Below are 142147 nucleotides of genomic sequence, written 5' to 3'. Positions count from 1 at the left end.
ATCACTCATTCATATATTTTTATGTACATATTCTTCATCCCTTTACACTTGTGTGTATAAGGTAGTTGTTGTGAAATTGTTCGGTTAGATTACTCGTTGGTTATTACTGCATTGTCGGAACTAGAAGCACAAGCATTTCGCTACACTCGCATTAACATCTGCTAACCATGTGTATGTGACAAATCAAATTTGATTGGATTTAACAAAGGTGTTGAATACTTATTCACTCCAGACATTTCAGCTTTTCATTTTTAATCCATTTGTAAAAATGTCGAAAAACATAATTCCACTTTGACAGTATGGGGTATTGTGTGTAGGCCCGCGAAAAACAAATCTAAACGTTGATTACATTTTAAATTCAGGCTGTAAAACAACAAAATATGGAAATAGTCAAGGGGTGTGAATCCTTTCTGAAGGCACAAAAGTTACCGAAAGACAATGAATTCCGTTTCCTGTGCTGACAGTATTAATTTATCTTAGTAATTAAACGGATTATCATTTAAGTGGATCCTACTGAAATTATTTTAGTTATACAGTTGCTTTAATCATTTCACACATTGTAATGTAATGACTTCCATAGCCAACATGTAAATGTAAATATTGAACTGACTGCACTATTGAACTTGAAGTTACCCACCAAAATGAGCGTGATGTTTTGTGAGTCTGGTTCAACCATAAAGGATAGGGTCATGTTGAGGAGCATCCACAGCTGCATGAAGTAAGGTGTTAATACCCAGTATGGTGGAATAGGAATATGTTTATTTAAAAGAAATAATTCACAATGGCGAAATCAGTAAACCTCTCACAAGAGATCCTCTGTTAAATAGGGAGATCAGCTTGCTGTGGACTTCAATTGATGGGGACTGCATTGGTTTTAAATTGCTATATGCAGCACATGATAGAGACTATTAGACTGGTAAATAGGACTCACACTAACGTTCAATCAGAAATCCCCCCCCCCCCCTCCCCCATGGAAGTATATTCAACATCCATCCCCCTCTCAGCATCTGCCTTCAATCAATATACGTGGAGTAATACATATAATGGAACTGGAACTGTTATAGGCGCATCTACACAGCAGGAATGAAGGATTCCATTCAAAGGCTTGCTAATTACAGGAATTTACAGCATTCCTCATGAAACATCAGTGGCAAAATAGAGAATGGAGCGGCAGTGCTAGAGACTTCCCAATGAGCAATAAAACCACATGGGCAGAACTGAAGACTGATGATAAAAAATGAATCGGTGGTAGGGACATCACATGTTTTCTGCTATCCTATTGACATATTATTTCATGGATCGCAGCATACAAACTGTGGCTCGCTTACCCAGAGCCTGGAATTACTGGAACTTCCCATTCTTTAATATGTTCTTTTGATTAGTATGAGGCTGAGGCTGTTCAAGGTTTTCGTCAGGAAGTGGGGGTATGTGGATGCTCCAGTCTGACTTACTGCAAGTGCCAAAAGTAGGCAGGCAGAGAGGGAGAGGCACATAATCTAAGTCATTATCAGACATAAATGGACAGAATGTGCAACCATCTTAAACGAACAAAGTGATTTCACAGATCGCTGATGCCCTTTTTTGAAGATGGCAAATGAATGGCTACACTATATATGTTTTCCTCCTCGGCTGTGTAAGTTCTCCTGAGTGCAGTTATAGAGGAGTGCAATGACCTCATGGTGTTGGAATCGTTGTGTGCCCTGAAAAAAGAGTGATAGTAATCTAGATGGAGAAATTAATTTGCATCAGCTGATGTTGAGGGATAGTGGTCAGGAAATGAATTAAATCAATAGTAATGTGTCATTAATTAAACTGGTCACATCAAATATGGTCATCGGTCTTGAATTGGATGAATGTTCATACTGTCTGTGTATTCCAATGAAGAGAGGTCTTCCACAACAAAAAAGTCTTCCACTGCTGAAAACAAATCGTAATATGTTCATTTTGTATTCTCTTCAGTTTTGACAATACTTTGTAAGAGAGAAATCTTCCACAAAAAAATGCCTGGTCCATCATCGCCTGGTCGCTGACCTGCTTGTCCAGTTCAGGCCTGGTTTATTCAGCCATCTAAATGAGAATGAAGAAACAAAACATCAACACCAGTCTACATTATATTAATACATGATGTACATAGTTTCTCAATCTCCTCTAACACACTTCCCAGTACAATGGCAAGTTCCTATCCATATGATTATGTAATTACATATATGCATGCCAGTAACTACAAATCTAATTTACCTCTATATCACTTCGAATCTGATTAGCCAGATTAGAATATGAAATTAGTAGAGAGCGGCACCCCAGAGAAGTTAAATCGTAACTGAGTTTGGTAAAAGTACAGATGTGTCACCTTATTTTTCAAGTAACAAAAAGTTTTCCAGATCATCACTAAATAGGGTCAGTGGATGGCATCTTGACCTTGCAGGTTTTAATATGCATACTTCAAAGGATGTTTGCTATGGCAACTGATGTTTGACAGTCAGTTACCATAGCTTCATTCAATTAATAATGATGAATACTTTGTAAAATATTTTTGCAGTTGCTCTGTTAATTCTAAGATCTGAAACGATACTTAATGCCTCATTTGTCTTAGATCTTGAATGTGTCTCACTGCCTTTCTGTCAAATTGTCAGATGCTTTGAACTCTTTGCTGGATGAAGTGGACTTCAGCTTCATCTGTTGCCTTAATGATGGATGAAAAGTTGAAGTGCCACAATGATGCCATTTCGGGTTTACCGAATAAGAAAATATAACTATATATGGCTATTCTATTGTAATTCAACTCAATGAAAATACATAATAGCCCATCCCGAGCTCATATCCATGTGGTTAGAAGGTAATGAAGACTTAACAAAGGCAATGGAAAACATTTCACAATTGAATGAAATAGACAAGGTGATAAGAGTTGGTATTTTTAAAGGGGAAAATAGTCTCTCCCTTTACGAAGAATCTTCTGTGTATTTTGGCAGAATGCTGATTCATTCTGTAAAATACCTTGTTGTGAAGAGATCAGACTCCAAGGATAAAATACAACTATTTAATCATCTTTCTTCACTTCCTTTGAGAAACTAAACAAAGATGTGATCTTCTTAATCGGCAGAGACCCCAGAGTCCAGTGAATATGGTGACCTTTGTATGACAACTAGATACACCTCTACTCACTAGACAGCCATACATAGACTACATCCTGTTGTTGAATCACTATAAAGACAAAGAATTGTCACACTGCCTGAAATAACTTCTTAGAAGTAAGAAATTGTCTCTTTGTCTTGTGACAGGTGGTGCCGCTCCTATGCCGCACTAGTCCTTAGACTGACGGGGTCATACTATCTGAGTAACACAATGCATACAACAACTTGGATTGTCTACTCAACCGCGTGAGAAGAGTAGAGACTATACTTTACATGAGACATGAGCATATTTCATCCTCATTTATGAAATGAACGTTGTCACATCGAATGAGAGGGCAAATTTGATATGCATTTCCAACAAAAGAAGCTTGAAATGTATGCAAATGTTTTTGAGCAAATTATGACAAACTTTTAACTCTTTCATACAAGGGTGACACATTATTAAATTAAAGACATCAAACATTTTCCTTTAGCTATTTTTCCACAACATGTGAAGTCCTCCTTCTCGGGTTTAGTGTCTTTCTCAGATCCCCAATTTCTACACCCTTTACTGGAAATGATTGGATTAGCCTTACACATTTCATCATCAGCATGCTCAAATTCCACCACAATTATTCATGTTGAACAGACAGGGGGGAAACTTAAGTCACCATGCCACAGTCATCGAAGACGCCCATATCACCCCATTCACACTAGTTACAGCTACAAAGTTGGGGGTCTTTCTAAGCTTCAGACAAACGGAAGACAAAAAAGTTTTAGCTGTCATGACAATTAGAAGGAGACTGAGCTGAGTTGGGCTTAGTTAATAGCTAACGCTAATTAAGTTTGCATTATTCTCTCCTGGCACCAATATGGCTTCCACTGTCCTCTGTCATTGCAGACAGGGTGTATAGAACACTGGCTGCCAGAGCTGCACGGGAGCTGACCCTTTTCTTCCTGGGATATGTTGAGGAACAATGTGTCAGAGAGGAGGGTCTGAATGAGATTATGATTTAGAAGCAGGAAATAAAGGACGATGATCAGGAAAAAACTTCAACTTCAAATTCTAAGAAACGTTCTAGTTTAAGGTGGTGAAGAAATTGAAAAGCTTAATTTAAGTTCACATCCTGCACTTGTGACATGCCAAACTATGTTCTAACGCAGGGCAGGCTAGAGTGATATGTGGTGAACAAATTTGTTTCCTATTGTCATGTACCTTCAATCAAATTACGTATGATGTGTGTATATAATTTTGTGCATGTGTGTGTGTTTTGTTTAAACCATTGTGTTTGCAAAGGCAAAAGGCCTCCTGCGGGGACAAAAGGCAGGGTATAAATAAAATTACAATGAAAATACAAATATAGGACAAAACACACATCACGACAAGAGAGACACCACAACACTTCATAGAGAGAGACCTAAGACAACAACATAGCAAGGTAGCAACACAACATGAAAATAACATGGTAGCAACATAACATGGCAGCAGCACAACATGGTAGCAGCACAAAACTTTGTACAAACATTATTGGGCACAGACAACAGCACAAAGGGCAAGAAGGTAGAGACAACAATACATCACACAAAGCAGCCACAACCGTCAGTAAGAGTGTCCATGATTGAGTCGTTGAATGAAGAGATGGAGATAAAACTGTCCAGTTTGAGTGTTTGTTGCAGCGAAATGAAAAGACGAGCAACCCAGGGACATGTGTGCTTTGTGGACCTTTAACAGAATGTGACTGGTAGTATGGTATAATAGAGGAAATAAGAGCTTTGATGTGCAACCTACAAACAACATAGAACATATTGGAATATGTGACACTACAGCAGTTTGGTATTCTGCTTCATATGTTTTCCAAATAAGTATGTCAAATTGCAACGAAAACTTGGGGAAAACATGGCAATCACAAACTCACATGGCATTATCAAATGTAATCTGCTTATTTTCATCATGTTCCACTCTCTGTGTTTTTCCTGGTAATGTTGCTATGACTGTTCTCTCCCATCCCGAATCACTTAAAACAAAAGCAGTGCATCGTGTTCTCAAGGACAATGGGTTTCTGAGAAGCAGCACTTGTCTGCGGGCTTCATTACATCAGGCATCTCCAAGGTCTCTCCTCCTCCCCCAAGCAGCTGCTTACAGAGGTTGGAAAGAGTACTCCGTGCTCTTACAATCTGAAGACACACAGTGACTCAGGCTGGAGAGGCTTACCAATCACTGGGAGATGACAGCCTCAGGTAGAGCAGAGCAGAGCTGTGCAGTTGAAGAGCAGTGGGACGCAGTGCCCAGAACATACTAATGCAATGCTCTGCTATGTCTGCCTCTCCATCAGACACAAAGGTGGCATGTCAATATAATTTGACAGCAGTATGTGAGATTTATGATGCATTCATTATGTTTGTAAAAATGACTTTTCCAACTCATGAACATTAATGCAATGGGATTATTGGTAAAACCTGTAATATTCATATACGGTACATCTTTCTGGTAATTTATGTACATTCTAGGTGTAGTCAGGGAGTATATGCTGTTGTGTTAAAATGATTTACATACGGCTGAGTGAGTGACAGCTTTTTATATTGCACAATTTGAATACATGTGTATCTAATGAATGCACGTACAGTTGTGTACTGTAATTAGGATTTGCTTAGTGACCCTCGTCATAACTCCAGTGTTAATCACAGACTAATGTGAAGCTTCGAAGTCCCCCAGATGGTGTCCTGTGTCATTATTCATGTTGACTGTTAGGGCTCTGTGACCTGTAGCTAATGCTCCGACCTGGGCTGGCCTGAATGTCAATAATAATAAACATGTGGGCATCATTGCTTTTGAAACTTCAAAGGGTGTCACGGTTTCAGAACACAAAGCTGACGGACAACCCCAACCCAAAATAATGAACTTTAATTTCTCTGCCTCTCACTTTAATATAATCATGACACCAAAGATACAAGCATGGTATACTGTATGTTTGTATTTGGGGTTGTTATGTTTTTGCTTTACAACAATATAGATAAAATCTGCCTGGAATAAATTCATATTAAAACGTAAAGCATCAATGTTATTGTTCCTTTGTCCTTGTGAAACGAGGGTAGCATAAACGACAGACTGTCCCGGGGAGGTGGTTCTGCTACGGGTTTTATACTGCAGTAATTAGAAAGTGCTCTGATGCACTTTGGAGACTCTCCTGAGTCCAACCCTCCTAATGCACTCTGGGTAGGCCCTGCAGCTGTAAGAAGAAGACACCATTGGGTCAAGGACCATACTTGAAGACATAAATCCAGCTGCAGCCTCCCTTGGAAAATTCTTCCAATTTACAAGGGACATTTTTCATTGCTTCTGACTGTGGTTTATCTGCCGTTCACATGCTGTTTCTATTGTTTTGAATAGTTTCTCAGCTCCAGTCCGAGGCATAATAGCTTTCCCCTAGCAATTGTGACACTGGAAAGCCCTGCTTATAGAGGTCTGACATAGAATAAACTCCACTTTCACTGACACACATTGACTAGGGAAAATCAACCCCTCATTGGTGGAAACTCCAAACAGCACACAAATATACACTCATACACGCACACATAGCCACACACACACAGTAAAGTGAAGGTGACAGTGGGGGCCAGTCCCTTAATCTCTGCCCAGCTAATGCATAACGTTCTGAGAACCATATGTTTCTTAGCGCTTGCTGAGAGTGTGGTTGTCCTATGGTTATTTGCAATCAACCATCACACAACATTCTGGGAATGGTGCAGGATAGTTGCTTGGCTTTGGAACATTCTCAGCACATTTAAGGAAATGTTTTTTTCTTGGTATTTCATTACTTTAATAGAACATATCCTAAAAGTTCAAACATGGTTAAATTTCATTTGAATTTTGGTAATGTTCCAGGAAGGTTCTCTAACTGGTTTGACATTGGGACTGTCCTCAAATAGTTAATAGAGCATAAGAAAACAGCATTCTTCTGTGGGAACTTCAGCATAACATTTCCAAAAGGTTCCCACATGGTTCTATTCATAGTCATGTTCAACAGTGAAGAGGCGACTCTGGGATGCTGGCCTTCTAGGCAGAGTTGCAAAGAAAAATACATATTTCAGACTGGCCAATTAAAATAAAAGATTAAGATGGGCAAAAGAACACCGACACTGGACAGACGAACTCTGCCTAGGTTTAAAGATGGCGCCGAAGAACATGGCTGACGTTTTACATTCTCCCAACCAATTTAGCTATTTTGTTATTTTTTTTGCATTTAGTGTTATTTTTTTACTTATTGTGTATGTAATGTTGCTGCTACCGTCTCTTATGACCGAAAATAACTTCTGGACATCAGAAAAGCGATTACTCACCGCGGACTGGAAAGATATCCTGCTTTCACTGGAACAGGCCTTGATCCACGCCTCGCCTTTCGTGAGTAAACTCCCTCTGCCTTCCGTTCTTCTCACTAACGTGCAATCATTGGACAATAAAATGGATGACCTATGATTAAGATTATCCTACCAATGGAACATTAAAAACAGTAACATCTTATGTTTCACCGAGGCGTGGCTGAACGAAGATACGGACAACATAGAGCTAGCGGGATTTTCCATGCACCGGCAGAACAGAAACGCTACCTCTGGTAAGACGAGGGGTCTTTTTGTCAACAACAGCTGGTGCGCAATGTCTAATATTAAAGAAGTCTCAAGGAATCGTTCGCCTGAGATAGTGCGGTCTATAGCTTATTATGTTACACTATCCACCAAGAGAGTTCTCATCTGTATTATTCGTAGCCATCTATTTACCACCACAAAACGAATCTGGCACTAAGACCACTCTCAACCAACTCTATAAGGCCATAAGCAAAGAAGATGCTCAGCCAGTACCAGTGACTTGCTCAATACGGAATTGGTCAGATGACGTGGATGCTACACTAGAGGACTGTTTTGCTAGCACAGACTGGAATATGTTCCGGGATTCATCCAATGGCATTTAGGAATACACCACCTCAGTCATCGGCTTCATCAATAAGTACATCGATGATGTCATCCCCACAGTGTACGTACATATCCCAACCAGAAGCCATGGATTATGGGCAACATCCACATCGAGCTAAAGGCTAGAGCTGCTGCTTTCAAGGAGCGGAAGACTAATCCAGATGCTTATAATAAATCCCACTATGCCCTCAGACAAACCATCAAACAAGCAAAGCGTCAATACAGGATTAAGAATGAATCCTACTACACCGGCTCCGACGCTCGTCGGATGTGACAGGGCTTGAAAACTACGGACTATAAAGGGAAACCCAGAAGCGAGCTGCCCGGTGACGCAAGCCTACCAGACGAGCTAAATGCCTTTTATGCTCGCTTCGAGGCAAGCAACACTGAAGCATACACGAGAGCACCAGCTGGTCTGGATGACTGTGTGACACTCTCGGTAGCCGATGTGAACAAAACCTTTAAACAGGTCAACATTCACAAAGCCGCTGGGCCAGACGGATTACTAGGACGTGTACTCAAAACATGCGCGGACCAACTGGCAAGTGTCTTCACTGACATTTTCAACCTCTCCCTGACAGAGTCTGTAATACCTACATGTTTCAAGCAGACCCCCATAGTCCCTGTACCCAAGAAAGCAAAGGTAACCTGCCTAAATGATTACCGACCCATGGCACTCGGTAGCCATGAAGTGCTTTGAAAGGCTGGTCATGGCTCACATCAACAGCATCCTCCCGGACACCCTAGACCCACGTCTATGTGAGAATGCTGTTCATTTACTACAGCTCTGTGTTCAACACCATAGGGCCCACGAAGCTCATCACTAAGCTAAGGACTAAACTTGACAATGACTTGGAGAAGATCTACAAAGAGGAGTGGGACAAAATCCCTCCTGAGATGTGTGCAAACCTGGTGGCCAACTACAAGAAACGTCTGACCTCTGTGATTGCCAACAAGGGTTTTGATGTTATTTTAATGGACAACATTTTCTTTCAAGAACAAGGACATTTCTAAGTGACCCCAAACTTTTGAACGGTAGGGTGTGTGTCCTACAGTATCTGTGCTTGGAGTTTAAAAAAAGTTAACCCAAAATAATCTAGCAGTGTTATTAAAAGCCTTTATGAAACATTATGTGAAAGTGTTAAAGAAGTTATTAAAAAAACTCAAAATAAGCTATAATTTTTGTTCTCAAAGCGTTAATAAAACTTCCCGTGGAAACTTTCAAGGAACCAGAGTAATACATTCTCAGACCTCCCTAGAACTTAAAAATAAACATTCACAAAACAGGCTAAATTTGTGCATCTGTTTTACTGGGCAGGAAACGTATGGCTTCATTCCCACAAGCAATGTGAAACCAAAAACATGTGTTCCCACAACTTCCAAAGAACCAATTGTGCTCGCTGGGTGCTTACCCTTGATGGTGGGGAACATTTTGTTAACGCTAATGAAACCATGATCTTGAGGGTCATATTGGGTGAACCAATCACCTCCACTCCGCTGCAATGTGTCACGTTTTATAAGGGAATGTCATAACTTATTGTGCTGCATCAACCATTCATTGTCTTATGATAACTGGAAATGGTTCTTGGCCAAAGCCGAAGAGTAGTACCTTTTCCCTTTTCAGAATTTATCTGGGGGAAAGGTTAAATATCCAATTTCATTTGGTTGGTTATTCTGGCAGAAGGTGATTTTGTTGAGTGAAATTCATCTGGACATAAAACTGTGTGTGCTGCAGAAAATATGGTTGTTTCAGTTGAACAAAGAATTTAGGGCAGCGATATTCATGTTCTCTAAAACATTGAATGAACTCTGTGACATTTTTGATGATGGGCTAGCTACTGTTATCGTTTCACTGCTATCAGATAATGAATGATACTGATGCGCCAGGAAATGATTTTGAAACATATACATTATAACACAGTATTCATGACCCTTTTGTTGAATGGGGGTATTGTTGTATTTTAGAGACAGTTCCATGTTTGCACAGCAGGGTGAAACAAGCTCTATGATTTAAAAAGTGATTGATATCAGTGAATGTACACTACATACGTACTGATAAATTTGGGCATTGGCACTTATGTTCTCAGATGAGATAGATTATAAAACACAAATACTCATCTCTTCATCCTTATCTCTTCACGACTGCCACTTCCTTCGTGTATCATAATTGATGCCAGCTCAGCCCTCTATGGATCAGGGAATTTAATTAATACCACAAAGGAGTCAATCTGCCGACTCCACTTCTCCACTGTTGTCTCCAGAGATCTCTGACAATAGTCAAGGCTTAAGACAACAATGGTCTGCTCCCACTCTCCTCCCCTTCTACAGCTGAGATTCAAATCTGTCTATGTGTCCTTTCTTTTTACAGCCATTGTCATTCACGTTACACGTGAGGGATGAATATTTCAGCACATTACATTAATGTGATTGCTCTTTGACTGATCTGAGGATAAATTATAATATTGAACCACACAAAATAAGGATTCGTCAACTCCTGTAACCTGACAAGGAATACTGTAACTTCCAATTCTCACATTACTTTGAATAGTTTTGCAAAAAGTAGACAACAAAGAATTAGAGGCCATCTCAGACACCTCACATCCTTACAATGTACTGCTCTAATAAAAAGGTTATATTTCCTGCATTACTTTCGCGAATTGGTCTAAGAAACAGGCAATAGTGCATAATGAATTCAAACAAGAATACAACAATGTAGCAATTTTAACAATCTAACCAATTGCTTGGCATAAAACCCAAACTCTTACAGCCCTCTAAGGAGACAAAGGTGTTTATCCTACTCTCAGGCTTGGTAATTCTCCAGGACATTAGGGGATGGTTTTTCTCTATGGGGTGCACTAGATAAGTAGCCTTGCCATAGCTTCTTGTCATGGGGGTAAGTGTGAGTGATGACCAGTGAAGCACACCTCTTTGGTACATCTCCTTCACCCCTGCCACTGTCCTTAATGCTGCTTAGCGCTGCCTGGCACAGAGAGCTGTGCCCTACTTGTTTTTTTTGCACACAGTGACACATTGTCCTGGTGGCACATAGCCATTCATAGCACTCCCTACATTTGCTCAGTAGTTGCATGTCTGTAATCTATATTGTCGCACTGTACCACAGCATCACAACACCCCAGTAGCTCTGGAGGTCCTATTACAAGATATGGGAAATATCTAAATAATTACTGACTATGTCATTTGATCCAATTAAATGGATTTGATGAGGCGCTGTCCTCCCGCTGTCATTGATGGTGGGATGTAGGGCATAGATTTCTGTTCATTCATTGCTCATGGTAATTCTGGGTGAATATTATGATGGCCTTGTCTTTGAGGTAGTAAAGTCTGGGTAAATAGCATTTACCCCAAATTGCAGTGAAGTCCCTTCAGAGAGACAAACAACAATCGAAGACCTTAAATAGACAGATGGATTTTTTTTCTCACAACATGAACACACCTCTTTTCAGCGGCCCACTTCAAATGAGACCCACGACACTAATCCCTCCCTCTGAGGACATGACTCCTCCAACAAAGCATGTCTAATTTGGAGAAGAAAAAGGAAGAGAAAATGGTTTAAATGAGCCAGAAAATGTCATGCATCTGCCCTAGCCAGCTTTGATGGGAAACCATCCACTTTGATATTAATGTGAGGATTTAAGTGGCTATTTATGTATGCTGATTTCCAGTTGAGAGAGCATGGCCCTGCTCTATTACATGGGTTAAGACTCCTGTAGAGATCACCTGAGACCTGTTTCAGACTCCCCCCCCCCCCCTCCTCCTCTTTCTCTCTCACACGCTGTCACTCTACTGCTGGACTGAGTGCCTGTCAAGCATGTGCCAGTAAAATCAAACACATAAGACTGATGTAAATCACCCAGGCTTGGAAATGGCTGATGTAGGTTATGACTCATTATACTATTAGGACATCTCCTGCTTTAAGACTTTATTCTCGATAATAAAGACCAGACCAACAGTTTGTTCTATATTTCTCTTAGCTAGATTATCTTAGCTAGATTAAATGTGCAATAGAATTCAGGAGAAATCTTTCAACATAGCGTAATAATGTGACAGCTATTCAAAAGTGAGATCCGTGAGTTTTATGGTCAGTAAAACCAGGATATTAAGTATTATAACATGTCAGCACAATATGGTCGTAATTTAACCTTACTGGGCTTTTCATAAAAAGACTGATGTAATTGTAGCAAAGCAAAAATGCAAATCTACAGTTTACTTGAAATCGTGTCAAGTGAAATGTTTCACACACGCTGTCCTCCTGAGTCTAGATGATAGATGGTATTGCCATATACTGTAAGTCTTATTTGCGGAATAATTAACACCTTTTACCCTGCACTTGTTGTCTACGAGAAAAGGCTATCAACAACATCACAAATCATTGACCAATATCAAGTCCATATTACAAAAGCATATCTGAAAGTAATGTGAGGCAGTCAGTAACACTAATACACAGGTACATTTAAATGCTAGGTGCTCACTGTAAATCACAGTAAAACTAGGAGGGGGAGAGAGCACAGAGATGGTGTCAGCTCAAATATCTCTCAATAAGAGAAGCAGACAATCTTCCGGAAGTGTTGTTAAGTGAAGATGTCAACGTGCGACCAACCAGGTACAGCAGGGAGCATGTGCTGCCGGAGCAGAGGTTGGAGCCTCCTCGGACAACAGGTCTGACGCCACACTGTCTGCTAATGGATCTGGGGGAAACGGAGGACATCTTGCATGGGGTTAGGACTCCAAACACATAAACAGCCCTGGAAGCCCCAGCAGTTCCAGGATGAGGGAACAGATTGCTCCAATTACAGCAAGCCTCACGTACTAGAGTCCCCCCTGATGCACGCATCGGTGTGCTTGGAGTGGGCTCCAGGAAGCTGCATGCTGCTGCGGAGCACGGTGGCCAAACACACATCCCTATACCAATCTGTATTCAGCTTGAATGAAGGAGAGACATCTCCTTTTAGCCCCCTCCGCTTCCCCTTTCAAATTCTGTTCAGAAACCTGGTATCTTTAGTTGCCAATTCAAGTGATTGGCACCCACTCTCTGAATTTATCAAAAAAATCTATTCTCCAACAGCATTCCTGAGCACATCAGAGAGAGATGCTTTCCCAACCACCACCTTCACAGGCACCGCATGGTTTCAGATGAATCCCTTGACAAAGCAACCCCATATCGGATGCGAGTCCTAGTGGCTACCTGATCCTTTCATTGGCAGCATCAAGTAATGCACAACATGTTAGGAACTAGCAGCATTGGGAATCGTATGCGTTAATTGTGGGCCACATTTGAACAAATGACTAATTGATCAAGGCCTTTACAAAGGTAGATAATTCATGACGGCAACACCAGGAGAGAGGAGCCTTGTCATTGATGATTCATGTGTCTCTTGGAGGAGAGCCGGTCTCCGTCGACTCTTTTGTTCAGCGGGTCTGGAGTGAAGGGTTGTATTATCAGCACCTCCGCCCAACTCCTCACTTCTCCCTCTAAATCAGAATTAAAAAGGTGAGCCCAGTGTTAATAGGTTGCCACAAATGATACAGTGTGTATGTCTGTATGCTCCCCTGGATGGAGGCTGGCTGCACTCCCTGTACACCACCACGACACAGGGAAGATGTATGGCTGTGCTTTAATGAAGGGAACCTACACCACGGAGGAAATGTCTCTATCACACAGGTAGCACAGTAATCATGCCCTCGTGTACGTGATAGCGAATGAAAAGTTTGACAACATTGTGAGGCCTGAGGAGGTTGTGGAGGATAGGGAGGAGAGGCTGAGGGAGACTGCTATTGCTGCTGCGGGTGCTGTGAGCTACAGCAACCAATTCCACTGGTTGCACTGTCGCAATGGGACTACTGAACGGGAACATTTGGCTCCAGGAATCTCTTTATTAGTCGTATTAGAATAAGGTGAGGAAGACTGTGAGCTATGGTTAAGACTGTGTTACGTAAAGGTTGAGCAGTTGAACAGTCCCATTACGTGTCATTAACTGTGTAAGTAGCAGTAGTAATGGTAATGATTAGTAGTAGTTTTTACTGGTAGGCTTGGAGATGGAGTCTTTTATCTTTCAATTTTGTCCAACATGAATTATTTTAATCCTACTAGTCTCCGTGCCTGCTCCGTCATTTTCACAGCCTTTCAAAGAGTGACTTTGCCTTTGATAAGATGATTTGACATGTTGGAGACAGAATAGAGACTTGTTTCTTGTTGAGATGCGCTGTCACTGTGGTTTAAAGACAGTGGTCTGTGGCACATACTGAGATGGGCCCTGCAGATTGTTCAGATAGGGAACTGTTCAAGTCATGCACTGTAAATCAAAGTGTTGTTTTTTCCCCTCTTGCCTGTGTCTGGAAGAAAAGACATTGACTGCATTGAAAAATAGCTTGAGGGGTATGACTTGAAATATTTTTGTAATTTCACACAGGCTCCTTTCTGCCAGCGGCGACCCGCCCATTCGGGCATTAGGGGTGGCGCCTGACTTGTGATTGTTTAAAAAAAAATCTAAATCTAAATATTATGTAATTCATGGATTGTGTTTTAAATGCTCATAAAAGTGCAGGAAATATGTACAATTTGCTGTTTCAAAAATGTATTGTTCAAAACATGCTGATAAGTTACTTACTACTTTGCCCCCTAGCGATGGCAGCATAGGCCATGTGAACAATGCTTGGACTGTTTTGCCAGCTATTTTCTATGAGTGGTAAATGCAGCATAAATTACAACAGCACAAAGTAAATGGACAGTCCGGGGGCACTCAAATGTGCGGCCGGTCCAAATTTCTGGGTCTGCTTTAGTCTCCCTCTCCCAATGAGTCTCTCGATCACATCGGACGGCTAACTTCCACGTGAGACTAGATCTGCTCTATCAGGTAGAGATGGGCTAAAGCAAATGGCTAATTGTAATTAACTTAGGTGCTCAATCATAACGGTCATGGAAGCTTGGCACATGATAAACTGGACAGCTATATCCAACAAGAGTCTGAGGGCAGAGGGATACAGTAGCTAGAACATTCTCGTCACGGATCTGGTAGGACAAAAATGCATGGGCATTTTGTTTACACCCATGTGGTTCATCTGGTTCTACTGGGGACAGGGTGACATCAAATCAAATCAAATGTTATTTGTCACATACACGTGTTTAACAGATGTTATTGCTTATGTACCTAAATGCTTGTGCTTCTCCAACAGTGCCGTAATATCTAAAAAGTAATGTCTAACAATTTCACAACAATACACACAATACACACAAATGTTAAGTAAAGGAATGGAATTAAGAATATATAAATATTTCGGTGAGCAGTGTCAGAGCAGCATAAATTAAGATACAGTAGAGTAGGATAGAATACAGTATGTACATATGAGATGAGTAATGCAAAACATGTAAACATTATTAAAGTGACTAGCGTTCTATTATTAATGTGGCCAGTGATTTCAAGACTATGCACAATTGAAGTCGGAAGTTTACATACACTTAGGTTGGAGTCATTAAAACTCATTTTTCAACCACTCCACAAATTTCTTGTGAACAAACTACAGTTTTGGCACGTCGGTTAGGACATCTACTTTGTGCATGACACAAGTCATTTTTCAAACAATTGTTTACAGACAGATAATTTCACTGTATCACAATTCCAGTGGGTCAGAAGTTAACATGCACTAAGTTGACTGTGCCTTTAAACAGCTTGGAAAATTCCAGAAAATGATGTCATGGCTTTAGAAGATTCTGATAGGCTAACTGACATCCTTTGAGTAAATTGGAGGTGTATCTGTGGATGTGTTTCAAGGCCTCCCTTAAAACCCAGTGCCTCTATGCTTGACATCATGGGGTAATCAAAAGAAATCAGCCAAGACCTCAGAAGAAAAATTGTAGACCGCCACAAGTCTGGTTAATCGTTGGGAGCAATTTCCAAATGCCTGAAGGTACCACGTTCATCTGTACAAACAATAGTACGCAAGTATAAACACCATTGGACCACGCAGCCGCCATACCGTTCAGGAAGGAGACGTGTTCTGTCTCCTAGAGATGAACGTACTTTGGTGCGAAAAGTGCAAATCAATCCCAGAACAACAGCAAAGGACCTTGTGAAGATACTGGAGGAAACAGGTACAAAAATACTGTATCCACAGTAAAACGAGTACTACAGTGCCTTGCGAAAGTATTCGGCCCCCTTGAACTTTGCGACCTTTTGCCACATTTCAGGCTTCAAACATAAAGATATAAAACTGTATTTTTTTGTGAAGAATCAACAACAAGTGGGACACAATCATGAAGTGGAACGACATTTATTGGATATTTCAAACTTTTTTAACAAATCAAAAACTGAAAAATTGGGCGTGCAAAATTATTCAGCCCCCTTAAGTTAATACTTTAGCGCCACCTTTTGCTGCGATTACAGCTGTAAGTCGCTTGGGGTATGTCTCTATCAGTTTTGCACATCGAGAGACTGACATTTTTTCCCATTCCTCCTTGCAAAACAGCTCGAGCTCAGTGAGGTTGGATGGAGAGCATTTGTGAACAGCAGTTTTCAGTTCTTTCCACAGATTCTCGATTGGATTCAGGTCTGGACTTTGACTTGGCCATTCTAACACCTGGATATGTTTATTTTTGAACCATTCCATTGTAGATTTTGCTTTATGTTTTGGATCATTGTCTTGTTGGAAGACAAATCTCCGTCCCAGTCTCAGGTCTTTTGCAGACTCCATCAGGTTTTCTTCCAGAATGGTCCTGTATTTGGCTCCATCCATCTTCCCATCAATTTTAACCATCTTCCCTGTCCCTGCTGAAGAAAAGCAGGCCCAAACCATGATGCTGCCACCACCATGTTTGACAGTGGGGATGGTGTGTACAGGGTGATGAGCTGTGTTGCTTTTACGCCAAACATAACGTTTTGCATTGTTGCCAAAAAGTTCCCTTTTGGTTTCATCTGACCAGAGCACCTTCTTCCACATGTTTGGTGTGTCTCCCAGGTGGCTTGTGGCAAACTTTAAACAACACTTTTATGGATATCTTTAAGAAATGGCTTTCTTCTTGCCACTCTTCCATAAAGGCCAGATTTGTGAAATATACGACTGATTGTTGTCCTATGGACAGAGTCTCCCACCTCAGCTGTAGATCTCTGCAGTTCATCCAGAGTGATCATGGGCCTCTTGGCTGCATCTCTGATCAGTCTTCTCCTTGTATGAGCTGAAATTTTAGAGGGATGGCCAGGTCTTGGTAGATTTGCAGTGGTCTGATACTCCTTCCATTTCAATATTATCGCTTGCACAGTGCTCCTTGGGATGTTTAAAGCTTGGGAAATCTTTTTGTATCCAAATCCGGCTTTAAACTTCTTCACAACAGTATCTCGGACCTGCCTGGTGTGTTCCTTGTAGTTCATGATGCTCTCTGCGCTTTTAACGGACCTCTGAGACTATCACAGTGCAGGTGCATTTATACGGAGACTTGATTACACACAGGTGGATTGTATTTATCATCATTAGTCATTTAGGTCAACATTGGATCATTCAGAGATCCTCACTGAACTTCTGGAGAGAGTTTGCTGCACTGAAAGTAAAGGGGCTGAATAATTTTGCACGCCCAATTTTTCAGTTTTTGATTTGTTAAAAAAGTTTGAAATATCCAATAAATGTCGTTCCACTTCATGATTGTGTCCCACTTGTTGTTGATTCTTCACAAAAAAAATACAGTTTTATATATTTATGTTTGAAGCCTGAAATGTGGCAAAAGGTCGCAAAGTTCAAGGGGGCCGAATACTTTCGCAAGGCACTGTATATCGACATAACCTGAAAGGCCACTCGGCAAGGAAGAAGCCCCTGCTCCAAAACCGCCATAAAAAAGCTAGACTACGGTTTGCAACTGCAGATGGGGACGAACATCGTACTTTTTGGAGAAATGTCGTCTGGTCTGATGAAACAAGAATAGAACGGTTTGGCCATAATGACCATCGTTATGTTTGGAGGAAAAAGGGGGAGGCTTGCAAGCCGAAGAACACCATCCCAATCGTTAAGCACGGGGTTGGAAGCATCATGTTGTGGGGGTGCTTTGCTGCAGGACTGACTGGGGGACTTCACAAAATAGATGGCGTCATGAGGAGGGGAATTTATGTGGATATATTGAAGCAACACCTCAAGACATCAGTCAGGAAGTTAAAGCTTGGTCGCAAATGGGTCTTCCAAATGGAAAATGACCACAAGCATACTTCCAAAGTTGTGGCAAAATGGCTTAAGGACAACAAAGTCAAGCTATTGGAGTGGCCATCTCAAAGCCCTGACCTCAATCCTATAGAAAATTTGTGTACAGAACTGAAAAAGCGTGTGCGAGCAAGGAGGCCGACAAACATGACTCAGGTACACCAGATCTGTCAGGAGAAATGGGCCAAAATTCACCCAACTTATTGTAGGAAGCTTGTGGAAGGCTACCCGAAATGTTTGACCCAAGTTAAACAATTTAAAGGCAATTCTACCAAATACTAATTGAGTGTATGTAAACTTCTGGCCCACTAGGAATGTGATGAAAGAAATAAAAGCTGAATAAATTATTCTCTCTACTATTATTGTGACATTTCACATTCTTAAAATAAAGTGGTGATCCCAACTGACCTAAGACAGGGAATTTTTACTAGGATTAAATGTCAGGAATTGTGAAAAACTGAGTTTAAATGTATTTGGCTGAGGTGTATGTAAACTTCTGACTTCAACTGCATATATGGCAGTAGCCTCTAATGTGCTAGTGATGGCTATTTAACAATCTGATGGCCTTGCGATAGAAGCTGTTTTTCAGTCTCTCGGTCCCAGCTTTGATGCACCTGTACTGACCTCACCTTTTGCATGATAGCGGGGTGAACAGGCATTGGCTCGGGTGGTTGTTGACCTTGATGATCTTTTTTGCCTTCCTGTGACATTGGATGCTGTAGGTGTCCTGGAGGGCATGTAGTTTGCCCGCAGTGATGCATTGGGCAGACAGCACCACCCTCTGGAGAGCCCTGCCGTTGCGGGCTCTCCAGATTTTTCTATTTGTCTGTGCTGGTGAAGTTGCCATACCAGGCTGTGATACAGCCCGACAGGATGCTCTCAATTGTGCATCTGTAAAAGTTTGTAAGGTTTTAGGTGCCAAGACAAATTTCTTCAGCCTCCACAACACTGCTGTTGTGTCGTCTGCTTAATGATAAGCTTGGAGGGTACTATGGTGTTGAATGCTGAGCTATAGTCAATGAACAACATTCTTACATAGGTATTCCTATTGTCCAGATGGGATAGGGCAGTGTGCAGTGCGATGGCGATTGCATCGTCTGTGAATCTATTGGGGTGGTAAGCAAATTGAAGTGGGTCTAGGGTGTCAGGTAAGGTAGAGGTGATATGATCCTTGACTAGTATTTGATTGTGAGGTATTCTAGGTCAGGTGAACAAAAGGACTTGAGTTCCTGTATGTTATCACAATCACACCATGAGAAGTTAATCATAAAACATACACCCCCGCCCTTCTTCTTCCCGGAGAGATATTTATTCCTGTCTGCACGGTGAACTGAGAACCCACCTGACTGTACGGACTCAGACAGTATATCCTGAGAGAGCCTTATTTCAGTCAAATAGAGTATGTTACAATCCATGATGTCTCTCTGGTAGGAAATCCTCGCCCTGAGCTCATCAACTTTATTATCCAGAGACTGAACATTAGAGAGTAATGTACTCGGAAGCGGTGGGCGGTGTGCGCGCCTCCTGAGTTGGACTAGAAGTCCACTCCGAGTACCTCTCCTCTGCCAGCTGTGTTTTGGGTCAGGCTCTGGAATCAGTTTAATTGCCAAGAGGGGATACGAACAAAGGTACAAATATATATATATATATATATATATATATATATATATTTAAAAAATAGATACACTTAGGATACAAGGTTTAATGAATGACATTAATACTGCTATGTAATCAGTACAGTGTTACATAATATCTCCTAATGCTTTATAGAACCATTTGTGTGAGAATGAACCTGTCTCCATTGGTGAACTAGTTACATCACCAATGTCAAAATACAATCTCAACTAAATGTTTCAATGGACAGACAGCCTTGCCATGTGACTGCCCGAGGCTACTCTCCACTAAAGTAGACAGAAGAAAATAATTAAATGGTTTGGGCTTTGATTTCAGAGGAAGTGTAAGAAGCTTTTGGGCAACTGCAGTGATTCAGCCAGTTCAATTATGTGTCTTCACCATAATTTATGACTTTCCCTCTTTTTCCAGAGACTGTCTACGATTTGCACAATATTTATTGCAGAATTAGCCATGTAGGCTAATATGACAAACGCATGTTCTTTCATCTCCACTTTTTTATAATGGACTGGTAAAACATATGTTCTTGTAGATAGATCTAGGAGGGAACATCCAATGTTTTGTAGTTTTTGGTAAAAAAAATTTAAAAAAGTAGGGGGAAAGAAAGCAAAAGCAGGAAGTTCTTAGTCTGACTGATTCATTATTACTGTCCAAATGCCATTTTTCATAACAGGAAATGATCATAATCTATAATATGGAAGACTAGATTTAAAACAATTTTCATAACACCTTCAGTTTCCAAGGTTACCACAGAGGCAGCTCTATTATTTAGAGTCCTGTGGGGACACTATTTGTGTTACAGAGGAAAATCCACACATATGGTGTAAGAGCATTGGTGCCTTTTTACATGTTGGTCTTTACTTTAAAAACGTGATTTGCTTCGTCATTTGTTTGTATCGTGTTAAGATGGAGTCTTCCAGAATGAAATATTCTGAGAACAAGTGAAAACAGAGGATAATCAAAGGATCCTCATGCAAACATCTGACTGTAATGTGAAGATCAAAGGTCTCATGAAGTCAGAGGGCCTGAGCAAAATCTTTTATGTTCAATGCCATCTCAGTCCCATATGAGCACTCACTGATCAAGGAAGTATGGGGGAGAGAGATTAAAGAAATTTGAAATAAATGACTACTCTGTTTTGTCCAATGCACGTTAAAGCACCTCTCTCTGGCAAAGAAAAATAACAAAAGGTGATTTTATGCAAATTATTTTAATAATGATCTAGTGGCATGACAGGTGTATGGTAATGATTTATTGTAATGGCAATAAAATGGATGCAAATTATGTTCTTAAAGTCAGGAAGCGTCACTGTCAAACAGGCTTAAAAGTGAGCAGAGTGGCAATGAGGGGGAGGCTCATTGCTAAGCGAGGATAGAGTAGAAATCATCAAGCTACTCTTTAGATCTCCTAAATCAATAGCAAGCGATGGCATTCACTTGTCGGGGTTCTGCACAGCCTTGGACGATTGAAGTCCAGCACCTACAGTACCGCACACGGTTCCAACTGTAAGCTAGACACTCTTCTGCCACTATGTATCCTCCTCTTTCCCCTCTGAAATGATCTGGCAGTTGGTGGTGGCAGAAACAGAGGCAGGTCACAGGTGCCAGAGAAATTATCAATCTCCTGCTCCCACAGAAAACAAGTGTGAACGTTTACCCTCCCACGAGTGCAGAGAGGACTGTGCGGATGCATCCACCCAGGGCATTAGATTGCACTGGTACTGGAGCGAAGAATAGACTCCTCTTCACAAGCAAAGGTGACTGCTGACCTAGTTTGAGACTAGGCCCAAGTCTCAAGGTCACACTTCCTCCCACACATTCTGAAGGTTTTGTTTGTTCACAAGCTGCCCAAAGCCATTCTTATTCTCAGGTGAACACAAGGAAGTGTGTTTTTCAATACACACTAGGATCATTCTATGTAGATAAAAGCAACACTTGCAGACTACTTTGGGTTTCTGTTGCGGTAGTCATCTTGAGAAGAATGTACTGCAGTCAAAATAATCTCTCAGAATTTAAAAGGGAGCTTCTATTTGTCTGTGCTGATATCTTATCATCTCAAACCATCAGTTAAATTCTGAATAGACCCCAGGACAATTAGCTTCCGACCTCGTATTCAAAATGGAATAAATCCTCTCATCAATGTGAACATTCATTTTGTGTTGCTTTCAAAACAGCTGTTTCCAGCTGCTCAGAGTCCTTCATGGAACCAAGATCAGTATCCAAATATGGTCACAACAATGTGCTGGGAACTTATATAAAGAGCATGTTTCTCCATATAGCATGTGACATAGTCAATAAACACAAAAAAGCGATCTAAACATGATTTTAAAAACTTTCTTTGGTTTTTCCTTACTAATGTGCTTAGCAGTAATAGTACAGTAGACACACATGGGATGACTAGCAGTTTGCTGCCACACTACTGCCCTCTACTGGAAAATAAGACTCATGTGGTGTGAAATACCATTTGGAAACGGTGGGAAACTACTTGAATGAATTTGTTTTAAAAAAACGCTGGTACTGAGAATTTTGAGACAAAACCTTGAGGTTCCTTTGAAACAAACTGACAGAATAACACTCAAGATTTAATGCACAGTGTGCCTTATTCCATCTTGTATAGGAGGTATTCTATATCCAGATGATCAACTATACAAATGCCTTATCATCCCAACACACCAACACAACGGTAGGGAGGGAATCTGAACATGTGTCAACATAATCGTGTCAACATAATCCATCACACAGGAGGTCTCTACCATTCTGAGGTCTATAAAACAAGAGGCTCCTCATTTCAATGAAAGTGTCTCCACGAACGGGAGTCAATTTGTATCCCTGGTTGAGTGCACGTTCCATAATCGAATCATTACTTTATTAATTAAGATGTAATAAAGAATATCTAATTGTAACTGCTATCCACAGTCCATTATTCTGATATATGATGAGAGAGAGACCATCTCATCAATGTCATCAACTTTATTAGAATGTTTACTGTCGGCTGGATCTAGTTCTCGATTTCATTTTCCTTTTGTTTCGATTTTGGGGTTTTGGTTGTCTCTTTCCGGAGGAACGATGGCTTAAGAGTGCACTATTGAACCACTTTGTATTTACAAAAACAGAACTAAACACATTCCACATTATAAAATGTTTTCGTTTGCACACATACAGTATGTCACATTCTCTATTTTCTCGCTCTGATAAACCAAAGAAAATCAGAATGCTAGATGGAGCCCACTCTTCATATATACTATGCCTATTATATGAGTAACATCAAAGCCAGCTTAAACTTTCCCTACCACTCAACACTAACTGTCCCTTGTGGATATGTCCTGCTGTTAGAATGAGTAGGTGAATCCTGCCACTCCTTCCATTTTCCTCCCTTCAGGCCTCGCTAGCCAATTGCCAGGAGGGCCATGCCCACTTTTCCCCCACACAGACAGCTGTCTAAAAACATTCATCATATCCAGTAAGACAAGCAGCCACAAAAACATCATGTTCTATCTCTCTATACGTCCTTGTTAGAAAGAGAAATACATATCTCTTTGGCAAAAATATTGAATACACTGAATAATCCTATTGACAAGGACTAACCTGCAATACCGCCCCATTGGCTTTCGTGTCAATGGCTCATTGGCTTTTTGCTTCTCTAACACCATCAGCGACATACAGATGCCACCTGTATTTGATCATTCAAACCACTGATTCAGGCTATAGAGAGACATGGGAAGATTGCCCTCTCTGTCTACCCTGAAACAGCTGTTTTAGGTCTAATTAAAGGGAAGTAGCAGGTGTCACCTGAGCCCCTACTGTGGGGCCACACCTGGTTGCATTAAGTTGATCCAAAGTGGTTTAGACGGACTGCCTGCACTGTGGCGTCTCACATTAGGCCACGGGAACTGAGCACCTGCTTGGATTGAGCTGAGCAACAGCACTACAGCTCTGCTCTACAGTGTAGAGGCATGCCAAACTGGCGGAAGGGTGTCTTCTCAATGACCCCAGGGACGGTTCAGTCATTTCTGCCACCGCAGCTGAGAAGTGGCAGCATCTGTAAATGAACAAGCTTTTGATGCGGTCCTGTGGTCACTTTGAGATAAGGGCTGGCTGTACCCAAGATAATTTCCTCGTGTTCGGAAAGCGCCCTGAGGCTGAAATACCTGCTTGTTTTAGGCCTTCTCAGGATTTCACAGGACATTTAACTTTATACCACTCATTTGTTACATCTTCAAGTCTTTTACAAATGTCCTTTAAGAGTATCCATGAAGCGTAGGAGGAACCCTTAACCTCAAACGGCTTGATGAATGCATAAATTGTCTTTGTGATGCTTAGAGATACTGCAGTGGTCAGTAGTTATATTGACATGGCAGCTAGGGAGTAGAACACAGCCCCCTGGGGAGTTGCTTCCCTGAGCCAATACATTTTTGTACTGCATTTGCACTGAGCCTAAAGAAATATCAACTTCAAACTAGCCCACAGTTTTCAATTTTGCCAGGAACAGACTTATCAACGCTATATTGTGTTGTCTCTTTGACAACCCAATCGGCAACGTACAATTTGACATTTACATCATCCAGGTATGCTCCCATGTCAGTTTGATTGGCTGCTGCCCGAGGTAACACTGTGTTTTCTGTTTCTTTTTAGCAAAACAATACATTCATTTCATGAGTCAACAGGCTAAGACTGGCAGCTTGTTTAGAGCTAAACAGTGTTTAATTGGATTCTGATCCACGGCAACACCACCGCAGGGTTTATTCATTCCCTTATTTTTTTCAGAGAGCCAGCAGTGTAATGGGGGGAGGGGTGATTTCATCCCTGCGATGGGGCCTTGGTGGTTTAGTGTTGCAGGCCTCTGGGAATGTTCTGTTGACAGTCACGCTCCACGCTGCCCTGATGCCCTGGCTGGCTGGGGTCCTGGCATCCCTCATAATGTCACCAGCAGCGCTTATGCTGCTAATGCTGCTGCTGCAATGGAGAGACAAGCCTAGTGTTGCAGGGATTAACCCACAGTGAGTCCAGCAATTGTCCGTAATACTTTCCGACTCTATGGTGGCAGCTAACACGCTAAAGGGACAGTTCATTACAAAGTCAATGTATGGGATTTGAAATGGAGTGCTATAGTGCTAGTAGCAAGGTCACTTGGTTGACTGTAATCTTGAGGATTATGATGATAATAATCTATGACAAGATTATGTAAATGTAATTACAGTTGGGTTTTTCTGGGGGGTCTTTTTCTACCCCAAGTTGCTTTCCACAGCTGGTAGAGAGACACTAGAGGAAACTATAAATTATGGTTTTACACTACTTCGGAGTGTCCTAACTGCCACTAAATGTTTGAGAAATATTCTGTCCAACCCAAGTTAGTCCAAGAGAGCCAATAGTCAATCGCACCAATAGATTCAAAGGAAAATCACCACAAGAAAAGGACACCCTGAAACGCATTGCAACTTTCATTTACCGTCAGTGTCAGTGCTATTGGTCAGTGTTCAAACAAATATTGCATTAGAGCTCGGAGGTTGTTTATCAAAATGTGTTGATCCAGAATAGATAAGCAGTGTATGTTGTTGAGTGACACCAGCTAACGAGTCCCTGGGCATAACAGACACATTGAGATCTCTCAGCCCTCTCTCTACTGCATGAACCAGGAGAAGGTCAGAGACCCCTGCCGAAAAGGACGTGGCAAAACGGCCAGCAGGTGATGTCAGCATTGACAGCCCGGGGAGAAATAGCGTTGCTGGGCCTCTGGCCCCCCACCCCCCTTCCCACACATACAGTACACACCCCTCACCCCCACAGAGTGAGACACATCTGAATAATACATCGCTCTCTCCTGCAGGGACACCCCTACCTCGGACAGACCCAGAGATAAACAAACATGGCATCTACATCACAGTGTGAGCCATGTCTCTCCCACAGCACCTCATGCAAGAATACACACACACACTCTCACTGCATGCCCAGCTGAGGCCAAATGTATGTTTCCTCATCATGTTCCAATGATGCAGGGACTCACACAGGGACTTTGACCGTGCTACCCCAGCCCATTATCAGCCTGAAAATGTCATGGCACTTTTTTTTGCAAAAGTCAAATGTCACCGTAGCTGACGTTTTTCTCAATAAATTGCAGTCAATTGGGGAAAAAATGAGTGTCAGAGGGTTGACGTTTATCTCAATACATTGGGTTCAATGGGAAAAGATGAGTGTCAACCAATTGAATCGTATGTCAATAAATTGCAGTCAATGGGAAAAGAGGAGTGTCAGTGTTGACGCTTATGTCAATAAGAAAAGATGATTGTCACAGTGTTGATGACTAATTTAATACAATGCATTCAATGGGGAAAGACTAGTATCACAATATGGACGCATAAAGAAATGCATCAGAGGTGACACCCTCCTCTCTCTTTTTCTCCCTCCCTCCCTCCCTCCCTCCCTCCCTCCCTCCCTCCCTCCCTCCCTCCTCTCTCTTCCTCACCCTCCTTCACCTCCATCCCTCCTTCACAGAAACTAAGAACCTTGTTATGAATTCTTGAATGAATTTTGAAGAGGATGTTGGTCCCCCAAAAATGTATTGACTTGAAACTTGAAACTGCCTGTCTAATTGCCTGCCGGTCTGTGTCTGCCTTTATGTCTGTCTGTTTACAGGAAGTTACTTAATTGGGGGTCATAGGGGTGGTTTCGGAGAGTAAAAAAGGTTTAATCTTCCAATATTTTACATATTTGTGACCGGGGGACTGTCATGATCCGGCATATAAAATTTGAAGTCAATCGACCCAAAAGCTTTAAAAAAAAAGCAGTTATAGAAGCTAAGAGCCTTGTTATGAATTATTGAATGAATTCTAAAAAGGATATTTGTCACATTTTATTTTTGATTTACTTGAAATGTTGAAACTGTCTGTGTCTGCCTGCCTGTCTGTCTTCCTGTCTGCTTGCCTCACTGCCTGCCTGTCTGTCTGTGTCTGTCTGTGTCTGCCTGTCTGTCTGTAGGAGAGAGGAGGGAGAGGGAGAGAGAGAGATGAGAAGAGAAGGGGGGAGGCAGGGAAAGAAGGAGGGACAGAAAATGGAGGGGGAGGGGAGAAAGAAAGGGGAGAGTGAGAGAAGGGAGGGGAAGGGAAGGAGAGAGAGAGGTTGTAAGTGGAGGGAGGGAAAGAAGGAGGGAGAGAGAATGGGGGGGTGAGAGCGAGAGGAGGGGTGTCGTAAGGGGGGGGACAGACAGAGGGAGAGGGTGAAGAGGGGAGAAAGAGAGAGGAGGAAGGGAAGAGAGTCAACAGACAGACAGAGGTGGGAGAGAGGAGGAAGAAGAGAAGAGCGGGAGGGAGGGAAATAAGGAGGGAGAGAGAATGGAGGGGGAAGAACGAGATAAAAGGGGAGGGAGGGAGGGAGGGAGGGAGGGAGGGAGGGAGGGAGGGAGGGAGGGAGGGAGGGAGGGAGGGAGGGAGGGAGGGAGGGAGGGAGGGAGGGAGGGAGGGAGAATGGAGGGGGAAGAACGAGATAAAAGGGGAGAAGGAGGGAGGGAGGGAGGGAGGGAGGGAGGGAGGGAGGGAGGGAGGGAGGGAGGGAGGGAGGGAGGGAGGGTGATAAAGAGGCGGTAGAGAGAGAGAGAGAGAGAGAGAGAGAGAGAGAGACGAGATAAAAAAGAAAAGTGTCAACCCTGTGACACTCATCTTTTCCCATTGACTGCAATGTACTGAGAAAAGCGTCACCTACTGTGACATATTCACTTTTTTTTCAAATGTGCCAGTAGGACATTTTCCTATGATATCATGTTGGCTACCCAGCAGCTGATAGCAGCTAATATCTGAGATCAGACTTTCACATCTTTGCAAATAAAAGGTGGGAAATGTGGATAGGGTATGGGAAATATGCTATCCTTGATTTGTTGAGAATAAAATGTGGCCTATAACTCAGAAGAAGTCACTATTTTATGGAATCATTTCCAAACAAACCTGTGGTGCATTGGAACGCCCCCACAAAACCTGGAGGGTGGGGAAACGCAGAGACCAGAAAGCATTTATGGGGTACTAAAATCTTGCTTCCACTCCAGTAGGTGAACAATGGAGTGAGCTCCCAGCATTCAGGCTGTTTACATAGCGAGCTAGTGAATAGAAATGCGTGAAACATTTTACAGTCCCTTGTGATTCTTAGAAGAACTGGCTTTCTTGTTTTCCATCTGCTTTACATACGGGAACAGCTCCACGGTTTGCTCTGAGATTATTTGAATTTCATGGGGTGTCTGACAGGTAACAATAGCGCTGTGTCTATAGATTATTTTGAGGTCTGTGACAGTAGATTTCCTCTTGTGTTTGTTCAGGTTTCCCCAAAACCATATTATAATGGGATCTGAGAACTCAAATATCCTCGGATCAGATCAAAGAGACATGCCTATAATTATTTTGTAGCTTTTTTCTTTAGCCGAACACATACAAAGATACCAATCAAATATCAATCTGACACAGCTACTGTACACTACATGAACAAATGTATGTGGACGCCTGCTTGTCGAACATCTCATTCTAAAATCAGGGTATTGATATGGAGTTGGTCACCCCTTTGCTGCTATAACAGCCTCCACTCTTCATGGAAGGCTTTCCACTAGCATTAGTGAGGTCGGGCACCGATGTTGGGCGATTAGGCCTGGCTCATATTTGGCATTCCAATTCATCCCAAAGGTGTTCGGTTGAGGTCAGGGCGCTGTGCAGGCCAGTCAAGTTCTTCCACACCGATCTCTGTATGGATATCGTTTTGTGCACAGGGGCATTGTCATGCTGAAACAGGAAGGCACCTTCCCCAAACTGCACAGAATCGCCTAGAATGTTGTTGCATGCTGTAGCGTTAAAATGTACCTTCACTGGAACTAAGGGGCCTAGCCCGAACCATGAAAAACAGCCCCAGACCATTATTCCTCCTCCACAAAACTTTATAGTTGGCACTATGCATTCGGGCAACTAGTGTTCTCCTGACATCCGCCAAACTCAGATTCATTCTTCAGACTGCTAGATGGTGAGGCGTGATTCATCACTCCAGAGAACCCATTTCCACTGCTCCAGAGTCCAATGGCTGCGAGCTAAACACCACTCCAGCCGACGCTTGGCATTGCGCATGGTGATCTTAGGCTTGTGTGCGACTGCTCGTCCATGGAAACCCATTTCATGAAGCTCCTGACAAACAGTTACTGTGCTGACGTTGCTTCCAGAGACAGTTTGGAACTCGGTAGTGAGTGTTGAAACCGAGGACAGATGATTTTTACTCGCTGCGCGCCTCAGCACTCGGTGGTCCTGTTCTGTGAACTTGTGTAGCCAACCACTTTGAGGCTGAGCCGTTGTTGCTCTTAGACCTTGCAACTTCACAATAACAGCTCTTACAGTTGACTGGGGCAGCTCTAGCAGAGCATAAATTTGATGAACTGACTTGTTGGAAAGGTGGCATCCTATGACGGTGCCACATTGAAAGTTAATGAGCTCTTCAGTAAGGCCATTCTACTGCCAATGTAAGCAATTGTAATGAAAGAGTGATAGAGGGAAGTGAAAACAAATTGTTCAGCATTTCACGTACTAATGACTCCACCATCAATTCCCATGGGTGAGACTTTCATCCAGCATGTCAAACCAATGAGATGATTCTGTGGATGAAATCACGCTGTGCAACACACACCCTGAAGCACAAGCTTTCTCTTTCAAAAACACACAGCGCCATGGAGAAAGACTTTTAACACACAGGTTGAAAGTGTTCTGTATCTCCACAAGGATTCTGCCTACAGCTACAGGCCCCATAGAGTTACCAGGATAGAACCTACAGCTACAGGCCCCATAGAGTTTCCAGGATAGGGCTTACAACTACAGGCCCCATAGTGTTTTTTATTTATGTATTTATTTACAGCTCAGCATTTAACACCATAGTACCCTCCAAACTCGTCATTAAGCTCGAGACCCTGTGTCTCGACCACACCCTGTGCAACTGGATCCTGGACTTTCTGACGGGCCGCCCCCAGGTGGTGAAGGTGGGAAACAACATCTCCAACATCTCCACCCCGCTGATCTAGAGATCTTCTGTTGAATCTGACAATTAATCTTAATGGTTGTACAGTCGTTTCAAATAAAACTGTGAAGGACCTCGGCGTTACTTTGGACCCTGATCTCTCTTTTGACGAACATATCAAGACCGTTTCAAGGACAGCTTTTTTCCATCTACGTAACATTGCAAAAATCAGAAACTTTCTGATTTTCTGAAAATTAATCCATGCTTTTGTTACTTCTAGGTTAGACTACTGCAATGCTCTACTTTCCGGCTGCCTGGATAAAGCACTAAATTAACTTCAGTTAGTGCTACATTTTATTTATTTATTTTATTTATTTCACCTTTATTTAACCAGGTTGGCAAGTTGACAACAAGTTCTCATTTACAACTGCGACCTGGACAAGAATAATGCAAAGCAGTTTGACACATACAACAACACAGAGTTACACATGGAATAAATAGGCCATGGTGGCAAAGTAATTACAATATACCAATTAAACACTGGAGTGATTGATGTGCAGAAGATGAATGTGCAAGTGGAGATACTGGGTTGCAAAGGAGCAAGATAAATAAATAAATACAGTATGGGGATGAGGTAGTTGGATGGGCTATATTACAGATGGGCTATGTACAGGTGCAGTGATCTGTGAGCTGCTCTGACAGCTGGTGCTTAAAGCTGGTGAGGGAGAAATGAGTCTCCAGCTTCAGTGATTTTTGCAGTTCGTTCCAGTCATTGGCAGCAGAGAACTGGAAGTAAAGGCAGGGAAGAAATTGGCTTGGGTGGTGACAAGTGAGATATACCTGCTGGAGCGCATGCTACGGGTGGGTGCTGCTGTAGCCTACAGCTACAGGCCCCATAGAGTTGCCACGATAGAGCTCACAGCTACAGGCCCCATAGAGTTGCCGGGATAGAGCTGTATGTTCTGTTTGTCTGTGTGTCCAAAATTATTGATGGAGTGTCTTGTCCTTTCAATATTGTTAACTTGTTTATCATTATGATTGACTCAATTGCTGAGCTTTTGAAACAACAGGACTTTGGCACATATATAGGTCAAGGTCGTCTCAGCAGGTGTGTTAAAGTTCAGCTTGAGGATACAGGGGGAGGGGGAGGCTCTCTAACACACTTCTTTTCTACAATCTAATCTTTTCTACATCACTACATTAGAGCTTTTACTCTACTAATATTAGATTGTTTGATTTTCTTGTCATCTGGTGCCCTTTCCACCATAATGAGACCCCCCTCTCATTTAGCATGTCTATTCAAGAGCTATGAAACTATCCTCCTGGCCTCCTCACACACACACACAATCCTTCACAGATCATCTAACTGCATTCCCATCGCCAGTCTCAGGCAGCTGGCCCATTTCCATCTAATACTCAGACTAATCGCCAAGGGAGGAATTACCACTAAATTAAGGACTAAACAAATGTTCTAGTTTATTGAAGGCTGTAAATGGATGAGCCAAGCTGAGGCTATCCTCCCTATTGTGTTGTCAATATTTGTTGAATTTTGAGCTGCTCCATACCACTTAAAATAGACTTTATGGGCATTGATCGAGGGAGTTTGATGAAATAGCATATTCTGAGGAAATACACTGTGCTTAAAGTAGTCCTCCATTTTAATTTTCACCTCATTTAAAACCTGATTTACTTAACAAAAGGTTGTCCAAGTATGACATAACACAGCGCGGAGGGGGGGGGGGGGGGCTCTTTTGTTCTCTCTTGCTTCCCTACCGGTCCTTAAAGAAGGGGTGAGGCCGACGACATCACATCTGACCATCAAACCAACTCTTTGAATGCCCTACTCCCTGAAGGTTGCAGTTGTGTCTAAAAAAAACATTGTTTTTCTCATTGTTTATACCCTTTAGTGTATGTACTTTACTGTATACTATATCGCTTTTCAACAGAAAAAGTTCACAATTCACTGGAGGACATCTTTAAGCATGGGTCTGTTGACTACAGTCTCTGATGTTAATTGGAAAATAATAGCAGTGGGGTAGAGGGGAATTGATCTAATCTGCATCATATTTTTCTGCGTTGTCTTATCGTGGACTTTGTACTTGAAGCATTTATGCACATCATTCGATCAAAACAATATTGTGTATTTGTCTCACACTTCCCTTGTGAATAGAGTATGACATCAACATTTATCTAATCTGCAGATCATTAGCCATCACAAACAATGAAGACATGAACCACACAAAGTTCTATTCATTTCACTTTTGGAAATTGTATAGAAATTTCCGGGTACAGTAAAGTAAAGCATGTATTAAATAAACACTGACAATGGTTCTATTTTAGTAGCAGGTCATATAACCTGGACACAGGAGGTTGGTGGCACCTTAATTGAGGAGGACAGGGTTGTGGTAATGGCTGGAGCGGAAGAGGTGTAATGGTATCAAATACATGGTTTCCATGTGTTTGATGCCATTTCATTCGCTCCATATCAGCCATTATTATGGCTTGGGCAATGCCATGACTGGCGTTTCCCCTAAACCAGTCACCCATGCAATGTAGGGCTATTCATTTCCTCAACAGTCTGGTAAAACCAGACAATGTATAATCAATTATCTAACAAAAGTGTTTCCAGTGTTAAACTATTTTCAATTTGCTTCAGTCCACTGAGCATGCTACAGTTTGTGCAGGTTATCCAGCCAAATCAAGCCTGGCTGCAACAGTCCAAATAAAATCGATGCGACATTGATAGATTGATCTTGTGAGGCTAGAGCTCTGGGAGGTCGTGAGCAGATGTGACTGGGTAAGAGAGCCACGGGTTGACTGGGTTTACACAGTGTGGGTGTACTGTGACAAGATGTCACCAACAGGACATTTCTTTCATGAAGTTCAGTTTTTGTAAAGGGAAAACCTTCCATTTTTCACTGTCATCCATGCTATTATTTGCAAACTATGACACTTGAAATTAAGGATTATTAATGTACAATTATATTACTATTGCATGGAATTAAATGCCATGTAAAATAATGTTAAAATAATTCAATTTAAAATCCCAAATGAAATCCCATGCATGGATGCTCCTCGTCTTCAGAAATGACTTTGTCAAAAAAGCAACCAAATAACTAGGGCTTTACAATGATGGTGAAATTTGGAGAAAGTTTGTGATTAAGTGCGTTAAAACCTTCCTAGAGGTAATGGGTTGAAGGAGGGACGTGTCAGAATGCTGCATTTTGGCACTTTAGCAAGCCTTTATTCATATAAAAAAATGTAATATAACATGCTTTTAAAATGATGTATTGGTCCACGATTTCTACTTAAAATATCAAAGGGACACAAAAGGCACTCTTTTTGTGGAACGACCCTACTTACTTTTTAAAAACGTAATCATTTTCGTTCCTATGTAGAATATAAGGCTTCCACAAGAGTTTATCTGCCTTTTATGGGGATGGTTTTCCATGACATTCCACAGTCTTTCATCTCCTTCTCCACAGGTCATTGTCAGGTATCTTTTGCTTCAGAATAAGAATATGATTTCAACCTACAGTTAAAGTCAGAAGTTAACATACACCTTAGCCAAATACGTTTAAACTCAGTTTGTCAAGACTTCCACCGCAGGTGGTTCCTCTCCCTGTTCTGGCGGTGCTCAGCGGTCGGGGTCGCCGGCCTACTAGCAATCACCATCCATGTTTCCTTTTCCGTTTGTTTTGTCTTTGGTTCAGTCACACCTGGTTTTCATTTGCTTTCATTTCTGTGTATATATTTACCCCTGTTTCCTCGCTTAGGTTTGTGCGGGATTATTTTCATTCTAGCCAGTCTGATTCATTTGTACCAAGGAACAGACAGTCATTGTTCTAACTCTTGACCACATTCACACACATTATATTCAGTACTGGGATCAAGAAAGAAAATTCATACATATACAGTAACATAATAGTATTCTGATTAGTACATCCTGATTGAAATGTATACATAATTAGTCATTATAGATAAAAATTCCCTTAACAATTTCGCGTGTGGTTTTTATAGTAAGGTGCGTTGTGTTTTTGCACCTTATGGGAGTACTGTTAGTTCCTATTGTCTTGGGCATTGTTTTGGGGTATTGTACTGTACCGTTTTTTTGGACTTGCCCTTATTAAAATATACTCTACTGACATCTCTGCTCTCCTGCGTTTGACTCCTTAACTACATTCAGTGCGTAATGCAACACAATTTTTCACAATTCCTGACATTGAATCCTAGTAATAGTCTTAGGTCAGTTAGGATCACCACTTTATTTTAAGAATGTGAAATGTCAGAATAATAGAAGAGAGTTAATTTCAGATTTTACTTATTTCATCGCATTCCCAGTGGGTCAGAAGTTTACATACATTAAATTAGTATTTGGTAGCATTGCCTTGGATCAAATGTATCCGGTAGCCTTCCACAAGCTTCCCACAATACGTTTTTGGCACATTCCTCCTGACAGAGCTGGTGTAACTGTGTCAGGTTTGTAGGCCTCACACACGCCTTTTCAGTTCTGCCCACAAATTTTCTAAGGGATTGAGGTCAGGGCTTTGACTTTGTTGTCCTTAAGCCATTTTGCCACAACTTTGGAAGTGTGCAGGGGGTCATTGTCCATTTGGAAGACCCAATTGAAACCAAGCTTTAATTTCCTGATGTCTTGAGATGTTGCTTCAATACATCCACGTAACTTTCCTACCTCATGATGCCATCTATTTTGTGAAGTGCACCAGTCCCTCCTGCAGCAAAGCACACCCACAACATGATGCTGCCACCCCGTGTTTCATGGTTGGGATGGTGTTCTTCTGCTTGCAAGCATCCTCCTTTTTTCTCCAAGCATGATGATGGTCATCATAGCCAAACAGTTATATTTTTGTTTCATCAGGCCAGAGGACATTTCTCCAAAAAACACAATCTTTGTCCCCATGTGCAGATGCAAACCGGAGTCTGGCTTATTTATGGCGGTTTTGGAGCAGTGGATTCTTCCTTGCTGAGTTGCCTTTCAGGTTATGTCGATAAAGGACTAATTTTACTGTGGATATAGATACTTTTGTACCCGTTTCCTCCAGCATCTTCAAAAGGTCCTTTGCTGTTGTTCCGGGATTGATTTGCACTTTTCACACCAAAGTACGTTCATCTCTAGGAGACAGAACGCGTCTCCTTCCTGAGCGGTATGACGGCTGCGTAGTCCCATGGTGTTTATACTTACTATTGTTTGTACAGATGAAAGTGGTACCTTCAGGCCTTTGGAAATTGCTCCCAATGATGAACCAGACCTTTGGATGTCTACAATTTCTCTTCTGAGGTCTTGGCTGATTTGTTTTGATTTTCCCATGATGTCAAGCAAAAAGGCACTGCATTTGTAGGTAGGCCTTGAAATACATCCACATGTACACCTCCAATTGACTCAAATGATGTCAATTAGCCTATCAGAAGCTTCTAAAGCCATGATATCATTTTCTGGAATTTTCCAAGCTGTATAAAGGCACAGTCAACTTAGTCTATTCAAACTTCTGACCCACTGGAATTGTGATACAGTGAATTTTAAGTTAAATTATCTGTCTGTCAACAATTGTTGAAATAATTACTTGTGTCATGCACAAAGTAGATGCCCTAACCGACTTGCCAAAACTATAGTTTGTTAACAAGAAATGTTTAGAGTGTTTGAAAAACTAGTTTTAATGACTCCAACCTAAGTGTATGTAAACTTCCGACTTCAACTGTACATCATATAGTCATCAATGAAATTGCCTAAATATTCAGTTTTAATACTCATTAAATAGTCAGAGATGCTGATGCTGTTGGATGGGGTGACAAGATAAAGAATCAAAATGCCTTCTGACCTGTCACTAGTCCTGCTGCTGCCAGACGGTGCTATTATTCCTTGCGTCTTTTGGCATTTGCCTATGGCCACTCTCCGCTGGGCGTAAAAATCTAATGTTTCTGCGTTTAAGCAATTTAGTAGCTGGTTGAGAGAATGCCAAGAGTGTGCAAAGCTGTCATCAAGGCAAGAGTTGCTACTTTGAAGAATCTCAAATAAAATATATATTTTGATTTGTTTAACACTATCAGTTACTAGATATGTGTTATTTCATAGTTTTGATGTCTTCACTATTATTCTTCAATGTAGAAAATAGTAAAACAAATAAGAAAACCCCTTAAATGAGAACACCTTGAATGTGTCCAAACTTTTGACTGGTACTGTATTTTTATTAAGTAATTTATACTGAACAAACATATAAATGCAATATGTAAAGTAATGGTGGCATGTTTCATGAGCTGAAATAAAAGATCCCAGAAATTGTCCATATGTACAAAAAGCTTTTGTGCACCAATGTGTTTACATCCCTGTTAGTGAGCAATTCTCATTTGCCAAGATAATCCATCCACCTGACAGGTCTGGCATATCAAGAAGCTGATTAAACGGCATGATCATTTCACAGGTGCACTTTGTGCTGGAGACAGTAAAATGCTATTCTAATATGTGTAGTTTTGTCACACAACACAATGCCACAAATGTCTGAAGTTTCGAGGGAGCATGCAATTGGCATGCTTACTGCAGGAATGTCCACCGGAGCTGTTGCCAGTGAATTTAGTGTTAATTTATCCACCATAAAACACCTCAAACGTCATTTTAGATACGTTGTTTTAGAAAATTTGGCGGTACATCCAGTTGGCCTCACAACCACAGACCACAACATTTTGGTAGGCTATTTGTTAATAAACTTGTCTCTAATTAAATGCAGCTTCTCGTCTGTCATTACTTGTTGCCCTAGAAGACTAAATAAACCCTTGCTCATCAGATACTATGTTATAGCCTAAGCCCACATCGATGGAATGAAAAAGGGGGCATATTATACGAACGTCTAGCAACCCAAAGGCATTGAGTTCGAATCTCATCAACGCGAACATCTAGCAACCCAATGGTTTCAAGTTCCAATCTCATCACAGACAACTTTAGCAACTTTGCAACTACTTACTACTTTTTAGCTACTTTGCAACTACTGTTAGCTAACACTTCCCCTAATGTGAACATCTAGAAACTCAAAGTGTGCGTGTTACAATCTCATCACTGACAATTTTAGCAACTTTGCAACTACTTACTACTTTTAAGCTGCTTTTCAAATTTGTAACATATAATACAAATTGTAATTCTTAATAGGATAAACATATCAAATGAAATGGATGACATCCACAAATGAATACATACAATAAGAAATGTAACATGTCATACTAATTCGAGAATGTCAGATTTACGTACAGAATGATACGAAATAATTTGAGACAAGGTTGCTTGTGACTGTTGAATTTGTATAGTGCCTTACAGTCATCACATATTTTATTTATTTATTTTATTTTACCTTTATTTAACCAGGTAGGCAAGTTGAGAACAAGTTCTCATTTACAATTGCGACCTGGCCAAGATAAAGCAAAGCAGTTCGACAGATACAACAACACAGAGTTACACATGGAGTAAAACAAACATACAGTCAATAATAAAGTATAAACAAGTCTATGTACAATGTGAGCAAATGAGGTGAGAAGGGAGGTAAAGGCAAAAAAGGCCTTGGTGGCAAGGTAAATACAATATAGCAAGTAAAACACTGGAATGGTAGTTTTGCAATGGAAGAATGTGCAAAGTAGAAATAAAAATAATGGGGTGCAAAGGAGCAAAATAAATAAATAAATTAAATACAGTTGGGAAAGAGGTAGTTGATAGGGCTAAATTATAGGTGGGCTATGTACAGGTGCAGTAATCTGTGAGCTGCTCTGACAGTTGGTGCTTAAAGCTAGTGAGGGAGATAAGTGTTTCCAGTTTCAGAGATTTTTGTAGTTCGTTCCAGTCATTGGCAGCAGAGAACTGGAAAGAGAAGCGGCCAAAGAAAGAATTGGTTTTGGGGGTGACTAGAGAGATATACCTGCTGGAGCGTGTGCTACAGGTGGGAGATGCTATGGTGACCAGCGAGCTGAGATAAGGGGGGACTTTACCTAGCAGGGTCTTGTAGATGACATGGAGCCAGTGGGTTTGGCGACGAGTATGAAGCGAGGGCCAGCCAACGAGAGCGTACAGGTCGCAATGGTGGGTAGTATATGGGGCTTTGGTGACAAAACGGATTGCACTGTGATAGACTGCATCCAATTTGTTGAGTAGGGTATTGGAGGCTATTTTGTAAATTACATCGCCAAAGTCGAGGATTGGTAGGATGGTCAGTTTTACAAGGGTATGTTTGGCAGCATGAGTGAAGGATGCTTTGTTGCGAAATAGGAAGCCAATTCTAGATTTAACTTTGGATTGGAGATGTTTGATATGGGTCTGGAAGGAGAGTTTACAGTCTAACCAGACACCTAAGTATTTGTAGTTGTCCACGTATTCTAAGTCAGAGCCGTCCAGAGTAGTGATGTTGGACAGGCGGGTAGGTGCAGGTAGCGATCGGTCGATCGATCGATATAACATTGTTCTGGCACGCCCGTCTCTTTATTTTCAACTCTCCATTTTGTAGCATTTCTCTTATTGAATTAAACTCCGACATTTTCCTTTTTGCATCATTGGATGGACGTTAACTATTTGTGCCCAAGTTCCCAAAAGCATTTGGCAATTACTGTGCATTTGGCGATTGCCAACAGTTACGCCCTAAAACTTGAGCTTAAGCACTAATGCCAGATAAAAAATTAAGGAGAAAAAAATGAAAGCCCTAGGTATGAATTGCACAAGAATGATACATTTATGGACTTTTTAATGCATTGTTTTCTTTTTATTCAACCCGCACAGTCAAAACCCAGAGGTGCCTTATCGCTATTATAAACTGGTTACCTACGTAATTAGAGCAGTAAAAAATAAATGTTATTTCATACCCGTGGTATACGGTCTGATATACCACAGTTGTCAGCCACTCAGCATTCAGGGCTCGAACCACGCAATTTATAATTATAACTAAACATTGTTCTATCGTGATGGAGAATCTGGGGCAAATTACAGTATTTTCAACCTAAATTTAGTTTCCCCGTAAAAACGAACGAAGACGCTCAGGCGTCTTTTTAGATATTTTCTAAACCTGCTAAATTAGGTTGGCCAATAGCAAATTACAAAATATATAAAGAATAACAGCGCCATTTGGCGGCTGCAGGGCTACTATGTCACTAGCCGCTACTGAAGCTAGACGTCAGCACAGCTGGAGGCTAGATCAAACTGCCCACTCTTCAGACTGGAGCAAGGGGAGCTGGCAGGATAGATGTATTTCGTTGTTTTTTTAACGAAAAATGTGCTTCGTGCAAAATTATGTGATATTACTGTTTGCATGATCGAACCCTATCATCACGTCGACAAGGAACATAAATAATGTATTCGTTTTCTACACGGAGGTATTTTATTGCAACACCAGCGTCTACATATGTCGATAACGGTAACTACAAGTGTTTTGGGCATTATGTGTTTACCATTTATTTGTCCACATGTTATCTTATTGTTGGGGTATTAAAGAGAACATGTGCCCAGGGATTATACGTTTGCTTGTGGAAGAGCCATACAGTATTTCATTAGATATCTGATCCACTCTAACAATATTTGGGGATAGGGGTCTTTGTTTCTTGCTCTTACCGCACTCGCTCCCTGAAAACCTCTGTCTCTTCAAATTTAATTCACTGACATGTCACACGTGAGGAATGATATGGAAAATGGTGGTTTTAATAGAAGTCTTGTGTATTCATTAGAGTTAACAGGTGGCAAAGGTTTTGCAGGTAGGCAGCCCCCAGCTAGTTAAGTGAATGGTTATAACATTAGTGGTTTTCAGACCAGATGGATTGTGCACTGTACCATTTTGATTGGGTCTAACAATTGTCTCTATTTCCATAGCACTAGTCTATGGCAGAACTGTGGTCAGCTATCTCTGCTGCTTTGCCTGTGACGGAGGCAGAATTTCCACTTGACTTCAGTGAAAAAGTTGAGCCCAGTGTGGTGGATGTGCTGAAACGTTGCAGGCAGCAGCTGTACACCGGGAGCGGTCGATGGAGGCAAAACGCTCAGATCATCTTGGACTTTTCCTGGGAGAAGCTCAACACAGGAACATGGCGTGATGTGGACAAGGAGTGGAGGTGTTTGTATTCATATGGCTGTTCAAAGTAGCTGCCCTATGCCGTAATGATGCCTCATCAGCTACAGTGCAGGAGGCCATACGGACATGTGACTTGGGCCTGCTCATGGGGGCAGCCATCATGGACAAAATTTTATAAACCTTTGTAAGGATCCTGCAAAATGATATCGGGAAGAGGCACTCCAATGAGTAGAATCCCAGTGAAGGAGTTAGTGCCAAGGTGGATTTCATATCTTATACTGTGTATGTTGTGGCCTGTTGCTTTCTAACCAATCAATGTGAGCCTGTGTCATATCCCTTTTGTTCTTTCTCATAATTTTCTTAAAGGCTACTAGGCTATTTTATTTTGCTTTGCATATTGCCTGTTCTTCAAGTCAAACTGTGTTAGTTTATGCTATGTTAAATTATATTTTCTCCTCAACAGAAAATGAAGGTGTACTGTGTCAGTGCCTGTGGTCAAGCAGGTTCTGGCAGTACCAAGGATACACTGTCCATCATTGGAGAGCTTCAAGAAAGATTACTTGGATCCCCAAAAGCCAGTCATATTAGAGGGTATCATAGATCACTGGCCAGCCTTCAAAAATCACCCTTGGAGGTACCTTTTTCTTTATTTTGTGTCCTTCTCTAGTCCCTTGCCCTTACCTTCTCATAGTCCCCTAGACACCTCTGTTGATTTTGTTTTTTCCCTTTGCAAAGCATAGAATACCTGCAAACTGTTGCTGGTTGTCGGACTGTACCTGTTGAAGTGGGCTCAAGATATACCGATGAGGAATAGTCACAGACGCTCCTTACGGTCAATTAATTAATCGATCGCTATATTGTTGTGAAAGTAAGTACTTCCTCAATATTACCCTAAGAATTAGCCAAGGATAGATGCTCTTCACTCAATGCCTATTCCCGCTCTCTCTCACATTAGGACGCATCAAGTTTGGGAAATCTTGCTCAGCACCAGCTATTTGATCAGGTTGGTCATTGCCCTGTCCTGTTTTTTTACATAACACATTTGGGTGAGGATGTCAGTGTTGATATATACTGAACAAAAATATAAACACAACATGTAAAGCAATGGTTTCATGAGCTGAAATAAAAGATCCCAGAAATGTTTCACATGCACAAAGAACATATTTCTCTCGAATGTTGTGCAGCAATTGGTTTACATCCCTCTTAGTTATTAGTTATACTTTGCCAATATAATCCATCCACTTGACAGATGTGGCATATCAAGAAGCTTATTAAACAGCATAATCATTACACAGGTGCACCTTGTGCTGGGGACAAAGGGTCACTCTAAAATGTGCAGGTTTGTCACACAGCACAATGCCACCGATGTTTTGAGGAAACATGCAATTGGCATGCTGAATGCAGGTATGTCGACCTGAGCTGTTGCCAGATAATTTAATGTTAATTTCTGTACCATTAGCCGCCTCTAACATCGTTTTAGACTTTGTGATACCGGCCACCAGGACAGCTGATGAAACTGAAGTGTTTGTCTGGAATAAAGCCCTTTAGTGGGAAAAACTGGTTAGCTAGGCCTTGCTCCCCACCCATGGATGCGCCCCTGCCATTCATGTGAAATCCATAGATTAGGGCCTAATGAATTTTTCAATTGACTGATTTCCTTCCTTATATGATCTGTAACTTAGTGAAATTGTTGCGGTTATTTTTGTTCACTATAAGACTAAAATACAACAAATGTATATTTTACTGGAAATGTAGGATACAGGCTTCTATAATGCTTGCCTCCATTTTTGTATTGTACAAATGACATTTAAAGCATACAAGTTTTTCAGTTACAAAAACACTTTTGTTCAATGTACTCTTCTCCAAGGTCCCCGAGCTTAAAGATGACATCCGTATCCCTGACTACTATTGTCTTGGTGAGGGAGATGAAGATGACATCACAATCACCGCCTGGTACGGCAACTGCTCCGCCCGCAACCGTAAGGCTCTCCAGAGGGTAGTGAGGTCTGCACAACGCATCACCGGGGGCAAACTACCTGCCCTCCAGGACACCTACACCACCCGATGTTACAGGAAGGCCATAAAGATCATCAAGGACATCAACCACCCGAGCCACTGCCTGTCATCCAGAAGGCGAGGTCAGTACAGGTGCATCAAAGCTGGGACCGAGAGACTGAAAAACAGCTTCTATCTCAAGGCCATCAGACTGTTAAACAGCCACCACTAACATTGAGTGGCTGCTGCCAACACACTGACACTGACTCAACTCCAGCCACTTTAATAATGGGAATTGATGGGAAATTATGTAAATATATCACTAGCCACTTTAAACAATGCTACCTTATATAATGTTACTTACCCTACATTATTCATCTCATATGCATACGTATATACTGTACTTTATATCATCGACTGCATCCTTATGTAATACATGTATCACTAGCCACTTTAACTATGCCACTTTGTTTACATACTCACCTCATGTATATACTGTACTCGATACCATCTACTGTATCCTGCCTATGCTGCTCTGTACCATCACTAATTCATATATCCTTATGTACATATTCTTTATCCCCTTACATTGTGTATAAGACAGTAGTTTTGGAATTGTTAGTTTACTTGTTGGTTATTACTGCATGGTCGGAACTAGAAGCACAAGCATTTCGCTACACTCGCATTAACATCTGCTAACCATATGTATGTGACATAAAATTTGATTTGATTTGTTTGGGCCAGGAGGTACAGTGTCCCCCCTTCATCAAGATCCTCAACACAACTTCCTGGCTCAGGTGAGCCTAACACATCCAGCGAGTAGGATCAGACTCAGAGCAATTTGGACCCTGCCAGAGATGTGATATAGTATTTCGGCAATCACAATTTGGTGACTGCATGGTCCCCTATTTTGTAACAGGTGGTTGGGAGAAGGTACATTAGACTGTATTCCCCTGACACCGAGAAACTCTACCCTCACCAATTGCAGCTCCTACACAACACTAGTCAGGTTAAAATTCCATTTAAAATCTCTTCATGCACCAGGTCTATGATCTTAAACAATCTAGCATGTAAATGATCTACCTAAACTTTTAGTGCTGCATACTTTGAATAGGAGAAATGAGTCAAGTGTTTAAACACAAAGCTTTCTTTAATGCAGGTGGAGCGTCCAGACGTGGTGCGATTCCCAGAGTTTGTGAAGGCTCCCTACCTAGAGTGTGTGTTGCAGCCTGGGGAGGTCTTATTCATCCCAGTCAAGCACTGGCATTACGTGCGTTCTTTGGAGCTCAGCTTTTCTGTGAGCTTCTGGTGGTCATGACCCACGATGAGGGATCCAGATTCAGGTTGTTTTTAGTCAGAATTTTGGTTATTGCAGTGGTCTTGTAAAATGCAAGTCCTGTGCTCACGTATGTTGTGACTTAGGTCTGAATGTTATTTTCTTCTTAAACAATCATTAACATGTCTGTCCTTTCATTGCTTCAGCCCTCTCAGCCTCATCCACCAAATGGCTTTAAAAACACCTTATTCTATAAACAAATTCATGGTTAAGTGAATGGTAATTCAAAAAGGAATAAGGTTGGAAACGAGTCTCAATTTACATAGTTCACAACAGCGATTCATATTGAAGAAGTATGGGACATTTGCTGAACTCAACTTGAGTAGAGGAAAATAGCCTATCACTATGGCTATTTTACATAATTAAAAGTGTCCCACCTCATATCCATGACAAAGGAAAGCCAGTTGTGTTCAATCTATCAACACTTGAATGTGATTATGGCACACATTGAATACCAAGCTACCTGCATGATTGGCGCTTGCTTCTACTCATTACTAAATTAAAAGAAGGAGCAGTTAGTGTATGCTCATTTCCTACTGCATATAAAATATGGAGTTGTTACCCATTTAATTTGATAGGGTATGCTTTTTCAAATTAGCATATTTAATTGTTCCCAAATTATTCCTGCAGATACTCAAAGATGAGGTAATGTCCATAATGTATTCAAATAAGGCAGTACTATTCTAATTTAACATCCTAATGAACCACAGGCACAAATTATGTACACACAGCTTTCCATTTAAACTGCCTGAAAGAATGATTGAAGTAGTTGCCACACTTCCCAGAATTGCTCCCCTAGAAAGTAACTTAATAAAAATCAAGATAATCAAGTTAAAAGTGGAGCTCACGGGAGGCCATTGACAATTCAATGAAAGTTAGATTCTTTCAGGAGAACATCAAACATTTTTATTATATATTAAATGTTATAATCAACATTCAAACTGAAATTGAGTTCTCTTTACATTTGAAGGAAGGCAAAACATTGTACTGAAAGTTCTGACAGCTATACATACATCCGTGAGGTTATGACCTCCTGGTCCTCCGGGTCTGAGCTGTAGACCGAGGGGTGGGGGCCGTGTTCTCTTTGGCTGCTGACTGAGTCTCGCTCTGAGAGGACGGAGGTCTATACACATCTATAGAGAAGGGAAAATGATATGAATGACTAGATAAGATAGGTAAATATGTTTTTTCTTCGTCTGAGTCGAAACAGATGAAAGTGATATGTATACACAGACCATTATATAGACTATCATGGTACCACTTGTGTTGCAATTCTTTGATCAGCGCAACATTATTACCTGGGATCTCATGTGGCCAGAAGTCCTCACAGGCAGGGCATCGTGGATCAGTCCTTCCTTTGAAGTATCTGGCGACACAAGGGGTGTGGATTTTGATGCCACATGTAGGATTTTCACACATCTGGCACTGAGAGGTAAAAAGACCAGATTATTACAAAAATGAAGCATGAAACCAAATGCATTGCCTAGAAAGCCAGGCTATATCAGTGGTGTCAATCCCATTTAATTTCAGGCAACATATTTTGAGTAGCAACTACACCATTCATGAGAAGCATATCCAACAAAACATTAGACATGCAACATTAAACATTCTACCTTCTAGCAAGTTTGAACAGAGAGCAGAGGACTGAGAAAAGTGAGTTTGGGAATCTGACAAAAAGCAGATGTTACACCAATTTGGATTTGACATGGGCTCCAATTTAGCTAGCTGGAGGAATACATTAAATGCAACTTATTTACTGCAATTTAAATTGAAGTTGTATCACTTTACCTGCAAGGCCACATTGTGACAGATATGGCAGACCTTGACCTGGTCTTGATACAACATCCGAATATATTGCTCCATCTCCATTATACATCGAGTGGAGAGAGAGTAGTCTCCATTTTTCTGAAGAAAAGACAAACACAGATTGCAAGTCAATCAGTGGCTCAAGAAGCAATAACTGCATGCATAGAATGTGTCTTCAGAGACAGTACCTCATTCAGCCACTTATCCTGAACAAGCCTGTTTAGTACATGTTCCGTTTCTCTTTTCTTTAGCTTCTTTGTCTGGAGGCTGTCGGCACAGTTAAGAATGTCCGTGGAAGAGGCGGTTCCATTGTCAGAGTCCACAATTAGGTCCATCTAAAAAAACAGATACAAAAATAAGAACATGCCAGTTATTACAGAGATATTCAAATGTTATTTCATTCTTTAAGTCTTATTGTCAGTCATTTACAATTTACTAAAAACAGCACTCACTGTTTTTCGAAATAATTCCAACTCGTTGTCTGCATAATCAGTTGACATCCTGGTCACATCCGTTTCAGCCATGTTCACCTGGACAGGAGAAGATGTCAACAGGAAAAATAAGAGCAGTTCATGATGGTAGTAGTAAAAGAGCTTTGTGAATGAATTTGATTAGTGTCACTGACCAAAGCATGGTACTGAAGACCATCCTCCTCAGACATCCCTTTTCTGATCTGCATGAACATGGGCTGCAGCTGGGCATTGATAACCTCAATGAATTCATCAAGTTTATCATGAGCATAGTGTGCTGTATAAAAAGGGGTACATGTGAGTGGCCCTCAACAAAAACATTTTTGTCCAGTTTCTCAGACCTAGATTAAGCCTATTCCTGGACTTAAAGGCACTTACAATAGAGAATCTCTATTGTGTCTAGAAAACTGGACCTTTGAGTTTAAGGGTTTACCATGCTGACACAAAATAAACAGTAGAGGACCCGGGGCAAAATAGTACGCAGCTATGCTGTTCTTACCACCGTGTGTCTCACAGCAATGCCGGTGGAGAGCCCTTGCCTTGGCACCATCAATGATCCCATTGACCATCATGGTTTGCAGGAACCTTTTATGGCTTTCTCCCAGTGGTCGAGACATGGTGCAAGGAAAGCCCTAGAAAACATTCAACAACGATTTTGGATAAGCAGTATTTGAGGGTGTGAGATTCCATTGGACCCCACACAATGTGGTTGACCAATAATTGCTAGTGCTTGGGCACACACATCGACAAGCCAATTTGCCTCTTTGCATTACAGGCTGACGTTAGCTCACAGATGAAAGTGGTTAGCTACACTGAACAAAAATATAAATGCAACATGCAAAGTGTTGGTCACATGTTTCATGAGTTGAAATAAAATATCCCAGAAATGTTCCATAAGCACAAAGCTTATTTCTCTCAAATATTGTGCCGAAACTTGAGCATTTCTCCTTTGCCAAGACAATCCAACTGACAAGTGTGACATCAAGAAGCGAATTAAACCGCATGATCATTACACAGGTGCACCTTGTGCTGGGGACAATAATATACTGTTCTAAAATGTTGTTTTGTCACAACACAATGCCACAGATGTCTCAAGTTCTGAGGGAGCGTGCAATTGGGATCCTGACTGCCGGAATGGCCACCTGAGCTTTGCCAGAGAATGTAAATGTTAATTTGTGTACCATAAGCCACTTCCAACATCGTTTTAGAGAATTTGGCATTACGGCCAACCGGCCTTACAACTGCAGACCACGTGTACGGCATTGTGTGGGCGAGCTGTCACCGTTATGAACAGAGTGCTCCATTGTGGGTTATGGTATGCTCAGGCATAAGCTACTGACAACAAACACAATTGCATTTTTATCAATGGCAATTTTAATGCACAGAGATACAGTGATGAGATCCTGAGGCCCATTATCATGCCATTCATCCATTGCCTCGTGTTTCATCATGATAACGCACAGCCCCATGTCGCAAGAATTTGTACACAGTTCCTGGAAGCTGGAAATGTCCCAGTTCATCCATGGCCTGCATACTCACCAGACATGTCACCTGTTGAGCATGTTTGGGATGCTCAGGATCGACATCTACAACAGCGTGTTCCAGTTCCCACCAATATCCAACAACTTCGCACAGCCATTGAAGAGTGGGACAACATTCCACAGGCCACAATCAACAGCCTGATTAACTTTATGCGAAGATGATGTGTCACACTGCATGAGGCAAATGGTGGTCACACCAGATACTGACCGGTTTTCTGATCCACGCCATTAGATTAGGGCCTAATGAATATATTTCAATTGACTGATTTCCTTTTATGAAGTGTAATTCAGTCAAATCTTTGAAATTGTTGCATTTATATTTTTGTTCAATATAGTTATGTTAGCTAGCTCGCTCAGGGTTTGTGTGTAGCTCTCCGGTAGTAATAGACAACGCAACGTACTCACACTGGCTTTACAAATATTAGGAACACCTTTAACAAGGGATCATAGCTTCCACCTGGATTCACCTGGCCAGTCTATGTAATGGAAAGAGCAGGTGTTCCTAATGTTTTGTACAATCAGTTGTGTATATAGATCTCACACACACACACACACACACACACATCAAACGTTGCGAGAAGGAGGTATCTGGAATGCAATATGGTGACCGGAGTATGGGAGAGTGGGTGTGAGCACTCTGCTATAGGTTACACCAAAGACAGAAGAGTATGGTTTAGAAACTCTGTTGTCAGACGGTTTTAATTGAGCAATGTTGTTTGTTTATTTTTTGTTTCTTACTACGCCACTACTGTACATTTGAGCTACAGTACCGTGAGAGTTTGGACATTTGTTTTGAAGCCAGAGGATGAGTCGTGAGTCGGATTTCACTGTTTTAAACAAATCATTTTACATTCAGTTAAACTGAAGACAGTTTATTTTTAATTTTTAAATATTGATGATGGGTGTACTGTTGCTTCATGGGTTGTATGTGTGTGCTTACTGTGACTATCACCCTGATATTGGCTACTAGGTAGCTACTTCCCATGCCGTTGCCGGACAGTAGTGCTTGTTAAGCAGGAGCGAAGGGCACAGTGTCCCGGTGTTGTTGCCGTTCATGCCCTTCCTATTGAGTAGTAGACTATGTATGTATCAAGGTGACATCCAGATGGTTATCAATATTAGTTATTTCTTATGTAGGCTGCTATCAAATATGTGTAACTAAAACAAAATACTTCATCTGTGTCGTTTACAGTGGGAGGAAATTAAGAATAGTGGGCAGAACAAGCAAGGAGGTGGGCAAAGCCAAGTACAAGCTAGTTAGATCCTATTGGCTTGTTGTAGCATGTATTTGCATATTTCTGTTAGGGAATGCATCCTCTGGGAAGTGTCTTTGTGCACAAACTCAATTCAACCTTGCACTCTTAAAAACACACTTATCTTTTACTTTGGCAAAGCGCCAACTCTATAAAACTTGATGCACTGTGTTCGTAAACAGATTTTTGTTTTGGGAACAGAAAAATGTATTGAGATCAGATGTATCATCGATGAGAACATTTGCAGAATGTCGGAACAGTTTCACCTTGTTCCATCCTCTCCCACTACCTGTGTTTGGACTTCCTCACTACCATATGTGGTGGTGAGAAAACATTCTAAATGGATGCTTCAGCTTTATAGCCACTGTGACGTGTCTAGTTTGCTATCTTACATTAAATAAAAAATGCCCACGTTACCTACCGCCGGCGACAAGACCGTGATACCCAGTAGGAAGCAGGCACGCCGATACAACGCCACGTAAAACGGTCTTGAGTGGCAAATCTGCCCAATTAGCCCATTCACTTTCCATAAACCCACTCCGTTTGACACACCCACTCGCCCAGTTGTCATATTGGGCTGCAGCGACCCATACTTGAGCAGGAAACACTCTTTCCATGCCACTTCAATAACAATGTTACTTTTTTTAGCAGGTTAGGAGACTGAGGTTAAGGTTAGGAAAAGAGTTTGGGAAAATGCTCTCCTAATCTGCTATGAAAATCACTTTGTATCAAAGTGGGCTGAAAAGATTGTGTCCGATGTATAGTTGAAGTCAGAAGTTTACATACACTTAGGTTGGAGTCATTAAAACTTGTTTTTCAACCACTCCACAAATTTCTTATTAACAAGCTATAGTTTTGGAAAGTCGGTTAGAACATCTACTTTGTGCATGACAAGTAATTTTTCCAAACAATTGCTTACAGACAGATTATTTCAGTTCAAATTCACTGTATCACAATTCCAGTGGGTAGGAAGTTTACATACACTAAGTTGACTGTGTCTTTAAACAGCTTGGAAAATTCCAGAAAATTATGTCATGACTTTAAAAGCTTCTGATAGGCTAATTTACATTATTTGAGTCAATTGGAGGTGTACCTGTGGATGTATTTCAAGGCCTACCTACAAACGCAGTGCCTCTTTGCTTGACATCATGGGAAAATCAAAAGAAATCAGCCAAGTCCTCAGAAGAAAAAAAAAATGTAGAACTCCACAAGTCTGGCTCATCCTTGGGAGCAATTTCCAAATGACTGAAGGTACCATGTTCATCTGTACAAACAATAGGACGCAAGTATAAACACCATGGGATCACACAGCCATCATACCGCTCAGGAAGGAGACGCGTTCTGTCTCCTAGAGGTGAACGTACTTTGGTACGAAAAGTACAAATCAATCCCAGAACAACAGCAAAGGACCTTGTGAAGATGCTGGAGGAAACAGGTACAAAAGTATCTATATCCACAGTAAAACATGTCCTATATCGACATAACCTGAAAGGCCACTCAGCAAGGAAGAATCCACTGCTCCAAAACCGCCATAAATACACCAGACTACATTTTGCATCTGCACATGGGGACAAAGATTGTACTTTTTGGAGAAATGTCCTCTGGTCTGATGAAACAAAAATAGAACTGTTTGGCCATAACGACCATTGTTATGTTTGGGTGAAAAAGGGGGAGGCTTGCAACCAAAAGAACACCATCCCAACCGTGAAGCACGGGGGTGGCAGAATCATGTTGTGGGGATGCTTTGCTGCAGGAGGGACTGGTGCACGTCACAAAATAGATGGCATCATGAGGCAAGAAATAACATCTCAAGACATCATCAGGAAGTTAAAGCTTGGTCGCAAATGGGTCTTCCAAATGGACAATGACCCCAAGCATACAGTGCCTTGCGAAAGTATTCGGCCCCCTTGAACTTTGCGACCTTTTGCCACATTTCAGGCTTCAAACAAAGATATAAAACTGTATTTTTTTGTGAAGAATCAACAACAAGTGGGACACAATCATGAAGTGGAACGACATTTATTGGATATTTCAAACTTTTTAACAAATCAAAAACTGAAAAATTGGGCGTGCAAAATTATTCAGCCCCTTTACTTTCAGTGCAGCAAACTCTCTCCAGAAGTTCAGTGAGGATCTCTGAATGATCCAATGTTGACCTAAATGACTAATGATGATAAATATACAATCCACCTGTGTGTAATCAAGTCTCCGTATAAATGCACCTGCACTGTGATGTTTGCTTTTTTAGGTGACTCCAAGCAGGCTGTGGTGTGCCTTTTACTGAGGAGTGGCTTCCATCTGGCCTGATTGGTGAAGTGCTGCAGAGATGGGAGAACCTTCCAGAAGGACAACCATCTCCACAGAGGAACTCTAGCGCTCTCTCAGAGTGGCCATCGGTTTCTTGGTCACCTCCCTGACCAAGGCTCTTCTCCCCCGATTGCTCAGAAACATCTCAAGGATAATCAAAGGAAACAGGATGCACCTAAGCTCAATTTCACATCTCATAGCAAAGGGTCTGACTATTTGTTTTTTATTTTTAATACATTTGCTCAAATTTCTAAAAACCTGTTTTTGATCTGTCATTATGAAGTATTGTATGTAGATTGCTGAGGATTTGTATTTATTTAATCCATTTTAGAATAAGGCTGTAAAGTAACAAAATGTGGAAAATGTCAAGGGGTCTGAATACTTTCCGAAGGCACTGAATGCATAGATTGCATATTGATTACGAAGACCACAATAACATGCGCACCTATATCTATGACAAACCCTGGATAAGATGCTTGGGATAAGCTGATTTTAGATGGGATACTGTGGCATGTAGACATCTTATCCCGTTTACTGTTGTTTTTTGCAGCTCAGTTTTGCATATCACGGGTGTTGTGTATGGGGTCAATTTCACGCCATATGTATTGAATTCAAAATAAAATAAATTGTGAACATGAAAAGAATGTAAACATATGAGGACGGGTGAAATAATGGATGTTGAAATCAAAAACCAAACAATTGAAAGCAAAATGTGTAGAATTGTAGAGCCAGTGACACATCAAATCATTGATTGGGTTAAGATGAACCGTCACTCCAAAACTAGCAGACCAATGGAGACTCATTGTCTATGCCTCCCTCTAAACCCCGCCCTTCATGGAAAAATAATGCCAAAACTCGCAATTGAAAAGACTGGCAGTGAAAGCAAAGGTACGAGTAGCTTAACAAAAAGGTAGTACATGCAGGCAAGAGTGTAGGCAAAATGTATCCAATAGGATTGGTTGCTGGGAAATTTTAACAGAAAGATTTTTGCATTCGTTTTCAAATTTAAAAAAATATAATTTGTCATAGAGTTTTGCTCTCGCGTTAAAATTATTTGCTTACAAGTTTTGGGGTTTTGCGTTTGACATCTTATTTTTGTTTAGAATTATATACATTTTGCTTTCAATTGTTTGGTTTTTGATTTCAACATCCATTATTTCACCCATCCTCGAAAATATGTTTACATTCTCTACTTTATTTTTCATGTTCATTATTTCATTTTGAATTCAATACATATGGCGTGAAATTGACCCCATAGTTTTGTGACGTTTTCATCTGATTGTCAAACAAATCACTTCAAAAAGCACACTACCTGCACAGTTCCATCCACCATAATAATTCCATTTAGCTGACACATTGAAATACTGTCTGCTTGCATAACAATGTCAAAGAAATCACATTACACAAGCATTGCTATTTTCTCAAGAGATGCTTCAAGAAATAAATAATTTGTCCACTCCTGTTCCCTAGACAAAATAAAAATGTGTTTTTCCATCTTAAGAAATTCATAATTCTGCCTGAGTTATATTATATTAAGCTCTAGTACATGTGAGAGGTTGTAGGCATACAGTCAGTGTCCATATCAGTTACGATTCCATTTAATCCTTATGAATTTAAAGGAGGAATATTCATGGTTACAGGGATACTCTTGAGCGGGATATCAAAGGTGCATGTAAAGAGCTTATCCAGAATAATACTGGGATATGAGCTACTATCCGGAATACTGTATGCATATAAACGTGGTTATATTGGGGTTGTTAGTAGGCATGCGCGATATATCGGTGAACATATCGGAATCGACCAATATTAGCTAAAAATGCCAACATTAGGTATCGGCCCGATGTCTTGTTCAACGCCGATGTTAAAAAACGATGTCAAAGCTACCGTGCATACCTATATAACGTAGGTACATGACATAATGACGCCATCTAAAATTTTGCGCTACACGTGCAACACAGCATTCCTAACCTAGCCCACAATGTCTGCTGTGTGGATCAAGCAGTCATTTGAAAGAGTAAAAACATTTCAGCGAGACGACTCAAAGGCGAAATACCATTAAATCCAAGATAATGGAATTCATTGCCCTTGACAATCAACCACTCTCTGTCGTTTGCCGACTGGTCGAGCACCGGTACACACTACCAAGTGCGCTATTTTTCAAATGTTGCCCTCCCGAAGTTACACAATAATAGCATCACTGCTATTTGCTTCACAACATACAGACTATGGAATGTCGTTTGGGTCCCCGAAACTTCTGGGGTAGCTAGCTTTACCTTGGTACCTAGCTAGCACCAATACAACCAGCCTGAAAACAATGACCAGTAGAAACTGCAGTCATTTTCATTATTCTTAGCAATGATTTGGGAATCCTTGTAAGTAATAGCTAGGTTACCACTTGTTGTTCGCCTATTGAAATTGAACTTCAGTTCATGAAAATAAATAGCTAGCCAGCTACTTAACACTGTTGCCCATAGCTGACGTTATAAGCAGCCAGCTAGCTTCATCTGGCTAGTGAGGCTCGACCGGACCGGGTTGTGTGTTGTGAAGCTAGCCACAATAAGGATTGATACTATTATTTTGAAAGCCAACCGCAAAATCCACTATTGTGGCTAATCCTTATTGTGGTCTGAACTAGAAGGACAAGCATTTCGCTACACTCGCATTAACCTCTGCTAGCCATGTGTATGTGACAAATACATTTGATTTTGATCATTAGTTGTTAGCCAACTGTCTGGAGATGTTCTGAAATTAGTGATTTCTTGTTTTTTATTATTTGTGTAAAGTTAGTGGTTTGACATTTTTGCTTGACGGTTAGGCGCTAGTAATTTCGCTGCATCCCCAATAACATCTGCTACTGTGTAAGGCAACGCGATCAATAAACTTTGATTTGGCTAGTTAGTTATTGTTAGGCAACCAACAGTAACAACATGTAAACAAATGTTCCGGACAAAATAGAGCAAAAGCAATATATATGTATAATACAAAACATATATTAAACTTCAAACAACAGCATCCGCACTCACCAGGCAAGTCAGTCGTTGCTCTGTTTTGTTAATGATGGTTCCTTTTACGTCTGTCAAAAGTTAGCTAGCTAGCTTTTTTTACGCGGGTTGTACGTGAGACACGCACGGGTCTTCCTCTTCCCTTGTAGTTACGTTTCCGGTGTTTCTGGAAAACCATCTTGAAGCCAAGGTGCTACCGCCCCCAAGCGGACTGGTAGACCAAAAGCATCTCAAGCAAAAAGGCAAACAGTACAGTAGCTATGGTTTAGATTGGAAACTATATGGCTCGGTGTACCTTGTCTTAATCTGAAACCGGACTTCCCGGCAATAGACCAAGTTGCAAAAAGATTGCAGTATTATTAAGATGTCATTGATGGAATTCGAAGTTGGTAATCAACCATAAAACAAAAATAAAGCGTACGTGCCTGCGACATGGTCATACAAGGAAGGGGGGCGAACTTCCCATGAAAGGTGTGTCCTATTGGATTTGTAATTTCCAGTAAGCAATTCGTAGTTGTCAAAACAGCAGCTCTTTCTATTTGTGTAAAGTGACAAATTATTGTTACCACTGTAGATCGTATGAAGACTATATACTGTATAATAGATTCATTGTTTTTTCTTTGTTCTTTTAAAGGAATGAGTACTTCCTCAAAAGTATAATATATCATTGTGTGGGTGAGTGACTTTCGATTTGCTATATCTCTATGTAATCAAGGGAATCTAGTGGGAAAGTTAGGTCTATTAACAAAAGCAACAACTGCGGACCCACAAAAACCGTATTACTGAATTAATAGTCACTTCTTCACATTTAGCCTACATGTAGCCTATTTTAATGTGCAGGAATTTAAACACTAACATGAAACATTTTCTCTTTCTGATTTCAGATTTAATTATACTGTGTGGTTCACACTAAAGTATTCAGCAACAATGTTTCTATTGATTATTATATTCACAAACTTTGGGACTTTGATAGCTGATGATGGTAAGCAGTCTTTTGTATATAGCCTATAAACATGTAAGTAGATTTAACCTCAGTATTTTTGCCTGATCATGATTAACATTTGACAAGATTTTTGTTTGTTAATTACTTGTAGCAGTGAGTGACGGAAATCTTCAATGCTTCAACGATTATGACAAAAGTATGGTTTGTCATTTTACAACTGACAAGTCTAAGTGTGCTGAATACAACATGACATTGGAATTATTGAGCTCACAAAATATGTAAGTTTATGATTGTTTATGTTTTTCTATTGTCGATGTTAATCTCACCAAGAAGTCCTATTTAATTTCAAAACTGCATTATTATTCAACTTGTTTCCCAGAGGCCAGAATGATTGTACTTTCAAGGAAAAGGAGAGGTCCAATGATGTTTTCAAATGTGGATGCTCCATTGATCCAATGGTCCTTATTATTGGGGAGGAGTTTAATGCAACACTTTGGAATTCTGGGAAGCGTCTAAATTCCAAAATCCTCTGTATCAAATCCAGCAGTGAGTTGCATCTACATATGCAGATTGCTATTTGAAAATGAATTACTGTTATAAAGAATATTGCATGAAATTAAACCATTCTTTAATTGATTGATATGTCAAACCATGCCTGTCATTGCCCTATACAGTAAAACCCAAAACCCCCACCATCCAAAAGGTGAAACCAACAGAAAATGGGAATTTCCTGGTCAAATGGAAGACAAACTACCCTGATGATGCACCGCTTTCTAAGGACTTGATTGCCGAATTGAGCTACAGAAAGAAAGGAGAAACAGATGAGGTAATGTAGGGTATACAGATATACAGCATTCCCCCTGTTCGCTGTCACATCACAATGACAACATTCCCTCTAGCCCTTTCCTTTGTTCCGACAGGTGTCCAAAAATGACTCAACAACTTCTCATGAATTACTTGGCAGAGACTTGGAGCCAAACACCATTTATGCTCTGAAGGTCAGAACCTATACTGACATGAGCGGCCATTTCAGTGACTGGAGTGAAGAATTGGAATTCACTAACCGTAAGTGACTAAATGAGATTTATCATCCATGGGTTTTCAAACCTTAATTTCACTTTCACCTTGTAGCTCATTGTATATTCTTCTCTGCTCCACAGCTGCATCATCTCGGAAAGTACTCCAGATTGTCATTGTTTTCAGTTGCATTGCTGTTATCATCATCACAAGTGCTTTGTTTTGGTGCAGTGTTAGGTAAGTTGTCCTGACATGTCTGTAGGTGACAGTATGTCTGTTTCCACAAACATTTGTTATCATATGTTGGCCCTATAGGCTTTCAAATCGTTCTATTTCCCCCCTCTGCAGACTCAAAACCAAGTTGTGGGATAATATTCCTAAATGTTCAAACCCAGACCTTTTGTATATGGTTCCAGGAGTGCCTAAGGTGAGGCTCTATCTCCAATTATAAAAAACTTTTTTAGGGTAGTTACATTCGTAACTAGTTTAGAATAGCAATAAAGCACCTCAGCGGTTTGTGCTATATGGCCAATATACCACAGCTAAGGGCTTTGTCCAGGCACTCTGCGTTGCGTTGTGCAGAAGAACAGCCCTTAGCCGTGGTATATTGGCCGTTTATTTATTTATTTATTAAGCCTTGGCCATTTAATTATTTATTACGAAGTATTGCTTAAATAGTATATGTTTAAATAAACTGTAAGCCTTCATTTCTTTCATACTGTAATTCCTTCCATTTGTGTATTTGCATTTAGTGATTTTTGTTCTCCACCACAGGTATTGTCTCCTCCCAAAATACCTTTATCCTCCATCTATGTTGATTCTTCAAAAATGGACACTGAAGGAAAAACATGGTGAGCGTATAGCTGCACTATAAACATAGCAAAATGAAAAGGTTTCTTCAGGTTCAGTCCTATTTGTGTGGGCAATCTAGTCCTTGCAATGAAAATAAGTTTTAATTCACTGAAAGTTGCCCGCTTGTCTTTTCCCTACAGGACAAACCCCTCAATAGTAGATGGGAGCAGTGGAAGAGGTAGTGGTTCAGAGCTTGACTCATCATCTTCCCTGGGTTATGCCCACACATGTCCCATGAGCCCAGAGCCTAGTAATGTGCAGATCATTAGCCATCTTCAAGAGGCCCTGAGCAAAGTCTTTCCCAGCCTTGTTCCTTTGGACGGGAATCCTCAGTCATTGCTCTTAGCCCCTCCTTTGACAGATGATGGTACACAAATGAATTGCCCTGAGCCAAATAGAGACATTGGTGTGTGTTCATCTGACTACAATCCTCTTCCTTTTATGAGTGAGTCTGGAGGCTCTTGTGGGTCGTCTTGTTACAACAATATTACCTACTCCCCCTCAGTGCCCCTCAACTCCATTCAAGAGTTAACAACAAGCAAGACATCCTCATTTCCTATGCAGCCTCTGCTCTTTTGTAACTCCTCCTACCATTCTGGTGAGGCTGAAGTGTTGAAAAATGCCCATCCACAGCTGTTTCTTGGTACTGGTCAACAAGACCTTAACTTGTCCACTAACTGTGCACCCCTCTTGCAAACCGAGTTTTCATATCACCCGTGTGATGGCACCAGTGATGATTCAGAGACTACCACGTCAGCAGAGGACACCAGTCTGATCTATGGCTCTAATGACAGCAATGTGTCCGAACCTCACAATGTTATCAGTGTCGTTGCTGGATATCAGAGCTTCAGTGAGGCGGTCGGTAAGGACAATGAGAGAGGAACTGATGCCTTCGTGGATGTGCCACTGCCACTTAAGGGTTTCCAGGATGTGGACAGTAGCGAGCCACTGATTTACGATGTGAATCCATGTTACCACAGCCTGCCTGACCCTGGATGCTGCCTCCCCCCGAGTGACGTCGATTATCAGACTTTACAGAGCCTGGGACAAAATAGCCCAGATCAGTGGGTTTCAGACAAACTGCTGAACAAGTGTTTGGAGACTGAGATCCATCAAAGCTCCATGGGGAACATGCCTCTAAATGTCATATCCAACTCACATAGAGGACAATATCCGATACTTGGAAATCCCTTTCTTACTGCTTTCTGTTCAGACCAAGCCATGCAAATAGACAATGACAGCTCCTATCATTGTGTGTGATTCTACGGTAGACACTTTTGCACTTTACAATTTCTTTTATTTTGGGGACTTGAGCTCATATATATGTTTTTTTCTATATTATACAAACAGTTTGAATACCATTCTGCCATGAAAATGCTGTAGCCTCAAGTCCAGAAATGTTCCACATTTAGGATGTACAGCTTCTGTAAATAAACATGTGTGTGTGGGGAAACTGCAACAGTTAATTGTTGAAGAGATATAACATGTCTTGTCTTTGCCTCATCTGTCTGAAGCATGTTGTTCATCATCTGGGATGTAAAAAAATAAGGATGTGTACTTCAGTTGAAATACTGAGCAATAACATCTTGATTAAACATCAAGGTCGTCAAACTGGTCTCCAGCCTCTGAAAGTGACTTCTCTTCTAATAGCTTCCCAAAATAGTCAAATAGTCAGACAGTTTCATTGCATCTGATGTTTGATAGGCTAAATAGTGTTAACAGTACAAGCCACATGCAAACATTGAGGTTGGATTTCTGATGAAAAAAGTGGTAGGCCTACTTCCTTATTCTGCGCTGTTCCTTTAAACAGGCACATTGCAGCTTCCATGGAAATACACGCCCAGAAAGTAGAGCCAGCCTCTGATGTCACAGATGTGTTGCGAATCAGGTTAATCAACAAAAAAATATTTGTTTAGGGTTATTTTCTGAGGATGAAGTTCATGTTTGTAGTGTTTATTGTAGAAAACATAAACACTTTTTTCCCTTCAAAGCTCTTCGCTTAACTGGTGAGATTACCAGACTAGTGATGGTTTATCATGCAGACCATTGAGAGGCGTTTGCCACAGTTTAACCATCAATAATAGTATACGATTGGAATGACTGAGACATTCAGCATAATTTATTTCATGGTATTGTGGCGATTTTGTGACAGGCTGTTTTTGAACAAAGGCCAAGATAGAAGTGTGGAGACACCTGGGGGGGTGGTGAAAGGCCATTTTCACAGAGCCACAGGTCTGCTATGCCAACTTGTCATGCTTATATTGAGCAAGCATGCAGGAATGCATGGTGGCATTCACAGCTATGTCATACTTCAAATGCTTTGGACAGGCAATGCAAGTGATGGAAATTAATTTTCGCGGACTTCATTGCAAAATTGAATTTTGTTGAGGATTAAAAGGCAGCTCAAAGGTTGTCTTGAAAATGTGAATTTATTGAGTTATTCTGTCATTGGCACCACTTTCTGTTATTGCCATTTAATAGCTCAAATACCTATGTACTTCTCTGTGTTGCAGGCACGTTAAGCTTCGGTCCAGTTAGTGTTAGAAATACCAGGTGAGCGCTTGTAGATTCCAATAGGTAAGGTACATTTCAGGACTTATACCACACATTCTTCTTAATGTTTGTATGCAAAGCATCAAGTTGCACAATTGACTAGAAAATAGCACAAAGGATGAACACTTTAGGATTCTGATTATAATGCAATCAATACTCAATTACCTGTGAAGTACTGCGGGACCTATGGTGCCCTCACTGGTCCAGTGCTTCTCTAAGGTCGTCATCCACCTCTATGATTTATGGGCCCTGCTCTTGAACCTTGCTTGGAAAACAAATTAACTGCAGTGATGTCACATCTTCCTGCCAGTGATCAACATTAAAATGTCCTTTTTAGAGGGAGAAAATATATATCACTTTTATGGAGTACTAACAATGAAATCCCTTTTATCCGGTTCTTTTTGGATTTCTATCTAAATTGTTGCAAGTGTAATAAAATGTTGGACATAGATGCATTTGAAGGTGAGCATTTGTAATGGAAAATATTTTAGGTTGAAAGTCTGCATCACCTTTAATATGTACCCAGTGGTGTAAAGTACTTAAGTAAAAATACTTTAAAGTACTACTTATGTCGTTTTTTGAGGTATCTGTAGTTTACTATTTATATTTTTGTCAACTTTTACTCCACTACATTCCTAAAGAAAATATTGTATTTTCTACTCCATACATTTTCCATGACACCCAAAAGTACTCATTACATTTTGAATGCTTAGCAGGACAGGAAAATTGTCTAATTCACGCGCTTAAAGAGAAAATCCCTGGTCATCCCTACTGCATCTGATCTGGCGGACTCACTAAACACAAATGCTTTGTTTATAAATGATGTCTGAGTGTTGGAATGCGCCCCTAGCTAACCGTAAATTTAAAAAGTAAGATAATCGTGCCGTCTGGTTTGCATAATATAAGGAATTTGAAATGGTTATACTTTTATTTTTGATACCTAAATACATTTTAGAAATTGCATTTACTTTTGATACTTAAGTATATTTAAAACCAAAATACTTTCTACTTTTACTCAAGTAGGATATTACTGGGTGACTCATTTGGGTCATTTTATATTAAGGAATCTTTACTTTTACTCAAGTATGACAATTCGGTACTTTTTCCACCAATGTATGTATCACACATTTTATATAACGTGCAGTACCAGAAAGAACTTGCAATCGAAAACAGCACACGCAATCTATTGCCATGGTGGGAAAAAAGAGAAGTGCATTATCATGAGGATGCAAATGTCTCTGCTTGGACTGAGTTAACATATCCGTTTCCTGTATATAAGAAAAGGAGAACCGCAACAGTATAGCTGCAACCTGACAGTCTTTAGAAATGAATAGTTGAAATAGGAGTTGAATTAGAGTGTTTTTTATTGTATGATCAACGTTAATGTTTCCTTTATTCTGATCTAAATTGATGCCTACAGTTGTATTTTAGCACCATCTCCTGAGCATAATGTGTATTGCACGTTGTTGTCCCACACAATAACCTCTGATTTTGAATGTGCAATCTAGAACTTCAATTCCCAGTAAAAATGAAAGTGTTGCACTTGCCCAGTGACGTCTACCAACACTTTGGGAGACACTAACCGAAGAAGCGCAAGTTAGCGCACCTGTTGGTTTAAATGTTTAAAAATCGGATTGTGTTTGTACCTTCTCGTTGCCACAGAAGATTCATATGGCAAATCAGTTACTTTAACCATTTTTTTAAATAGAAATTTGCTTAATTTAACAGATGCAAGCAACCAAAACATTAACAGGCACTTAGTATGCATGGCTGACATAAAAGGATAAATGTTCATGCATATAGATGTATATTTTTTAACTACTCTGCTACATGCTATGGGCACTGAAAATAAGTTGTACAGTAATTGTATTATTACAAGGCAATATATATATATTTTTTAAATCACTGGATAGCTCCTGTAAGCTTTGGCATGGTGGATGTTGAGAATTGTCATAGACTAAATTTGAACAATTTTGTCGATCTATACACATTTCAACACAGCATTAAATTTTCCGGTATACATCAATATCGTTGGTTATAATTAGTGTGTTGTGCAAGATAAGTTAAAGCTAAGACATTGAAGGTGCAAAGTATCTTTCCTGTTAAAAAACCTAGAAATGTAAGTCTGAAATACATGACTGTGCCAGTGTTGAAATGATGGGTCCTAATACTCTTGTTGTAGGTCTATAGAGAAGTTCTGTATTCTTTCCACCATGAAGAAGCAGAGTGTTCCAGTGAAACCCAGGATGACCATAATGAGCAGTTGCCATGAATAATGTGTCCCTGAACAAAGGTGGGGTCAAATTCAAAAGTAACAGTCAGTATCTGGTGTGGCCACCAGCTGCATTAAGTAATGTAAATCAAATCAAATGTATTTGTCACATACACATGGTTAGCAGATGTTAATGCGAGTGTAGCGAAATGCTTGTGCTTCTAGTTCTGACCATGCAGTAATATCTAACAAGTAATATAACCTAACAATTTCACAACAACTACCTTACACACACAAGTGTAAAGGAATGAATACTAATATGTACATAAAAATGCATGAATGAGTGATGCCCGAACGGCATAGGCAAGATGCAGGTTTTGGTCGCGGGCCGTGTCAGTGGCACTGTGTTGTCCTCAAAGGGAGCAAAAAAGTTATTTAGTCTGTCTAGGAGCAAGGCATCGTGGTCCACGACGGGGCTGTTTTTTTGTTGTTGTTTTTTTTACCTCCTTTTCTCCCCAATTTCGTGGTATCCAATTGTTAGTAATTACTATCTTGTCTTATTGCTACAACTCCCATACGGGCTCGGGAGAGACGAAGGTCGAAAGCAATGCGTCCTCCAAAACACAACCCAACCAAGCCGCATTGCTCCTTAACACAGCATGCCTCCAACCCGGAAGCCAGCCGCACCAATGTGTTGGAGGAAACACCTGGCTACCTTGGTTAGCACGCACTGCGCCACCTGGGAGGCCTGGTTTTTTATTTTGTAGTCCGTGATTGACTGTAGACCCTGCCACATACCTCCCGTGTCTGAGCCATTGAATTGCGACTCCACTTTGGAGTCTGCTTTAGTTTCTGTTTATAGGCTGGGAGCAACAGAATGTAGTCGTTGTCAGCTTTTCCGAAGAGAGGGTGGGGGAGGGCTTTATATGCGTCACCGAAGTTAGAATAACAGTGATCTAGTGTTTTGGCAGCCCTAGTCAGCACAATCGATATGCTGATAGAATTTGGGGAGCCTTGTTTTCTGATTAGCCTTGTTAAAATCCCCAGCTACAATAAATGCAGCCTCAGGATATGTCATTTCCAGTTTACAAAGAGTCCAATGAAGTTCTTTCAGGGCCGTCGATGTGTCTGCTTGGGGGGGATATACACGACTGTGATTATGATCGAAGAGAAATCTCTTGGTAGATAATACGGTCGGCATTTGATTGTGTGGAATTCTAAGTCAAGTGAAAAAAAGGACTTGAGTTCCTGTATGTCGTTATGATCACACCACGTCTCGTTAATCATAAGGCATACACCCCTGCCCTTCTTCTTACCAGAGAGATGCTTGTTTCTGTCGGCGCGATGAGTGAAGAAACCAGGTGGCTGTACCGACTCAGATAGAGTGTCTTGAGTGAGCCATGTTTCCGTGAAACAAAGAATGTTACAGTCTCTCTCTAGAATGCTACCCTTGCTCGGATTTCGTCTACCTTGTTGTCAAGAGACTGGACATTGGCGAGTAGTATGCTCGGGAGCGGTGCGTGATGTGCCCGTCTACGGAGGCTGACCAGAAGACCGCTCCGTCTGCCACTTCTACGGTGCCGTTGTTTTGGGTCGCCGGCTGGGATCCGATCCATTGTCCTGGGTGGTAGGCCAAACACAAGGATCCGCTTCGGGAAAGTCGTATTCCTGGTCATAATGTTGGTGAGTTAAAGTTGCTATTATATCCAATAGTTCCTCCCGACTGTATGTAATAAAACCTACGATTTTCTGGGGTAACATTATAAGAAATAACACATGAAAAAACAAAATACTGCATAGTTTCCTAGAAATGCGAAGCGAGGCGGCCATCTCCTCCTCATGGACTGCACCAGATTTGCCAGTTCTTGCTGTGAGATGATACCCCACTCTTCCACCACAGCACCTGCAAGGTCCCAGACATTTCTGTGAGGAATGGCCCTAGCCCTCACCCACCGATACAACAGGTCCCAGACATGCTCAATGGGATTGAGATCTGGGCTCTTCACTGGCCATGGCAGAAACTGACATTCCTGTCTTGCAGGTAATCACGCACAGAATAAGCAGTATGGCTGGTGGCATTGTCATGCTGGAGGGTCATGTCAGGATGAGCCTGCAGGAAGGATACCACATGAGGGAGGAGAATGTCTTCCCTGTAACGCACAGCGTTGAGATTGCCTGCAATGACAACAAGCTCAGTCCGATGATGCTGTGACACACCGCCCCAGACCATGACAGACCCTCCATCTCCAAATCGATCCCACTCCAGAGTACAGGCCTCGGTGTAACGCTCATTCCTTCGACGATAAACGCGAATCCAACCATCATCCATGGGTAGACAAAACCGCGACTCGTCAGTGAAGAGCACTTTTTACCAGTCTTGTCTGGTCTAACGACGGTGGGTTTGTGCCCATAGGCAACGTTGTTGCTGGTAAAGTATGGTGAGGACCTGCCTTTACAGCAGGCCTACAAGCCCTCAGTCTGGCCTCTCTCAGCCTATTGCGGACAGTCTGAGCACTGATGGAGGGATTATGCGTTCCTGGTGTAACTCGGGCAGTTGTTGTTGTCATCCTGTGCCTTTCCCGCAGGTGTGATGTTCCTGTGCAGGTATTGTTACACGTGGTCTGCCACTGCGAAGATGATCAGCTGTCCGTCCTGTCTCCCTGTAGCGCTGTCTTAGGCATCTCACAGTACAGACATTGCAATTTATTTCCCTGGCCCCATCTGGAGTCCTCATGCCTCCTTGCAGCATGCCTAAAGCACGTTCACGCAGATGAGCAGGGACATGGGCATCTTCTTTTGGTGTTTTTCAGAGTCAGTAGAAAGACCTCTTTAGTGTCCTAAGTTTTCATAACTGTGACCTTAATTGCCTACCGTCTGCAAGCTGTTAGTGTCTTAACAACTGCTCCCCAGGTGCATGTTCATTAATTCAAATCAAATCAAATCAAATGTATTTGTCACATACACATGGTTAGCAGATGTTAGTTCCGACAATGCAGTAATAACCAACGCGTAATCTAACCTAACAATTCCAAAACTACTACCTTATACACACAAGTGTGAAGGGATAAAGAATATGTACATAAAGATATATGAATGAGTGATGGTACAGAACGGTATAGGCAAGATGCAGTAGATGGTATTGAGTACAGTATATACAAATGAGATGAGTAATGTAGGGTATGTAAACAAAGTGGCATAGTTTAAAGTGGCAAGGGATACATATATTACATAAAGATGCAGTAGATGATATAGAGTACAGTATATACATATACATATGAGATGAGTAATGTAGGGTATGTAAACATTATATTAAGTAGCATTGTTTAAAGTGGCTAGTGATATATTTTACATCACTTTCCATCAAATCCCATTATTAATGTGGCTGGAGTTGAGTCAGTGTGTTGGCAGCAGCCACTCAATGTTAGTGGTGGCTGTTTAACAGTCTGATGGCCTTGAGATAGAAGCTGTTTTTCAGTCTCTAGGTCCCTGCTTTGATGCACCTGTACTGACCTCGCCTTCTGGATGATAGCGGGGTGAACAGGCAGTGGCTCAGGTGGTTGTTGTCCTTGATGATCTTTATGGCCTTCCTGTGACATCGGGTGGTGTAGGTGTCCTGGAGGGCAGGTAGTTTGCCCCCGGTGATGCATTGTGCAGACGTCACTACCCTCTGGAGAGCCTTACGGTTGTGAGCGGAGCAGTTGCCGTACCAGGCGGTGATACAGCCCGAAAGGATGCTCTCGATTGTGCATCTGTAGAAGTTTGTGAGTGCTTTTGGTGACAAGCAAAATTTCTTCAGTCTCCTGAGGTTGAAGAGGCGCTGCCTGCGCCTTCTTCACGATGCTGTCTGTGTGGGTGGACCAATTCAGTTTGTCCGTGATGTGTATGTAGAGGAACTTAAAACTTAATACCCTCTCCACTACAGTCCCATCGATGTGGATAGGGGGGTGCTTCCTCTGCTGTTTCCTGAAGTCCACAATCATCTCCTTTGTTTTGTTGACGTTGAGTGTGAGGTTATATTCCTGACACCACACTCCGAGGGCCCTCACCTCCTCCCTGTAGGCCGTCTCGTCGTTGTTGGTAATCAAGCCTACCACTGTAGTCTCGTCTGCAAACTTGATGATTGAGTTGGAGGCGTGCATGGCCATGCAGTCGTGGGTGAACAGGGAGTACAGGAGAGGGGTCAGAACACACCCTTGTGGGGCCCCAGTGTTGAGGATCAGCGGGGTGGAGATGTTGTTACCTACCCTCACCACCTGGGGGCGGTCCGTCAGGAAGTTCAGTACCCAGTTGCACAGTGCGAAGTCGAGACCCAGGGTCTCGAGCTTGATGATGAGTTTGGAGGGTACTATGGTGTTAAATGCTGAGCTTTAGTCGATGAACAGCATTCTCACATAGGTATTCCTCTTGTCCAGATGGGTTAGGGCAGTGGGCAGTGTGGTTGAGATTGCGTCGTCTGTGGACCCGTTTGGGCGGTAAGCAAATTGGAGTGGGTCTAGGGTGCCAGGTAGGGTGGAGTTGATATCATCCTTGACTAGTCTCTCAAAGCACTTCATGACGGAAGTGAGTGCTACGGGGCGGTAGTCGTTTAGCTCAGTTACCTTAGCTTTCTTGGGAACAGGGACAATGGTGGACCTCTTGAAGCATGTGGGAACAGCAGACTGGGATAAGGATTGATTGAATATGTCCGTAAACACACCAGCCAGCTGGTCTGCGTATGCTCTGAGGACGCGGCTGGGGATGACGTCTGGGCCTGCAGCCTTGCGAGGGTTAACACTGCGCCACCTGGGAGGCCTGGTTTTCTTTTTGTAATCCGTGATTGACTGTAGACCCTGCCACATACGTCTTGTGTCTGAGCCGTTGAATTGTGACTCTACTTTGTCTCTATACTGACGCTTAGCTTGTTTGATTGCCTTGCGGAGGGAATAGCTACACTGTTTGTATTCGGTCACCTTGCCCTGGTTAAAAGCAGTGGTTCGAGCTTCATGCGAATGTTGCCATCAATCCACGGTTTCTGGTTTGGGAATGTTTTAATCGTTGCTATGGGAACGACATCGTCAATGCACTTTCTAATGAACTCGCTCACCAAATCAGCGTATTCGTCAATGTTGTTGTTGGAAGCAATGCGGAACATATCCCAGTCCACGTGATCGAAGCAGTCTTGAGCGTGGAATCAGATTAGTCGAACCAGCATTGAACAGACCTGAGCGCGGGAGCTTCTTGTTTTAGTTTCTGTCTGTAGGCAGGGAGCAACAAAATAGAGTCGTGGTCAGCTTTGTTTATGGTTCAATGAACAAGCAAGGGAAACATTGTTTAAACCCTTTACAATGAAGATCTGTGAAGTTATTTGCATTTTTCCAAATTATCTTTGAAAGATAAGGTCCTGAAAAAGGGAAGTTTCTTTTTTACATGATTCCATCAGTGTTATTTCATAGTTGTGATGCCTTCACTATTATTCGACAATGTCGAAAATAGTCCAAATTAAAGTAAAAAAAAACCTTGAATGAGTAGGTGTTCTAAAACTTTTGAACGGTAGTGTACGACCATCCCCAGGAAGACGACCATCCCCAGGAAGACGACCATCCCCAGGAAGACCACAGATGTCCGTCTGAAGCGGTTATTCTTACATACTAGTCCAAAGATTCCTCCACCTGACAAATCACATCAGATTACTGTCAAACTAGTTCCTTGTTAGATTGTAACAGCAACATAAGAGTGATGGGTACAAGTTACACTGGGCAACACAAACCTACCAACTATCTCTCCAATCCCCAACACGATTCCAGAGATCCCAATCAAGCCTTTAGCTGCCGCTCCAAACTCTGTTGTTGCCCCGATACATGTCCCATACACACCACTGTAGAAAGATAGCTCCAGACCTATGATGACAACACACTGGTAAAAACACTATTCCTCCGAGGGAAATGTCTGGACTTTTGGTTGTGCAGTACAATCTACTTACCACTGTATGCCATGCAACAGCTCAGAAGCAATATGGTTTTGGTTTTGAGCAGTTGCAGGATTGTCTCTGAAGAGAAGGAAACACACAAGGAATTGCTTTAGATGACTAACAGGATAGTAAAACAGTGAAACAACAAAAGCAAGGTAACGGAGGTGCCCTTTAACCCAAAGGAATAGATCAATGATTGATTGTATAATAACAAATGTGCCTGTGAAGCTACATTAACTTACTGAATTCTGACTTTGCATCTTGTACTGCCACCCTTTGCTTATACCTGCCAAACATTAAGATGGAAAATTATCAAATTAGCAAGACAAACAATATTTATTTTCAATACTGTGATATTCAAATTCATAGCAGAATGAATAACCATCATTTAAAACAGAGACACCAAACGCAGTGCCATAGATTCCCATTGAAATAAGGGTACAGTGAGAGAGTACTGTCAATTAATTAGGAAACTAACATCATGCGAGATGAGAGCAAAGGCTGGCCTTCCTCCTCATTGAGCATCTCCTCCTCTGGTGGAAGAGTCTTTCTCAGAGCCAGGAAGCTGAGTGTTCCCAGCACTGAGGTAACCAGCAGACTGTTAGAATTATTATGAATAAATGAATAAACAATATCCCCATTTCAAATAGAACTGTAACTAAGTAAACTTATACTCTGTTTTATTATATCTGATTAACAATATGAGTTCATAAAATGGGATTGTGTGACACAGACAAGGAGTAATTAAAGTTAATGAACACCATTCCAACTAGGAAGAAAGAAGTGGACTGTGTAAACAGATAAGGTTGTTAACCTATGGTTGAACCGACGAAACTGTGCTCTGGGGTTTTTAGATAAGACAGTGAGTGCATTCCTAGGTTTTCTGTTAATTAGAACTGTCAGCTAAGTGGTGATCGATAATGTTGAGGGGTCAAAAGTTACCTGGGAGTGTGTTAGTAAGTTAGAATGAACTTTTCACCTCACTTTGTCCCTGTCGAGAGGAGGGGTTTCTGTTAAGCAATGAAATTACGTCATGTTTTGTGTATAAACTGTTGCTCGTGGTGAAGTGGCAGCGCGCTCTGAGAATAAATTCTGTTACCTATTATTGAAATGGCTGGTCTCCATCTATTTTATGCAAACAAGAATCTTACAAATTCTCATGAAATAGATTAAGGGTTTTCAATTAATGAAAACACATTGGCATAATTAAATTACAGTAACACAGACCTATAAAGAAAGTCTTTCTGCTCCTATCTGAGAGGGACATCAAGAACAAAGGAAACAGTGTCAAACAGAGAACACACACCATTACTAAGTAGGGAAACAACATTGGAAGGACGTATGAGTCATATCCTTAATGAAAACAAAGATGCAATTGCAAGTTTTCATTAATGTTAGCTCTATTTTCCCATTGGATGATCTTCACATGCACATACCTGATATTTCTATCCTTCCATTCCACTCAAAATATATGTAAAGATTGTGTCATGCCCTGACCTGAGAGAGCCTTTTTTGTTGTCTCAATTTTGGTTTGGTCAGGGTGTGATTTGGGTGCGCATTCTATGTTCTGTATTCTATGTTCTTTAGTTCTTTGTTTTGGCCGGGTATGGTTCTCAATCAGGGACAGCTGTCTTTAGTTGTCTCTGATTGGGAATCATACTTAGGCAGCCTTTTCCCCTTTGTTATTTTTGGGAAGTTGACTTTGTCAGTGGCACTATAGCCCTCTTAAGCCACACGGTCGTATTGTTTTGTTGGCGACATTAGAAATAAAGTAATGTACGCTCACCACTCTGCGCTTTAGTCCACTTATTCCTTCCAGGAAGACGGCCGTGACAGATTGCCACATAACATGCTGAAAAAGAAAACAATGTGTTACAATTACACCTTCTGCTCTAGGTCACCAAATAATGGAAATTACTGCCATTATTACATAGCCTACCATTAATGTATACTATTAATATACATGCACTGTAAAAGGGCCCAAAACATCCCTGTGTTCCTATTGATGGTGGAAGCATCGGAGTTCTCCACAAGGAAGTGTCCTTGAGCTGTCCAAAGCACTGATGAAAGGGATACAAACAAAGAGTGAGAGAGGCTGATTAGGAACTGCAGATGTAATGAATAGAGATGGTTGCTATTTGATGACATTTGAATTGATCAAAATGCATTATCGGGGAACTATTCAGGGAAAATGTGTCTATTTTACTTGGCACAAACTAACATTATCAAACAATTTGGTTCATCTGCTCTAAGAATTCTAATTTAGCTCTCCTGTTTGTAAAATGTTTGCTTTGCTTGCGATCAGAGATAATGAACATAACCCCGTTTATGTAAATCATTAACAAGCTCCATTTCAGACATCATAACCATGGTAACTTTTGTCCAAAGCTCAGCAACTGACAAGACAGACTCAATACTCTTTACCATGCATGCAGGTCATGTGCTCCTTCTTGATTTGATCTGCCGTACCCATATTGTTAACTGTTTATAACACTGTGTAATTACTATGGCATTTGATCTACTTACAACTTACAAATCATTATTCCGACAACAAAAAAATGGGTACAACTCAATTTACAAATTTGTTAGGAATGAATGGCATGCATAAGAGAATAGCAGACTCCAGAGGCATGTAGAGAATTTTGGATTGGATTAGGCATATGCACAGAGAGGTGAAATATACACTACGTGACCAAAAGTATGTGGACACCTACTCGTCGAACATTTCATTCTAAAATCACGGGCATTAATATGGAGTTGGTCCTTCCTTTGCTGCTATAACAGCCTCCACTCTTCTGGGAAGGCTTTCCACTAGATGTTGGGACATTTCTGCGGGGACTTGCTTCCATTCAGCCACAAGAGTGAGGTTGGGCGCAGTTAGGCCTGGCTCACAGTCAGCATTCCAATTCATCCCAAAGGTGTTCATTGCGGTTGAGGTCAGGGCTCTGTGGAGGCCAGTCAAGTTCTTCCACACCGATCTCAACAAACCATTTCTGTATGGACCTCGCTTTGTGCACCGGGGCATTGTCATGCTGAAATAGGAAAGTGCTTTCCCCAAACTGTTGCCACAAAATTGGAGGCACAGAATTGTCTAGAATGTCATTGTATGATGTAGCGTTAAGATTTCTCTTCAAGTAAAGGGTCTAGCCAGAAACATGAACAACAGCCCCAGACCATTATTCCTCCTCCAACAAACTTTACACTATGCATTCGGGCAGGTAGTGTTCTCCCGGCATCCGCCAAACCCAGATTCGTCCGTCAGACTGCCAGATGGTGACGTGTGATTAATCACTCCAGAGAACTCGTTTCCACTTCTCCAGAGTCCATTGGCAGCGAGCTTTACACCCCTCCAGCCGACACTTGGCATTGCATATGGTGATCTTAGGCTTGTGTGCAGCTGCTTGGCCATGGAAACCCATTTCATGAAGCTCCCGAATCTCAGTTCTTGTGCTGATTTTGCTACCAGAGTTTGGAACTCGGTAGTGAGTGTTGCAAGCAAAATGTGTTCATTTGAAGGGGTGTCCACTTACTTTGTATATATAGTGTATATTTAATGTTGGAGCACCTGCTGGGATGATCCTTTATTTGGTATAATAACTTGTGTTGTTCTCTACCATGAATTATTTTATACATATTATAATAATCAGAGCATGAAAAAAATCATGTCTGAAGAAAATGGATGCAAAAATATGCATTGCTATTGCATCCAAATAGGTATCGTTGTGTTGATCTTCAGCCTATGTTTAGCAAGTAATTGTAATGAAAGAGTGATAGAGGGAAGTGAAAACAAAATTGTTCAGCATTTCACGTACTAATGACTTCACCATCAATTCCCATGGGTGAGACTTTCATCCAGCATGTCAAACCAATGTGATGATTCTGTGGATGAAATCACGCTGTGCAACACACACCCTGAAGCACAAGCTTTCTCTTTCAAAAACACAGAGTGCCATGGAGAAAGACCTTTAACACACAGGTTGAAAGTGTTCTGTATCTCCACAAGGATTCTGCCTACAGCTACAGGCCCCATAGAGTTACCAGGATAGAGCCTACAGCTACAGGCCCCATAGAGTTAACGGGAAAGAGCCTACAGCTACAGGCCCCATAGAGTTAACGGGAAAGAGCCTACAGCTACAGGCCCCATAGAGTTGCCAGGATAGAGCTAACAGCTACAGGCCCCATAGAGTTTCCAGGATAGAGCCTACAGCTACAGGCCCCAAAGAGTTGCCAGGATAGAGCTTACAGCTACAGGCCCCATAGAGTTGCCAGGATAGAGCTGTATGTTCTGTTTGTCAGTGTGTCCAAAATCCTTGATGGAGTGTCTTGTCCTTTCAATATTGTTAACAAGTTTATCATTATGATTGACTCAATCGCTGTGCTTTTGAAACAACAGGACATTGGCACATATATAGATCAAGGTCGTCTCAGCAGGTGTGTTGAAGTTCAGCGTGAGGATACAGGGGGAGGGGGAGGCTCTCTAACACACTTCTTTTCTACAATCTAATATTTTCTACATCACTACATTAGAGCTTTTACTCTACTAATATTAGATTGTTTGATTTTCTTGTCATCTGGTGCCCTTTCCACCATAATGAGACCCCCCTCTCATTTAGCATGTCTATTCAATAGAGCTATGAAACTATCCTCCTGGCCTCCTCACACACACACACAATCCTTCACAGATCATCTAACTGCATTCCCATCGCCAGTCTCAGGCAGCTGGCCCATTTCCATCTAATAGTCAGACTAATCGCCAAGGGAGGAATTACCACTAAATTAAGGACTAAACAAATGTTCTAGTTTATTGAAGGCTGTAAATGGATGAGCCAAGCTGAGGCTATCCTCCCTATTGTGTTGTCAATATTTGTTGAATTTTGTGCTGCTCCATACCACTTAAATTAGACTTTATGGGCATTGATCGAGGGAGTTTGATGAAATAGCATATTCTATAGCATGTTCTCTATTGCTTCCCTACCGGTCCTTAAAGAAGGGGTGAGGCTGACGACATCACATCTGACCATCAAACCAACTCTTTGAATGCCCTGCTCCCTGAAGTTTGTCTAAAAAAAACATTGGTTTTCTCATTGTTTTTACCCTTTAGTGTGTGTACTTTACTGTATACTATCTCACTTTTCAACAGGAAAAGTTCAAAATTCGCTGGAGAACATCTTTAAGCATGGGTCTGTTGACTACAGTCTCTGATGTTAATTGGAAAATAATAGCAGTGGGGTAGAGGGGAATTGATCTAATCTGCATCATATTTTTCTGCGTTGTCTTATCGTGGACTTTGTACTTGAAGCATTTATGCACATCATTAGATCAAAACAATATTGTGTATTTGTCTCACACTTCACACTTGTGAATAGAGTATGACATCAACATTTATCTAATCTGCAGATCATTAGCCATCACAAACAATGAAGACATGAACCACACAAAGTTCTATTCATTTCACTTTTGGAAATTGTATAGTAATTTCCGGGTACAGTAAAGTAAAGCATGTATTAAATAAACACTGACAATGGTTCTATTTTAGTAGCAGGTCATATAACCTGGGCACAGGAGGTTGGTGGCAACTCAATTGGGGAGGACATGGTTGTGGTAATGGCTGGAGCGGAAGAGGTGTAATGGTATCAAATACATGGTTTCCATGTGTTTGATGCCATTTCATTCGCTCCATTCCAGCCATTATTATGTGCAGTCTTCCCTTCAGAAGCCTCCTGTGAACTTGGGCAATGCCACGACTGGCGTTTCCCCTAAACCAGTCACCAATCAATGTTGGGCTATTCATTTCCTAAACAGTCTGGTAAAACCAGACAATGTATAATCAATTATCTAACAAAAGTGTTTACGGTGTTAAACTATTTTCAATTTGCTTCAGTCCACTGAGCATGCTACAGTTTGTGCAGGTTATCCAGCCAAATCAAGCCTGGCTGCAACAGTCCAAATAAAATCAATGCGACATTGATAGATTGATCTTGTGAGGCTAGAGCTCTGGGAGGTCGTGAGCAGATGTGACTGGGTAAGAAAGCCACGGGTTGACTGGGTTTACACAGTGTGGGTGTATTGTGGCAAGATGTCACCAACAGGATATTTCTTTCATGAAGTTCAGTTTTTGTAAAGGGAAAACCTTCCATTTTTCACTGTCATCCATGCGTTTATTTGCAAACTATGACACTTGAAATGAAGGATTATTAATACAATTATATTACTGTTGCATGGAATTAAATGGCATGTAAAATAATGTTAAAATAATTCAATTTAAAATCCCAAATGAAATCCCATGCATGGATGCTCCTCGTCTTCAGAAATGACTTTGTCAAAAAAGAAACCAAATAACTAGGGCTTTACAATGATGGTGAAATTTTGAGAAAGTTTGTGATTAAGTGCGTTAAAACCTTCCTAGAGGTAATGGGTTGAAGGAGGGACGTGTCAGAATGCTGCATTTTGGCACTTTAGCAAGCCTTTATTCATATACAAAAAAATGTAATATAACATGCTTTTAAAATGATGTATTGGTCCACGATTTCTACTTAAAATATCAAAGGGACACAAAAGGCACACTTTTTGTTGAACGACCCTACTTACTTTTTAAAAACGTAATCATTTTCGTTCCTATGTAGAATATAAGGCTTCCACAAGAGTTTATCTGCCTTTTATGGGGATGGTTTTCCATGACATTCCACAGTCTTTCATCTCCTTCTCCACAGGTCATTGTCAGGTATCTTTTGCTTCAGAATAAGAATATGATTTCAACCTACAGTTGAATTCAGAAGTTTACATACACCTTAGCCAAATACGTTTAAACTCAGTTCGTCACGACTTCCACCGCAGGTGGTTCCTCTCCCTGTTCTGGCGGTGCTCAGCGGTCGGGGTTGCCGGCCTACTAGCAATCACCATCCATGTTTCCTTTTCCGTTTGTTTTGTCTTCGGTTCAGTCACACCTGGTTTTCACTTGCTTTCATTTATGTGTGTATATTTCCCCCTGTTTCCCCGCTTAGGTTTGTGCGGGATTATTTATTGTTGCTTGTGGAGGCTTTCCTCAGTGTATTTCGCGTGTGGTTCTTATAGTGGGGCAGCAGGGTAGCCTAGTGGTTAGAGAGTTGGACTAGGAACCGGAAGGTTGCAAGTTCAAACCCCCGAGCTGACAGGGTACTAATCTGTCGTTCTGCCCCTGAACAGGCAGTTAACCCACTGTTCCTAGGCCGTCATTGAAAATAAGAATTTGTTCTTAACTGACTTGCCTGGTTAAATAAAGGTAAAATTTTAAAAAAAAATAGTAAGGTGCGTGTGTTTTTACAATTTACGGGAGTACTGTACATTGTCTTGGGCGTTGTTTTGGATTTGCCCTTATTAAAATATACGCTACTGATATATCTGCTCTCCTGCGTTTGACTCCTTACCTACATTCAGTGCGTAATGCAACACAATTTTTCACAATTCCTGACATTGAATCCCAGTAAAAATCCCTGTTTTAGGTCAGTTAGGATCACCACTTTATTTTAAGAATGTTAAATGTCAGAATAATAGTAGAGAGAACGATTTATTTAAGCTTTTATTTATTTCATCACATTCCCAGTGGGTCAGAAGTTTACATACATTCAATTGGTATTTGGTAGCATTGCCTTGGGTCAAATGTTTCCGGTAGCCTTCCACAAGCTTCCCACAATAAGTTTTTAGCCCATTCCTCCTGACAAAGCTGGTGTAACCGAGTCAGGTTTGTAGGCCTCCTTGTCCGCACATGCTTTTTCAACTCTGCCCAGAAATGTTCTATATGATTGAGGTCAGGGCTTTGTGATGGCCACTCCAATGTCTTGACTTTGATGTCCTTAAGCCATTTTGCCACAACTTTGGAAGTGTGCTTGGGGTCATTGTCCATTTGAAAGACCCATTTGAAACCAAGCTATAACTTCCTGATGATGTCTTGAGATGTTGCTTCAATATATCCACATAATTTTCCATCCTCAGGATGCCAAGTATTTTGTGAAGTGCACCAGTCCCTCCTGTAGCAAAGCACCCCCACAACGTGATGCTGCCACCCCAGTGCTTCACGGTTGGGATGGTGTTCTTTGCTTGCAAGCCTCCCCCTTTTTCCTCCTAACAAAATTATGGTCGTTATGGCCAAACAGTTCTATTTTTGTTTCATCAGACCAGAGGACATTTCTCCAAAAAGTACGATCTTTGTCCCCATCTGCAGTTGCAATCCGTAGTCTGGCTTTTTTATGGCGGTTTTGGTGCAGTGGCTTCTTCCTTGCTGAGTGGCATTTCAGGTTATGTCGATATAGGACTCGTTTTACTGTGGATATAGAGACTTTTGTACCCGTTTCCTCCACCATCTTCACAAGGTCCTTTGCTGTTTTTCTGGGATTGATTTCCACTTTTCGGCACCAAAGTACGTTCATCTCTAGGAGACAGAACACGTCTCTTTCCTGGGCGGTATGACGGCTGCGTGGTCCTATGGTGTTAATACTTGCGCACTATTGTTTGTACAGATGAACGTGGTACCTTCAGGCGTTTGGAAAATGATCCCAAGGATGAACCAGACCTGTGGAGGTCTACAATTTCTATTCTGAGGTCTTGGCTGAGTTATTTTGATTTTCCCATGATATCAAGCAAAGAGGCGCCGAGTTTGAAGGTAGGCCTTGAAATACATCCACAGGTACACCTCCTAACCGACTTGCCGAAACTATAGTTTGCTAACAAGAAATTCGTGGAGCGGTTGAAAAACTAGTTTTATTGACTCCAACCTAAGTGTATGTAAACTTCCGACTTCAACTGTACATCATATAAGTCGTCAATGAAATTGCCTAAATATTCAGAGTTTTAATACTCATTAAATAGTCAGAGATGCTGATGCTGTTGGATGGGGTGACAAGATAAGGAATCAAGATGCCTTCTGACCTGTCACTAGTCCTGCTGCTGCATTGCCTGCAGTTACGCCCTAAAACTTGAGTTTAAGCACTAATGCCAGATAAAAATAAAGGATAAAAAAATGAAGGCCCTAGACATGAATTGCACAAGAATGATACATTTATGGGTTTTTTTAATGCATTTTTTTCTCTATATTCAACCCACACGCGCCTCACCACCAGGGATACAGTCAAATATATTTAAGCAATAAGGCACGAGGTTGTATATGGCCAATATACTATGACTAAGGGCTGTTCTTAAGCACGTTCTTAGCCGTGGTATATTGACCAAATGCCACAAAACCCAGAGGTGCCGTATTGCTATTATAAACTGGTTACCAACGTAATTGAAGCAGTAAAAATACATTATTTGTCATACCCGTGGTATACGATCTGATATACCACAGTTGTCAGCCACTCAGCATTCAGGGCTCGAACCACCCAGTTTATAATTATAACTAACCAGTGTTCTATCGGTAATGGGAGAATCTGAGGTAAATTACAGTATAGTATTTTCAACCTAAATTTTGTTTCGCCGTAAAAACGAATGAGGGGACACCTCGCTCAGTCTTTTTTAAAGATATTTTCTAAACCTGCTAAATTTGGTTAGCCAATAGAAAATTACAAAATACATAAAGAATAACAGCGCCATTTTTGCGGCTGCAAGGCTACTATGTCACAAGCCGCTCCTGGAGCTAGACGTCAGCACAGCTGGAGGCTAGATCAAACTGTCCACTCTTCGGACTGGAGCAAGGGGAGCTGGCAGGATAGATGTATTTCGCTAATAACGTTGTTGTTTTTTACGAAAAATGTGCTACGTGCAAAATAATGTGATATTACTGTTTGCATGATCGAACCCTATCATCACGTCGACAAGGAACATAAATAATGTATTCGTTTTCTACACGGAGCTATTTTATTGCAACACCAGCGTCTACTAATGTCAATAACGGTAGCTAAACGTGTTTTGTGAATTATCTAAATTATTAGAGCGTTTACTATTTATTTGTCCACATGTTATAATATCATTGTCGGGGTATTAAATATAACACGTGCCCAGTGATGATACGTTTGTTTGTGGAAGAGCCATACAGTATTTCATTAGATATCTGATCCACTCTAACAATATTTGGGGATAGGGGTCTTTGTTTCTTGCTCTTACCGGACTCGAGGTTCAGGGGTCTCGCTCCCTGAAAATCTCTGTCTCTTCATATTTAACTCATTTACACCATGTCACACGTGAGGAAGGATATGGAAAATTGTGGTTTTAATAGAAGTCTTGTGTATTCATTAGAGTTAACAGGTAGCAAAGGTTTTGCAGGTAGGCAGCCCCCAGCTAGCTAAGTGTATGGTTATAATGTTAGTGGTTTTCAGACCAGATTGATTGTGCACTGTAACTTTTGATTGGGTCTAACAATTGTCTCTATTCCACAGCACTAGCCTATGGCAGAACTGTGGTCAGCTATCTCTGCTGCTTTGCCTGTGACGGAGGCAGAATTTCCACTTGACTTCAGTGAAAAAGTTGAGCCCAGTGTGGTGGATGTGCTGAAACGTTGCAGGCAGCAGCTGTACACCGGGAGCGGTCGATGGAGGCAAAATGCTCAGATCATCTTGGACTTTTCCTGGGAGAAGCTCAACACAGGAACATGGCGTGATGTGGACAAGGAGTGGAGGTGTTTGTATTCATATGGCTGCCTGTTCAAAGTAGCTGCCCTATGCCGTGATGATGCCTCATCAGCTACAGTGCAGGAGGCCATACGGACATGTGACTTGGGCCTGCTCATGGGGGCAGCCATCATGGACAATATTTTACAAACCTTTGTAAGGATCCTGCAAAATGAAATCGGGAAGAGGCACTCCAATGAGGAGAATCCTAGTGAAGGCGTTAGTGCCAAGGTGGATTTGATATCTTATACTGTGTATGTTGTGGCCTGTTGCTTTCTAACCAGTCAATGTGAGCCTGTGTCATATCCCTTTTGTTCTTTCTCATAATTTTCTTAAAGGCTACTAGGCTATTTTATTTTGCTTTGCATATTGCTTGTTCTTCAAGTCAAACTGGTTTAGTTTATGCTATGTTAAATTCTCTTCTCAACAGAAAATGAAGGTTGACTGTGTGTCAGTGCCCGTTGTCAAGCAGGCTCTGGCAGTACCAAGGGTACACTGTCCATCATTGGAGAGTTTCAAGAAAGATTACTTGGATCCCCAAAAGCCAGTCATATTAGAGGGTATCATAGATCACTGGCCAGCCTTCAAAAATCACCCTTGGAGGTACCTTTTTCTTTATTTTGTGTCCTTCTCTAGTCCCTTGCCCTTACCTTCTCATAGTCCCCTAGACACCTCTGTTGATTTTGTTTTTTCCCTTTGCAAAGCATAGAATACCTGCAAACTGTTGCTGGTTGTCGGACTGTACCTGTTGAAGTGGGCTCAAGATATACCGATGAGGAATGGTCACAGACGCTGCTTACGGTCAATGAATTCATCGATCGCTATATTGTTGTGAAAGTAAGTACTTCCTCATGAAAAATATTACCCCAAGAATTAGCCAAGGATAGATGCTCTTCACTCAATGCCTATTCCCACTCTCTCTCTCACTTTAGGAAGCATCAAGTTTGGGATATCTTGCTCAGCACCAGCTATTTGATCAGGTTGGTCATTGCCCTGTCCTGTTATTTTACATAACAAATTTGGGTGAGGATGTCAGTGTTGATATATACTGAACAAAAATATAAACACAACACGTAAAGCGATGGTTTCATGAGCTGAAATACAATATCCCAGAAATGTTTCACATGCACAAAGAACATATTTCTCTCAAATGTTGTGCAGCAATTTGTTTACATCCCTCTTAGTGATTATTTATACTTTGCCAAGATAATCCATCCACCTGACAGATGTGGCATATCAAGAAGCTGATTAACAGCATAATCATTGCACAGGTGCACCTTGTGCTGGGGACAAAGGGTCACTCTAAAATGTGCAGTTTAGTCACACAGCACAATGCCACAGATGTCTCAGGTTTTGAGGGAACATGCAATTGGCATGCTGAATGCAGGTATGTCCACCAGAGCTGTTGCCAGATAGTTTAATGTTAATTTCTGTACCATTAGCCGCCTCCAACGTCGTTTTAGGCTTTGTGATACCGGCCACCAGGACAGCTGATGAAAACTCATTCTGGTTAGCTGGGCCTTGCTCCCCAACCATGGATGCGCCCCTGCCAGTCATGTGAAATCCATAGATTAGGGCCTAATGAATTTTTCAATTGACTGATTTTCTTATATGATCTGTAACTTAGTAAAACCGTTGAAATTGTTGCGGTTATTTTTGTTCACTATAAGACTAAAATACAACAAATTTATATTTTACTGGAAATGTAGGATACAGGCTTCTATAATCCTTGCCTCCATTTTTGTATTGTACAAATTACATTAAAGCATACATGTTTTTCATTTACAAAAACACTATTTTGTTCAATGTACTCTTCTCCAAGGTCCCCGAGCTTAAAGACGACATCCGTATCCCTGACTACTGTTGTCTTGGTGAGGGAGATGAAGATGACATCACAATCAACGCTTGGTTTGGGCCAGGAGGTACAGTGTCCCCCCTTCATCAAGATCCTCAACAGAACTTCCTGGCTCAGGTGAGTCTATCACATCCAGCGAGTAGGATCAGACTCACAGCAATTTGGACCCTGCAGAGATGTGATCCTGTATTTTGGCAATCATAATTTGATGACTGCATGGTCCCATATTTTGTAACAGGTGGTTGGGAGAAAGTACATTCGTCTGTATTCCCCTGAGGACACCGAGAAACTCTACCCTCACCAATTGCAGCTCCTACACAACACTAGTCAGGTTAAAATTCTATTTTAAATCTCTTCATGCACCAGGTCTATGATCTTAAAAACAATCTAGCATATACATGATCTACCTAAACTGTTAGTGCTGCATACTTTGAATGGGAGAAATTAGTCAAGTGTTTGCCATTTAAACACAAAGCTTTCTTTAATGCAGGTGGAGGTGGAAAGTCCAGACGTGGTGCGATTCCCAGAGTTTGTGAAGGCTCCCTACCTAGAGTGTGTGTTGCAGCCTGGGGAGGTCTTATTCATCCCAGTCAAGCACTGGCATTACGTGCGTTCTTTGGAGCTCAGCTTTTCTGTGAGCTTCTGGTGGTCATGACCCACGATGAGGGATCCAGATTCAGGTTGTTTTTAGTCAGAATTTTGGTTATTGCAGTGGTCTTGTAAAATGCAAGTCCTGTGCTCACGTATGTTGTGACTTAGGTCTGAATGTTATTTTCTTCTTAAACAATCATTAACATGTCTGTCCTTTCATTGCTTCAGCCCTCTCAGCCTCATCCACCAAATGGCTTTAAAAACACCTTATTCTATAAACAAATTCATGGTTAAGTGACAATGGTAATTCAAAAAGGAATAAGGTTGGAAACGAGTGTCAATTTACATAGTTCACAACTTACAACGGTGATTCATGTTGAAGAATTATGGAAAATTTGCTGAACTCAATTAACTTGAGTAGAGCAAAATGGCCTATCACTATGGCTATTTTACATAATTAAAAGTGTCCCACCTCATATCCATGACAAAGGAAAGCCAGTTGTGTTCAATCTATCAACACTTGAATGTGATTATGGCACACATTGAATTCCAAGCTACCTGCATGATTGGCGCTTGCTTCTACTCATTAATAAATTAAAAGAAGGAGCAGTTAGTGTATGCTCATTTCCTACTGCATATAAAATATGGAGTTGTTACCCATTTAATTTAATAGGGTATGCTTTTTCAAATTAGCATATGTAATTGTTCCCAAATTATTCCTGCAGATACTCAAAGATGAGGTAATGTCCATAATTTATTCAAATAAGGCAGTACTATTCTAATTTAACAACCTAATGAACCACAGGCACAAATTATGGACAAACAGCTTTCCATTTAAACTGCCTGAAAGAATGATTGAAGTAGTTGCCACACTTCCCAGAATTGCTCCCCTAGAAAGTAACTTAATATAATCAAGTTAAGAGTGGAGCTCACGGGAGACCATTGACGATTCAATTAAAGTTATTTGAGGGTGTGAGATTCCATTGGACCCCACATAATGTGGTTGACCAATAATTGCTAGTGCACACACATCGACAAGCCAATTTGCCTCTTTGCATTATAAGCTGACGTTAGCTCACAGATGAAAGTGGTTAGCTACACTGAACAAAAATATAAACGCAACATGCAAAGTGTTGGTACCATGTTTCATGAGCTGAAATAAAATATCCCAGAAATGTTCCATACGCACAAAGCTTATTTCTCTCAAATGTTGTGCCGAAACCTGTTTCCATCCCTGTTAGTGAGCATTTCTCCTTTGCCAAGGCAATCCAACTGACATGTGTGACATATCAAGAAGCGGATTAAACAGCATGATAATTACACAGGTGCACCTTGTGCTGGGGACAATAAAATACCATGCTAAAATATGTTGTTTTGTCACAACACAATGCCACAGATGCCTCAAGTTCTGAGGGAGTGTGCAATTGGGATCCTGACTGCCAGAATATCCATCTGAGCTTTTGCCAGAGAATGTAAATTTTAATTTATGTTCCATAAGACACTTCCAATGTCATTTTAGAGAACTTGGCAGTGCGTCCAAACGGCCTGACAACTGTAGACCACATGTACGGCATCATGTGGCCGAGCTGTCAACGTTGTGAACAGAGTGCTCCACGGTGGGTTATGGTATGCGCAGGCATAAGCTACTGACAACAAACACAATTGAATTTTATTGATGGCAATTTGAATGCACAGAGATACCATTGTCGTGCCATTCATCCATTGCCTGATGTTTCATCATGATAACGCACAGCCCCATGTCGCAAGGATCTGTACACAGTTCCTGGAAGCTGGAAATGTCCCAGTTCTTCCATGGGCTGCATACTCACCAGACATGTCACCTGTTGAGCTTGTTTTGGACGCTCTGGATCGACATCTACAACAGTGTGTTCCAGTTCCCGCCAATATCCAACAACTTCGCACAGCCATTGAAGAGTGGGACAACATTCCACAGGCCACAATCAACAGCCCGTTGCTTTCAATTGTTTAGTTTTTGATTTCAACATCCATTATTTCACCCATCCTTGAAAATATAATGTTTACATTCTCTACTTTATTTTTCATGTTCATGATTTATTTCATTTTGAATTCAATACATATGGCGTGAAATTGACCCCATAGTTTGGTGACGTTTTCATCTGATTGTCAAACAAATCACTTCAAAAAGCACACTACCTGCACAGTTCCATCCACCATAATTCCATTTAGCTGACACATTGAAATACTGTCTGCTTGCATAACAATGTCAAATATATCACATTACACATGCATTGCTATTTTCTCACGAGATGCTTCAAGAAATAAATAATTTCTCCACACCTGTTCCCGAGACAATAAAAATGTGTTTTACAATTTTAAGAAATTCATAATTCTGCCTGAGTTATATTATATTAAGCTATAGTACATGTGAGAGGTTGTAGGCATACAGTCAGTGTCCATATCAGTTACAATTCCATTTAATCCTTATGAATTTAAAGGAGGAATATTCATGGTTACAGGGATACTCTTGAGCGGGATATCAAAGGTGCATGTAAAGAGCTTATCCAGAATAATACTGGGATATGAGCTACTATCCGGAATACTGTGTGCATATAAACATGGTTATATTTGGGTTGTTAGTAGTCATGCGTGATATATCGGTGAACATATCGGAATCGGACGATATTAGCTAAAAATGCCAACATTAGGTATCGGCCCGATGTCTTGTTCAACGCCGATGTTAAAAAACGATGTCAAAGCTACCGTGCATACCTATATAATGTACATGACGTAATGACGCCAACTAACATTTTGCGCTACACGTTCAACACGACATTCCTAACCTAGCCCACAATGTCTGTTGTGTGGATCAAGCAGTCATTTCAGCGAGACAACTCAAAGGCGAAATCAATTAAATTCAAGATAATGGAATTCATTGCCCTTGACAATCAACAGTTCTCTGTCGTGGGTTAATGTTGGCTTTTGCCGACTGGTCGAGCACCGGTACACACTACCACGTGCGCTATTTTTCAGATGTTGCCCTCCCAGAGTTACACAATAATAGCATCACTGCTATTGGCTTCACAACATACAGACTATGGAATGCCGATTAGTGGAATTTGAAGTTTGCCATCAAAATAAAAGTTTTTTTTTTCACAGAAAATGCAGAAATCATCAATAGCCACAAATGTGGATATCATAGAATTACATACAATTTTGAAGTGCACTTCCTTAACTTTGTTTGGTATTCAATATTTGTAAGGCCTTAACCATGCATTTTTCCAGACAATGTCAGGAATAAGCATGTTCCAGAAAAACTTTCCTCTCGGTGTAAGTTGGTTTTGTGAATGAAGAATTTGTCTTATATATTTATTACAACAAGATCTCTCAAGTAAGCCCACGCCTTCCAATCTGAGTTCTGGACACACTTTGTGATCATTACCAAAGCTATGATGAGTTTTCATTAGTGTAGTTATACAACCGGGAACGGCTTTGATCACTGAAATAAACTCTCTGAAAGGTATTGGAAACTCTTTCAATGTTATAAATTGTTCATATGTGAGAATATTGTTGAAAACATCAAGAACAAAGTCAATATTCCTCTCATGCTAGCTGGGGTAGAACAATTACTTATTCCTTACAGTTATGTCTGAATTATTCCACAAAAGAGCTTTATGTGGGGAAAAATTGTGCAGGTAACATATTTTCCAGGCCATTAAAGCCAATTTAGCAGGTAATCTTTCAGGAATATAATTACATTTCAGTAAAAATTGAAGACCTCCCAACTTATTATTTGGAATGAAATACCATATTGAATCAGTGTTGATCAAACATCTTTTAAACCAGTTTATCTTGAAAGTGTTATTTATGGCAACAAAATCCAACACTTCTAGACCGCGTTCAGCTCTTTTGTTAGAAAGGACTGACTTTTTTAGTTTGTGAGACTTATTTTCCAGATGAAGTCAAAAAAGGTCTCATTAATCTCTTTACAAGTAGCAGGATTTACACTTAATGATAATGAGGGGTACACAAAATGAGACAGTCCCTCTGCCTTGGACAGAAGTACTCTCCCAAGTATAGAAAGATCTCTTTGTTGCCAATTATTAAATATATTTTTGGTTCTCTAAATTTTAGGAGAGAAATTCAAATGTTGTCTGACTAAGTGTTTTTTTGACAGATGTATTCCTAAATATTTAACACAGTCCTTTACAGGAATATTTTATATTTCTTTATATTTCTTTATCATCAGAGTCAAATAAACATAAGATTTCACAAAATGCAGTTATAGCATTAAGGGCACTGGCGACCTGGTCTCTGTCTTTTAAGAAAGGATAGTATCATCAGCCAGTTGGGAAATTTTGATTTCTTTGTTAAAAAAAAAGTTAAGCCATACAAATTTGCATTATTCAGAATATCTAGAGATAGAAGTTCCACCACCAAAATGAATAAAAATTGTGAAATTAGGCATCCCTGTCGTACACTTCTGTTGATACTGAATATTTTTGAAGTATTAAGGTTTAGAACAATTTATATATTTTGTAAAACATGCTAATTACTTTGATAAAATGTTCACCAAATCCAAAAAGTTTAAGAGACCTAAAGATAAATTAATGTTCATTTGTGTCAAAGGCTTTACAGAAGTCAAAAAATAAGACAAGAGTCAATTGCATCTGAATAATCTATAAGGTCCAAGACTAAACGAATGTTAGAGCTTATGTGACTGCCCTTCATAAATCCTGTTTGAGTCTAATTTATAATGGTATCTATTCCTTTCTTTAATCTTTTGGCATAAACCAAAAATATATAATAAAGTAATTGGTCTCCAATTGTCAATGAGAGAAGGGTCTTTATCGGGCTTTGGAATCAATGAAATAAGGCCCAGTTTTATAGTGGAGACCATTTCCCCACTTTTAATGCAATCGAAACATAAAAAATTGGGTCTTCTAGTAACTCCCAAAACTGTCTATAGAATTCAACTGACAGGCCGTCAGGGCCAGGTGATTTCCCTTTCTTCATTGAATTCAGAGCCTCTCTAATTCTTCAATTGACACAGCTGAATCGCAAACTGAGTGGAAATCATCCTCAATTACAGGGACATAATTCTGAATGTGGAAAATGTAGCTTTCACAGCCATCTTCCTGAAATTGAGAGCTGTAAAGGTTTTCATAAAAGGAATTGACAAATTATGATATTGTAATGGGATCTTTGCATTAAACATCGTTAATTTTGAGTGCAGTTATACTTTTCCTTTTGTAGTTTCTCTTTTCAAGTGCAAAAAAGTAACTAGTGTTTCTTTCCCCCTCTTCAATCCATTTTGCTCTTGACCTTACAAAGGCACCCTTGCCAGATCTGTGTAAAGCTGTTCTAATTCTAGTTGTAAAGACTTGAGAACAGACTCCTCTTCTTCAGATATATTATCTTTCTTTAGAAAACTGTCAAGCTTGCTCATCATCTCTTTTTCTCTAAGGTTCTTAAATTGCATCAGCTCTTGCTGGCCTGCTGTTGCATGTGCACGAGCTGAGCGACTGCTGCTGACTCACTCACAACGCACTTTTGCAGCCAGGCAGATGTGTTGTGACTGAGTGTGACAGAGAAAATCGTTTTTGTGTCATTTAGAGAGCAAATGCATGCATTTTAGCATTTTAGTCACTTTTCAAAAGTTGCTCAAAGTTCCAAATACATTTTTGAAAGTAGCTACATTTGTTGCCAGGGTAGTCTGAAAAGTTGCTAAGTTAGCATCACGGTTTCTAATTCTGTCAAAAGTTAGCTAGCTAGCTAGCTTTGTTTACGCGGCTTGCACGTGAGACTTGCACGCAGTGTTGCCAACTAATTTTCAAGGGAAGTTGCTAGAGGCAGATCGATTTGTTGCTGAAAGTTGCTAAATGACGTTGTGATGTTATTGCGTGATGGCGTCATTGCGTAATAACGTAACATACACAATAACGTTACTGAAATTAACTGGCCATCATCTACACTTATGAGAATGGAGGACTGAATTTTCTGGATTTTACTACTTGAAATAATACTTTTAAGATCAATTGGATAAAACAATTTCTAAGAAGACCCACTTCTATCTGGAATTGTATTCCTCATCATGTCTTCTCTACTTCTGGTGGCCTTAACTTCATGTTGTTTTGCAATTATAATATTGACAAAGTTCCAGTGAAACTTTCTGCTTTTCATCTGCAAATTTTCTTGTCATGGTCCTTAATTTATAAACACAAATTTTCTCCACACAGATATTATATATGGAATAATCGGGATATGTTGTATAAAAATAACTCTCTGTTTTTAGAATATTGGTTCCGAAATAATATCCTATTGGTGAGCCAACTGGTAAATGCAGAGGGTCTTTTACTCAGTTATAAAGAATTCTTATCACTTTGCAAGGTCCCTGTAACACCTAAAGATTTTGCAATTGTTTTAGATGCCATTCCCTCAGGTGTTGCTATGTTATTCAGGAACGTGTCAAGACCTGACCCTCAGAGCCTACCTTCTGTTGACCCTGTTGACTCATCAGTAGGAAAGATTTGTTTCTCTTTTGGTCCATTTAACAACAGAGCGATACAAACCTTGTTTCAGCAGGATGTTGTATCTATACCTTACGTCATGCCTTATTGGAATGGATTTATTGATAATATCTGTTGGAAAAAAGTTTGGATGTCACCACACACATACCTACTTGTTAACAAAATTAAGGAAGTTTCCTTTAAAATTATTCATAAATATTATCCTGCCAACCACTATATGAAGAAGTTTAAGGAAAACATCAACTCAAATTGCTCCTTTTGTAATGACCACCCAGAAACAGTTGTGCATCTTTTTTGGCATTGTATGCATGTAAGAAAACTGTGGCAAGACATCAGTAGGTTTATAATTGAACACATTTATGAAGATTTTACACTATTGTGGAGAGATGTACTGTTTGGATTCTTTACATACAATAGAAATAAGCAGAATAATTTTTATGTAATTATTTTCATTTTGGCCAAATTTCATATACACAAATGTAAATTTACAAACAGAAAACCAAATTTTCGTACCCTACAAAAAGAAATTGAACTGTATTTTAAGACAGTTAAATGCTCTACTAACAAAAAAGCTGTTGTAAGTATATGAATGTCCCTTAAGGTCCTTGTGTAATTGTAATGTGATATTGTACCCCCTAGCTCAATTGTCTATTGTTTGTAATCTATGTATGCTTGTGTTCCCTCATGTGCTTTATGTATTGATTTGAAATACATTTTTTTTTTTTTATAAAATAAAAAAAACAATCATTCCAACAAGGCTATCCACAGACCAAAAAATAAATAAAAAATAAATTACTGGCCATCTCGGCGAAAAATATGATTTGACATTTGTTAATTTAGATTTGTTTGTTTATTATCATATATTTTTTTTTATAAAAGTAATATAAACACAACACATTTTATATGATCACCTATTTTTATTTTTAAACACAACACATTGAATTATTGAACAATTACATTTGATTTATTTTCTTTTTAACAAGTAAACCTACACATTCTGAACAAATATAGATTTAAGCAGTGTATTGGTAGTTAGTTAACATGCTACCTAACTGATCAACAATTATAGGTACAAGCTAATAACATGGTATATATACCATCTTAATGAACAAGCGACTTAACTCAAATAATGATGTGTGCGCTAGGCATCTCTCTCCAGGTTGCTGTGCTGCTTGGCTGGCAAGCTGCTCAATGGTTTCCTCCAGATATTGCCACTGTTCTCACACACACTGTAGTACACACTGCCACCATCAGCTGTGTGCCTTCACCAGTTCCAGAAAGTCCACTCCTTCCTTGCATACGTACTGTAAATATGATGAATCATGGCTTGGCAAGCAAACCCTCATCATCTTCACTATCCAACTGCATTGTCACGGAGCTGGAACCAGCAGTAGAGGATGGAGTGGCCTTAAAGCTGTACACTGCTGTGGTGCCAAACTGCTGCAGAACTTCACTTGGTAGTTTATGCTGGTAACAGGTATCACCAGCCAGCTTCAGTCCATACCGCACCAGGAGTATGGAGTTGAGAGTGTGCAGTGACATTCTATTTCTTAACTTTGATTTGACCACACTCATTTAACTGAACAGCCGTTTAACCTCCGCATTTGAGTGTGGCAAGGAGAGGGCAGCGAGTGTAGCTTTGCACAGTTCTTCAAATGGATTTGACCCAGAAGAGTCTGTGTAGTTATTGACTTCACTCCAAAACTCGACTGTATTTTCAGTTGAGTCCCACCTAAACAGATGGATGTTTCTCCATTGGGAAACAATTTTATCAATTGTTTGGGGCTGGTATCCCAGTAGCTCAGCTACTTTAATCATTTCAATGGTGCCTTTATTGTGCTTTAGCATTTCCTTAACACTGAACAAGGCCATGTTTCACAAGGCTTCAAGGTTGTCTGGGAGCCTTGCTTGCAGCTCCTTGCTTAAAGCAACAATGGAGTTGATGCACTGTCTCCGAATGACCTTTTTGTCCTCTGGCGCAAGACTGAGTTGGTACACCGTGCCTCGAAAAGGTACCCAAGGTATGGTGATGGACTGAGATGTCCATCAATGGCATCCTTCAGGACATCAATTTTTGCCATAGGGTTGACTACTCTGCAGCAAATTGATGTTAAGAGGGGTACCAGATTGTCCAAAAGCTTGACAGGATCTGTTTGCTCTCGCTCAAATGACTTTACTGCAACTTGTACGTCGGACAGGATTAATTACAAGAATGTCAGGTAGACAGACATAGTTGGTCTTGTCCATGTACATGGAGTGGAGCACATCCGCCATGTAGCAATGCTCACTAGCCTTGGTCAACTCAAAGTGGAGTTTCAGTTCTTCCCACTGGCTCAATATACGAGTTACCGGAGGCTCAATCGATAGCCAACGTGTGGCACACACTTTGGTGATCTGCACAAATTTCTGGCCACAATTAATGGTGGCATACACTGCTTTGTACGCCTTGCACCGTTTTGGGGAAATCGAAAAGCAGTTGTAGGTTTCCCTGATTATGTACTCAACATTCCTAGGGATGGTTTCTTTGGATTCTGCACTGACAGCCAATTGTAAAGAATGGCACACACAGAGGATGAATACCAAATTGGGCAATGCACATTCTTCCTTTAAAATCTTGTGCACCCTGTTGTGCACCTCAGTCATCACAGACGCATTATCAGTGCCAATACCCTGACGATTCTCTTTTTTAAGGTTACACTTCTCAAGAAACTAAACTACCGCCTTTGCTATTGATCTGGCATTGCCAGATCTTTTTTAGCATTGAAATACCGAATCACCACACCCAGGTATTTCGAGACACTGACATCAGTGGACTCATCCAAAAGGAGACTGAACTTCTCATCCCCCACATCTGATGTTACTCTTTTGATAAAATAAGGAGCCAGTACTCCCCTAATCATTTCTGTGCACTTGGTGCAGTGCATTTGGAAGTTTGTTGCTGCCACAGAATCTGAAAAGGCAGCTTTGCAAGCCATACCTAAATGGTCGCATGCTAGCAGCGAACAATGCTCCGCAATGGCCATGGCCATTGCCATAGCAGCTTCTGCTCTTTTGCAGTTATCCACTTTCTTAACCAACTGTGGTAATGTAGATTGCGTTGTGGGGTTGTACGGTTTTGATTTATTTATATGCTTTGCTGTAAAAACAACGTTTTTTGATGTCATACATTTTTGCAAGCATATCTCATTTGCAGTAAGCACAGTATGCCCAAAAATCATCCCCAATTGCTGGCTTCAGCCACCCTTTAAATTCAGGTACAGACTCCCACTCTTTTCTGTACTTCTGGCTGTACAATTTTGATTGAGACATGTTGATTGATGTTGTAAGTTCTGTTCAAGATCAAACATTTGTGAACAACTATATTCATTGGGTTTGTCTTGTCGAACGCAAACTACTGCTGCTGCAGTCAGCCAACAACGATTTGCAAATTGCTGCTGTCCTGCTGCTGTGCACGAGCTGAGCGCCAGCTGCTGACGTTACTAACAATGCACTTTTGGCACGTGTGTTGTGACAAGAGAAAAATAGTTTTTGTGTCATTTAGAGGGAAAATGCATTTTAGCGTTTGAGTCACGTTTCTAAAAGTTCCAAATGCATTTTTAAAAGTGGCAACATTTGTTGCTAGGTGCTGTTTGAAAAAAAAGTTGCCAGGGTACTCTGAAAACTTGCTAAATTGGCATCACTGCTTGCACGGGTCTAGGTTTACGGTGTTTCTGGAAAACCATCATGAAGCCAAGGTGCTACCGCCCCCAAGCGGACTGGTAGACCAAAAGCGTCTCAAGCAAAAAGGCAAACATAGTACTGTAACTATGGTTTAGCCTGGTAACTATGTGGCTCGGTGTTCCATGTCTTTATCTGAAACCGGACTTCCCGGCAATATATTAAGTTATTATTGCAATATTATTAAGATGTCATTGATGGAATTCGAAGTTGGTAATCAATCATAAAACAAAAACAAAGCGTACGTGCGTGCGACATGGTCATACAAGGAATGGGGGCGAACTTCCCATGAAAGGTGTGTCCTATTGGATGTGTAATTTCCAGTAAGCAATTCGTCGTTGTCAAAACAGCAGCTCTTTCTATTTGTGTAAAGTGACAAATGACTGTTACCACTGTAGATCGTATGAAGACTATATACTGTATAATAGATTCATTGTTTTTTCTTTGTTCTTTTAAAGGAATGAGTACTTCCTCAAAATTATAATATATCATTGTCTGGGTGAGTGACTTTCGATTTGCTATATCTCTATGTAATCAAGGGAATCTAGTGGGAAAGTTAGGTCTATTAACAAAAGCAACCACTGCAGACTAAAAAAAACGTATTACTGAATTAATTGTCACTTACTTCTTCACATTTAGCCTACATGTAGTCTATTTTAATATGCAGGAATTTAACCACTAACATGAAACATTTTCTCTTTCTGATTTCAGATTTAATTATACTGTGTGGTTTACTCTAAAGTATTCAGCAACAATGTTTCTATTGATTATTATATTCACAAACGTTGGGACTTTGATAGCTGATGATGGTAAGCAGTCTTTTGTATATAGCCTATAAACATGTAAGTAGATTTAACCTCAGTATTTTTGCCTGATCATGATTAACATTTGACAAGATTTTTGTTTGTTAATTACTTGTAGCAATGAGTGACAGAAATCTTCAATGCTTCAACGATTATGACAAAAGTATGGTTTGTCATTTTACAACTGACAAGTCTAAGTGTGCTGAATACAACATGACATTGGAATTATTGGGCTCGCAAAATATGTAAGTTTATGATTGTTTAAGTTTTTCTATTGTCGATGTTAATCTCACCAAGAAGTCCTATTTAATTTAAAATCTGCATTATTATTCAACTTATTTCCCAGAGGCCAGAATGATTGTACTTTCAAGGAAAAGGAGAGGTCCAATGATGTTTTCAAATGTGGATGCTCCATTGATCCAATGGTCCTTATTATTGGGGAGGAGTTTAATGCAACACTTTGGAATTCTGGGAAGCGTCTAAATTCCGAAGTCCTTTGTATCAAATGCAGCAGTGAGTTGCATCTACATATGCAGATTGCTATTTGAAAATTAATTACTGTTATAAAGAATATTGCATGAAATGAAACCATTCTTTAATTGATTGATATGTCAAACCATGCCTGTCATTGCCCTATACAGTAAAACCCAAAACCCCCACCATCCAAAAGGTGAAACCAACAGAAAATGGGAATTTCCTGGTCAAATGGAAGACAAACTACCCTGATGATGCACCGTTTTCTAAGGACTTGATTGCCGAATTGAGCTACAGAAAGAAAGGAGAAACAGATGAGGTAAAGGAGGGTGATATACAGCATTCCCCCGTTCGCTGTCACATCACAATGACAACAGTCCCTCTAGCGCTTTCCTTTGTTCCGACAGGTGTCCAAAAATGACTCAACAACTTCCCATGAATTACTTGGCAGAGACTTGGAGCCAAACACCATTTATGCTCTGAAGGTCAGAACCTATACTGACATGAGCGGCCGTTTCAGTGACTGGAGTGAAGAGTTGGAATTCACCAACCGTAAGTGACTAAATGAGATTTATCATCCATGGGTTTTCAAACCTTAATTTCACTTTCACCTTGTAGCTCATTGTATATTCTTCTCTGCTCCACAGCTGCATCATCTCGGAAAGTACTCCAGATTGTCATTGTTTTCAGTTGCATTGCTGTTATCATCATCACAAGTGCTTTGTTTTGGTGCAGTGTTAGGTAAGTTGTCCTGACATGTCTGTAGGTGACAGTATGTCTGTTTCCACAAACATTTGTTATCATACAGCTTCATATTGGCCCTATAGGCTTTCAAATCGTTCTATTTCCCCCCTCTGCAGACTCAAAACCAAGTTGTGGGATAATATTCCTAAATGTTCAAACCCAGACCTTTTGTATATGGTTCCAGGAGTGCCTAAGGTGAGGCTCTATCTCCAATTATAAACTGGGTGGTTTGAGCCCTGAATTCTGATTTTCTGAAAGCCGTGGTATATCAGACCGTATACCATGGGTATGACAATAAATAAATAAACTATTTTAGAATAGTTACATTCGTAACTAGTTTAGAATAGCAATAAGGGACCTCAGTGGTTTGTGCTATATGGCCAATATACCACAGCTACGGGCTTTGTCCAGGCACTCTGCGTTGCGTTGTGCAGAACAGAACAGCCCTTAGTCGTGGTATATTGGCCATTTACCAAACCTCCTCAGGCCTTATTGCTTAAATATTCTATGTTTAAATAAACTGTAAACCTTCATTACTTTCATACTGTAATTCCATCCATTTGTGTATTTGCATTTAGTGATTTTTGTTCTCCACCACAGGTATTGTCTCCTCCCAAAATACCTTTATCCTCCATCTATGTTGATTCTTCAAAAATGGACACTGAAGGAAAAACATGGTGAGCGTATAGATGCACTATAAACATAGCAAAATGAAAAGGTTTCTTCAGGTTCAGTCCTATTCGTGTGGGCAATCTAGTCCTTGCAATGAAAATAAGCTTTAATTGACTGTAAGTTGCCCGCTTGTCTTTTCTCTACAGGACAAACCCCTCGATAGTAGATGGGAGCAGTGGAAGAGGTAGTGGCTCAGAGCTTGACTCATCATCTTCCCTGGGTTATGCCCACACATGTCCCATGAGCCCGGAGCCTAGTAATGTGCAGATCATTAGCCATCTTCAAGAGGCCCTGAGCAAAGTCTTTCCCAGCCTTGTTCCTTTGGACGGGAATCCTCAGTCATTGCTTTTAGCCCCTCCTTTGACAGATGATGGTGCACAAATGAACTGCCCTGAGTCAAATAGAGACATTGGTGTGTGTTCATCTGACTACAATCCTGTTCATTTCATGAGTGAGTCTGGAGGCTCTTGTGGGTCGTCTTGTTACAACAATATTACCTACTCCCCCTCAGTGCCCCTCAACTCCATTCAAGAGTTAACAACAAGCAAGACCTCCTCATTTCCTATGCAGCCTCTGCTCTTTTGTAACTCCTCCTACCGTTCTGGTGAGGCTGAAGTGTTGAAAAATGCCCATCCACAGCTGTTTCTTGGTACTGGTCAACAAGACCTTAACTTGTCCACTAACTGTGCACCCCTCTTGCAAACCGACTTTTCATATCACCCGTGTGATGGCACCAGGGATGATTCAGAGACTACCACGTCAGCAGAGGACACCAGTCTGATCTATGGCTCTAATGACAGCAATGTGTCCGAACCTCACAATGTTATCAGTGTCGTTGCTGGATATCAGAGCTTCAGTGAGGCGGTCGGTAAGGACAATGAGAGAGGAACTGATGCCTTCATGGATGTGCCACTGCCACTTAAGGGTTTCCAGGATGTGGACAGTAGCGAGCCACTGATTTACGATGTGAATCCATGTTACCACAGCCTGCCTGACCCTGGATGCTGCCTCCCCCCGAGTGACGTCGATTATCAGACTTTACAGAGCCTGGGACAAAATAGCCCAGATCAGTGGGTTTCAGACAAACTGCTGAACAAGTGTTTGGAGACTGAGATCCATCAAAGCTCCATGGGGAACATGCCTCTAAATGTCATATCCAACTCACATAGAGGACAATATCCGATACTTGGAAATCCCTTTCTTACTGCTTTCTGTTCAGACCAAGCCATGCAAATAGACAATGACAGCTCTTATCATTGTGTGTGATTCTACGGTAGACACTTTTGCATTTCTCTTTACAATTTCTTTTATTTTGGGGACTTGAGCTCATATATATATATATATATATATATATATATGTTTTTTTTCTATATTATACAAACAGTTTGAATACCATTCTGCCATGAAAATGCTGTCCAGAAATGTTCCACATTTTGGATGTACAGCTTCTGTAAATAAGCATTTTTGTGTAGGGAAACTGCAACAGTTAATTCTTGAAGAGATGTAACATGTCTTGTCTTTGCCTCATCTGTCTAAAGCATGTTGTTCATCATCTGGGATGTAAAAAAATAAGGATGTGTACTTCAGTTGAAATACTGAGCAATAACATCTTGATTAAACATCAAGGTCGTCAAACTGGTCTCCAGCCTCTGAAAGTGACTTCTCTTCTAATAGCTTCCCAAAATAGTCAAATAGTCAGACAGTTTCATTGCATCTGATGTTTGATAGGCTAAATAGTGTTAACAGTACAAGCCTCATGCAAACATTGAGGTTGAATTTCTGATGAAAAAAGTGGTAGGCCTAATTCCTTATTCTGCGCTTCCAGCTTCCATGGAAATACACGCCCAGAAAGTAGAGCCAGCCTCTGATGTCATAGATGTGTTGTGAATCAGGTTCAACAAAAAAATTGTCTTTGCTTAGGGTTATTTTCTGAGGATGAAGTTCATGTTTTGTAGTGTTTATTGTAGAAAACATAAACACTTTTTTCCCTTCAAAGCGCTTTCAAATCAAATTTTATTGGTCACATACATGGTTAGCAGATGTTAATGCGAGTGTAGCGAAATGCTTGTGCTTCTAGTTCCGACCATGGAGTAATATCTAACAAGTAATATAACAATTTCACAACAACAAAGGAATGAATAAGAATATGTATTTATAAATATATGGAAGAGCGATGGCCGAACGGCATAGGCAAGATGCAGTAGATGGTATAGAGTACAGTATATACATATGAGATGAGTAATGTAGGGTATGTAAACATTATATATAGTGCCATTGTTTAAAGTGACTAGTGATACATTTATTACATCCCATTTTTTATTATTAAAGTGGCTAGAGATTTGAGTCAGTATGTTGGCAGCAGCTACTCAATGTTAGTAATGGCTGTTTAACAGTCTGATGGCCTTGAGATAGAAGCTGTTTTTCAGTTCGGTCCCAGCTTTGATGCACCTGTACTGACCTCACCTTCTGGATGATAGTGGGGTGAACAGTCAGTGGCTCGGGTGCTTGTTGTCCTTGAGGATCTTTTTGGCCTTCCTTTCCCCCCGGTGATGCATTGTGCAGACCTCACTACCCTCTGGAGAGCCTTACTGTTGTGGGCGGAGCAGTTGCCGTACCAGGCGATGATACAGCCTGACGGGATGCTCTCGATTGTGCATCTCTAAAAGTTTGTGAGTACTTTTGGTGACAAGCCAAATTTCTTCAGCCTCCCGAGGTTGAAGAGGTGCTGTTGCGCCTTCGTCATCACGCCGTCTGTGTGGGTGGACCATTTCAGTTTGTCCGTGATGTGTACGCCGAGGAACTTCGAACCTTCCACCTTCCAGACTCATATCAAACATCTCCAATCCAAAATCAAATCTAGAATTGGCTTTCTATTTCGCAACGAAGCCTCCTTCACTCACACCGCCAAGCGTACCCTAGTAAAACTGACTATCCTACCGATCCGCGACTTCGGCGATGTCAGCTACAAAATAGCTTCCAATACTCTACTCAGCAAACTGGATGCAGTTTATCACAGTGCCATCCATTTTGTTACTAAAGCACCTTATACCACCCACCACTGCGATCTGTATGCTCTAGTCTACTGGCCCTCGCTACACATTCGTTGCCAGACCCACTGGCTCCAGGTCATCTACAAGTCCATGCTAGGCAAAGCTCCGCCTTATCTCAGTTCACTGGTCACGATGGCAACACCCGCACGTAGCACGCACTCCAGCAGGTGTATCTCACTGATTATCCCTAAAGCCAACACCTCATTTGGCCGCCTTTCCTTCCAGTTCTCTGCTGCCTGTGACTGGAACGAATTGAAAATCATTGAAGTTAGAGACTTTTATCTCCCTCACCAACTTTAAACATATGCTATCTGAGCAGCTAACCGATCGCTGCAGCTGTACATAGTCCATTGGTAAATAGCCCACCCAATTTACCTACCACATCCCCATACGGTTTTTATTTATTTACCTTTCTGCTCTTTTGCACACCAGTATCTCTACCTGCACATGACCATCTGATCATTTATCACTCCAGTGTTAATCTGCTAAATTGTAATTATTCGCCTACCTCCTCATGCCTTTTGCACACAATGTATATAGACTCTTTTTCTTCTACTATGTTATTGACTTGTTTATTGTTTACTCCATGTGTAACTCTGTGTTGTTGTCTGTTCACACTGCTATGCTTTATCTTGGCCAGGTCGCAGTTGTAAATGAGAACTTGTTCTCAACTAGCCTACCTGGTTAAATAAAGGTGAAATTTAAACATTTTAAAAAAATCAAAAACGACTGTCCCGTCGATGTGGATAGGGGGCTGCTCCCTCTGCTGTTTCCTGAAGTCCACGATCATCTCCTTTGTTTTGTTGACGTTGAGTGTGAGGTTATTTTCCTGACACTACACTCTGAGGGCCCTCACCTCCTCCCTGTAGGCCATCTCGTTGTTGTTGGTAATAAAGCCTACTACTGTACTACTGTCTGCAAACTTGATGATTGAGTTGGAAGCGTGCCACGCAGTCATGGGTGAACAGGGAGTACAGGAGAGGGCTGAGAACGTACCCTTGTGGGGCCCCAGTGTTGAGGATCAAATAAAATGTATTTATATAGCCCTTCGTACATCAGCTGATATCTCAAAGTGCTGTACAGAAACCCAGCCTAAAACCCCAAACAGCAAGCAATGCATGTGTAGAAGCACGGTGGCTAGGAAAAACTCCCTAGAAAGGCCAAAACCTAAGAAGAAACCTAGAGAGGAACCAGGCTGTGAGGGGTGGCCAGTCCTCTTCTGGCTGTGCCGGGTGGAGATTATAACAGAACATGGCCAAGATGTTCAAATGTTCATAAATGACCAGCATGGTCAAAGAATAATAATCACAGGCAGAACGGTTGAAACTGGAGCAGCAGCACGGCCAGGTGGACTGGGGACAGCAAGGAGTCATCATGCCAGGTAGTCCTGAGGCATGGTCCTAGGGCTCAGGTCCTCCGAGAGAGAGAAAGAAAGAGAGAAAGAGAATTTGAGAGAGCATACTTAAATTCACAAAGGCCACCGGATAAGACAGGAGAAGTACTCCAGATATAACAAACTGACCCTAGCCCCCCGACACATAAACTACTGCAGCATAAATACTGGAGGCTGAGACAGGAGGGGTCAGGAGACACTGTGGCCCCATCCAATGTTACCCCCGGACAGGGCCAAACAGGAAGGATATAACCCCACCCACTTTGCCAAAGCACAGCCCCCACACCACTAGAGGGATATCTTCAACCACCAACTTACCATCCTGAGACAAGGCTGAGTATAGCCCACAAAAATCTCAGCCACGGAACAACCCAAGGTGGGGAGCCAACCCAGACAGGAAGATCACATCAGTGACTCAACCCACTCAAATGACGCACCCCTCCTAGGGACGGCATGAAAGACCACCAGTAAGCCAGTGACTCAGTCCCTGTAATAGGGTTAGAGGCAGAGAATCCCAGTGGAAATTGGGGAACCGGCCAGGCAGAGACAGCAAGGGCGGTTCGTTGCTCCAGAGCCTTTCCGTTCACCTTCACACTCCTGGGCCAGACTACACTCAATCATATGACCTACTGAAGAGATGAGTCTTCAGTAAAGACTTAAAGGTTGAGACCGAGTTTGCGTCTCTCACATGGGTAGGCAGACCATTCCATAAAAATGGAGCTCTATAGAAGAAAGACCTGCCTCTAGCTGTTTGCTTAGAAATTCTAGGGACAATTAGGAGGCCTGCGTCTTGTGATCGTAGCGTAAGTGTAGGTATGTATGGCAGGACCAAATCAGAGAGATAGGTAAGAGCAAGCCCATGTAATGCTTTGTAGGTTAGCAGTAAAACCTTGAAATCAGCCCTCGCCTTGACAGGAAGCCAGTGTAGGGAGGCTAGCACTGGAGTAATATGATTTTTTTTTTAAGTGGTTCTAGTCAGGATTCTAGCAGCCGAATTTAGATTGGAAAGCAGCTGCGGTCATCCCCCTCTTCAAAGGGGGGGACACTCTTGACCCAAACTGCTACAGACCTATATCTATCCTACCCTGACTTTCTAAGGTCTTCGAAAGCCAAGTCAACAAACAGATTACCGACCATTTTGACTCTCAACATACCCTTTCTGCTGTGCAATCTGGTTTAAGAGCTGGTCATGGGTGCACCTCAGCCACACTCAAGGTCCTAAACGATATCTTAACCGCCATCGATAAGAAACATTACTGTGCAGCCGTATTCATTGATCTGGCCAAGGCTTTCGACTCTGTCAATCACCACATCCTCATCGGCTCATCAGCTCTCGTTGGCTGGCCCTCGCTTCATACTCTTCGCCAAATCCACTGGCTCCATGTCATCTGCAAGACCCTGCTACGTAAAGTCCCCCCTTATCTCAGCTCGCTGGTCACCATAGCATCACCCACCTGTAGCACGCACTCCAGCAGGTATATCTCTCTGGTCACCCCCAAAACCAATTCTTTCTTTGGCCGCCTCTCCTTCCAGTTCTCTGCTGCCAATGACTGGAACGAACTACAAAAATCTCTGAAACTGGAAACACTTATCTCCCTCACTAGCTTTAAGCACCAGCTGTCAGAGCAGCTCACAGATTACTGCACCTGTACATAGCCCATCTACAATTTAGCCCAAACAACTACCTTTTTCCCTACTGTATTTATTTTATTTATTTTGCTCCTTTGCACCCCATTATTTTTATTTCTACTTTGCACATTCCACTGCAAATCTACCATTCCAGTGTTTTACTTGCTATATTGTATTTACTTTGCCACCATGCCCTTTTTTTGCCTTTACCTCCCTTATCTCACCTCATTTGCTCACATCGTATATAGACTTGTTTCTACTGTATTATTGACTGTATGTTTGTTTTACTCCATGTGTAACTCTGTGTTGTATGTGTCGAACTGCTTTGCTTTATCTTGGCCAGGTCGCAATTGTAAATGAGAACTTGTTCTCAACTTGCCAACCTGGTTAAATAAAGGTGAAATAAATTAAATAAATAAATACAATTTAGCACTAACTGAAGTTAATTTAGTGCTTTATCCAGGCAGCCGGAAAGTAGAGCATTGCAGTAGTCTAACCTAGAAGTAACAAAAGCATGGATACATTTTTCTGCATCATTTTTGGATAGAAAGTTTCTGATTTTTGCAATGTTACGTAGATGGAAAAAAGCTGTCCTTGAAACAGTCTTGATATGTTCGTCAAAAGAGAGATCAGGGTCCAAAGTATCGCCGAGGTCCTTCACAGTTTTATTTGAGACGACTGTACAACCATTAAGATTAATTGTCAGATTCAACAGAAGATCTCTGGATCAGCGGGGTGGAGATGTTGGCGATGTTGTTTCCTACAGTCACCACCTGGGGGCGGCCCATCATAAAGTCCAGGATCCAGTTGCACAGGGTGGGGTCGAGACACAGGGTCTCGAGCTTAATGACGAGTTTGGAGTGTACTATGGTGTTAAATGCTGAGCTGTAATCGATGAACAGCATTCTTACATAGGTATTCCTCTTGTCCAGATGGGCTAGGGCAGTGTTCAGTCTGATTGCAATTGCGTTGTCTGTGGACCTATTGGGGCGGTAAGCAAATTGGAGTGGTTCTAGGGTGCCAGGTAGGGTGGAGGTGATATGATCCTTGACTAGTCTCTCAAAGCACTTCATGACGGAAGTGAGTGCTACGGGGCGGTAGTCGTTTAGCTCAGTTACCTTAGCTTTCTTGGGAACAGGAACAATGGTGGCCCTCTTGAAGCATGTGGGAACAACAAACTGGGATAGTGATTGATTGAATATGTCCTAAACACACCAGCCAGCTGGTCTGCGCATGCTCTGAGGACGCGGCTAGGGATGCCGTCTGGGCAGCCTTGCAAGGGTTAACACGTTTAAATGTTTTACTCACGTTGGCTGCGGTTAAAGAGAGCCTGCAGGTTTTGGTAGCGGGCCGTGGCAGTGGCACTGTGTTGTCCTCAAAGCGAGCAAAGAAGTTGTTTAGTTCCTGTACGTTGTTATGATCACACCACGTCTCGTTAATCATAAGGCATACACCCCCTTCTTCTTCTTACCAGAGAGATGTTTGTTTCTGTCGGTGCGATGCGTGAAGAAACCAGGCGGCTGTACCGACTCTGATAACGTATCCCGAGTGAGCCATGTTTCGTGAAACAAAGAATGTTACAGTCTCTGATGTCTCTCTGGTAGGCAACCCGTGCTCGGATTTCGTCTACCTTGTTGTCAAGAGACTGGACATTGGCAAGTAGTGCACTCGGGAGTGGTGGGCGATGTGCCCGTCTACGGAGCCTGGCTCCGTCTGCCCCTTCTGCGGCGCCTTTGTTTTGGGTCGCCTGCTGGGATCCAATCCATTGTCCTGGGTGGTGGACCAAACAGAGGATATGCTTCGGAAAAGTAGTATTTCTGGTCATAATGTTGGTAAGTTGACGTTGCTCTTATATCCAATAGTATCTTATAGCTGTATGTAATAAGACTTAAGATTTCCTGGGGTAACAGTGTAAGAAATAATACATAAAAAAATAAAAATAGTGCATCGTTTCCTAAGAACATGGCCGCCTCGCTTCATCTCTGTGGGCGCTGGTGAAGCTTGAATAAAGATTACCTGACTAGTGACACACAGAGCGATGGTTTATCATGCAGAAAATTGTGAGGCGTGTGCCACACTTTAACTATCAATAATAGTATACCGTTGGAATGACTGAGGCATTCAGCATAATTTATTTCACGGTATTGTGGTGGTATTGTGGTGGTTTTATGACCGGCTGGTTTTGAACAAATGCCAAGATAGAAGTGTGGAGACACCGGAGGGGATTGTGAAAGGCCATTTTCACAGCTATGTCATACTTCGAATGCTTTGGACAGGAAATGCAAGTGATGGAAATTACTTTTCACAGGCTTGAAAAATTGAATTTTGACTGAGGATTAAAAGGCAGCTGGCTTGAAAATGTGAATTTATTGAGTTATTCTGTCATGGGCACCACTTTCTGTTATTGCCATTTAATACCACAAATACCTATGTACTTCTCTGTGTTGCAGGCACGTTAAGCTTCGGTCCAGTTAGTGTTAGAAATACCAGGGGAGCGCTTGTAGATTCCAATAGGTAATGTACATTTCAGGACTTATACCACACATTCTTCTTTATGTTTGTATGCAAAGGATCAAGTTGCACAATTGACAAAAAAATAAAGGAGGAACACTTTAGGATTCTGATTATAATGCAATCAATACTCAATTACCTGTGAAGTACTGCAGGACCTATGGTGCCCTTACTGGTCCAGTGCTTCTCTAAGGTCGTCATCCAACTCTATGATTTATGGGCCCTGCTCTTGAACCTTGCTTGGAAAACAAATTAACTGCAGTGATGTCACATCTTCCTGCCAGTGATCAACATTAAAATGTCCTTTTTAGGGGGAGAAAATATACATCACTTTTATGGAGTACTAACAATGAAATAACTTTTATCCGGTTCTTTTTAGCTTTCTATCTAAATTGTTGCAAGTGTAATAAAATGTTGGACATAGATGCATTTGAAGGTGAGCATTTGTAATGGAAAATATTTTAGGTTGAAAGTCTGCATCACCTTTAATATGTACCCAGTGGTGTAAAGTACTTAAGTAAAAATACTTTAAAGTACTACTTAAGTAGTTTGAGGTATCTGTAGTTTACTATTCATATTTTTTTCAACTTTTACTCCACTACATTCCTAAAGAAAATCATGTATTTTCTACTCCATACATTTTCCCTGACACCCAAAAGTTACATTTTGAATGCTTAGCAGGACAGGAACATGGTCTAATTCACGCGCTTAAAGAGAAAATACCTGGTCATCCCTACTGCATCTGATCTGGCGGACTCACTAAACACAAATACTTTGTTTGTAAATTATGTCTGAGTGTTGGAGTGTGCCCCTGGCTAACTGTAAATTTAAAAAGCAAGAAAATCATGCCGTCTGGTTTGCATAATATGAGGAATGTGAACTGGTCATACTTTTTTAAATATTTTTTTTATCCCTAAATACATTTTAGAAATTACATTTACTTTTGATACTTATGTATATTTAAAACCAAAATTCTACATTCTACTTTTACTCAAGTAGGATTTTACTGGGTGACTTTCACTTGAGTCATTTTATATTAAGGAATCTTTACTTTTACTCAATCATTTTAAACTATTCGGTACTTTTTCCACCATTGTATGTATCACACATTTTAATAAACGTGCAGTACCAGAAAGAACTTGCAATCGAAAACAGCACACGCAATTTATTGCCATGGTGGGAAAAAAAGAGAAGTGCATTATCATGAGGATGCAAACGTCTCTGCTTGGACTGAGTTAACATATCCTTTTCCTGCATATAAGAAAAGGAGAACCGCAACAGTATAGCTGCAACCTGACAGTCTTTAGAAAGGAATAGTTGAAATAGGAGTTTAATTAGAGTGTTTTTTATTGTATGAACAACGTTACTGTTTCCTTCATTCTGATCTAAATTGATGCCTACAGTTGTATTTTAGCACCATCTCCTGAGCATAATGTGTATTGCACGTTGTTGTCCCACACAATAACCTCTGATAATGAATGTGCAATCTAGAACTTCAATTCCCAGTAAAAATGAAAGTGTTGCACTTGCCCAGTGACGTCTACCAACACTTTGGGTGACACAAACCGAAGAAGCACAAGTAAGCGCACCTGTTGGTTTAAATGTTTAAAAATCAGATTGTGTTTGTACCTTCTCGTTGCCACAGAGGACACATACGGCAAATAGGTTACTTTAACCAATTGTGTTTTTTCAAAGTCTTTATAAACAGATACAAGCAACCAAAACATTAACAGGCACTTAGTATGCATGGCTGACATAAAAGGATAAATGTTCATGCATATAGATGTATATTTTTTAACTACTCTGCTACATGCTATGGGCACTGAAAATAAGTTGTACAGTAATTGTATTATTACAAGGCAATATATATATTTTTTAATCACTGGATAGCTCCTGTAAGCTTTGGCATGGTGGATGTTGAGAATTGTCATAGACTAAATTTTGACAATTTTGTCTATCTATACACATTTCGACACAGCATTAAATTTAGAGGTATACATCAATATCGTTTCCCGTACATACTATAGCTAGCGTGTTTTTGTCACTAATAACATATTTTCTGAAACAGTAAGATCATTATATAAGCCTCAATATTAACATTTCTTCTGTTTAGTATGCATCTTAAATTCAAAACAAACATCTAAAAACAATTCCATCACGTTATGAAATGTATGATGTATTATAACACTACCATAGATTTTGCAACAATGAGACTATCTTAAATAACAACCCTGAGAGCAATGCATAAAGACAGCCAATACATCAGGTGAGTGGTCTTATATTACACATACACAATCCTATTGGATTTTTTTTTTTTTTAATTACATTTACTCATGTTATAATTAGTGTATTGTGCAAGATAGGTTAAAGCTAAGATATTGAAGGTGCAAAGTATCTTTCCTGTTAAAAAAAACAAGAAATGTAAGTCATTTGACTGTGCCCGTGTTGAAATGATGTGTCCTAATACTCTTGTTGTAGGTCTACAGAGAAGTTCTGTATTCTTTCCACCATGAAGAAGCAGAGTGTTCCAGTGAAACCCAGGGTGACCATAATGAGCAGTTGCCATGTCAACAGCAAGTAGCCACTGTAGAAGAAGGCAACTGCTGCAAAAATGGACTGGCAAAGGAAAGAAGAAAACAAAAACTTGTTGAAAGTAATACAAAGAGTTGACTTTGTGTTACTACTCTGTCACAGTAATGTATGAATTGTGTCTTAGATTGTGAGTTCTTACAGAATACTAATGTAATAAACAAATTGGTACCTACAGCTATAAAATAACAATAATGCATGTTTTGAGTGGCTAAATAGACCGACACAAGAAGGCCTTCAATCGTCCTTCACTCTAGTTATTCTTACAGTATAACCACACAAGGGATACACTACCGGTCTAAAGTCTTAGAACACCTACTCATTCAAAAGGGGTTTTCTTTATTTTTACTATTTTCTACATTGTAGAATAATAGTGAAGACATCAAAACTATGAAATAACACATATGGAATGTGTGTAACCAAAAAAGTGTTAAACAAATCAAAATATATTTTATCTTTGACATTCTTCATTCTTCAAATAGCCACCCTTTCCCTGGTGACAGCTTGGCACACTATTGGCATTCTCTCAACCAGCTGGAATGCTTTTCCAACAGTCTTGAAGGAGTTCTCACATATGCTGAGCACTTGTTGGCTGCTTTTCCTTCACTCTGCGGGTTGACTCATCCCAAACCATCTCAATTGGGTTGAGGTCGGGGAATTGTGCAGGCCAGGTCATCTGATGTAGCACTTTATCACTCTCCTTCTTGGTAGAATAGCACTTACACAGCCTGGAGGTGTGTTGGGTCATTGTCCTGTTGAAAAACCAATGATAGTTGGACTAAGCGCAAACCAGATGGAATGGTGTACCGCTGCAGAATGCTGTGGTAGCCATGCTGGTTAAATAATAAATCACAGACAGTGTAACCAGCAAAGCACCCCCACACCAGAACACCTCCACCTCCATGCTTTATGATGGGAAACGCTCATGCGGAGATCATCTGTTCACCCACACCGCGTCTCACAAAGACACGGCTGTTGGAACCAAAAATCTCCAATTTGGACCAGACCAAAGAACAAATTCTCACTGGTCTAATGTCCATTGCTCATGTTTCTTTGCCCAAACAAGTCTCTTCTTATTCTTGGTGTCCTTTAGTGTCCTTTCTTCGCAGCAATTCGACCATGAAGGCCTGATTCACAGTCTCCTCCGAACTGTTGATGTTGAGGTGTCTGTTACTTGAGCATTTATTTGGGCTGCAATTTCTGGGGCTGCTAACTCTAATGAACTTATCCTCTGCAGCAGAGGTAACTCTGTCTCTTAAGTTCCTGTGGCGGTCCTCATGAGAGCCAGTTTCATCATAGTGCTTGATGGTTGTTGCGACTGCAGTTGAAGCAACTTTCAGGTTTCAAGTTCTTGAAATGTTCCGTATTGACTGACCTTCATGTCTTAAAGTAATGATGGACAGTAGTTTCTCTTTTGAGCTGTTCTTGCCATAATATGGACATGGTCTTTTACCTAATAGAGCTATCTTCTGTATACCCCCCTACCTTGTCACAACACAACTGATTGGCTCAAACACATTAAGAAGGAAAGAAATTCCACAAATTAACATTTAAGAAGGCAAACCTGTTATTTGAAATGCATTACAGGTGACTACCTCATGAAGCTAGTTGAGAGAATGCCAAGTGTGTGCAAAGCTGTCATCAAGGCAAAGGGTGGCTATTTGAATATATATGTTGATTTGTTTAACACCTTTTTGGTTACTAAACTCAGCAAAAAAGAAACGTCCTCTCACTGTCTACTGTGTTAATTTTCAGCAAACTTAACATGTGTAAGAACATAACAAAATTCAACAACTGAGACATAAACTTAACAAGTTCCACAGACATGTGACTAACAGAAATTGAATAATGTGTCCCTGAACAAAGGTGGGGTCAAAATCAAAAGTAACAGTCAGTATCTGGTGTGGCAACCAGCTGCATTAGGCACTGCAATGCATCTCTTCCTCATGGACTGCACCAGATTTGCCAGTTCTTGCTGTGATATGTTACCCCACTCTTCCACCAAGGCACCTGTAAGTTCCTGGACATTTCTGGGGGGAATGGCCCTAGCCTTCAACCACCGATCTAACAGGTCCCAGACATGCTCAATAGGATTGAGATCCGGGCTCTTCACTGGCCATGGCAGAAACGGACATTCCTGTCTTGCAGGAAATCACGCATAGAATGAGCAGTATGGTTGGTGGCATTGTCATGCTGGAGGGTCATGTCAGGAGGAACCTGCAGGAAGGGTACCACATGAGGGAGGAGGATGTCTTCCCTGTAACACACAGTGTTGAGATTGCCTGCAATGACAACAGGCTCAGTCCGATGATGCTGTGACACACCGCCCCAGACCATGACGGACCCTCCATCTCCAAATTGATCTCGCTCCAGAGTACAGGCCTCGGTGTAACGCTTATTCCTTCGGTCCAGCGACAGTGGGTTTGTGCCCTTAGGCGACGTTGTTGCCGGTGATGTCTGGTGAGGACCTGCCTTACAACAGGCCTACAAGCCCTCAGTCCGGCCTCTCTCAGCCTATTGCGAACTGTCTGAGCACTGATGGAGGGATTATGCGTTCCTGGTGTAACTCGGGCAGTTGTTGTCATCCTGTGCCTGTCCCGCAGGTGCGATGTTCGGATGTACCGATCCTGTGCAGGTGTTGTTACACGTGGTCTGCCACTGCGAGGATGATCAGCTGTCCGTTCTGTCTCCCTGTAGCGCTGTCTTAGGCATCTCACAGTACGGACATTGCAATTTATTTACCTGGCCACATCTGCAGTCCTCATGCCTCCTCGCAGCATGCCTAAAGCACGTTCACGCAGATGAGCAGGGACCATGGGCATCTTTCTTTTTGTGTTTTTCAGAGTCAGTAGAAAGGCCTCTTTAGTGTCCTAAGTTTTCATAACTGTGACCTTAATTACCTACCGTCTGCAAGCTGTTAGTGTCTTAACAACTGCTCCACAGGTGCATGTTCATTAATTGTTTATAGTTCATTGAACAAGCATGGGAAACAGTGTTTAAACCCTTTACAATGAAGATCTGTGAAGTATTTGCGTTTTTACGAATTATCTTTGAAAGACAGGGTCCTGAAAAAGGGATGGTTCTTTTTCGCTGAGTTTACATGATTCCATATGTATTATTTCATAGTAGAGATTCCTTCTCTATTATTCTACTAATAGAACATAGTCTCTATTATTCTAATGTAGAAAATAGTCACACAAAAAACAAACTTTAATGAGTAGGTGTTCTACAACTTTTGACCGGTAGTGTACATCGGCCTACGCATACCTAAACAGCCCTAAGTTATTAATCAACTATACAGCAATGAACTACACCCAGCGCACCACAGTATCAGTTGCTGGTACATATGTTTTAGTAAACGATCAGCTGTATCATGCTCTCTCGGGGGTTACCTGGATGAATTTGAAGATGGCAAAAGCAGGCGCGCTTTGCTCAGCATAAACACGCCCCAAGATGCTGTACAGTTGAGTGTTGAAACAGCTGTCACCGAGTCCAAGCAGGAAACTACAGAGCAATGCGATAGAGATACTAGGAAACAGATAGGAGACGCTCAACTGTGAGGGGGTTACAACAGGTCATTTTCAACTGACATGATTTCTGATTAATATAAAAACAATATACAGCCCTGCTTTTATTGTTTTGTTTATATTAAAGCAATACCTTGGTGTCAGATATGGCTTGTTCAGTGTGCTAGTTTTTAAAACCACAGGGGCATCATCTGGGATGTTGAGGTAGATCAAGTAGAAGGCGACAAAATGGACGACCATCCCCAGGAAGACCACAGATGTCCGTCTGAAGCGGTTATTCTTACATACTAGTCCAAAGACTCCTCCACCTGACAAATCACATCAGATTACTGTCAAACTAGTTCCTTGTTAGATTGTAACAGCTACATAAGAGTGATGGGTACAAGTTACACTGGGCAACACAAACCTACCAACTATCTCTCCAATCCCCAACACGATTCCAGAGATCCCAATCAAGCCTTTAGCTGCCGCTCCAAACTCTGTTGTTGCCCCGATACATGTCCCATACACACCACTGTAGAAAGACAGCTCCAGACCTACGATGACAACACACTGGTAAAAACACTATTCCTCTGAAGGAAATGTCTGGACTTTTGGTTGTGCAGTACAATCTACTTACCACTGTATGCCATGCAACAGCTCAGAAGCAATATGGTTTTGGTTTTGAGCAGTTGCAGAATTGTCTCTGAAGAGAAGGAAACACACAAGGAATTGCTTTAGATGACTAACAGGATAGTAAAACAGTGAAACAACAAATGCAAGGTAACGGAGGTGCCCTTTAACCCAAAGGAATAGATCAATGATTGATTGTATAATAACAAATGTGCCTGTGAAGCTTACTGAATTCTGACTTTGCATCTTGTACTGCAGAGTTGGCTCTTTGCTTATACCTGCCAAACATTAAGATGGAAAATGATCAAATTAGCAAGACAAATACATTATTAATTTTCAATACTGTGATATTCAAATTCATAGCAGAATGAATAACCATCATTTAAAACAGAGACACCAAACGCAGTGCCATAGATTCCCATTGAAATAAGGGTACAGTGAGAGAGTACTGTCAGTTAATTAGGAAACTAACATCATGCGAGATGAGAGCAAAGGCTGGCCTTCCTCCTCATTGAGCATCTCCTCCTCTGGTGGAAGAGTCTTTCTCAGAGCCAGGAAGCTGAGTGTTCCCAGCACTGAGGTAACCAGCAGACCAATAAAGATAGTCTTTCTGCTCCTATCTGAGAGGGACATCAAGAACAAAGGAAACAGTGTCAAACAGAGAACACACATCATTACTAAGTAGGGCAACACTATTGGAAGGACGTATGAGTCATATCCTTAATGAAAAAGTTTTCATTAATGTTAACTCCCTTTTCTCCATATTTTCCCATTGGATGATCTTCACATGCACATACCTGATATTTCTATCCTTCCATTCCAATCAAAATAAATGTAAAGATTGCCAAATAACATGCTGAAAAAGAAAACAATGTGTTACAATTACACATTCTGCTCTAGGTCACCAAATAATGGAAATTACTGCCATTATTATGTAGCCTACCATTAATATATACTATTAATATACCTGCACTGTAAAAGGGCCCAAAACATCCCTGTGTTCCTATTGATGGTGGAAGCATCGGAGTTCTCCACAAGGAAGTGTCCTTGAGCTGTCCAAAGCACTGATGAAAGGGATACAAACAAAGAGTGAGAGAGGCTGATTAGGAACTGCAGATGTAATGAATAGAGATGGTTGCTATTTGATGACATTTGAATTGATCAAAATGCATTTTCGGGGAACTATTCAGGGAAAATGTGTCTATTTTACTTGGCACAAACTAACATTATCAAACAATTTGGTTCATCTGCTCTAAGAATTCTAATTTAGCTCTCCTGTTTGTAAAATGTTTGCTTTGCTTGCGATCAGAGATAATGAACATAACCCCGGCATTTCCCTTTTATGTAAATCATTAACAAGCTCCATTTCAGACATCATAACCATGGTAACTTTTGTCCAAAGCTCAGCAACTGACAAGACATACTCAATACTCTTTACCATGCATGCAGGTCATGTGCTCCTTCTTGATTTGATCTGCCGTACCCATATTGATAACTGTTTATAACACTGTGTAATTACTATGGCATTTGATCTACTTACAACTTACAAATCATTATTCCGACAGCAAAAACATGGGTACAACTCAGTTTACAAATGTGTTAGGAATGAATGGCATGCATAAGAGAATAGCAGACTCCAGAGGCATGTAGAGAATTTTGGATTGGATTAGGCATATGCACAGAGAGGTGAAATATACACTGCGTGACCAAAAGTATGTGGACACCTACTCGTCAAACATTTCATTCCAAAATCACGGGCATTAAAAGGGAGTTGGTCCTTCCTTTACTGCTATAACAGCCTCCACTCTTCTGTGAAGGCTTTCCACTAGATGTTGGGACATTGCTGCGGGGACTTGCTTCCATTCAGCCACAAGAGCGAGGTTTGGCGCAATTAGGCCTGGCTCACAGTCAGCATTCCAATTCATCCCAAAGGTGTTCATTGCGGTTGAGGTCAGGGCTCTGTGGAGGCCAGTCAAGTTCTTCCACACCGATCTCAACAAACCATTTCTGTATGGACCTCGCTTTGTGCACTGGGGAATTGTCATGCTGAAATAGGAAAGTGTTTTCCCCAAACTGTTGCCACAAAGTTGGAGGCACAGAAATGTCATTGTATGATGTAGCGTTAAGATTTCTCTTCAAGGGTCTATAGTCAGAAACATGAAAAACAGCCCCAGAACATTATTCCTCCTCCACCAAACTTTACACTATGCATTCGGGCAGGTAGTGTTCTCCCGGCATCCGCCAAACCCAGATTCGTCCGTCAGATTGTCATATGGTGACGTGTGATTAATCACTCCAGAGAACTCGTTTCCACTGCTCCAGAGTCCAATGGCAGCAAGCTTTACACCACTCCAGCCGACACTTGGCATTGCACATGGTGATCTTAGGCTTGTGTGCAGCTGCTCGGCCATGGAAACCCATTTCATGAAGCTCCCGACGAACAGTTATTGTGCTGATGTTGCTACCAGGTAGTGAGTGTTGCAAGCAAGGACAGATGATTTTTATGCACTACGTGCTTCAGCACTTGGCAGCCACGTTCTGTGAGCTTGTGTGTCCTACCACTTCACGGCTCAGCAGTTGTTTCTCCTAGACGTTTCCACTTCACAATAACAGCACTTACAGTTGACCGGGGCAGCTTTAGCAGGGCAGAAATTTGACAAACTAAGTGGAATCCTATGACGGTGCCACGTTGAAAGTCACTGAGCTCTTCAGTAAGATGATTCTATTGCCAATGTTTCGCTATGGAGACTGCATGGCTGTGTGCTCGATTTTATACACCTGTCAGCAACGGGTGTAGCTGAAATAGACAGATCTACTAATTTGAAGGGGTGTCCACATACAGTCCTTTGTAATATAGTGTATATTACTTTATACCAAACTGTCATGTAAATCATGACAGTTCAATGTAATTTGTGCCAATATGAAATGATGTGAAGGATTCTGTAGATTCTGTAGTAATGTTAACCAGATAGCAGAGGGAACAAAGGAGAGATCCCATGAAACCGGACTTACTGGCTGCTCCTATGCCGATTAGTACTGAGGTGAAGTAAAAGGACCATGTTGATGGGGTGATGAATACAGCTACGTAACCACTATGGAAAAGAATGGAACCATAACAAACAACAGCACGTGACCTTGTTATAACTAGACAACTACTTCAGACAGAAATATCAACCAACTACTGACCTGCAAATAGAAAATGAATGGGGGGGGGGGGGGGTAATTCCTTTAGAATTCATGATACTCACCTGTAAAGAATTCCACTGAAAAACATTGTAAACTGTGGTCCAATTATTGCAACAACAGTTGGAGCTAACAAATTTGAAAATGAAAAAATTCCATAGATGATTCCAAGGCTGTTGTACAAGGACAGAAAGAAAACAGTACAGAGAAAAAAGTTTAGTGTCTGGTATAAGGGTCAATGATTCTGAAAGATGCACATTATCTCCCCCACTCATTTTGCTGAGATAATGTGGTTTTCCAATATGTTGCCTATGGTAACACCATCCAACTCACCTGTGATAACCACTTCCAGTGAAGGTATCATTGTCCAGGCTTTTAACTATGGTTTGCTTTAAAATAGAGAAGAAATGGGATATTAATGTGAATCATATGAACATAGAAAATATGTTCTCAAATATTGCTGCCACCACTACCTATGTGCCCTGTTGAGATTGACGTTTACATGTATTAATTTGAGTAATTCCTTTGGCATGACAATCTATTGACTGATGAAGAAATTGGAAACACAAGATGCGCCTGACCCAGGACTCCTCCAACAATGCACCACTGACAAGGCTGCTGAGGACATCATGTGAGCTGGAAGATGCACAAGAAAATAAACTGATGCAATTTATCATGGGGTAAAAGTTCTTAAACTTGAGAGTCAAAGTCAATGGACTTGAAAAAAGCAAAGCATGACTGCAAAATGACAACAATTCAAATAAATTTGTATTGGTCGCATTCACATATTTAGCAGATGTTATTGCGGGTGTTGCGAAATGCTTGCGTTAATAACTCCAGCAGTGCAGTAATACCTAACATTTCACACAGATCTAAAAGTAACAGAATGGAATTAAGAAATATATAAATATTGATGTACCATGAATGATAAACAATTATAACATGTCTAATGTAACCACTTTTAAGATATCAAACAGCTACCAAATTTAGATAGCAGTTATCAATGGGTAACTGTCCATTGTCTCAAGTGAAATTGACTATTTAGCAAACAAAACAACTGATCAGTCAATACATTACAAACATGTCAAATGACAACATATATTATATTTCTGATTAATTCGAGTATGTAGCCTACATGACAGGTCATTTGAAGGGGAGAGGTCAAACAGCTGTCAATTTCAGATAAATTAGCTAGTTAGGAAGTTGCTGGTATCTGAAATATCATTGGGTAGGTGTGAATTTGCTCCAGTGATATTGACTCTAGCAAACAAAACACATTACCAGTCAATATAGTTTGCCTAGGCAACGACTTCGGTTTAGGTCACACAAGTGAAAGTGTGTTCTTTGACTTACTTCAATGTTTCCACAGGTGGTGAAAGCAGTGAAAATGAACAGAAATCCTAGTCCCAGAATGACAACGTTGTAAATCCTGAGGTCTGCCATGATTATATTATTCTTGCACCACCTCTTGGTAGATGTCCCAGATCGCTACACAGCACTCAATGCAATGAGATAAGATTATTCCAACAGTTACACTTCTTGCGTCGACCAGACATTTCTGAGATGGCTAAACAAATACAAAAAGCATAGAATCTAACTAGACACCCACGCCGTTGCACTTTTCGGCTACTCTTCCTCAAAAATCCATATGGTAACTTTTCTTCTTCACGCTCTCTCTGTCAATAAGTTATCAGCACGAGCCAATTCAGCATAACCCTGCCATTAGCACATTTGGTAGATTGTTGTAGTTAGTAGGCTATGTATCTAATAGCTAGCTAGCGAAGTTTCTCGTGATCGCATATAATACGACCAAGCTTTATGTCGTTGTTGTGGGGGGGACAACTGCCAAATGACTTTCATTAGAAACCAAGCAAACAGTTGAGATTTATCAAACGCTTTACATACAATGGAAGCCCCGTAGGACCAATACACGTCAGCGCGTCCGTTTCCCAGCAGTCTCACTTCATATTGTACACAATCATCATGGCGACCCAGGATGGTAGGTATTGAAAAAAATATAATGCTATGCTTGCCACAAATCTATGCGGCGCAATTTATCAATTTTCAAATCATTAATTTAGGAATTTAATCGTATTTATGGTGTTGGTGCAAATTGAACATGTCAATTGGATTTGAAATCCTATTTTCTTCATAATCCAAGGTTCGCCCGGTTATCCTGGTCACTGGCTAGCTGCTAGCCAACCATATTTAGCTAGATAACGTTAGCTCTTTCGATTTTGTTACATAGCCAAAATAACTAGAGCTACTGTTACATAAGTTGTAATTTGATTCTAGAAACCTAGGACAAGTGTAATAGTTGTAGCTATCGCTATGTTATTTTGTAGCTATCAGCCTTAGCTATATTAGGCATTTATAAGCTATCAAGTTATGTTAACTAGCTAGCCAACTCTATCTGACTGCAAATGTAGCTTGGGATGTGTCAGCTAACTTAGCTAGCATGACTAGGTAGTTAGCGCTATTTGCAAATAAGCTACAGTAACTCGCTAACAGCCACGTGAGATGTCAGATTTAGCGAACGTAGCTAAACGACCCACAGAATACCAAATAGGTCAACCAGCCAGTTGCTTGCTGCTGCTTTGTCATAACAAACGAGCTGCATGAAGCCATACTTGCTAGTTATTACTTGGCTGAGAAGACCTAATGTGACAAACTATTCCCAAACATTGAGTGTTGACATAGCTGTGCCTGACTGATAATTCTTGTGGAGCTGAGAATTCTCAGCTAAACTATGCCTTTCACAATCCTTTCATAGGAAATGAAGAAGTCGTAATGGAAACTGAAGCCACGTTGAAAGAGCCACAACCACTGTGTGAAAATGTTGGTGAAGGAAATGCTGAAGTATCGGAAACTGTGTCTCGGACAGATAATGCCGGGGAAAGCTCTTCAACTCAGGACCCCACTGTCAGCAATGGAGATGACAGTGATGAAGGAAAGGAGATGGTGGATCTAAAGATTATTTGGAACAAGAATAAGTATGATCTCAAGATTCCTTTAGATGGCACTGGAGCCAAACTGAAAGAGCGAATCCATTCACTCACTGGTAAGTAGTTGTTTAGGCTTGCGTACTAACTACTTGGATATGTATAACAGTCACAGTGTTGATTAATGTCTCTCAACCACTCTCTATTTTTCTCTCTCTCTCTATGTTAATAGGTCTTCCACCTGCTATGCAGAAAGTGATGTACAAGGGACTGCTACCAGAAGATAAGACGCTACGTGAAATTAAAGTTACAAATGGTGCAAAAATAATGGTGGTCGGATCTACAATAAATGATGTACTAGCTGTAAATACTCCAAAAGAGGTTATTCAGCAGGAAGTTAAAGCTGAAGAAAACAAAAAGGAACCTTTGTGTCGGCAAAAAGTAGGACTTTTCAACGTCTTTTGAGTTCCATATTTGTAAATGAACAACTTCTTTGCCCAAGGTATGGTCACAGCTTGTGATGTTTTTTATTCAACTGTGAACTTATAATAATGTATTGAATTTCAGCAACACAGAAAGGTGTTGGACAAAGGCAAACCAGAGGACATAATGCCATCTGTTAAAGGAACAAAGGTGAGTATTTTCAACAAAACCCGAATGAATGATGGTTGGGAAAGTATGCTTTTAATGGTTGTTTTACACTGAGTATACCAAGCATTAGGAACACCTTCTTAATATTGTTGCAGCCCCCCATCCCTTGCCCCCAGAACAGCCTCAATTCTTTGGGGCATGGACTCTACAAGGTGTCTGGCCCATGTTGACTCCAATGATTCCCACAGTTGTGTCAAGTTGGGTGGATGTCCTTTGGGTAGTGGAATGTTCTTGACACCAATGGGAAACTGAGTAAAAAACCCAGCAGCGTTGCAGTTCTTTACACAAACCGGTGTGCCTGGTACCTACTACCATACCCCATTCAAAAGCACTTAAATATTTTGTCTTCCCTATTCACCCTCTGAATGGCACACACACAATCCATTTCTCAATTGTCTCAAGGCATAAAAATCCTTCTTTAACCTGTCTTCTCCCTTTCATCTACACTGAATGAAGTGGATTTAACAAGTGACATCATTAAGGGGATCATAGCTTTCACATGGATTCACCTGGTCAGTCTGTGTCATGGAAAAAGCAGGTATTCCTAATGTGTTGTATACTTGGTGTATATTACCCTGTTTATATATTTTTCTCACAGATATTTCCACTGGAACACTGTATCACGTTCAGGAGCTTGGAGATGGGTCGTTGTGAATTACTTTCTTGTTCTTCCACTAATGACCAGCAAGTGATCTCTCATTTGTTACACAGGAACGCTTACCAACAGTGCCTTTAGCCGGAATGTACAACAAATCTGGTGGAAAAGTTCGTCTCACCTTCAAACTGGAACAAGATCAACTGTGGATTGGAACTAAGGGTGAGATGACACCCTGGTTTAGTTGGATTGTGTATAAGGAAAAAGTGTTATGGCACTCACCCTTATCTGTGTACATTCTCCTACAGAGAGGACAGAGAAAATCCCAATGGGATCCATCAAACATGTGGTGACTGAACCCATTGAAGGCCATGAGGATTATCACATGATGGTAACACGTTTCCTTACTACAAACTGCACAAGCCAGATTGACAGTTGATGTAATGTATGTTTTTTTCCATAAACACATACATTACTTTGTATTTTGTCAAAAGTAGCTATCTTACTGTCATTTATGGTGCAATTCATTTTCTGTCATTCACTTTCCTAGGCGTTTCAGTTGGGTCCAACAGAAGCCTCTCAGTATTGGGTCTACTGGGTGCCAATTCAGTTTGTTGATGCAATCAAAGACACAGTCCTTGGAAAGTGGCAGTATTTCTAATGTGCCTCTATTACTGACAGTGGAAAAACTGTGATCTAGAACAGGAACATATGAAAATGGGGATCTGGAGACAACAAGGAGTCCTAAGGAACTTAACATTGAAGCATATTAGAGAAGCAAACTGAAGGATGCCAATGGACTAATCATATTATTTGGGGTTTCAAGTGCACTATGAGGCATCATCATATTCCTCAGCCCAGTTCATCATAAAAAATTGAGCAAACCCAAGGGAAAACAATAAAACTAAATGTACAGAGATTGCTGATGCATTTTTCAGTTATTCTTAAAGTAATAAAATGTATTTAAGGAAAAAAAGAAAAAAGCTGGACTAGTATGTGGTAGCCTGTTTATTTATTCTATGGATCAACACAAGAAAACTTGCCAAAGTTGAATACAGTTTCTAAATGTCTCAAGATATTGGTTTACTTGTAGTCATGATAAATGTTCATGTTAACAGAAATTATTTAAACATCTAATGGAATTTAAGAAGATTCCCTCAGCAGAAGTAGATCACAATATAACTTAAAGTGGTAAGAAACTTACTCATGTAAGTTTTGCTATTTACAATCATCATTTATAGTTGAAGGGGGATTTCTGTTGATTATTTAAAAAGAAGAGTGGGTGCTGTGGTATGGTGTGGAATAGTCTCACAGATGATTCAGAATATGTTTCTATTCTGCATCAGGCCAGACATTGAGCATTACTGCAATCCAGTGTCATGCTATCATGAGACCTCTGTCACATGCAAAGGGAATTAGTATAATCACATGGTTTAGATCAACAACTGCAACTGATGGGGGCCACAAAAAATCTGAACTCATCATGAGGGGCCGCAGTTGCTCGTGATTCCCCTCCCCCATCACCACATTAGCAGCCTCCCTCTTGACAGCAGATATTATGTCATTCTGCTTTAGTTTATTTAGTACGATTCTACACATTTTGCCATGGGGTATAGAGAAAATGTTGCTGTTTTAAAGCAAGTTTGCTGCAATTCTACACATTCTGTCATATTTCAGAGACAAGATCTTGTAATTGTATAACATATTTTAATATAATTCTACAAATTTTGCAATGGGGCAAAGAGGAAAACTTGCTTTTTTACAGCTAATTTCCTGTAATTCTACACATTTTTCCATAGGGTGGACAGAGAGAAATGTTTTTAAAATTATAACTGAGTGAGACTGACTAACAAAATCAATGGGGGCCTCCCGGACGGTAAATCGACCATGATTACTAAATTCAGATAATGTAGCTGGCCATTAGACTAATTTACCAATCTAAAAAAATGTTAGCTGAAATGGGCTATGTGAGGGACTATCAGTGACTGACATAGCAAGAGAAAAACTGCTTAATGCTCAACCAAATTTAGAAATTGCACCTTAAGTGTATTCTACCATTCTAGCTTGCAACAGCAACTTGAGACACCTACTGAGTTAAAAATAAATCAATTTGATCCGAGGGCCCATCCCTGGTTTAGATGCACTATGCTGTTCCTACAGGAGAGGGCCACAATGTCACACTTTTACATTTCTTGTTGATAGCAATATCATCTGCCGTGGGTATAATTTTTCAGAAATGCAAAGGCCTTAATGAATTTATATACAGATAAGAACCAGTAACTGCAACATTCAAATACATAATTTTATTTAAAGTATTTCATAAATATACAAACACTGAAAAGCATATGAAGTCCATGTTTTGCCAATGTCCATTCAAATTTCCAAAGCCTAAAAATGTATTTTTTCAAATCTGCAAAAAATATACAGACACTTTAAAAGCAAATAAAGGAAATAAGTTGTTTGGGACTGATGCTGTAGTGATATTAACTGGTTATACTTTTGCCAGTAATAAGGTCATCAACTGAGCAGATGCTGAACTAAATGTAAATTAAGCAACCAGCTTATAAGAGCATATCAGTGTTGTCTGGCAATAAACAACATATCATATTGCAACCATCTCTTGGAGTTGTCAGAGAACCATCAATTTAAACATTGTACTTGACATACTTACAATTATGAATGTTATAATGATAATATTACAATGGTTACAGTGGTTATAATAATACCGGAAATGTCCGTTTCCAGACTATGAATAATAAGTCATTTAACCCAGGTGGCTCCAAATTTCCAGTAAAGATCATCACCCTTTGGTATACTCTAGTAATTTTAGTGACATTTTGCTGGCCTCTCAATGGGTTATTATTCAAATCAAAATCAAATTTATTTATATAGACCTTCTTACATCAGCTGATATCTCAAAGTGCTGTACTGAAACCCAGCCTAAAACCCCAAACAACAAGCAATGCTGGAGTAGAAGCACGGTGGCTAGGAAAAACATCCGCAAGTGGTTCCTGAGGAATCTCCAACCCTTCCTCCTGCAAGCCTCCAGAGAGTTCCTGTCCTGTCTTAGCTGTCTTATGTCTTATGAAGTCCATGTTTTGCCAATGTCCATTCAAATTTCCAAAGCCTAAAAATGTATTTTTTCAAATCTGCAAAAAATATACAGACACTTTAAAAGCAAATAAAGGAAATAAGTTGTTTGGGACTGATGCTGTAGTGATATTAACTGGTTATACTTTTGCCAGTAATAAGGTCATCAACTGAGCAGATGCTGAACTAAATGTAAATTAAGCAACCAGCTTATAAGAGCATATCAGTGTTGTCTGGCAATAAACAACATATCATATTGCAACCATCTCTTGGAGTTGTCAGAGAACCATCAATTTAAACATTGTACTTGACATACTTACAATTATGAATGTTATAATGATAATATTACAATGGTTACAGTGGTTATAATAATACCGGAAATGTCCGTTTCCAGACTATGAATAATAAGTCATTTAACCCAGGTGGCTCCAAATTTCCAGTAAAGATCATCACCCTTTGGTATACTCTAGTAATTTTAGTGACATTTTGCTGGCCTCTCAATGGGTTATTATTCAAATCAAAATCAAATTTATTTATATAGACCTTCTTACATCAGCTGATATCTCAAAGTGCTGTACTGAAACCCAGCCTAAAACCCCAAACAACAAGCAATGCTGGAGTAGAAGCACGGTGGCTAGGAAAAACATCCGCAAGTGGTTCCTGAGGAATCTCCAACCCTTCCTCCTGCAAGCCTCCAGAGAGTTCCTGTCCTGTCTTAGCACCAAGAACTTCACTTGTGGGACCTACCAGATTTTGAATGTGAAAACATACATTTTATTTCCATGTGGTTGACTATTTGCCCTCACTTGATCTAGTACTTCAATGTGGTGTCTTTGCCTTCACAGAGTGGAAGCTGTAGGTCATCAACCAGCTAACCCTAACCCTGCTAACTCAGCTATGGGCAGACAAAGACAGCTTTTGATCTACACTGATTTCATTGAGCTCAATGACACTGAAGGTAAATTTTTTATAATTCTGTAATATCAAGGATACCTGAAAATGTCATTTTACTAAGCATGTCGAAGACAAAGGAATTGTAATCAGTTAGGATAGAAAGACTGCTATATTTCTCCAAGCTTTGAAAATATTTTTTCTTATTTCAGACCCCAACTGTGTCAACCACTCCAACAACAGCGCTGACTGGCTTAAAAAGTACTTTGGGCTGTTTGTTGGTTTTGCGCCCCTAGAAGAACTCAAACGACTGCATGGAAACTTCTCAGTGGTTGGTACTAGTTCATGATTTTGACCTTTTGAACTTACGGATTCATCCAATAGTCATTTGTAACCAGTTTGAATCCATGTTCTTATTCCACTGTGTAGATGGATGTCCTGCCTATGCTGAGCCCCAGGCAGCTGAGGGAGGTGGCCTCCACCCCTGGTGAGCTCAGAAACCTTGGAGATGTCCACATGATACTGATTCATGTGCTTCCCAGAGATCTGGGCGAGTTCTTTGACATCGTTTCTCCAGCTGTTGAGGTATGGATGAGTGATGTCCATGGTCAATTCTTATACCACTGCCTTGTTTCCTATTTACCTTTGCTTAGTACAATCACCACATGTGTTTCTGTCCTTCAGGGTCTTCACCTTCCGGTGGATGTGCGTCAGGTGCTGCTCCAGCAGGTGTTTGACAATGCCAACCTATCAGATCCCTCCATCAAAGACCCTGAGGTGCTGGTGTGGTTGGGCCAGAGACTCCGCCCACTTTTACCAAACCTAACAGAGGAGCATGTGGCCCCCCTCTTCAACATCGTCAGACACAGAGACTGCAACACCAGCCAAGAAACGTAAGATCAGCACAGTGTATTATAGAAACACTAATCATTTCTAATAATGTGATGCATGTTTGCAACTGACCTTCGTGTACAGTACATTACTGCTCTTAGTTGTGCTTGACAATGCATATCAATGGGTGCTCTTTCTGGTTTCTGTCATCTACAGAGTGGTGTTGCTGAACTATATCCTACCATCACTGTCCAACGGCACACATGCTGCTGTCCAGCATCAAATAATCATCCATCTCAGAGGTATTCACCTAGTCATCATCTCCAGTGGTGTGAAGTACTTAAGTCAAAATACTTGAAAGTATTACTTAAGTTGTTTTTTGGGGTAACTGTACTTTACTTTTACTTCACTACATTTCTAAGGAAAATTATGTACTTTTTTATGTCATCATATTATGCAAAACTTATCATACCAGCTGTATGTTTGCCTGCTTGAACGGCAATAGCTCAGATGCACATGAAACATGAAATGACCCCAGGAATGAATAAACAAAGTTCAAGAGATGCAGAAAAATGATCTAACATTTAAAATGGGTGAATCTTTCCAGACAGCTGGGTGATACAACAACATATTACAATCGTAGCAAGTAGATCTTTCCTCAACAAAGTATGAGTTACCAGTAATAGTAGTAGTATCTCACTTTACTTCTTATGATCCTTATCTCTATAATTCTCCCTAAATGCATGATAATGTAGAATAATGGGTTTTATATACCATGGTCTGAGGGCTGCAGTTTTGGGCTTAATGCTGGACCAAATGAGGAACGAATTAATTTACCTTATCTCATTGTTCGCAGAATCAACTCCACTACGTTGCTATAGGAACAACAGCTTCTTTATGTTCCTGAGACAATCTTTCCTCAACTTTACATTCCCAAAGTTGACCAACTTCCTCTCCCTTATTCCACCACAGCGGGAATCTGAGGTACAGTACATTGAACTTGTTTCAGCTGCACTTCAACTTTTGGAAAGTGTGTTCTGGCCTCGAGTCTCTGTGTATCCTATGCTATCTGTTTTTCCAGCTGCTCAACACCATGCATCCCTCAGACCTCAGCACCATCCTCAGGAAGCCAGAGGTGGTGGACAACAAGACTAAGCTCTGCACAATCTTCCGAAACTACAAAAAACAAAAAAACTCCAGAGTTCTGGAAACCGTAAGGACACACACTGCTGATTGTGGTCACCATTTTCAAGCACTCACTGAGTATCCCTTTCTTAGGATTTACTGAAAGAAAAAACTCTGTTAAATGGTGCATTCTCAGTCCTTTGACTTTGATCATTATCTGTCTGTATGAGAATCTTCCGGATGATGTGAAGCGTCCAGTCCTGCCCTGCGTCTGGCCTTTGGCTCTGGCCACTGATGACAAGGCTGAGGTTGACCGCTGGTTTGACAACAGACTGAGGAACTACCTGAAGTTCCTCAACAGAAACCTGCTCCAGTCCTCTGACACACTCAATGCCTCCTGCTTACCCTTCAGGAGACTGTAAGCTACCACACTGGAAATACCTTACATTTGCTGATGCTATTACACAGATATATCTACATCATTTAACGTGAATAAAAGGAAGAAAAGGTTGATGACTGTCTGCTGTGGTTTTGACAGTGTGTATCTACTGGGATCCAAGCTCACTTTCAATGGCTCAGCCATAACTCAAGATGATGCGTACAGCACCATAAAGACCTACCTCAACACAGGAAGTGAGTGTTTTAGTACTAACTACTGATTACTCCAGTTTACATTATACATATATTTATCATTGCACTTTACACATTGCATGAATGGATATTTTTCAACATAAGGTCTGTTACCAAAGAATATGCATAGATTCTGCTTCATGACAGATATTCCTCAAGGATGTATGCCTTTTAATAAAGCGGCATACAACGGCAGCATATATGATTTCTCACATCAAGTACATTAAACACATATTTATTTATTTCTGACTTGTAGGTTCAGCAGCACCCAAGTGTTATAGTCCCTCTGACCCAAATCTCAACTCCACCGCCTGGTTCCTTAACTACATTGGTGTGTTCATCACCTTTGTGACCATTGAAGACTTCAACACATTTGGCTCAGTCAACGGAAAAGCCCATGCACCTGCCTGTTTGATGAAGGGGCATCATATATTACCAAAAATATATAACCAAAGGTTTATCTTTTTGTTTGTTTTTTACAGCTAAAACTATTTGCCGTGAACCCTGTCAACATTGAGTTGTTCAATTTCGCTGGAATTCCTCAAAATCTGACTAAATACTTTACTGAGCTTATCTTCCTGCAGAACTCCAACTTCCTCCCACTGCAGTGAGTTTTGAACAGTAGCCACTAAAATAATTTTTTTATGTTACTAACTTACTTTATTTCTTGCATTTATGTCAAGGGTATGATAACAGACAACAGTCTACATTGAATCTGATTGACGGGCATGGCATTCTAATCCAAGATAGTGTTACTAAGCTCAATGAGTCAGAGAGTGTGGTTGTCCTGGGCAACCTGAACCAATCCTGTACTAACGTGGACTCAGAGGTGAGCACCATCAAGATCAGTATGAGCCATTATTTCCATGTGATCATAATCCATTGATTGGTTAAGTGATACTGTTACCTAATCTTCGCTGATGTCATTTACTTCCACGTTTCTTCCGCACTGGCATCGAATATCCAAATTCGTCCGGGATCAATCACGGCCCTGGGCCCGCAGGTCACAAGTCTGACCACTGGACAGATCACTAAAGCCCCGCCCAGTGTGATTTTACAATCCCTGAGTACTCTGAGCAGTGTTTCTGGATGGAACTTGGGACAGTCCTTGTCCATCATACAGATTCTCATCACCCAAAACTTCCAGTTGATTCACTTCTTAATAGGTTTATTGCTAGTGGCCTATTGGTTGTGAGCATCATTCACAACCATGATTCATACTTTAAACCATTCCATCCTCTCTACTTCCAATGTAGAGGATATTTCATAATTTAATGTTTTCTTTCTTCAGATAAACAATACCGACAGTCTAATAAACCTGGGCTCTATAGTGGGAGGTCTTCCAACCCAAACACTCACCGCAATACCCGAGCAGCAGGTTCTGACAACATCCGCCTACCCAAAATGTGTTACCAACATGCTGACTGCTCCAACAATTGTGCAGCAGATCTATGTTAATAAGGTATGTACTTACAGTAGCTAGACTAACTGATGTGAAGTAGGCGTTATGAATTTCCCTCCCAATATTTCTACATGCCTCATTTAAATGTGTTATGAAAAAATCTAGGGTAATCAATCATAATAACAGTATTCATTTTAAAATGTTGACATGTTTTTGTATTACTTATTCAGATCATCACAGTCGACATGAAACCAACGGAACTGATAGTCAATGTCCCAGATGAAATGGCAACTGACATTCCCAGCAATCTACTGAATTTCCCAACAACTGGAAATCAAACTCACTGCTCTGAACATCAACAAGAAAAAATGGAAACCTCAGCAGGTATTGGGGGGATTGTAGTATTCAAAAGCTCTGTAGACCTTCAAAATTTACACGATTATACAGTGGTGAACATGTGTATTATACATCTATAAATGTGTCTGCACCTCTGTTTCTCTCTGTTTCATTTATAGGCTGTGCTGTTCTTTGATACAGTAGCAAATGGATTGGATGAGCCTGATGAGTAAGTGTAACAGTGTTTAGAGAATGTTGGTCCTGACCAATTGCTGAGCAGAAACCATACATGTATCATTTTCACATGGGGATACATTTTTATTATGTACTTGAACACAAATTGGTTATGATGACATTTATAGTTCCTGTATTAACTCTAATGAATGCACTGCATTGATTTATTTGTAGCCTTTCTGAGTACGTGCTTCAAGGATTAATTTGCTCTCGTGTCCAGACTTTCACCAAAACAAGAATTAAACCTCTCATCAGAGCTTGCAGACTTGGGCTGGTCGAAGAAAGGTGGTTCTCAAGGAGACACCGGTGAATATTAAAAATGCAACTTTTTCTACATAAACTAAAGGGCCCTACTCAATCAAAACCGGTAGCCAGGCCTCCAGATTACATTGTTAATGTGCCTGTACGAATTATAACTGTTTTAATTATTTTTCATGGCTACATGAATCCAAGCATGTATTCTCTCAGCACAAGAATGACAATAGTTACTGGAAACCAAGTAACTGAATACATATTGAATATGTTTCTCTGTTTTCAAGGAGCTTATTTTACAGACATATGAGAAAGTAACATTTTGTTTTAAAACTAACTTGCATGTGGAACAACATCAAAGGTGAAAGTCCTCAAGATTTTGACAACTATCCATCAGATACGTTGCTGTATTACAGGTAAATTGGTCATGTCACTGACATTGTAAAATGCATTGTAAATGAAGGTAACTAATGTTAGATGAACTATTTACTGTTATTTTTTTACGCTGACATAACCAAATGAAAATGCCTTAGAAATGAACCATAAAGACAATGTAAACTGTTTGTATCTTTCTCCAGCTACACCAACATGCAACAGACCGACTGCAGATCCTACTTCATTGAAACAGGACGAGCAGACTTCTCCGCCCTGTCCAGCACGTTGGATGGAAGGTTGATCTACTGAACAATGCCAAAAAAGTGCCTGGTGAGTTATGTATTCAAGATGAAAGACACAAGTTTCTGGCTGAATGTTTAAAAGCAGTGATAATGACGACATTTGATTTATTCCAGAACATCAAAGGGACACAGCTCAGTCGAGATAATGTGGAGGTCCTGGGCAACATGGCATGTGCTCTGGATGAGGACTACATTCAGAGCGCTGACTCTTACATCCTGGAGAAACTAAAGAACTGCAATGACTTCTCTGATCAGCAGATTACAGCTATGGAGACGGTTATCTGCAGTGGCAACACCACCTATGGGTATGTCACATTGCTGATATCGGACCTGTGCTGATTTGTATTCGTGTAGATACACATAAAAATGAAAAATGAATGCATTTTTGCCTATTGATTTTTTCTTAATCAGTCTGTCTTTATTCTTATCTGTTCAGAAACCCAAGCACATGGACTGAAAAACTCTAGAGCAGCTTGACATTCTTCCACTGTACTTAACAGAGAACTTCTGGAAACACAGCAGCATGGTATACTATACATGACAATTGCATAGCACTTTGACAATATGTTGTATTCAAATCAAATTGTATTTGTAACATGCGTCAAATATCAAATCAATTAATCAAATGTATTTATATAGCCCTTCTTACATCGGCTGATGTCACAAGGTGCTGAACAGAAACCCAGCCTAAAACCCCAAACAGCAAGCAATGCAGGTGTAGAAGCACGGTGGCTAGGAAAAACTCCCTAGAATACAACAGGTGTAGGTAGACCTTACCGTGAAATGCTTACTTACAAGCCCTTAACCAATAATGCAGTTTTAAGAAAATAGAGTTAAGAAAATATTTACTAAATAACCAAAGAAATAAATTAAATAAAAAAGTAACACAAAATAACCATAAAATATATATATTTGGGGTACCTCTACCGAGTCAATGTGCGGGGGGTACAGGTTAGTCAAGGTAATTTGTACATGTAGGTAGGGGTAAAGTGACTATGCATAGATAATAAACAGCAAGTATCAGCAGTGTTGTCAGGGTGGCCATTTGATTAATTGTTCAGCTGTCTTATGGCTTGGGGGTAGAAGCTGGTAAGGAGTCTTTTGGACCTAGACTTGGCTCTCTGGAACCGCTTGCCGTGCGGCAGCAGAAAGAACAGTCTATGACTTGGGTAACTGGAGTCTTTGACAATTTTTGGGACCTTTGTCTGACACCGCCTAGTATACAGGCCCTGGGTGGCAGGAAGCTCCCCTATCTTTTGAATGACATCATTTGAGATTGTTACCCATCTCAATTTGAAAAGCTCTCATTTACCTTATATGCGTTTCTTATTTCTTAATGTGTTCTCTTTTGACGGAAACAGCGGAATAAAAGCACGTTCCTGAAGAAATTAATGAAAAGACGACGTACAAACAAGACAATGAAGAGGAAACTGAAGAAGCTGTTCAAAGAATGCACCATGTCTTTGAGATCCAAACGAAGCACTGGTAGGTTTAAATAATATCAGGTCAATATAGCTGTTCTGTGGTTTTAATAGTGGAGGCTCCTTTATGACATGAATGATCACATTTCTTTTCAATACTTCAATACGTCTATTTAGTAAATGCATGTCCAGAATCCCTTGGCAACATTACTCAAGTGACCATAAGCAATAACGCATTCCCCTTGGGTATGACACCACCATGTTCAACCACTGTCTGAGCGCCCAAGTAGTAATGGACAATCTGGCCAGCCTGACTGAGAAGGTAGATGATGATGACATGCAAAAGATAATTTTGGAGAAGCTACGCCAGGTATAGAACTTTACTGACACAAAACAGGAAATCACAACAGATTTCAAACTCACAGGTTGCCAAGAGGTGGTCATTCAGTAACAGCTCTTTATGGTGTGGTCTTGTCCACTAGGTGTACCCCAAAGGCCTCTCAGACCAGCAGGTTCAGGCGCTTGGGTCGGTGTCTCGCGTAGCATCCATGGAGCAGATTAACAAGTGGAACATCACTACAGTGGACACACTAGCAGCACTGATGGACAATGGCAATGGAGAATGGGACTCCGACAAAGTAGGGATATTTAACTTTACACCAACAATGTCATTAAATGGTGTTAAAAAAACAACATGATAAACATTTGGCTTCTAAAAGGTGTGCATTTGGTAGATTTGAATGAGTTGGCTTTTCGATTTAAATGTATCTTTCATCTTCCTTTCTCAATTTCAGGCCAAAGTTATTGTCACCAAGTTCTTAAGTGCTGGCAATTTGCTTGGAGCCTCTGAATTGAATTCAATTGGAGGGCCTAACCTGGGCGCACTGGATCTCAGTGTGTTGCAAGGCATCAGAAATGACAGTCTCCAGTAAGATCATCGACAGATCTTGCTGTGTGAGAGAGACACCTTGTGGTCGAGTCACTCCAGTTCACATTTATCTTTGTTGTGCTCTTGCAGTGGTTAACCTCAACAGAGTATCCAGGCCTAAACGCCCCTTAAAATGTTGGACCATTTTCATATGCTTTTTTTGTTTGAGTGTTCATAGTTAGTGTTTTTCTTGTGCCTTCTGAACACAACAGAGATGCAGATGCTCTGGATGCTGAGATCGCCTTTCCTATCAACTTCATCCAAACCTGCGCCACTGCAGATCAGCTAACATCCTACCAGACATACCTGGGTACGGTTTCCCTTTTCTGCATACATACAGAAAAGCAATGGTTTCTTGGATATCCTGTAATAAATGTGATTTAAAAGATTTAGTTCACTCGGGCTGTGACATTAGAGAACACTTGTGCCACCCCAGTCCTCATTCTCACCATGTTCGTAACCCTTTTTTAGGAGGTGCCATTATCACCTACATACGGAGTCTGTCTAGGGTCAATATTAGCATGGACATCAACACTTTTATTGGTTTGGATTCAGCTGCTGTCCAGGTATGTGCTCATTCCCGTAACCATACCATTCATCAATAACCTGTGATGGCAGTGACTCATATTCATTGTCATCTATCATTATTTTCTGTAATTCTCTGCCTCTAAATAGGCTCGTAGTGTGAGTGAAGTGTCTGGACTCCTCGGCTCCAACCTAAATTTACTGAAAACCTTTGAGAATACCACTGTAGTGCAGAACTGGGTCTCAAAGCAGTTACAGTCGGAGCTTGACAAGCTGGGTATCAGTCTGACCGGAGGAAGGGTGGATTCAAACACCACCCCCATGACAACAAATACTGCCACCACCATCAAAAATACAACTTCCAGTAAGGTGTCAAATGTTACATTCATGGTTAGCATGCTTCACATGCGCTAAATCCATTTTAAAATGTGATTCCATTAGAAAGTTTACAAATCATTTGGTTTCAAAGAGGGACATTAGTTATCTGTAATGTACCATAAACATAATTATATTTATAATGTATAGGAATGTGTTTGGGAACAGAAAGTAACAGTAAAGACAGAAGACATGCAAATCTTAACCTTGTTATTCTGTTCTCTCTCTCCTTATCTTTTAGGCCAGAGCAGAGGCACATATCCAGCTCCTCTGCTTTTCATGTTTGGTCTCTTGTTCATTGCAGTGCAAATGTAGATTCTAATATTGCAAGAGAAGCATTATAATTTAGACCAGGTTGCATAATTATCATATCACGTCTTAATATTACATCTATTTTTGTAATCTATTTTTAAAGAAGACATTAAAAGCTGACATTATATTTGACAGCCAAATGAGTGCAGTATGCAATAAATATCCCATATAATATATAGTGTTTTATGAACTCCATTGCTCCAATTGTATTTTCTATTGGTTAATCATTAATATTAATATAACTACTGTAGGTTATTTATCATCTACTACATTTTATATATATATTTTATTTTTGTTTATTTAATTTTGTATGTTGGGAATGGGAAAGAAATACAGATTAATATGAGGGTGTTCTGTTGTGGGTTTTACTAAGAGGGGCCACTTTAATCTGCCCGAAATGCTTTTCTCAAAGAAAGGGAGAAAGATGTGACTTTTAAATTAAAATGAAAAAGCGTCCAATTTGATTTCCTAGTTTTATATTTGCTCGTCAATGTTATTATTATTTACGGAACATGGTTTTACTTTGTTCAGTTGATGGTTCACAATAGTGATAGGCCTAAGAAACTGCATGGGTCAATCAGGATCAAAGAAATCAAATGGGTACGACAAAACTATGCCCATCATCAGCAAATGAAAATACCAGAGAAAAAGAGGCCCAACTCGGCGGAAAATCTTTCTCCCTGCAGCAGGTGGCGTTTTTTCGTTGTTTCGCCCACCATGCAAGGAGGTTTGTATGGAGGGCAATGAGATGGTCGAATTTGTTCAACAACAAAAAATAATGGCTTGTTTTCTACGTGAGGTTTATTTGGTCGAATATAACTTTCTTAAATTGTTAGGAGTGTACTGATATAGGTAGAACACGTGACATCCCGTCAACTTTGAGGGAAAAAAACACTTTATATAGGAGTTATCTCGAGATAGCTATGCATATTCCTTGTATGAGGCTAGTAGCAGTCTCTCCAATGAATACAGAAGGTTTACGTCAACAATCCTCATGGAAATGTATCCACCAATCCAAAGAAATGATAGGCGGGAGCTAGACAGCCCTATGTGTCGCTTTGTGAAAAACGAATCCCATTGTCATGTATAATTAAGCAATAATGCACGAATATGTGTGGTATAATTAGAGCAGTAGAACTAAATGTTTTGTCATATCAGTGGTATACATTCTGCTATACCATGGCTTTCAGCCAATCAGAATTCAGGGCTCAAACCACCCAGTTTATAATCTTTGATAATACCCAGTGTTAGCACTACGTGTGCTTTTATTTTGAAATGTTCAAATATTTTATTGTATTTTTTATTATTAACGACAAATCGATTTAACAAGTATATGGGGGAACACAAGTCTATATATAAAACAATGCCCAAAAGACAAATGTTGAAATCAACATCCCGGAAATTGGTCACAATTACGTCAAAGGTCACAAGAAATATTTTTTTGAACTAACTCGTTTGAAAGGTTTCACTCGCATATGGCATGGACTCAGGACAAATTTCAGGCGAAAATAAGAAAAGTCCTCCTATTAAAGTTCTTTCCAGCCAACTCCGAGAGGGAAAAGATAGCCGATTGAATGGCAAGCTCGAATTTAACATAAAAAGACTGGGACAATTGAAAAATACTGCACTTGTAGTCTCTGTGGTTTGGATGCAAGGGACAATACTGGAAGTTAGGTCCGATCACAACACGGTTCTTCTTTTGGATGAGACCGGGACATTCGTTGTCAATGGCGTCAACAACATTCCCAAGGGCAACCCATGCCTACTTCAGGGTGAGATGCACTTTGATTTTCCTTCTAGCTGCAGCTAAAATATGTACAACATTTAACAAAACCTTTGATTTGTTACCCCCTGATTTTACACAGGTAACTATGTCATGGTGATGGGGATGATCCAGGCCCTCTCTCCAGAACCTGTCCTTCGCGCGGTAAAGATGGCAGACCTTTCTGAACGTGCTGCGATTCACAGAAAAATGTGGACGTTGGAGGTGGAAGACCTTCAGCAAACACTCACGTAGAAAGAAGCATGAGCAGTATGTTGATATCAATGCCTGTTTGTTTTCATTTATTTTTATCAAAATGTAAATATTGCTACTGGTTTTGAGCGGTTTCTGGCCTGCCAGATATTTCATTGCCAAAGGTAATGGATCATAGCCTAGAAGTACGTGCCCATCACCGTTTATGATAAAGTGCATTATATGCATATATTATAGCCTAACACTGTTTATGATAGGCTATAATTAAGCAATAAGGCACGAGGGGGTCTGGTATATGGTCAATATACCATGGCTACGGGCTGTTTTGTCATACGCTTAGTATACTGTCAGCCAATCAGCATTCAGTGCTCGAACCACCCAGTTTATAATATATGCATATAACACACTAAACATGTCAGAAGTGCTGGAGGAGGGTTATGATGGGGAAAAAAAGCTAGTCCGGGCAAGAAAGCACAAACTCAAACAAAAGACAAAGAATTTAAATTAAAGAATGAACAATGATCTCATTTGGTGGTAAAATTATCTATTTTATTTGTGCTTATGTCATGCATACACATTGAAAAAGTGCCATTAAGGGAATTCTACAGAAGCACACAATTGTATGTGATGAATTAAAATAAATGGGGCCTATACAATCAATGACACCCTTGTAAATCCATGGACTTGGGAACGCTCCAAGGTGCCTGGATTTCAATCAAAACATCCTGAAATAAGACCTCTTCCGCAGCATAACCACTCATTCATTCAACCTAAAGGCATTTAGGCCTAAGACAACAGATCTATATATCTCTTGAAAAAAAAGAAGCAATTACGCACCATAAAAGTATTTAACAATTGAAAATGAATCTTGATATGTAATACCCCTCCCTGTCTGTTAGGTTTATGTACTCTTGTTTGTATATTTCTGGGTTGTTTTTGTATTTGTTGTGTTCATAATAAAAATACTTTTACAGTAGCTCGAGCCATCTTCCATGATGGAGCATCTACCAGTATTTGCATGACACCACCACATAACATTGAGCTAGGACTGATATGAGATCAAGAAGGTAACACAGTAAATCTATGAGCTCCTATAACTATTTCACTTTTCAAAATTGTGTCCATTGACAAACATTAAGTGATATATATATTTTACATGTACAGGTTGTCAATGAATATAATATAGCTACTACTGTTGCTTTAAAATAGAGATTGACAGCATACATAACATTTGTTTCGATATGTTGTGCATCACATGGTCTCATTTCCTGCACTGAAACAGGGGCCTTGAAGTTCAGTTCTTTCGTGAGTAGCGACTAGTGTATTTAACACAATGCATTAGCATTTTTTTTAGAATGAAATCGGTTCCTTTAGGAAGAGCCATGGATTTTATATGTTTGATACAGGCAGGGCTGTTGCTGCATAGCACATTGCACATTGATGAAGACACGCGATCGCGTCGTCTGTCTTAATGGAATTGGAAGGAATCTCATCTAGTGCGTCTTAATTCTCCTTCCGACCCGATGTATCATGCATGTACATACATAAATGTGTATTACTGAGCAATGATTCGGCGTGCACAGTTGAAACATACGTTAGCATTGATGGCATAAAGGCGTTCCGTTCATAGTTCATTATTGCATACGCTGTTATGCAGAATATGGTAGATAGATAATATATGATTACCTACCACAGGGTGCTAGGCTATCAACAAAATTTTGTATCAATGCATTATTTCAAGCCGTTTGCTTCTTTGGTGGATTTGGAGGTTAGATTCTGTGTTGAGTCCTATCCTATTATGGTTGAGTCAGCAGATGTCTGCCGAAAATTCATTAAACAGATTCAGATGTGCAGATACAAGCACTGACCACAGGGTTTATTTTGTTATTTTTTGTTAGTTAAATATTCAACATTATTTGCTTTTTGTGACCCCCAGGTCTCCCAAGCAGTACCGTAAGACACCAAAATCAGCAAGGGATCACACCACGCTGTCCCTGTCAAGTACCCTGTTCTGTCACAATGCTCTGAGTCACCTTCCCGTTGCAACATGTACATCACAGACCACAGCCCAACTACTGGGGTGGTGACAATCGTAGTGATCCTCATTGCTGTTGCTGCCCTCAGTGTTCTCATCTGCGGATGTTGGTGCTACCTGCTCCTGCAGCGGATTGGCCAGTCTGAAGATGAGGAGAGTATTGTAGGAGAGGGCGAGACCAAGGAGCCCTTCCTGATGGTACAGTACTCCACCAGGGGCCCTCACATCGAGCACAAAACCAAGCTCACCCACAAAGGCACTGAGAATCACACTTAACTGAGTCATTAAGAAACTGTGTCATCACCTAATATTAACCAAGAGGATCACCTCATTCACATTTCCTGCTGATCATCATCTTTCATCGTGCCATTGAAGGATGATAAACGGACTGCAGCTCAATGTCTTATGAGGAAATGTGATATTTTTGTTTCTCATTCCATTGTGTGGATCTCAGGATGTGAGGTTGTGAACAGTTCATTGTTAGGTTTCTTAAGTATACATATTTTGAACAAAAAAATGTACATCTGATTGATGTTGATAGTTTTTGTTAACTCAGCAATCCACTACTGAATTGTGACGGTAGACAGCGCTCTGAACAAATGAGTGGGCAAAACCTTCTTCAGAGCTTGTTGGAAGAATGTATGACAAATTGATGTCAAAACAATTTACTTAATATCAAGTTGCTCAAATTATTTGAAATTTGCTTAATTTGTTTGTTTGTTTTGCATAGTTGAACTTGGTTTTATTTACCTTCAGTATTCAAATGTGAGTTAATAGCCATTTTAATAATTTGCTAAATGCCAGATTTGCCCGAAGATAAAAAGTGTGATTCACTCCCTAGTTTATGTCTGTTGTCGCTGCTACTTACTAAATAATCTAGTGTACAAAATACTGTTTATTTTCTCCAGTGATTGCACAGATAACCACTGAAATAAAACCAGTCATTGAAAGGGCAATTCTCCTTTGATAAACCATCACATTTCACAAGCACAACAAGGTCCCGGGTCTGAGTTTTAGTGAGGTTCGCACTCTAAAATACTATTTGGAGAACAGCAAAAAATGTGGCCATGATTACTACACATTTAGATAGCTGGCTAGACTAATTTAACAATCACAAAAAAAAAATTGACATGGGCTAATTGAGTGACAGTCAGTGAGTGACATATAAGAAGAGGGAAACTGCTGATTCACAACCAGGTTCGAACTTGCACCTTGTTTATTTTACTATTCTAACTCTCAAAAGTAAGTTGAAACCCCAACTGTTGCTAAAAACATTATAGATTATTATATATTTTTTTAATGTTGGCAAGGTCGGTACCTAGGTGTCCTCATTTGTAGCTACAACACTGAGTAGCTGCTACAACTGACATGGGTTGAGGAGTCCTGCCAAGAAGCTACCAAGAGCCAATGACATATTTTCTATATTCAGTTGCAACATAGGAAATCCTGATGGCCAGATTCTATGGTAGCTGAGTAGGTTGATATTTGATGAAACAATGTTATAAAGTATTATGAAATGTAAATGACATTATGAAGACTATTGTTCTCTTTGATGTACCATTGTATCATTTCTTGACTTGCTAAATAAAGGTTCAATTAAAAAAATACAAATCAACTTTAAATGTTGTATCGGTCCATAGGCCTTATGATTCCTTTTAGATTCATTCCTTACAGGTGTATGTATTGTTGATAGTTGTTCTTATTGCTGTTTAAACAATGGTGAAATATCATAATAATGTGACAATTTGTAGATTTTTATATGATTACACAAATGGTAATAGTATTGGTTCTAATAAGTTTTGCTGACAAACTTGAGATGACCCCACTTCTGTCTTGAGAGTTCAGCAGCTTGTGAAGTACAGTATACATTTAAAAGTACTACTAAAAGTATGACCACCTGTATAAGTAATATGCAGTATGCATAGACTTAATTGGAAGGCTCAATGCCTACAGTGTCATACCAGTGCAGAGATGATTCATCATCTCCCACATAGCCTGAAGGCAGTTAGAAGTTAGGACCTACCCAAAACACAGGGTGCATTCCTCAGCCCAGGCATTGCTGACATGCCAGATCCTACAACGCCTGAATAGGTATTTTACATTTCAGCTAACAACATCATATGTTATAGCAATCTGTCAGTTGCAGTCAGTTGCAGTCGATGAAGTGGCAAGAAACCTTTGGTTGATGCATGCAACATCTGAGCAGGGGACCTGCCTAATACAGTGCCTATAGAAAGTCTACACCCCATTGAACTTTTTTCAAATGTTGATTTAATTGTAGTTTGTCATTAATCTACATTAAGTAATCCATAATGCCAGTGAAAATTCTACACATTTTTACTAAATTAAATAACTAAAATATAGTAATTGCATAAGTATTCACCCCCTTTGTTTAGGCAAGCCTAAATGAGTTCAAAGTAAAATGTGGCTTAACGAATCACATAACTTGTGTGTGAGAAATTACAGGGTTTGACATGATTTTTGAATGACTACCCCTTCCTCTGTCCCCGATACAAACATCTGTAAGGTCCCTCGGACAAGTATTGAATTTCAAGCACAGATTGAAGGACAAAGACCAGGGAGCTTTTCAAAAGCCTCATAAAGAAGGGCAGTGATTGGTAGATGGGTAACAATAACAAATCAGACATTTAATACATATCTTTAAGCATGGTCAATTAATAATTATACTGTGGATGATGTACTAAACCACCCAGACACATCAAATATGCAGTTGTCCTTCTGAACTGAGCTGCAGGACAGGAATGAAACTGCTTAAGGATGTCACAATGAGGCCATTGGTGATTTTAAAAAAGCTACAGCAAACTGGTCTCAGACTAGACGTTACATAGTAAATGTAAATCTGGGACACTAAAATTAGTATGATATGTTATGTTTGGCATAACATTACATAAGATAGGTTTCTTAAGGCGAACACGAAAGGAGTGTGGTTGTGTACTGCGAACTTCTAGCAACGAAAATGTTGCGTGTTCGAATCTCATAACGGACAATTTTAACTAATTAGCATCTTTGCAACTACCTACTACTTTTGAGCTACTTTGCAATTACTTAGCACGTTATCTAACCCTTCCCCTGACCTTAACTCTTTTAGCTAACCTTAACCCTTTAACCTAACCCCTAGCTAACGTTAGCCATCTAGCTAACGTTAGCCACCTAGCTAATGTTATCCACCTAGCTAATGTTATCCACAACAAATTGGAATTCGTAACACAAGTTTTGCAAATTCATAAAATATATTGACAATTTGCAAATGGTAAAATATCATATCAATTGTAAATTGTAACATGTCATACGAAATAGTTTTTCAGGATGAAAAAAAACAGGGTGGAGCTAAAGCACAGGCAAAATCCTAGAAGGAAACCTGCTTCAGTCTGCTTTACACCAGACACTGGGAGAGGAATTCACCTTTCAGCAGGACAATAACCTACAACACAAACCCAGATCTACACTGGAGTTGCTTACCAAGAAGACAGTGAATGTACCCGAGTAGCCAAGTTACAGTTGTGACTAAAATCTGCTGGATAATCAATGGCAAGACTTGAAAATGTCTGTCTGGCCATGATCCCCAACACCTTGACAGAGCTTGAAGAACTTTAAAAAGAATAATGGGCAAATCTTGCACAATACAGGTGTGCAAAGCTCTTATGAGACTTTACCAAGAAGACTCAAAGCTGTAATTGCTGCCGAAGGTGTTTGTAAAAATGTATTGACTAATGGTGGTGAATACTTATCTAATAAAGGTGTTTTTTATTTTTCATTCATCTTAAAATATATATATATATATATATGTTTTGCAAATTCATAACGTATTGTATGAATTGAAATTCGTAACATACCATATGAAATTGAGTTTTTCAGAATGAAACGAAAGTGATGGAGCTAAGGACAGGTAAAAACCTAAGAGTGAAACTTGCTTCCGTCTGCTTTACACCAGACACTGGGAGGGGAATTCAAAGAATTCAAGACACAAAGCTGTAATCGCTGCCAAAGGTGTTGGTAAAATGTATTGACTAAGGGTGGTGAATATTTACAGTGAATTTGGAAAGTATTCAGACCCTTTGACTTTTTCCATTTTGTTACATTGCAGCCTTATTCTAAAATGTATTAAATAAAACATTTCTCATCAATCAACACACAATACCCCATGATGACACAGTGAAAACACGTTTGTAGAAATGTTTAACCAATTTATTAAAAATAAAAAACAGAAATACCTTATTTACATAAGTATTCAGACACTTGAAATTGAAATTGACTTGAAATTGAGCTCAGGTGCATTCTGTTTCTATTGATCATCCTTGAGATGTTTCCACAACTTGATTGGAGTCTACCTGTGATAAATTCAATTGATTGGACATGATTTGGGAAGGCACACACCTGTCTATTTAAGGTCCCACAATTGAAAGTGCATGTCAGAGATTTTCTGTCTGTATTGAATAGTTTATCATCTGGTAAATCTAATAGGAGTGGCCTACTATTGGAGGTATTCATGTTATTATGGAGAATTGAGAGAATGGGTGTATTTGTGAGATTCTACTGGGTCCCAGCACGTTCCCATTCAGGTGTGGAAGGGGATGAAATTGTATACCAGTTAGCTAAAAGAGCTTTGAAACGAGATATAATTGATATTAATGTGCCACTGGGTAGAGGAGAGGCCAAATGTAAGATCAGAGCCATTTTGATAGATGTATGTCAGAAGAGATGGGACTCTGAGCACAAGGGCCAGCATTTATATACCCTCCAAAGAAAGGTCAGTGGAACAAGATTCAAAGGTCAGATTGTTTGCTCAATTGTCATTACTCGTCATTACATCTGGTTGGCAAACATGTGAATGGTTGGTGTCTGGAGTGTATGGTCGATGAAACAGTGGCGCATGTGTTGTTAAATTGTTGTAAGTATGTTGAAGAGAGGGAAAGATTGAAGTGTAGGGTCATTGAGGTTGAATAGGGTTGGAAGGGATTATGGGGATAGGGGAGGGTCTATTAGAAGTTGGTAGGTCTATTTTTTATTTTCTGAAAGTACTGAGTTAAAAAATAAATATTATTTCACCTTTATTTAACCAGGTAGGCCAATAGAGAACAAGTTCTCATTTACAACTGCGACCTGGTCAAGATAAAGCAAAGCAGAACGACACAAACAACAACACAGAGTTACACATGGAATAAACAAACGTACAGTCAATAACACAATAGAAAAGTCTATATACAGTCTGTGCAAATGAGGTAATATTAGGGAGGTAAGGCAATAAACAGGTTGTAGTGGCGAAGTAATTACAATTGAGCAATTAAACACTGGAGTGATAGATGTGCAGAAGATGAATGTGCAAGTAGAGATACTGGGGTGCAAAGGAGCAAAAATGTTTAATTAAAATAAATAACAATATGGGCATGAGGTAGTTGGGTGGCCTATTTACAGATGGGCTATGTACAGGTGCAATGATCTGTAAGCTGCTCTGACAACTGATGCTTAAAGTTAGTGAGGGAGATATGAGTCTCCAGCTTCAGTGATTTTTGCAATTCGTTCCAGTCATTGGCAGCAGAGAACTGGAAGGAAAGGCGGCCAAACGAGGAATTGGCTTTGGGGGTGACCAGTGAAATATACCTTCTGGAGCACGTGCTACGGGTGGGTGCTGCTATGGTGACCAGTGAGCTGAGATAAGGCGGGGCATTACCTAGCAAAGACTTGTAGATGACCTGGAGCCAGTGGGTTTGGCGACGAATATGAAGCGAGGACCAGCCAACAAGAGCATACAGGTCGCAGTGGCGGGTAGTATATGGGGCTTTGGTGACAAAACGGATGGCACTGTGATAGACTGCATCCAATTTGCTGAGTAGAGTGTTGGAGGCTGTTTTGTAAATTACATCACCGAAGTCAAGGATCGGTAGGATAGTCAGTTTTACGAGGGTATGTTTGGCAACATAAGTGAAGGATGCTTTGTTGCGAAGTAGGAAGCCGATTCTAGATTTAATTTTGGATTGAAGATGCTTAATGTAAGTCTGGAAGGAGAGTTTACAGTCTACCAATTGTTATTTATCACATGCGCCGAATACGACAGTGACCTTACAGTGAAATGCTTACTTACAAGCCCTTAACCAACAATGCAGTTTTAAGAAAATACAAAAAAAAAGTAAGAGATAATAATAACAAATGATTAAAGCAGCAGTAAATAACAATAGCAGTGCTATATACAGGTGGTACCGGTACAGAGTCAATGTGCAGGGGCACCGGTAATATGTACATAAGGGTAAGGGTAAGGGTTATTAAAGTGACTATACATAGATAATAACAGAGAGTAGCAGCAGCGTTCCAGAGGGGAAGCAAGGTAGGACGATTTAGAAATGTTGCAAACGGTGATTGACCACACTCCAGCACAGAAGGTGGGGGGCATGCACCTTTAACATTGGTTTGCTGACTGCAATTATATCATAGAAGAAGAAGTGCATATCAGATTAAAAAACAAAAATATTTCTGCAGCATTGAAGGTCCCCAAGAACACAGTGGCTGCCATCATTCTTAAATGGAAGAAGTTTGGAACCACATTGACACTTCCTATAGCTGGCCGCCTGGCCAAACTGAGCAGTCAGGAGAGAAGGGTCTTGGTCAGGGAGGTGACCAAGAACTCGATGGTCACTCTGACAGAGCTCCAGAGTTCCTCTGTGGAAATGGGAGAACCTTCCAGAAGAACGGCCATCTCTGCAGCACTCCACCAATCAGGCCTTTATGGTAGAGTGGCCAGACAGAAGCTATTCCTCAGTAAAAGGCACGACAGCCCGCTTGGCGCAAAGTACAAAGAGATCCTTAATGAAAACCTACTCCAGAGCACTCAGGACCTCAGACTGGGGCGAAGGTTCACCTTCCAACAGAACATTGACCTTAAGCACACAGACAAGACAACACAGGAGTGGCTTCGGGACAAGTCTCTGAATGTCCTTCAGTGGCCCAGCCAGAGCCCGGACTCCAACCCGATCGAACATCTCTGGAGACCTGAAAATTGCTGTTCAGTGACACTCCCCATCCAACCTGACAGAGAAGAATGGGAGAAACTCCCCGAATGCAGGCTTGTAGCGTCATACCCAAGAAGACTCAAGGCTGTAATCGCTGCCAAAGGTGCTTCAACAAAGTACTGAGTAAAGGGTCTGAATTCTTATGTAAATGTGATTTTTTTTTTAAATATATTTTTTAATAAAATACTTAATACGTTTTAGAATAAGGCTGAAATGTTAAAAAATGTGGAAATAGTCAAGGGGTCTGAATACTTTCCGAATGCACTGTATCTAAAATGTGCACTACCGTTCAAAAGTTTGGGGACACTTAAAAATGTCCTTGTTTGATCAGAAAAACAGTGTAGACATTGTTATTGTTGTAAATGACTATTGTAGCTGGAATCTGCAGATTTTTTATAGAATATCTACATAGGCGTACAGAGGCCCATTATCCCCCTAGAAATGTTCGGGAACTTGCAGGTGCCTTGGTGGAAGAGTGGGGTAACATCTCACAGCAAGAACTGGCAAATCTGGTGTAGTCCATGAGGAGGAGATGCACTGCAGTACTTAATGTAGCTGGTGGCCACACCAGATACTGACTGTTACTTTTGATTCCCCCCCCCCCCCCCCCACACCCTTTGTTCAGACTAACATTATTCCATTTCTGTTAGTCACATGTCTGTATAACTTGTTCAGTTTATGTCTCAGTTGTTTAATCTTTTTATGTTCATACATGTTAAGTTTGCTGAAAATATACGCAATTGACAGTGAGAGGAGGTTTCTTTTTTTTTGAGTTTACATCCTACCAACGGGACATTAAAAACGGTACTATCTTATGTTGCACCGAGTCGTGGCTGAACGACGACATTAGGGAACCTACAACTGGTGGGTTAAACACTATCGGCAAGACAGAACAGCAACCTCTGGTAAGACACAGGGTGGTGCCTATGCATTTATGTAAACAACAGCTGGAGCACAATATCTAAGGAAGTCTCAAAGTTTTCCCTCCTGAGGTAGAGTATCTCATGATAAACTGTAGACCACAATATCTACCTAGAGTTTTAATCTGTATTTTTCATTGCTGTCTACATACCACCACAGAGCGAAGTTAAAACTAAAACCGCACTCAATGAGCTGTATTCCGCCATAGGCAAACAGGAAAACACTCATCCAGTGGTTGCGCTCCTGGTGGCTGGTGACATTACTGCAGGGAAACTTAAATCAGTTTTAACAAATTTCTATCAGCATGTGAAAAGTGCAACCAGAGGGAAAAAAATCTGGACCACCTTTACTCCACACACAGAGACGCGTACAAAGCTCTCCCTTGCCCTCCATTTGGCAAATCTGACCATAACTCTATCCTCCTGATTACTTCTTACAAGCAAAAATGAAAGCAGGAAGCACCTGTGACTCGGGCTATAAAAAAGTGGACAGATAAAGCAGATGCTGAACTACAGGACTGTTTTCCTAGCACAGACTGGAATATGTTCCGGGATTCTTCCGATAGCATTGAGGAGAACACCACATCAGTCACAGGCTTTATCAATAAGTGCATCGAGGACGTCGTCCCCACAGTGACTGTACGTACATACCCCAACCAGAAGCCATGGATTACAGGCAACATTCGCAACGAGCTAAAGTGTAGAGCTGCCACTTTCAAGGAGCAGGACTCTAACCCGGAAGCTTATAAGAAATCCCGTTATGCCCTCCGACGAACCATCAAACAGGCAAAGCGTCAATACAGGACTAAGATCGAATTGTACTACACCGGTTCCGACGCTCGTTGGATGTGTTAGAGCTTGCAAACTACTACAGACTACAAGAAGCATAACTGAGAGCTGCCCAGTGACAGGACCCTACCAGACGAGCTAAATAACTTCTATGCGCACTTCGAGGCAAGTAACATTGAAACATGCATGAGAGCACCAGCTGGTACTGATGACTGTGTGATTAAGCTCTCCGCAGCCGATGTAAGACCTTTAAACAGGTCAACATTCACAAGGCCGCTGGGCCTGATGGATTACCAGGAGGTGTACTCCGAGCATGCACTGACTAACCGGCAAGTGTCTTCACTGACATTTTCAACCTCTGAGTCTGTAATACCAACATGTTTCAAGCAGACCACCATAGTCCCTGTGCCCAATAACACTAAGGTAACCTGCCTAAATGACTACTGACCCGTAGCACTTTGTAGCCATGAAATGCATTGAAAGGCTGGTTATGGCTCACAACACCCCCCCCCCCCCCCCCCTGTTGCTACTTTCTGTTATCTATGCATTGACACGTTAATAACCCTACCTGCATGTACATAAATACCTCGATACCGTTGCCCCCGCACATTGACTCTGA

The 142147-nt window shown here is 40.6% G+C and overlaps 10 protein-coding genes and 1 pseudogene across 22 annotated transcripts; 8 read left to right on the top strand and 3 right to left on the bottom strand.

Annotated features, from left to right (window-relative positions):
* The first annotated feature begins 39126 nt into the window (after positions 1 to 39126).
* On the top strand, positions 39127 to 43446 carry LOC110538263 (lysine-specific demethylase 8-like; annotated as a pseudogene). The gene is made up of 8 exons (XR_016485267.1): positions 39127 to 39255; positions 39705 to 40162; positions 40367 to 40537; positions 40639 to 40771; positions 40859 to 40906; positions 41771 to 42041; positions 42643 to 42695; positions 43058 to 43446. The product of XR_016485267.1 is annotated as a lysine-specific demethylase 8-like (transcript).
* Positions 43447 to 44117: 671 nt separating this feature from the next.
* Positions 44118 to 54079, bottom strand: nsmce1 (NSE1 component of SMC5/6 complex). The gene is made up of 8 exons (XM_021624978.3): positions 53635 to 54079; positions 46010 to 46142; positions 45666 to 45787; positions 45493 to 45570; positions 45229 to 45375; positions 45023 to 45139; positions 44533 to 44659; positions 44118 to 44367 (listed from the first exon to the last, which is right to left on the bottom strand). The coding sequence occupies exons 2-8, from the start codon at positions 46125 to 46127 to the stop codon at positions 44258 to 44260; spliced, it is 819 nt and encodes a 272-aa protein (XP_021480653.1). The 5' UTR covers positions 46128 to 46142; positions 53635 to 54079; the 3' UTR covers positions 44118 to 44257.
* Positions 53826 to 58036, top strand: LOC110538260 (uncharacterized). Its single transcript, XM_021624974.3, has 11 exons — positions 53826 to 54084; positions 54248 to 54288; positions 54498 to 54595; positions 54708 to 54834; positions 54936 to 55102; positions 55231 to 55382; positions 55477 to 55621; positions 55717 to 55810; positions 55922 to 56000; positions 56348 to 56424; positions 56566 to 58036. The coding sequence occupies exons 3-11, from the start codon at positions 54541 to 54543 to the stop codon at positions 57683 to 57685; spliced, it is 2016 nt and encodes a 671-aa protein (XP_021480649.3). The 5' UTR covers positions 53826 to 54084; positions 54248 to 54288; positions 54498 to 54540; the 3' UTR covers positions 57686 to 58036.
* Positions 58037 to 64959: 6923 nt separating this feature from the next.
* On the bottom strand, positions 64960 to 67763 carry LOC110538959 (UNC93-like protein MFSD11). The gene is made up of 5 exons (XM_021625927.3): positions 67616 to 67763; positions 67380 to 67423; positions 67150 to 67215; positions 66941 to 67066; positions 64960 to 66838 (listed from the first exon to the last, which is right to left on the bottom strand). The coding sequence occupies exons 1-5, from the start codon at positions 67660 to 67662 to the stop codon at positions 66669 to 66671; spliced, it is 453 nt and encodes a 150-aa protein (XP_021481602.3). The 5' UTR covers positions 67663 to 67763; the 3' UTR covers positions 64960 to 66668.
* Positions 67764 to 76687: 8924 nt separating this feature from the next.
* kdm8 (lysine demethylase 8) lies at positions 76688 to 82519 on the top strand. Of its 4 annotated transcripts, none has more exons than XM_021624975.3 (8): positions 76688 to 76998; positions 77481 to 77942; positions 78142 to 78314; positions 78416 to 78548; positions 78644 to 78691; positions 79534 to 79683; positions 79805 to 79897; positions 80057 to 82519. In XM_021624975.3, the coding sequence occupies exons 2-8, from the start codon at positions 77490 to 77492 to the stop codon at positions 80219 to 80221; spliced, it is 1215 nt and encodes a 404-aa protein (XP_021480650.3). In that variant the 5' UTR covers positions 76688 to 76998; positions 77481 to 77489; the 3' UTR covers positions 80222 to 82519. The 4 variants fall into 4 exon arrangements, 2 of the variants coding, with proteins under 2 accessions (XP_021480650.3, XP_021480651.3); XR_016485265.1 differs by having other exon boundaries at positions 76697 to 76998; positions 78421 to 78548; XM_021624976.3 differs by having other exon boundaries at positions 76957 to 77367.
* Positions 82520 to 90277: 7758 nt separating this feature from the next.
* On the top strand, positions 90278 to 94711 carry il4r2 (IL-4 receptor-2 precursor). 2 transcript variants are annotated; one of them, XM_021622443.3, is made up of 11 exons: positions 90278 to 90678; positions 90842 to 90882; positions 91095 to 91192; positions 91305 to 91431; positions 91533 to 91699; positions 91828 to 91979; positions 92068 to 92212; positions 92308 to 92401; positions 92521 to 92599; positions 93005 to 93081; positions 93223 to 94711. In XM_021622443.3, exons 3-11 carry the CDS (start codon positions 91138 to 91140, stop codon positions 94340 to 94342), a joined length of 2016 nt encoding a protein of 671 aa, XP_021478118.3. In that variant the 5' UTR covers positions 90278 to 90678; positions 90842 to 90882; positions 91095 to 91137; the 3' UTR covers positions 94343 to 94711.
* An 8277-nt stretch (positions 94712 to 102988) lies between these two features.
* LOC110538257 (UNC93-like protein MFSD11) lies at positions 102989 to 113500 on the bottom strand. Of its 3 annotated transcripts, none has more exons than XM_021624965.3 (13): positions 112924 to 113500; positions 111904 to 111959; positions 111636 to 111743; positions 111400 to 111479; positions 109355 to 109451; positions 109185 to 109243; positions 108860 to 109007; positions 108616 to 108665; positions 108395 to 108460; positions 108186 to 108311; positions 107909 to 108083; positions 107641 to 107776; positions 102989 to 104275 (listed from the first exon to the last, which is right to left on the bottom strand). In XM_021624965.3, the coding sequence occupies exons 1-13, from the start codon at positions 113011 to 113013 to the stop codon at positions 104120 to 104122; spliced, it is 1347 nt and encodes a 448-aa protein (XP_021480640.3). In that variant the 5' UTR covers positions 113014 to 113500; the 3' UTR covers positions 102989 to 104119. The 3 variants fall into 3 exon arrangements, with proteins under 3 accessions (XP_021480640.3, XP_090049457.1, XP_090049458.1); XM_090193331.1 differs by having other exon boundaries at positions 111904 to 112206; positions 112924 to 113356; XM_090193332.1 differs by lacking the exon at positions 111400 to 111479 and having other exon boundaries at positions 112924 to 113311.
* ubfd1 (ubiquitin family domain containing 1) lies at positions 113361 to 116741 on the top strand. 3 transcript variants are annotated; one of them, XM_021624970.3, is made up of 7 exons: positions 113361 to 113569; positions 114344 to 114631; positions 114745 to 114953; positions 115080 to 115145; positions 115875 to 115980; positions 116067 to 116149; positions 116309 to 116741. In XM_021624970.3, the coding sequence occupies exons 1-7, from the start codon at positions 113554 to 113556 to the stop codon at positions 116417 to 116419; spliced, it is 879 nt and encodes a 292-aa protein (XP_021480645.1). In that variant the 5' UTR covers positions 113361 to 113553; the 3' UTR covers positions 116420 to 116741. The 3 variants fall into 3 exon arrangements, with proteins under 3 accessions (XP_021480645.1, XP_021480646.1, XP_090049459.1); XM_021624971.3 differs by having other exon boundaries at positions 113476 to 113573; XM_090193333.1 differs by lacking the exon at positions 113361 to 113569 and adding an exon at positions 113646 to 113731.
* Positions 116742 to 119485: 2744 nt separating this feature from the next.
* Positions 119486 to 129246, top strand: LOC110538258 (mesothelin). Of its 3 annotated transcripts, XM_090193328.1 has the most exons (22): positions 119486 to 119806; positions 119952 to 120070; positions 120169 to 120324; positions 120424 to 120632; positions 120787 to 120872; positions 121427 to 121554; positions 121652 to 122113; positions 122234 to 122328; positions 122582 to 122656; positions 122808 to 123787; positions 123958 to 124111; positions 124243 to 124292; positions 124472 to 124603; positions 124911 to 124965; positions 125128 to 125254; positions 125341 to 125531; positions 125663 to 125752; positions 126588 to 126711; positions 127130 to 127885; positions 128047 to 128141; positions 128251 to 128464; positions 128717 to 129246. In XM_090193328.1, the coding sequence occupies exons 1-7, from the start codon at positions 119671 to 119673 to the stop codon at positions 121856 to 121858; spliced, it is 1041 nt and encodes a 346-aa protein (XP_090049454.1). In that variant the 5' UTR covers positions 119486 to 119670; the 3' UTR covers positions 121859 to 122113; positions 122234 to 122328; positions 122582 to 122656; positions 122808 to 123787; positions 123958 to 124111; positions 124243 to 124292; positions 124472 to 124603; positions 124911 to 124965; positions 125128 to 125254; positions 125341 to 125531; positions 125663 to 125752; positions 126588 to 126711; positions 127130 to 127885; positions 128047 to 128141; positions 128251 to 128464; positions 128717 to 129246. The 3 variants fall into 3 exon arrangements, with proteins under 3 accessions (XP_090049454.1, XP_090049456.1, XP_090049455.1); XM_090193330.1 differs by lacking the exons at positions 119486 to 119806; positions 119952 to 120070; positions 120169 to 120324; ... (1 more) ...; positions 120787 to 120872; positions 121427 to 121554 and having other exon boundaries at positions 121867 to 122113; positions 122582 to 123787; positions 127130 to 127285; positions 127788 to 127885; XM_090193329.1 differs by lacking the exons at positions 119486 to 119806; positions 119952 to 120070; positions 120169 to 120324; ... (1 more) ...; positions 120787 to 120872; positions 121427 to 121554 and having other exon boundaries at positions 121867 to 122113; positions 122582 to 123787; positions 127130 to 127285; positions 127788 to 127885; positions 128251 to 128469.
* A 946-nt stretch (positions 129247 to 130192) lies between these two features.
* rmi2 (RecQ mediated genome instability 2) lies at positions 130193 to 133750 on the top strand. Of its 2 annotated transcripts, XM_090193327.1 has the most exons (3): positions 130193 to 130559; positions 130653 to 130819; positions 132699 to 133750. In XM_090193327.1, the coding sequence occupies exons 1-2, from the start codon at positions 130268 to 130270 to the stop codon at positions 130802 to 130804; spliced, it is 444 nt and encodes a 147-aa protein (XP_090049453.1). In that variant the 5' UTR covers positions 130193 to 130267; the 3' UTR covers positions 130805 to 130819; positions 132699 to 133750. The 2 variants fall into 2 exon arrangements, with proteins under 2 accessions (XP_090049453.1, XP_021480637.1); XM_021624962.3 differs by lacking the exon at positions 132699 to 133750 and having other exon boundaries at positions 130653 to 131738.
* Positions 132810 to 133750, top strand: LOC110538254 (stannin). The gene has a single exon (XM_021624963.3). It carries the CDS (start codon positions 132810 to 132812, stop codon positions 133071 to 133073), a length of 264 nt encoding a protein of 87 aa, XP_021480638.2. The 3' UTR covers positions 133074 to 133750.
* Positions 133751 to 142147: the final 8397 nt, after the last annotated feature.

The sequence above is a fragment of the Oncorhynchus mykiss genome, chromosome 12 (genome assembly GCF_057628025.1).
Source record: "Oncorhynchus mykiss isolate SJ-2025 chromosome 12, ASM5762802v1, whole genome shotgun sequence".
Classification (NCBI taxonomy): domain Eukaryota; kingdom Metazoa; phylum Chordata; class Actinopteri; order Salmoniformes; family Salmonidae; genus Oncorhynchus; species Oncorhynchus mykiss.
This window is presented reverse-complemented; position numbering and strand designations above follow the sequence as displayed.

Bases quoted from the DNA above. Each gene is read 5' to 3' on its own strand.
- LOC110538959 (XM_021625927.3), bottom strand. From the start codon at position 67,662: ATGCTCAATGAGGAGGAAGGCCAGCCTTTGCTCTCATCTCGCATGAT. The intron at 67,424-67,615 runs GTTAGTTTCCTA...AATGTTTGGCAG, and splicing joins TTGCTCTCATCTCGCATGAT to GTATAAGCAAAGGGTGGCAG. The intron at 66,839-66,940 runs GTAGGTTTGTGT...GTGATTTGTCAG, and splicing joins GGGGATTGGAGAGATAGTTG to GTGGAGGAATCTTTGGACTA.
- LOC110538257 (XM_021624965.3), bottom strand. From the start codon at position 113,013: ATGGCAGACCTCAGGATTTACAACGTTGTCATTCTGGGACTAGGATTT. The intron at 109,452-111,399 runs GTAAGTCCGGTT...CCCTTTCATCAG, and splicing joins AATCGGCATAGGAGCAGCCA to TGCTTTGGACAGCTCAAGGA. The intron at 109,008-109,184 runs GTATGTGCATGT...TGTCCCTCTCAG, and splicing joins TGGAAGGATAGAAATATCAG to ATAGGAGCAGAAAGACTATC.
- il4r2 (XM_021622443.3), top strand. From the start codon at position 91,138: ATGTTTCTATTGATTATTATATTCACAAACGTTGGGACTTTGATAGCT. The intron at 92,600-93,004 runs GTGAGGCTCTAT...TCTCCACCACAG, and splicing joins TGGTTCCAGGAGTGCCTAAG to GTATTGTCTCCTCCCAAAAT. The intron at 93,082-93,222 runs GTGAGCGTATAG...TTTTCTCTACAG, and splicing joins GACACTGAAGGAAAAACATG to GACAAACCCCTCGATAGTAG.
- ubfd1 (XM_021624970.3), top strand. The intron at 114,632-114,744 runs GTAAGTAGTTGT...CTATGTTAATAG, and splicing joins GCGAATCCATTCACTCACTG to GTCTTCCACCTGCTATGCAG. The intron at 116,150-116,308 runs GTAACACGTTTC...TCACTTTCCTAG, and splicing joins ATGAGGATTATCACATGATG to GCGTTTCAGTTGGGTCCAAC.
- nsmce1 (XM_021624978.3), bottom strand. From the start codon at position 46,127: ATGTCTCGACCACTGGGAGAAAGCCATAAAAGGTTCCTGCAAACCATG. The intron at 45,788-46,009 runs GTAAGAACAGCA...CTTTTTATACAG, and splicing joins TTGCTGTGAGACACACGGTG to CACACTATGCTCATGATAAA. The intron at 45,376-45,492 runs GTGAGTGCTGTT...CTGTTTTTTTAG, and splicing joins TGGAATTATTTCGAAAAACA to ATGGACCTAATTGTGGACTC.
- rmi2 (XM_090193327.1), top strand. From the start codon at position 130,268: ATGGACTCAGGACAAATTTCAGGCGAAAATAAGAAAAGTCCTCCTATT. The intron at 130,560-130,652 runs GTGAGATGCACT...GATTTTACACAG, and splicing joins CAACCCATGCCTACTTCAGG to GTAACTATGTCATGGTGATG.
- kdm8 (XM_021624975.3), top strand. From the start codon at position 77,490: ATGGCAGAACTGTGGTCAGCTATCTCTGCTGCTTTGCCTGTGACGGAG. The intron at 77,943-78,141 runs GTGGATTTGATA...TCTTCTCAACAG, and splicing joins GTGAAGGCGTTAGTGCCAAG to AAAATGAAGGTTGACTGTGT. The intron at 78,692-79,533 runs GTTGGTCATTGC...CTCTTCTCCAAG, and splicing joins AGCACCAGCTATTTGATCAG to GTCCCCGAGCTTAAAGACGA.
- LOC110538260 (XM_021624974.3), top strand. From the start codon at position 54,541: ATGTTTCTATTGATTATTATATTCACAAACTTTGGGACTTTGATAGCT. The intron at 55,103-55,230 runs GTGAGTTGCATC...TGCCCTATACAG, and splicing joins CCTCTGTATCAAATCCAGCA to TAAAACCCAAAACCCCCACC. The intron at 56,001-56,347 runs GTGAGGCTCTAT...TCTCCACCACAG, and splicing joins TGGTTCCAGGAGTGCCTAAG to GTATTGTCTCCTCCCAAAAT.
- LOC110538258 (XM_090193328.1), top strand. From the start codon at position 119,671: ATGTGGTGTCTTTGCCTTCACAGAGTGGAAGCTGTAGGTCATCAACCA. The intron at 120,873-121,426 runs GTATTCACCTAG...CATTGTTCGCAG, and splicing joins AATAATCATCCATCTCAGAG to AATCAACTCCACTACGTTGC. The intron at 121,555-121,651 runs GTACAGTACATT...CTGTTTTTCCAG, and splicing joins CACCACAGCGGGAATCTGAG to CTGCTCAACACCATGCATCC.
- LOC110538254 (XM_021624963.3), top strand. From the start codon at position 132,810: ATGTACATCACAGACCACAGCCCAACTACTGGGGTGGTGACAATCGTA.